At 43.5% G+C, this 127,641-nt stretch overlaps 3 protein-coding genes and 1 non-coding gene across 5 annotated transcripts; 2 read left to right on the top strand and 2 right to left on the bottom strand.

Moving 5' to 3' along the window:
• Positions 1–5,091: 5,091 nt before the first annotated feature.
• Positions 5,092–17,993, top strand: Amdhd1 (amidohydrolase domain containing 1). Its single transcript, XM_027392634.2, has 9 exons — positions 5,092–5,228; positions 6,690–6,796; positions 7,368–7,432; positions 9,077–9,354; positions 11,701–11,926; positions 15,379–15,503; positions 15,830–15,923; positions 16,618–16,778; positions 17,906–17,993. Exons 1-9 carry the CDS (start codon positions 5,092–5,094, stop codon positions 17,991–17,993), a joined length of 1,281 nt encoding a protein of 426 aa, XP_027248435.2.
• Positions 17,994–26,212: 8,219 nt separating this feature from the next.
• Positions 26,213–54,281, bottom strand: Hal (histidine ammonia-lyase). Its single transcript, XM_027392633.2, has 20 exons — positions 53,977–54,281; positions 53,394–53,454; positions 53,264–53,291; positions 52,898–52,972; positions 52,736–52,808; positions 52,562–52,628; positions 51,974–52,011; positions 51,281–51,406; positions 49,079–49,218; positions 46,995–47,042; positions 46,214–46,361; positions 45,013–45,108; positions 44,854–44,912; positions 43,377–43,457; positions 40,741–40,806; positions 40,497–40,662; positions 36,192–36,326; positions 28,186–28,294; positions 28,014–28,083; positions 26,213–26,561 (listed from the first exon to the last, which is right to left on the bottom strand). The coding sequence occupies exons 1-20, from the start codon at positions 54,221–54,223 to the stop codon at positions 26,421–26,423; spliced, it is 1,974 nt and encodes a 657-aa protein (XP_027248434.1). The 5' UTR covers positions 54,224–54,281; the 3' UTR covers positions 26,213–26,420.
• A 4,432-nt stretch (positions 54,282–58,713) lies between these two features.
• Lta4h (leukotriene A4 hydrolase) lies at positions 58,714–91,531 on the bottom strand. Of its 2 annotated transcripts, XM_027392631.2 has the most exons (19): positions 91,266–91,531; positions 85,078–85,208; positions 83,577–83,697; positions 79,800–79,868; positions 78,229–78,333; positions 77,313–77,365; positions 73,875–73,947; positions 73,507–73,647; positions 71,580–71,603; positions 71,102–71,172; positions 70,518–70,629; positions 69,849–69,993; positions 69,010–69,113; positions 68,514–68,584; positions 65,868–65,922; positions 62,194–62,289; positions 60,298–60,380; positions 59,517–59,621; positions 58,714–58,936 (listed from the first exon to the last, which is right to left on the bottom strand). In XM_027392631.2, exons 1-19 carry the CDS (start codon positions 91,422–91,424, stop codon positions 58,819–58,821), a joined length of 1,836 nt encoding a protein of 611 aa, XP_027248432.1. In that variant the 5' UTR covers positions 91,425–91,531; the 3' UTR covers positions 58,714–58,818. The 2 variants fall into 2 exon arrangements, with proteins under 2 accessions (XP_027248432.1, XP_027248433.1); XM_027392632.2 differs by lacking the exon at positions 60,298–60,380 and having other exon boundaries at positions 58,721–58,936.
• Positions 91,532–91,874: 343 nt separating this feature from the next.
• Trnad-guc lies at positions 91,875–91,946 on the top strand. The gene has a single exon. It is a non-coding gene; the product is annotated as a tRNA-Asp (tRNA).
• The last annotated feature ends 35,695 nt before the right edge of the window (positions 91,947–127,641 follow it).

Raw genomic sequence — 127,641 nt, 5'->3', positions numbered from 1 at the left:
GGGAGGAGGGAGACCAACCTCTGGAGACAGGAGCAGCAGGAGAGAGGAAAGAGGAAAGAAGGGGAGAAAGAGAGGAGGGAGGGGGAGAGAGAGAGCAAACACAGAGGGAGAGAAAGATAGAGTAAGATGGGAGGTAGGCAGGGCCCTTTAAAAAGGGAAAGTAGTGAATGTACACAGATGATGCTCTTACTGGCTGCAGCTAGGGGTGTATCCTCTTAGAACCCCAAGGACAGGCCAGTACAGATGCCTGAATACTAACATTGGGAGGTACTTACTTCAGCTGTTAAAGAATTGCCCAACAATAAAATAAATTTTAAAAAGTGAAAACAAAAAATCTTGAGAAAATAACTTAGTTGTGAAGATAAATAACATGTTAATGATTTTTAAAATTCCGCCTGAATACATGAAAATTGGTGACAAATGCTATGGTCTTTGGGAGTCCTCATGTGTCCGTCCTTCCTTTGGATTTATCTCCTGAGTGACTAAGGAGGTCTGAGGAAGAACAAAGGGAGGTAGGAGAGAACCAACTACCTCCAACCAGGAAGAGGCAATGTCCTGTGTAAAAGAAAACACCACAGTGGCTAAACAAAAGTTCTGTGCCAAGAAAACTGACTGCACTGAGAAACAAATACTTGGAAACACTTGTCTTTAGTTCATACCCAACCTTCTTAATCCCTTTCTGGGGGTAGTCAAAGGACCCTTTCACAGGGGTCACCTAAGACCATTGGAAAACATGATTCAGAACAGTAGTAAAATTAGTTATGAAGTGTAGGGAGACACTGTAGCCATGCTTCCTAGGAGCTAGCTACAGGTGTGCTTGACCACATCTGTCAGGGCGTGGTCAGGGGAGGTTCAGGGTGTCGAGTGGAGAGTTCTTAAGGGGGCTGCAGACACGTGGGGACCCCTTCTCTCTGGCTTCCCTAGCTTGCTGCCTCTGGGCATGTTCTGGCTTGTGCTTGGCCAGTATTATTTAAATAAAGATATCATAACCTGTAACTTCTCATTATAATGAAGTAGCAATGAAAACAGTTGTATGGTGGGGGGCCACCACAACACGAGGAAATGTATTAAGGAGTCGATTCATTAGGAAGGTTAAGAACCACTGTTCTAAAGAACCACTGAAAAACACCAAAAGCTCAGAAACACCCGCAGCTTACAACTGTGGAGTGTGTCTAGGAGCCATCGTTTTTCAGAGGTGCAGATTCTCTTCTTTTAGGACTCCGGGGAAGTGAAAGCTAGTTTCATAGGTCTACTCATAGACTGAACTAATTTTAAATACAATTAGCTAGAACACTCATTACCAGATACCCACTGCTGGAAGCAATTTGTATCCAGCTTTCATAACCCTATGCCTATAGCTCAGTGAGAATGAGTTTTCAGATCCCCTTAGTGGGAGACTTTATGTACATATAAGATCATATATAAGCATATATACACATATATGTGTACACACACACACATGCATACATGTACACACACACACACACACACACACACACACACACACACACACACAGTGTCTCCCACATCCATGTAATTCTCCTTGACCGAATGCCTTCCCCTTTTCTCCTCACCTCCTCCCCACCCACCATGGAAAAATACTAGGAGGAAGAGCTATGAGCTGTGGTCTCCAATGGTGTGGATATATCTGAGCCAGCAGTTTGTTGTTTACCTAGAAGCCAGGAACCCCTGGGTCCTTGGCCTACTCTAGGACCTGCCTATTTTAATTAGGTCAGAACCTCAGATGAGGATGAGGAAATGCCTGGCAGCTTGACCTCTTTGCTCTGCTGGACTTTTCTGTTGACGTTTCTGATGGCCCCTTTGGCAAACTGAGAAATATAACTAAAGGGTCAAGGGTCAAGTGGAAGGAAGGCTAGTAGAAGGGAGTCCCCACGTGACACAGCTGATGTGATAGCAGCTTTGTAAAGAGAGTGCAATGGGGCTGCTGGTTAACACTAAGATTTTTGACGCTTTAAAATAGTTTTTTGTTTTTCAGGACAAGGTTTCTCTGTATTGCTTTGGAGCCTGTCCCGGAACTCAGAGATCCACCTGCCTCTGCCTCCAGAGTGCTGGGATTAAAGGCGTGCGGCACCAATGCACTGCTAAAATAGTTTTAAATGGTGTGAGTGTACTTGTGTACATGCGCGCGCGCGTGTGTGTGTGTGTGTGTGTGTGTGTGTGTGTGTGTGTGTGTGTGTGCCCGCGCACACGTGCTCACATGAGTGCGGTGTCTGTAGAGGGTGTGTGATGGCTATTCTTGGATGGAGGGCACATGTATGATGCGGATCTTGAGGCCAGAAGACGTGTCTTTGATCTAGACCTTGGATGAGCTGGAGTTAGAGGCAGTTGTGAGCAGCTGATGTGGGTTCTGGGAACTGAACTTGGCTTCTTTAGAATAGTGAGGGCCTGAACAACTGAGTCTTTCCAATGCTCAGTTTTTTGTTTCTTAAGCTACAAACCCTCTGTTTGCAGATGCCTCTCAAGCAATGCCTGCTTGAATGATTAATCAGCTATGTTCAAGCCACTAACTGATATAAATAAACACCCATGGAAAAGTAATATAATTTCTTTTTATGCTTCCCTGGAATACACAAACCATAGGCATAGTACATGGTTTGGTCTGTGAAGCCAGGGGAGAAACTGTACTATAGCCTAAAGTCTAATTCTTAACTGACAATCAAGGAAAACAGCATTAAAATAAACTAATCACAACTGGAATGGCCACAACTTATTTATACATGAGTGTTGGCCCAAGTAACTTACATATTTTCTGAAGGTCAAAAAAATCCATAAAATATGAACAAGTATGCCTATATATAAGGTAAGAAAACTGTGCCTTGGGGAATTTTAAATAGATTTCCTGTGGTCAGCTCAGATGAGAAATAATAGAAGTAGGAGCAAGGCACACTTGTTGAACCCCAATTTGAACCCTTCCTTTATATCTGAGGCTGCCTAAATCTGCCAATGTGTGTTTGCCTGCCACATGTGTTAGGCTGACGAAAACTTTATAATATGAAAATTCAATAATTCTCTATGCATAAGTAACTTTGATTCTATTCTCCGCTAATTCTACTTTTTCCCTTCTTCCCCCTTTGCTTCATTTTTCTTTTCTTTCTATTTTAGACATTGTCTCACTATGTAGACCAGGCTGGCTTCAAATTCACAGAGTTCTACCTACCTCTGCCTTCTGAATACTGGTGCTAAAGATGTGCACCACCACACCTAACTAGTTTCTCTTTCTTTCTTTCTTTCTTTCTTTCTTTCTTTCTTTCTTTCTTTCTTTCTTTCTTTCTTCCTTCCTTCCTTTCTTTCTCTCTTTCTTTCTTTCTTTCTTTCTTTCTTTCTTTCTTTCTCTCTCTGTCTCCCTCCCTCCCTTCCTTCCTTCCTTCCTTCCTTCCTTCCTTCCTTCCTTCCTTTTTCTTTTCCTTTTCACATCATGGAGGTTTGTGTTTCTACATGGTGAGTAGCCTTTGGGTCTTTCCCTCACATTGTCTATGTATTTTCTAACTTCTTTATTTTTGTTTTTCTACCCCATCTCTCTTTTATTGCAGGTCATGGAGTGGAGCTAAAGGATATTTATTTCTCATCTGTTCATCTAAAGACATTTTGCTGTCTGTTTTATAATGGGTTTAAGGTGACTCAAAATTAACCTTTGTGTTTTGTGTTTTGCAAAATAAGCCTATTTTCATGGTGTATTATTATTTCTGTCAATTTTTTTCTTTCTATTGTAATGTTTGCTGGGCAGGGAAAGTAACATTCCTGTCTTTGTATGAAACGTACCATAGAAACCAAATAAAATAAGGCTGGTGGTATGTGCCTTTAATCCCAGCACTGGTGTGTGTGTGTGTGTGTGTGTGTGTGTGTGTGAGAGAGAGAGAGAGAGAGAGAGAGAGAGAGAGAGAGAGAGAGAGAGGTGATGGTTAAGGCAGTTGGATCTCTGAGCTAAAGGCTAACCTTGTCTATACTGAGAACTCCAGGACAGCCAGGGCTCCATAGTGTGAGACTTCATCTTAAAAAAGAAAAAAGGGCCCATCCCACGTGAAGGGATGCACTCTTGCCCTGGGCACATGGGGAAGGGCCTAGGTCTGGCTCAGGAAGATTTGGTGGACTTTGTAGAGCACCCCGTCGAGGGCCCTACCATGCCTGGGGAGTGGAGGGTGGATGGGGTGGGGGGTAGGTGGGGTGGGGTAGGAGGGGTGAGGGTGAGGGGAGGGAGAGGGAGAAGGGATTGGCATGTGAAACAAGCTTGTTCCTAATTTGAACTAATAAAAAAAGAAGAGAAAAAAATCCCACCCCCCCCAAAAAAAAAACAGAAAAAGGGAAAAGCTCCCAAAATATATACATACATGTAACATTTTACAGATTATTTATGTATTTAGGAATACCAATATGTGACAAGATAAAACAGGTCATAAATTTGAAAGAGAACAAGGGGGTTACATGGAAGGTTTGGAAGGAAGAAAGGGAAGGGGGAAGTTATGGAATTATAATCTCAAAAAATTTAAAAATACTTTAAAAAAAAGAAAACGAATCTGAACAAATCCTGGTGCCTGCCAGCCTTTCTTAAACAAACTGGATGCTGTCAACGACCTTGAATGCAGCTTGTGTAGAGGCTACCAGACTCAAGTGGAGTGGGCATGGCAGATACCCAGATCAAATCTGATTTTACCTCAAGGAGTTTGGATCACAGTTGAGAACTATCCTTCACGAAAGCAGTAGGGACAAAGCAGACAGAGGCGCCAAACAGACACTGTGTCTCAGCTCCATCCTTTTCTGCCCCAGGTCCCCTTCATTTTGGGGACCGCCTGGTAGCAGGAACCGAGTCCCACTGGCCAACCGAACAGTATGTGGCACCCGCAGCCCTGCTTGGAGGCCGCGCGCGGACACAGTCAGCCCTCTGCCCCGTGCCCCTGCCGCCTCTCTAGCACAGCTCTCCTGCACTCATTTGCTCCTGCCGTTCTTGTTGGCACTGCTCCTGTCACTGTCCACCGCTGCCAGCGAGCTCCCGCCCCGCGCTGTCCTGCCTCTCCCGGGAGTCACAGCAGGCAGGGCTCTAGTGTCCTCTGCACCCGGCCAGCTGCTAGGACGACCATGGCGAACGGTCACCGCCTCCTGCTGGAGAACGCGCGGCAAGTGGTGCTGGTGTGTGCTCACGGCGAGCGCTTTCTGGCCGGGCCCGCGCTGCGCAGCCTGGCAGTGCTGGAGGGTGCCAGCTTGGTTGTGGGAACGTGAGTAGCGGGCGGGAGTAGGGGGGGTGCTTGGGGGGGGGTCCCGGAGCTAGAAGCTCTTTCTCCAACAAAACACCTTCATAGCTTCTTTCATCGATGATCATCGATGCCACCATAGCTTCTAAAGTCCTGCGTGGCCGAAGAATCTAGAAAACTTTTTCTCCCTAAAACTCAGGATATTGGCCCAGGTCTGTAATCCCAACACTCAGGATACAAAAGGGGAAGTCAGTAGTTCAAGGCCATTCTTGGCTGCTTGTCGAGTTTTCGAATGAGACCCCTGTCTCCAAAAATAAACAACTAATTTTAAATAACAGTAACATCCCATCTTTCTCCCCACTCTCCCCCCCCCAAACAAAAAGTACCTGTTGTGTGCATTATGTAGTCGGGCATAGTGGCACATGCCTTTAACACCAGTACTCTGGAGACAGAGGCAGATGATTTAAAGTCAGCCTGATTTATAGAATGAGTTCTATGACAGTCAAATGAGACCTTGTATTAACACACACACACAGACACACACACACACAGAGACAGAGACACACAGACACAGACACAGACACAGACACAGACACACACACACACACCAGCTGACCTTCGAAGTCACTCAAACCCTGCATTAGGGAACTAATGCTAACAAGTAGTTTAAACACCTTTTAAACACTTCTGAAGCAAGTAAAATACACAAACACCCATACCTTTTAAAGAGAAGGGATGCATGTACATTATTTTGTAGTTTTTTCCCCCACTTAGCAGTAAATGGTGAAATCTCAAAATTCAGCTAAGAGTGTTTAATGGCTACTAAAGGGACAACAACAACAACAAAACCCTAACACTTTTGGAAGATGATTTCTAGCTTCCTTTAATAACTATGTTGTTGGATGTATGTTCTGTTCAAACACGACACTAGTAACTGCTGCTACATGACAGCCCACGTTCTTAGAAGGTGGAGAGCCATATGGTTAATGTGGTTATGAAGAGAACTCCGTGCTCTCGGCATCCTCCTACATAAGCTGATGTAGACAGGAATCTCCATCTTAGGGCTGAACTCATGAAAACACAGCAACACTCCTGAAGCTGTGTGCTTCAACAGTCCTCTCTCTGCAGAGTCCTTTGTCAAGCTGTTTGCCCTGTGGCTACTGCTTAATTCAGCTTCATGCCAACTGGGCATGCCTTGGGTGGCAGAGGAGTTATGTGTTCAGTGGTCTCATACTGTGGGATGGTGGAACACTGAGCTTAGAGAAGAAACCGCAATCTTTTCTACATGGCTTGACCTTACCTTTGTCTTCACAGCAGCCACCATCTCTTTCCTAAAGACCCAGGTCAAGAGGGAAATACAGTAAACGCTGGCTAACATCAAGGCATCCAAAAGCACATTTAAATCACTGATCAGATTTTTCAAAAAGAATTTCCCCAAACTGAGTAACTATTTCTTGTTTTGTTGTTGTTGTTGTTTTTCTCTAGTGATGGGTTTATAAAAGCTATTGGCCCTGCTGATGTTATCCAAAGACAGTTTTCTGGAGAAACTTTTGAAGAAAGAATTGACTGCTCTGGGAAATGCATCTTACCGGGTACTGACACTCTTCATAAAACTCTGAAAAGGATTTTAACAGTGGCTCTAGGACAGTAAAGAGGAAAAGAGAAAGTCAGTTTTTTTTTTTTTTTTTTTTTCCCTGTCTTAACCACAGCATTCAGAAGTATCCGGGGCTCCAAGTATTGAAGTTCTGCTTTGCTAATGTGATTTCCTGTTGCATCCTTGTAAAGTAATCACAGATTCTCTTTAAGTATTTCTTGAAGCTACTTCCTTATAGTTAGTTCCTTCTCAAAGCAGCATGGTGTGTAGTTTTTAGTCCTTGTTCTCAGTTTTGTTCAATTAATAGTTTTGCCACCCTGGCTTCAAGGTTTGTTTGGGGTGAGAACAGTTACTGAAAGAGCAAGCTGGGTATCTCTGAGGGACATTTGTGTGGTGTTGAGTTACTCTCCTCTATTAGAACTTTCTAGATTGGCCACATAGAGGGAACCTCACAAGTGTTGCACTCTCACCCTCCTCCAATCGGGATGGTCACCACCATGCTCCCCAAGCACTGTGATACAATCAGGTGTACTATCTAACTATCTTCCCTTTCTCAACTTCCTTCGAAGGTTTGGTGGACGCACACACGCATCCTGTGTGGGCTGGTGAAAGAGTCCATGAGTTTGCAATGAAGGTAACTGCAAAAAGAATGACAGTAACTCAATAAAGCACCAACAGGGTGTCCCTTCTAATGACTGAATAAGTGATCAACCTATGCTGTGTTATCTTTTTAATGAATGTTTTTATTTGTCTCAATAAAGAACACAAAGGGCATTAAGTAGATTTAATTGAAACTACCCCAAATCTTTATATGACGTGTAGAGAGCTAGCAACCAGTTTAAGAAAAGGAGTATCTGAAGATTTTCAACTATTGACATTTTTTTAAAGAACATAGCTCAGCAACTTGGTGGCTATCCCCCCCTTATTAAAAAATCATTATTTGTAGTTTGGAACTAGTTTCAAGAAATAGTTTGAAAATCACTGTGGGATTTACTGCAGATGAACTTGAAAAAAATATATTGCTAACCAAAAAAAGTCTTACATTATTTTCTTTTGTTACCCTCAGAATATAAAATATAGTTGTATCAGTTACAGGAGCCATAGCTAGCTCCTAAATGGAACTGTTATCACATTGGTAAAGGGGAAAAAAAAACCCACACAGCTTAGCGGTGACAAATTAGTTTGGAAAACTGGAGAAGAATCCTTTTCTCCGACTATCATGTGCCTTCCTCAACAAATCGGAACTGCTTTTATGGCAATTTTATTATTGCACTGAATTTCAGAGCTAGAAGCCACTTTAGAGATTGTGGCCCAAAAGCTGTTACACTATGATGGAGAAACTGATGTCTGGGAAGGGAGGGTGTAGACTAGCCGGGGATGGTGGGGCCAGAGGAGGGCTTGGTGTGGACCACATTTCCTACTGTCCACTTAAGTAAGTAGTGACTGCTGGGGTTTATTTGCTTGAGCGACAGAAATTAGGCTCCAAACTCTGGTACCCAAATGACATGGAGTCCTCCCTAAGCAGAATAACTCCCTAAGCTTTATTTTCTCAACCATGTTGAAGGCTGTGGAATGAGTTAACACTTGGCTGGTTTTGCACTGGGGCCAACTTCACTGTTAAAACACTGAAAGACTCCTATATCTGAGTGTTAATTAGTTGTTACTGCCTTCTGCTGCCCATTTGTGCACCCACCTCATCGCCCATCTCCACCTCTCAAGTACTCTTTGGGATTCCCTTCTGCACACCTGCGAGGCGGGGGTGGGGGTGGGGGGGTGCTCCTCTTTTTGATCTGGCTGTTAGTGCCTGTGCCCTATTGCTTCTTAAACTAATTGATTGAAATAAGGTCTGATGTAGCCCAGGCTGACCTGTAGCTCCCTATATAGCTGAAATAGGTCCTTAGCTTTTGATCCCCCTGCCTCTACTTCCTGAGGGCTGGTATTAATTAATCCATCATGCCTAGCTGCTTCTTAACCATCTTGTAAAATTGATTTTTATCTTATCTTTATTTTTATTTATTTGTGTGTGTGTGTGTGTGTGTGTGAAAGAGAGAGAGAGAGAGAGAGAGAGAGAGAGAGAGAGAGAGAGAGAGATTCCCCTGGAGCTGGAGTTACAGGTGATTGTGAGCTGCCATGTGGATGCTGGGAATTTAACCCCAATCCTTTGCAACAGCAGCACCTGTTCTTTACTGCCGAACCCCTAAATCATCTTCTAACATCACCCCTGGAGGTAGGATCGGTAGATCTGCTTGTAACCTCTCTGAGTGAGCCATGCGTTCAGTTGGCAGGGGCTACGTACATGGACATTCACCAGGCCGGAGGAGGGATCAACTTCACCGTGGAGCGCACTCGCCAAGCCTCGGAGGAGGAACTGTTCTGCTCCTTCCAGGAGCGGCTGCAGTGCATGATGAGGGCTGGCACCACGCTGGTGGAGTGCAAGAGCGGCTATGGCCTCAACCTGGAGACCGAGCTCAAGATGTTGCGTGTGATCGAGCGCGCCCGGCGGGAGCTGCACCTGGGCCTCTCGGCCACTTACTGCGGGGCTCACTCAGTCCCCAAGTAATCTCAGTGGGCGGGGAAGGGGGAATGGGGGGGGGTGGGGAAATGGGATGGGGGTGGGGCGCGGCTGTCACTCAGGCGTTGGAAACAGTACTCTGAAGGGTGGAGACGCTCTAGCACTTCAGCTCTTGCCAGGAGACCTTCGAGAGAAGTTCTAGAAAGATGTTTTGGTTCTGAAGGCCAAGCTGATGACCAGGTATTTTAAGGATGGGGTTCTAACAGCCTCTTCGGTATCCTAGTCCTTTAAAAGGATGAAAACGGAGGAAATTCTTTAAGCATTCTTTTCATAAAGAATGGCCCCTTGCGAGTCCTTTCAAATCACAGCTACTAATTCCAATAATTTCCCAGGATAATCAATTAGTTTAAATCACTGTAAAAATCACTAGTTATTTCCTCTAGGAGATCAAATTGTGTAGTCTCAGTGTGTGCAGAAGGGTTTTCGTTAATCTAGTTACTCAACAGCAAATACTTTCATTTTGTTAATGTGATTTTTTTTTAAGCCTCTGCCTTTATCTAAAGAATCTCTGCTACTTGGCTTTATGAAGAGAACTCTGTCTCTTATAACTTAGCTGTGCAGTTCCTTTCTGTCCCGGAACTTCTAGACAGAAAGGTACTCGGTCCAGATCTGAAAGGTGGGCAGAGTGGCTGTCTCCAAACTCTTCAGTTTGATGATTGGAGCATACACCTGTCACAGACTTACACTACAAACAATATCTAAATTAAATCGTTTCAATTAATTTTTAACTTTTTGTTACTTTTATGAATTTCAAAACTTATTCTTATATAAAAGATGCTGTTTGGAAATGTGCACGCATTGTGAATCGGCTGAATCACACGCTAATATGAATGACTTGTGGGGAAAAGACTTCAAATCTGTTTTGGAGTTATTTTAAAAAATACAGAATCACCACGTCACTGTGTTATATAGGAACATCATTGTTAATGCTAATATTCACTTCCTATCTTCAATCAGAGGTACCAAAAAATCAACACTGAAGTTTTGTATTAAAAGAACACTCTAGGCATGAAGGTACACGCCTTTAATGCCAGCACTCAGAAGGCAGAAGCTGGCTGATCTCTGTGAGTTTGAAGCTAGCCTGGTCTCACACAGAAAGTTCCAGGCCAACCAGGGCTGTATAGTGAGATCCTGTCTCAAAAAAAAAAATCATATAACTGATTATGCAGAAAAGGACTATAAATATTTAGTAATTTCAGTTATCTTTGTTTCAAGTTTTTAGCATTTATATTTTTTGAAACTCCTAAAGTTTGAACTGAGACGTAAAAGAGTCTGTCTATAGGGAGTTGTAGATGGTTTCAAGTGGAATATAAAGTGTGGGACAGCCTGTTTTTTAATTATTTTTAAATATTGAAACCTTTAAATATTGAAACTGAGCTCAAGTGAAGCTTAACTGGTAACTAAGTGATTTTAAGGGTGTTTCTTAACTGTTCCAAACATGAACAACACACATGTAATAAAGAATTGTATACATCCTGTTCTATGTCAGTGTCCTGAGAAGTAGAAATAACTTATGCACATACCCTGCTTGTTGACCTTTGCTGGTCCACCTACATGTTTTGCTGAGTAAGAGCCACTGTGCCAAACACAGGGCTGGAGTTTTCTAGAAACTGTCTCCAGCTGCCAATGAGCCTCTGAAGCTTGCATCTTGACTCCCACTGATTTACCCCTGATGTGCAGATCATAGCCATATGTCTAAAGTTATGGACAAAGCAAGGGCTGGGGAGCTCTATGTCTGACTTCAACAGCTCTGCCCTTACTAACAACTCCCAAGTTTTACAGAGCGTTTCAAGGTTTTCTTCTCTCTGTTCCACCCCTGTCAGAGAGGCAGGGTGCCTTAGGTAAAGGCTACAAGAGAACTTGTGAATAGAGAAGAAGAAAAAGAAAAAAAGTACAGTAGCTGGAGCTTAGGGTGTTCTCTAAGTGTCCTTGGTAGAGAAATTCAGCTTTGCAGCCAGAGGCCTTGCTGGCATCCCCAAAGGTCACACAGCCCAGGGAGGCTGAGCAGTTTATGTATCTGTGTATAATGTATAACAAGGTCCTTCAAACAGAAGTTTCATCACTACCCCTGCTGCCTGAGCATGGTACAACTGCCAAATGCTCTGGCTTCTTTTCTGGACTTTTTATTATCCTTCCTTTATTAAACTATATATATCCCTTAATGTATTTATGGTATACGTAATAAGTATATTATTAAGCAATATATTACATATCACAAATATTAAAGAATAAGCACACTAAAGAACACACACACACACACACACACACATATATATATATATCACATATATGAAGAATATGCCCATGATTACCTCACTTCCTTCTACTAGAGGAAAAACTGCCATTGAAGCCGCTAATGACATCATCAGTAAGCACCTGCCAAGGCTGAAGGAACTCTGCAAAACTGGGGAACTACATGTTGACAACATAGATGTGTTCTGTGAGAAGGGTGTCTTTGATCTGGATACCACCAGACGGATTCTTGAAGGTGGAAAAAAGATGGGGTTGCAGATCAACTTCCACGGGGATGAACTCCACCCGATGAAGGCTGCCGAGGTATGATGACAGTTGGCTCTTTCCTGCACACAGGCGCTAAAAAAGCAGATCCCGGGGCTCTAGACTGAACATTCAGTGAATTCCAGACCTGCCAAAAAAAAAAAAAGCCAGTGAAAAAGAAAAAAAGAAGGGAAGGAAGGAAGGAAGGAAGGAGGAAGGAGGAAGGAAGGAAGGAAGGAAGGAAGGAAGGAAGGAAGGAAGGAAGGAAGAAGGGAAAGGACAGACAACCAGGTGGTCAGTGCCTGAGAAACAATACTTGAGGTTTGTCTTCTGACCTCCACACATTCACATTCACACACACATTCACATACATACACAGTCATACACACACACACATTCACACACACACATACACATTCACACACACACACATACAGTCACACACACATACACACAGAGCCAAACACACGTGCACATTTATACACATTCACAGCAGATATACACAGAGACACTCACATACATACACGCACACGCAGACATACACACAGATACAAGACACACAGGACACATATAGACACACATCCATCCACATGCACACTTGCACACACAGACACACACACACATGGAAAGATTCACACAGGCACATGCGCATCCAAAGCTGTACACCGGCTTGGACGCATTCATGCATACACACAACTTGTTTCTGCTTGCCGGTGGTTTCCCGTGGTGGCTGCTGCCCTGAGCTGGCTAAGCAGGTGCTTGAGCGCTGTGCTACCCCTAGCTTGATTATTTCTTTTATCATCTCCTGTGAGTTTTATTATAGCCGTAGAGAAGAGAAGCATCCCTGCAATCTTATTTGTGAACTCCATGGCATGTTCCGGTTGGTACATGAATTAGCTGCTTTTCTTTCACTGTGGCAAATGCCTGACTGAAGCAGCTTTAGAAGGGAAGGGCTCATTTTGGCTCCTGGTTTGGAGACACAGTCTGTTATGGTGGGGAAAATATGGCAGCAGGAGCATGAGGCAGTCACAGTCAGGAAACCAGAGGAATTCTGGGAATCCACTTGCTATTTCCTTTTTACTCAGTCTAAGAGCCAATTCTTCTTCTTCTTCTTCTTCTTCTTCTTCTTCTTCTTCTTCTTCTTCTTCTTCTTCTTCTTCTTCTTCTTCTTCTTCTTTTTTTGGTTTTTCGAGACAGGGTTTCTCTGTATAGCTTTGGAGCCTATCCTGGCATTCGCTCTGGAGACCAGGCTGGCCTCAAACTCAGAGATCCGCCTGCCTCTACCTCCCAAGTGCTGGGATTAAAGGCGTGCGCCACCAATGCCCGGCCTAAGAGCCAATTCTATGGGACAGTGTCACCCACATTCAGGGAGACTCTTCACCCCTCCATTGAACCTCGATGCAGTCACAGACAAGTGTAGGTAGTTTCTCCAACATGATTTTAAGTCTGGTCAAGACGATAATTGTGCTGGTTCGTTTTGTTTCATTGTTTTCAATCTGGTACAACCTAGAGTCATCTTGGAGGAACTTCGGTTGAGGAAAGGCCTCCATAAGATTGGCACATGGTGCTGGGCATGTGCCCAGCAAAACAAAACAAAACAAGATTGGCACATGGACAAGTCTGTGGGGGCATTTTCTTGATTACTGATTAATGAGGGAGGATACCTCATTAATCACACTGGGGGCAATAATCACACTGGACTGATGGTCCTGGGTGGTATAAGAAAGCAGACTGAGCAAGCCATGGTGAGCAAGCCAGGAAGCAGCACCCTCCATGGCCTGTGCATCAGCTCCCACCTCCGGGTTCCTGCTCTGTTTGAGTTCCTGCCCTGACTGCCTTTGATGAACAGTGATGTGTAAATGTAAGGCAAATACCCCCCCCCAATTTGCTTTGATCATAGTGTTTCATCACAGCAGTAGTAACCCCAACTAAGACTTAGAATTTTGCTCTTAGTGTGAATTCTTGCCTATGTACATGGGTACCAGGATCTGGATCTTCCTTACCTCTCCCCTTTTCTCTCTTGTATCTCTGTCTTCAACCAAACACAACAGACTACTGTTAACATCCTATACCTTGAATGTGCTGTTTCTCTATATGGGACAATTCATACTCTCACCCATGTTTTACCTTAGCTGTTACTTCTCTGGGACCTCATCCCAAATCTCCTTAATGTTAGATTGTGGCTTCACCCTGTTTTTTTTTTGCCCCCACTGGCTAAACTTGTACCCAATACTTGAAACTCCCTATCCCTGGAGGTCAGTACAGTGCCTAGGGTACTGATAGGGTTTTGCATGTAAATGGTTGCTGACTTTGTTGAATGAATGTGACCTGTGTGGTCAATGAGTTAGTATTGGTCAGAGAAAGCAACTAGTAGGTAAAACTGAGAGAACCCAATATCCATAATAAGCAAATCAGATTCGGAAAGCAAGGGTGATTGCAGAGTCAGAGAGAGACACCCCCTAAGGAGTTTCCACCAGACCTCCCAGATCCTTGGTCCCAGACATCTTCAGACTGGAGCACATTGCTGATACAGAGATCAGCACCTCCCTCTGGTTAGGATATGACAGCCTCCTACGGCCACAGAGTGACAGCAAATGACAGTCTGGATTCTTTCCCTTGGATTGTTGAAGACATGCTAGCCTTCATCTTGGAATTGTGTGTGTCTGTGTGTGAAACTCGTCCACTGGGGAGTAAAGTAAACAGCAGACCAAGCTGAGAAGAGACCCATTGTCAGGTTTCCTCAGTCATTCCTGAGTTGTTTCTGGCTAACAAATCTCAGTGTTTTTTCTGGAGAAAAACCACTTTCAAGTTGATAGCCTCAAATTATTTAAAGTTTTTTTTTATCTTTTCTAACTGAACTTTCTCCCCAGAGTGGATGGCATTCTGAGACAGCCATATTGTTTCTGTGTATACTAGCGTAATTAAATTTTATTACGGAGATTATTCCCTGGTTTTATTCTGATTCCTGAGAGTCATTTTTTAATGTGTTTGCTTTAAAAAAACAAAAACCAAACCAACCAACCAACCAACCAACCAAACAAACAAACAAAAAACAAGGTCTTGACAGGTATTGGTAGCACACGCCTTTAATCCCAGCACTTGGGAGGCAGAAGCAGGCAGATCTCTGTGAGTTCGAGGCCAGCCTGGTCTACAGAGCTAGTGCCAGGCCAGGCTCCAAAGCCTGTCTCGAAACCCTGTCTCAAAGAACCAAAAACCAAATAAAAACAAAACAAGGTCTCTCTATTGTTTTGGCTAGCCTAGAACTCACTATGTACCCAGCCTAGGCTGGCAATTCTCCTTCCAAATGCTTAATCACAGATGTGATCCACCATACCCAGCTTTAAGAATAGTTTTTACCAACAGGTTAATTTTCAATGGCAAACCCTATATCTATTTGGGGGCCTGCGCTCATGGGAAGCAGTTGACAAGAATTCTTCATAGAGCAGGGGAAGCAGTATCAGGTATTAAAATGTTGTGTGGTGAACCTTTTCCTCTCTGCCCATTCTGCTTAGCTCGGGGCTGAACTAGGAGCACAGGCGATCAGTCACCTGGAGGAAGTAAGTGACGAAGGCATCACTGCCATGGCTGCAGCTAGGTGTTCTGCTATCCTTCTGCCCACCACAGCCTACATGCTGAGGTAAGGACCTTTCTCAACCTGACACGTTGCCTTCAACTACAGGTTGTGATAACACAGACTTCAACGGTGCATAGGTATTGTTCCATGCAAACTCTTGAGAATACTGATAAAACTCAGATGCCAAGAGATGTAGCAACAGTGGTATAAAGTTGTCATCCTAAAGGTGCAAACAACAGATAAATACATAAACGTTGGGGGTGCTAATGCTCCCCTCCACTCCACCACTTACCCTGGAACTTTCTTCCCTCTTCTAGAACATGAAATGTTTCCTTTGTTCTTATGGAAGTTCCAGCTGGAGACTGACACCTTTTCCCTCCACCCCTTAGGTTGAAGCAGCCTCGAGCCAGGAAGATGCTAGATGAAGGAGTCATAGTTGCCCTGGGCAGCGATTTCAACCCCAATGCATACTGCTTTTCAATGGTAATTACTTTTCAGATATTTTTCTGAACAGAGTAAACTGTGGAATACATAAATGTTTAAATTTTCTATTAGTTGTGAAAATGTATTTAAGAATCTTCAAGTATTTCCCTGAGAAGAAAGAGGAAAAGGCTATAGTCAGTGGTTTAATTGAAGTTTTCTGCACACACCTCTGCAGCCAGGACTGAAGAGATCAATCTTGATTTGAATTGTCTTCTGATTCAGCTTTGAGACTTAAGTTTTTGTAATAAGCTATTTTCCTTCTCTGGGGTGTGACAGAGACAGTGAGGCTTTCGTTGGTAAGGGTGGAGGAAAACTTCTTACATGGCAAAGGGTCTTGAAAACTGGTAATGCTAACTAAATATACAGTATTATTCAGTAATAAAGTTTAAGAATCTTATGTAAAAATTTTCATTTTCCCATAGCAACTGAACTATGTATACTATATATTATTTACATGTGTAACATATAATATATTATATACTATACATAATATATATTGTACACTATATGTGTGTTTATGGTTTTTTGGGGGGATAGGGAAGTGGAATAAAACCTGGGGCCTTTGCATACTATTTCTGGGCTATTCCTTCCAGACACACATTGAATTGTCTTTACTTGTGCTGTGTGGAGAAGTAGCCTGATAGGCAATCACTGCTCTGTGGTTCTCCTCCAATGCTTTCTCTTTGTGCCTTAGCCGATGGTCATGCACCTGGCCTGTGTGAACATGAGAATGTCCATGCCGGAGGCCTTGGCTGCTGCCACCATCAATGCAGCTTATGCGCTGGGGAAATCTCACACACACGGATCTTTAGAAGTTGGCAAGCAGGGGGATCTTGTCATCATCAATGCATCCAGGTGAGGGGCCTCCCAAGTTAGTAGTAACCATGGTAACCATTAGCTGTCTTATTTGATGCCCATGTACACAAGCTTTAGACCCTTTCCATCTGTTATTAGTATCAGGTAGACTCCAGACGACCCAGACCCTCTGTCTTTACCTCTTTCCAGCCACAAGGTCTCCCTTGAGGTCCTCAACTGCACAGTAAAGCAAGTCTCCAAGTCTTTTCAGGAGCCTGGCATGTTTCTCAGGCCTCCAATTCCTGCTGTTTCCCTGGACTTCGGACTTGCCCCTGGTCTGTGTGCTTAAGTTTGTGCTTGCCTCCTGACCTTTTGCTTGTTCGCAGCCCCATTTGTCACTCTGGCTCTAACTTATTCTTTCTCTGATTCATGGACTCAAACAGCTCGCAACGCCTCCACTTGGCTGTTCTATTCTTGAGTTCTTAGTTTTCACCCGAGGTCTACAACCTGGTCCTCCAATGCTAGTGCCTAAATCTAGATGCTGGCAATGCTATGTTTCTTTGACTCTCATATGTCTGTCACAGCCCTTGGGTCCCATGTTCTACAGTGAAGAGCAGCTCCATAATGTCATTCCTTCTGGAAGAGTCTCCTCCTTCCATCAAAGATAATGTGCACATGCCACTCATGAATCACTTTTTAAAAGTTCAGGGGCTGGAGAACGGCTCAGTTCCTAAAACACTTCCTATATGAATGTGAAGACCTGAAGTTTAGTCCCAGTGCCCATGTCAAAAGGCAGGCTTGGCACCATGGGCCTGTGCAGTCAGCACTGGGGAAACTGAGATTGGGGGATCCCTGGGGTTTGCTAACTACTCAGTCTAGTCAGAGAGACTCCAGGCTCAATGACATGCCTACTTTGAAAAGAAAGGTTGGCAGTGATTCAGGAAGACACTGAATGTGGCCCACTGCCTCCAAATGCACTTACACATGTGGGCAGGCATACTCCTCACACACATACATGAATACACACATACACGCACGCACACACACACACACACACACACACATACACATACGAACACACATGCACACACATACGTGCGTGCAGAATTCACTTTAAATTATCACTTACTAACACAGTGATGCTTTTGATTTATATTCACTGGAGAAAATGTTTGCTTTCTTTCCAGATGGGAACATCTGATTTACCAGTTTGGAGGCCATCATGAATTAATTGATTATGTTATAGCTAAAGGAAAAGTCATCTATAAAAAGTAACAGATCTGGGACAAAGAGATGGCTCAGTGGGCAAAGTATCCTGTCACCAAACTGGAGTTCAATTCATGGGACTCACATGGTGGAAGGAGAACTCCTAAGAGTTACTCTCTGAACTCCACTTACTGGCTGTGGTATGTACCAGATCCCTCCACATACCATCACACAAATAAATGTTAAGATAAAATGTAAGATATATTTTAAAAATGATAGCTCTGAGGGGCTGAAGAGATGGCTCAGCAGTTAAGAGCACTGCCTGCTCTTCCAAAGGTCCCGAGTTCAATTCTCAGTAATCACATGGTGGCTCACAGCCATCTGTAATGAGATCTGGTGCTGAACACTGTACACATAATAAATAAATAAATCTTTAAAAAAATGATAGCTCTGGAAGATGAGAGAAGACATTTTCTCTGTATCAAGTAAGTCCACATAAGCTAAATGACTCCAGTGGCTTGCCAGAACTACACCACTTAAGCCTAATTGTATGCATGCTCTGCTGTTCAGTTGAAAACCCAAGGGACTGACTGACCTGTTTGACTTGAGCATATGTACTTGGAAGTGTAAATGGCAAACCTATTGTGATGAAATGGAGAGTTGTTTTTCCAAGACTGGCTACAGATATTCTGGGAAAAGTATGATGAGATAGCTCAGAAATTCCTCTGTGGGAGAAACAAAAACTCAGCCTGAGAGCTCTGTTTTGTCTTTGTAAGTGATCTGTTCCCATGAGGCCAACAGTACCATTTCCTAAGAAGCAAAGAGAATCTTCTCTCCCCACAGTTTGTCTTTTGAGATGCTTTCTAGTCAGTGAGGGCCTTCTGGGCAGAGGTGGCTTTCCGTTTTTAACATCCTGTCAGTCTTTGAAATGAAACTTCACCACAGAGTGTAAGACTTGGTGTCTTGCACGGACATGGAAACTTGCCTACACGCGCACATTTAAATCAATGCTGATGAGGTAGCTCTAAAAACATCTTTATGTTAATTTTTTTTTCATATCACAAAGCCATGGAAAAGATTTTATTGTTCTCAATAAATACTTGCTGTTATTACCATTGTTGCTTCCTGACAGCCTCAGAAGTAGATCAGCGGTGTTGCCTACAGAGTGTTTTGAAATGTTCAAAGAGCAAATCACAAAATCATTTGCAGAGTGAATGATTACTTGTATAAACTGGTATTTCTAATGCCACACCAGCTTACTCAAAAACCTGTAAAATATCTCCCTGATCTTTGTAATCATAACATTATCAAACACTGTCCTACTTACAAGGTAGTGATTTCACAAATAAATATTAGTTGCCAAACCATTATCAAATTCAGAGCCTGAATTAGTGAGGTGTTGTTACATTCAGTATAAATCAAGGTACCGCACTAATCAAATTTTGCTGTTGTAATAATATACCTAGGGAATGCCACTTGTGGAGTGAAAAGGTTTATTTAGCTCACAGTTGTGTCTGTTTCAAGTCCTGAATCCTGTGACTCAAGGTCTGGAGAGCCCCCCCACCCTCATTGGCGCATTTGCAGTGGAGTGGGTAGTGGTGAGAACACAGAAGCTAGAGAGACTAGGTGGGGTCAATTCCAGGCTTTTATAACAAAAGCCTCTAAGCAACTATCCATAGTCCCAGAAGAAATGCCTTGGTGTCCCGTCCCCCACCTCCCTTTCCTTTTGGTTTTTCAAGACAGGGTTTCTCTGTGTGGCCCTGGCTATCTTAGCACTCTCTCTGTGTAGATCAGGCTGGCTTAGAACTCTATCTATTTGCCTCTGCCTCCCAAATGCTGGGATTAAAGGCATGTACCACCACTGCCCCGTATGGTGCCTTAGTCCCTTTCAAAGACCACATGAGAGCCAGTATGGTAATAGACACCTGAAATTCTAGCACTGGGGAGGTGGAGGAGGAGGATTATGAATTCCAGGCTAGTAGCCTAAGCTACATAGTGAGACCCTGTCTCAAACACAAATAAAACAAAACAAAGCTCAGAAAGGAGAAAGAAAAGGAACTGTAAAGACTTCTGGGTCATCTTAGTTCAATTCAATTTAACTACTAAGAAGTTTTCACCTATGAGAGTCTGTATCGTCCTTCTGAGAAGAGTGTGTGGGCTGGGTGCTGATTAGGACAGGTGAACTAATATATTTGAAAACACACACACACACACACACACACACACACACACACACACACACACACACACACACGAGGCTTTGATCACTGTGAGTCCTTTCATCTGCCTGGAACATTGTTGAGTTTGTTCCCTTTCTGTCAGAAGTTCTAATTCTAAACTGGGCATCGCCTTCAAGTAATTAATGATCCTATTAGGGCTAAGGTGAACATTAGAAAGAAAAGCCAATGCCAGACAGCCTTAAAAGCTTGCTCCCTTAAAAAACATAACCCACAGGCAACCCAGAGGTGGAGTACAAGGCTGCTGCCTTGGTCTACAGAGTGAGTTCCAGAAAGAAAAAAGAAGAAAGGAGGGAAGGGAGGAAGGAGAGGGGGAGGATGGAGAATAACTCATGGGAAAACACACTAATTGCAAATTTAGATTAGTTTTACTGGAAACTGAAATGGCCAAGGGGTGTAAGAATAAGTCATTGAAAGGTAAAGGCCATGTCAGCCACTTAGTAAGAACTCTTTTTTTTTTTTTTTCTTTTGAGGGTAAATTAATCTAAATTTTAGAATTTGAAATATGAAGCCACATGTTTTCTGGCTGGTTCTAAAGAAGCTATTGTGGGCAGGGGTCACCTGGAACTCATGTGGTAGAAACTACCCAGGCTACACTTCGGCATTTTCAGGAGTGGAGACCCCATGCCACCCACTCCGGCTGTGCAGTTAGCATGAGTGATGCTGGCTGTGACCCAGTTTCTGATTTGCTCTTCCCATTACTTCCCCATGGTATTTCTTCACTTTTCCATCATTTGTTTTCTAACCTGGCCCACTTCCCGGGCTATAAGTTGTAAGGGCAAAGACTCAGATCTTAGTTGCCACTTTCTTAGAAATTTATCTGCCAAGTCAGGTGTGATGGCTCATGCCTGTAATCCCAGCACTAAAGAGTTCAAGGCCAGCCTGGGCTACATGAGATCATATCAATTTTTTTAGTATTTATTTTAATGGTATGTGAATGAGTATTTTGCCTGACTGTGCACTGTGCACCATGTGTATGGCTGGTGAATAAGGTGAGAAAAGGGTATTGGATCCTTTGGAAATGGAGTTACAGACAGTTGTGAGCGGCCTTGCGGGTGCTGGGAACTGAACCCAGGTCCTCTGCAAGTACAGCCAGTGCTCTCAACTTCGGAGTCATTACTCCAACCTCATAATAATAAGATAAATAAAACATAATAATTAATACCTTTTATAAAATAGAAATTGACCAACCACAGGAGTGATTTCCTGAAATTGATATCTTCTTGCACTGACATTGCCATGAATGTCTCCTTTTCCTCCCTTCTCTGACTCCCACCAGCAAAGGCCAATCCAGCTACCTCCTCCAGGCCTCCTGACAATCTAGTCCCATTGCAGTTCGTCCTTCAGCCTCTGGGACATAGGTTTGGCCCAGTAGTTATCATAATCTAGTTCTCTGCTTAGGGGGAACGTCCTTGAATAACAGACTGCATTGGCCAGGTAATGCACCACAGCCCAGGCTCAGTCCCGTACACTGTGCTAAGTGGCATAATACTCAATCGACAGGTGTCAAAAACCTGACTGCATGTGGCTTTAAAAGTGTGTGTGGGGGGGGGCAGTCTCAGAGATGGCTCAGTGGTTAAGAGCACTGGGTGTTCTTCCCAATGACACAACTGTCGATAATTGAATACGATGTGCTCTTCTGGCCTCCACAGGCACCAGGCATGGCACATAGTACACAGACATACATGCAGGTGAAACATCTATACACATAAGATAAAAAAATAATATATGTACTTTTTAAAGTAAGGGGAGAGGAAGCCAGGCCTGATGGTACAAGCTTGCATTTCCAGTTACTTGGGAAGCTGAGGCAAGAGGATTTTGAGTTGAAGGCTGCCTTGCCTATGGAGTACGTTCAAGATCAGCATGCGTAATTTAGTAATACCCTGTCATGGTCAGACCAGAGATGCTGTCCATGTAGAGGGGACAGCATCTTTGTATCCTCTCCATTTCCTTGTCTAAGATACTAGACTAGAGAATCTCTCTGCCCAAGTCTATAAAAGTGAAGAATTCCCTTCATTCTGTATGTTTTTTTTAATCTCTCACCATAGCTTCTCCTGTTGTACACGATGCTGTCAAAGGAAGTAATTACCTACCTCTCACACATCTTAGTGCCAGTCTACAACCAAACCAGAGCTCTATCTCATTCCTTCCTTACCAAACAGTCTCAAAAAATAAACAAACAAACAAACAAACAAACAAAAGATAGTTGGGAATATATAGCTCAGTGGTAGAGCACTTCCCTCCTATAGGGCCTTAAATTCAGTATGAAGGGAGGAAGGCAGGGAAAGAGGGAAGTAACGAAATAGAGATGGAGGGAAAAGCAGCTTTTTCAGTTCACCATTGGAAGTTCAGAAGCAGGGTAAGCCCCCTTTGGTATATACAGCAACTCAGCCACCGGATGACACAGATCCCTTCTTGCCTTTGTTCTGCCACCTAGCAATGCCCTGCATCTGGCTGTCAGTCAGCAGGCCAGCTCTGTGTTTCCTCATCCAGGTCAAGCAGGAGAGAAAAATGACTTCCCTGGCTCCAGGGAGAGAAAATGCTTTCTCAGAAGTTGCCAAAAAAGCTCTCCATGTCATTAGCTCAGTTGCAATCTGAGGCCTTTCTTGAGCTAAGCGGTTAGCACGGAGGACCCATTTACACTAAGCAGGTCTATCTGTAAGCCAGGAGTGTGCTCTACTTTGTTTTCAATGTTCACAGCTAATAAATGAGTGCCTTTAACAAAAGTAACCAAAAAAGGGCAAAATGGTTGTTTATCTTTGATTACTTGTTTATGACAGTCATTCTGAACCTTCCTAATATTGCAACCCTTTAATACAGTTCCTCATGTTGTGGTGACCCCCAGCCATAAAATTATTTTCATTGCTACTTCATAACTATAATTTTGCTACTGTTATGAATCACAGTAAATATTTGTGGTTTCTGATGGTCTTAAGCTACCCATGTGAAAGAGTTGTTCAACCCCTGAAGAGGTCCTGATTTACAGGTTTATGATAACATAATGCCTAATAAGAATTACAACCTGGTGGTGGCACACGCCTTTAATCCCAACACTTGGCCAATCTCAGTGAGTTCTGGGCCAGTCTGGTCTATAAGGCGAGTTCCAGAACAGCCAGGACTGTTACAAAGAAAGACACTGTCTCCAAAAACAAACAAATAAAAAGTGTTATAATGGCCAGACCCAAAAATAAAACACAAGTATAACACTATGAAAAGAATCTCTTTTCAAGTATTTATTAGATTTTATAAATTGGGTAGATTGTTTGATAATGGCTACAATTTTACTAAGTCATATGTCCATGCTCTATAGTCTCAGGCTCTGACTTTCCACATGGCTTGTGTTGGCCACAAGGGAATCAGCAAATGTAAGAACACAGTTTTGGCAGACCTCATTCCTGAGGATTTACCTTCTCCTATTGCCCTAACCTGAAGGAAGCCAGGCAAGCACCCTGGAGAAGGGAGCCCTGACATGCTGACTCAATTGCCACCCCTCCACAGGAAGGGTACTGGTTCAGCACACTGTCTCAGATTTTCTGACTGAATCTTTTAGAAACTTAATTAGCTACAATCATTTTTTCTTTTTTCTTTTTTCTTTTTTTGGTTTTTCAAGACTGTGTAGCTTTGGAGCCTATCCTGGCACTGGCTCTGGAGACCAGGCTGGCCTAGAACTCACGGAGATCCGTCTGCCTCTGCCTCCCGAGTGCTGGGATTAAAGGCATGAACCACCAATGCCTGGCTACAATCACTTTTTCTAAAGAGGTAGAGGTGTGTCCTAGTTAGCCTTAGCCATCAATTTGACACAGCATAGAGTCACCTGGGAGTCTCAGCTGTGGAGTGGCCCACATCAGATTGGCCTGTGGCCATGTTTGTGAAGGATTATCTTGATTGATATGATAATTGGTGTGGGAAGACCAAACCCACTTGGGTGACAGAGACCCTAGGCAGGTGGGCCTGGGCTGTATAAGATAATTAGAGAGTGAGCCAATCAACAGCCAGTAAGCAGTGGTTCTCCAAATTGCTGCCCTGACTTCCCGCAGTGGTGGACTGTCCATGGGAGTGTAAGCTGTAAGAAACCCTTCCCTCCACCAAGCAGTTTTTGCTCCCAATGTTTCCTCACAGCAACAGGAAAGCAAATATTAAACTTTGTTCAAAATAAATAAAAGTAGGAGTGCAACTCAGTGCCAGAACATGTGTTTAGCACACACAGAACCCTAGGTTCAATTTCTCCCCAGTCAAAGAACACAATGATAGCAAGCCATTGACACAGTTTGCCCCCTATCTACCACATACTCTTGATGACTGGGGACTGACAGAGCTATATATAAAACCTAGGTGACATCTGTCACAGGAAGACAGAGGTGGGCAGGGAGCCAGCATTTCCAAACCAGGAGTGGCAGCAGCCATTGCCTCAGCTGCAATTTGGGTAGAAAAATAGATGTGCTCTCTCTCTCTCTCTCTCTCTCTCTCTCTCTCTCTCTCTCTCTCTCTCTCTCTCTGTTGACATTCAGCAAAAGCTGACATGAAGAAGGACTTGCAGTTAAGCCTGTTCTTGGGCCCATTTTCACCTCTTGAATTGCTGAAGGCAATGATTGTGATCAAGATAAACTGTTGAGTGACAATATATCTTGGGCCCCTGTAGTCTCTGTCCAGCGAGAGATGCTGGCAAGTGTGTTTGTTAACCAACCACAGTCTCTCTAGCCACACTTTTGGACTCTAGCACACATTTACAGTGATAAGTGCAAAGTCATCGATCTTCACCTTGGGGTGTCAAGAGGTCACATGACTTCTGAACAATTACACAAGGCCTTCCCACAAGATCTACTTGGGGGAGAAACAGATTGAGCAACACATCTGAAGGCCCCATTTGACCTGTGTCAACAAAGCTCATTTTAATGATTACCTATTGCAGGTGGTGGGTTGGCTCTCACCCCTGCCCCCAAATGCCTCATCTGTGTAACAGGAGGCTGTTTACTAAACTTACTACCAACAGGTGAACAGAGTACTAAGTTATGGGAAATGATAGGACTAACTTTGAACTTCAACTTGAGCACATCATCAAGCCTTTAGAAGATACATGTAGTGATTTGAGAAATATGAAAGGCATAGCGAGGCAAAGGCTATCTTTTATATTCATACCCTAACTCCTTTTCATTCTTTGAGGGTTGGTTCAAACACCCCTGTGGGTAACAAAAAAAGGGACTGTTAACTTGTTAACCTCTGTAGTTAATGGCTTCAGACCTGTTCCTCCCTCCCTCCCTCCCCCCCTCTCGTGTGTGTGTGTGTGTGTGTGTGTGTGTGTGTGTGTGTATGTGTATGTGTACAGGTGCAGTTGCTCCTGCAGGCACATGCAGAGCCCAGAGGTAAATGTAAGATCTCTTCTTCTAGCACTCTCCACATCATTGTTTTGAAGCAGGGTCTCTCATTGAACCTGGAATTCACTATTTCTATAGGACTGGCTGAGCAGTGAGCCCCCAGGAGCTGCCTGTCTATGTCCTACAGTGCTGGGGTTCAAGTGCTTGACACTGATGCTTGAGATCGGAACTTAATTTGGATCCTCATTATATACTCAGTTATGAACCCTTGAAGCAGCTCCCCTTGCTCAAGCTTCTTTTCAGTTAGAGAAGGAGGAGAGGCTTAAGAACAAATTCTGACTTGAAGCACACTTGTCAGGTTATAGTATAGTCCAATCAGCCAAAGAAAGTCAACTAGTAGACAGTATCTCAAGACAAGTTTTTTCTTTAAAAAGTTCACAAAAAATCTAATGTTTTAAAGAAGAATTCTCTGAATTGATTTTCCTAATATTAAGAGTAAAAATAGACCTATGGAATTGTGGCCATTCTTAAGAGTAAGTAACTTGGAGGGGCGGTGGTAGCACACACTTTTAATCCCAGCACTTGGGAGGCAGAGGCAGGAGGATCTCTGTGAGTTCGAGGCCAGCCTGGTCTACAAAGTGAGTTCCAGGACAGCCAGGACTGTTACACAGAGAAACCCTGTCTTGAAAAACAATTTTAAAAAAAAGTATTCTGTTTATATTGTCAAGAAAGAAAACTACACAACCCTAAGACAACTAGGACTCCTCAAACCATAGCAACAAGAACAAGGCTCTCAGGTCAGGGTCTGCATTGCTGCCACGGGTCTAACCAGAGCATCTTTGAAAAGAGATGAGTTCTACAGAATATGGGCAGTTCCTGTTCCTTCAGCACAACAATGCTGTGTTGGGCTCAGGCATCTCTGATGTGCCTGACCATGAGGAAGCCCATTAAAGATCGTCAGATTCTGGGATTGTGACTGAATTCTTTCTGAGTGATTCTAATGAAAATGCAGTTGGAGAAAGTGGCCTGGATTCTGGAATGTGTTCCATTCTGTATTTCTCGATGTACGGTGCAGCGACTTCCCAAACCTGAGAGGCAAGGAGGGAACAAGGTCAAAATACGGACAATGTTGTTTCTACATACTGTGATGAAATGTGAACTTTGCCCCCAAATCAAGCACTCCCCCCACCTGGCCAAACAGCTTGCTTGCTTATTTTGAGCCATTTGACACAGAGTCTGTGTCAATTAATTGCTTGATACATTAAAGGATTTTAAAATACAAAATCCAAAACCAAGTTCACGTTGTAAAGGTTTTTTAAGCAGCTTCCTACTCCATAACAAAACAAGCAATCCACAAAACCCAAACAGAACCTTGGCCATAAGCATCACCTGGGACAAGCCAGAGTCACCTGAGAACCATGGGATGGAAGCTGAGTTTGCATAGTATGCTAAGACTGTCAAACACATGGCCAGGTTTTCATCTTCATCTGCCAACCTATTTTCTTAAGTCTCCGTTTTGGTCTATAGTTTCCTTTCTTTCCACTAGTGGCTCCTGACAGCCATGGAGTCTTTCCCATTCTACAAACTCACAAAATATACTCTTATCTAGCATAGTGGCTCCTGCCTGAATCCTAACTCCCTTGATTCTGGAATATACCAAGGGAAGAAGATTGCCATGTGCCTGAGGCCAGCCTGAGCTAGCCTGAGCTACATAGCATACTATCTAAAACAACCCCCCAAAAGAACACGTATATTCTTCACAAGTTAACCCCTCACGGACAACATGTCCCCTCAAAGGATATAGGGTGCACTTCGAGATCAGAGAGCTGAAGTTTAAAGGGCAAGTTTGTTCCCCCAGAACAGAGTCACAGCTTTAAGGGAATCAAATGAGTCCAGGAGACTGGACACTAATGACTCAAAATGTTTAAAGCATTAAAAAAAAAGTGTGAATATCTATCTACATATATGTGACAGATATGTAAGAGGTATATATGTATACATCTTCTATATTAGACACGTATTAATTTGCATAGGATGTATACATTTTTGTATGTATGTATGTATGTATTTTAAGATGTGTCCCAGTCTTTTATGCATCTGTATCAGTCAATTGATACAGTCTATGTATGGCCAATATAACCAAAGGAGATAAGCAGTAAAGAAAACTATCTTGCCAAGCCAGGCAGGGGGAACACTGAGACTTCACAGTGTCTTCTTCACTTGATGGTGGCAGCTGTGCTAGCATCAACACGAGAAAGTATGTTGACATGGCAGATGACATCTTAGAGGAGGTTAATGAGCTACCACCCTCATAGTCTCCTCATGAATACTGTCTCCACACTCCATTTAAAACTAATTTCTGCTTCTAATCCTTCCATTGTCAGTATTTGGGTCCAAGCTGAGCCTTTGGGGAACTACCAAATGGCTTTTAGTCACCTTGAAAACGTGACTAAAACGGTCTCCTAGGAACGGTCAGGAGAGAACGGCTAAGAGAGACTCTCCATACCCACTTCCCCACAGCCAGAAAGAAGTCAGCTTGCCTTTTGCTCCAGGAGTAGCCTGTGGGCTGCTTCGATGTCTGGGGCCATGAAGCGATCTTTTATCCAGGGTCTACAGAGAAAGCAGATCAAGCCATCAGTTGCCAACCTGCTTCTGCAGAGACCCACCGTTCAGAAACGGGGTAAGTTCCCACTTCAGTCCTGTTGATTTTACCTGACTACAGAGCGCACCAGATCATACACCTTCTCCAGAGGAGTGGTCGTTTTCAGGGGGCGTAGAAACTCTATGCCCTGACAGGCAGCAAGAAGCTCAATGGCCAGTACTAAAACAACATGGAAGTAATGGTTGGTTAAAGTCTGGCCTCATCCTTATGGAGCTGAAACCACGTAGAGTAGCAACCGTCAGGAGCCAACTACACAGACAACTGGTTTTCTGTGTCTTGATAAGAATAGCCTTATCACTGTACTTTCGGATTTTTGTTATTGTTTTGTTTTGAGACAGGATCTCAAGTATCCCAGGCTGGCCTTCAACTCATTTTATGGCCAAGGATGACCTTTAATTCCCAATCCTCCTGCCTTCATCTCCTAATGCTGGCATCACAGGTATGCACCTATTACAGCCAGTTTATGTGGCGCTGGCATTGAACCCAGGGCCTGTGCATGCTAAGGAGACAAGTACTATATCAACTGAGCTACATACAGCTCCAGGCCAGAGTTAGTTTTTAATTTAAACCCCTTTTTTTGGGGGGGGGCGGTGTTGAGAGAGTGTTCCACTGTGTAACAGCCTTGGCTGTCCTGGAACTCACTTTGTAAACCAGGCTGGCCTTGAACTCACAGAGATCTGCCTGTCTCTGCCTCCCAAGTGCTGGGATTAAAGGTGTGCACCACCACCGCTCAGCTTAAACCTCCTTTTTCTAACCTCCTGATTGTCTCTTCATGAAAGAGCTAGAGAATTAAAACATTACCAGGATAGATTACCAGTCCTCCTAACCCACCAAGGGGGCTGCCCATCAGGCTTCATTGGCACAATCTGCCAGTTTCCCCTTTCACCAAGGTTTGTCTGCCAGTGGATATGTCATGTGGTTGGGGGAGGGGGTCCACATGAGTACCCCATCCCTGCTTGGAGTTCCAGTTTTACTAACTAATGGTGTGACACTTCTTCTAGGTCCACAATGGATTATTTATTCTTTCTCCTTTGTGGCTTTTCTGTACTCATCTGCATTTGTCATGTGCTTCATAAGCTGAAAGGGCAAGAAGTCAAATATTTTTAATACACCATCTGGGCTAACCATTGTGAACTGAAGTTCTCAGCGGGATGAACGGGGGAAGTCACACCTATGTTAAAGATTCTGAAAACCTAATGGACTGATTAGAACAGTGACTGTTGAGGGTTGGAATTCTGCAGATCTGGTCTGAACCATCTTGAGTCATCATTAGTCCACTTTATAGCCATCCACAGCTTATCTCTGTGTTTGATATGACATCCTTGTGACTACCGTGTGAAACCCTCTGGGATACAGTAACTTAGCATATTAATATCTCCCTCCAACTGCCAAGCTAAGAATGGCACCAAATAGCACCTGAGGCTATGACAGAATTCTCTGCTCTGCTGGAACCCACCTCCCTGATGCTCCTACCAATGTGCCTGGAAAATGCCCGGATTTAGGATGCTCTTTTGTTCTGGAACTATAGAAACTCCACCAATGTTTACCATGCTGGAACATGGAACTTGAGGCAACCTAAATGACCTAAATCTTGTGTTCCTGAACCACAAGCATTCACAGAATAAACCGTCTCTGATGCCCTCTGAGGTGAGAACTGTTTCTTTCGTGGACGGGGAGTAGTGAAGATAGTGGACTTGAACCTGGGTTTAGATCTCATCACTGACATTGAGACTGTACAGTTTTGGGACCATTGACCTCTGCTTTGGTGGCAGATCTGTCAAATGGGACCTCAGTACATGCCTCCCTAGGGAGACAATACTATATTATTATATCACAAATTAAATGCATCACAAGACCAGGTGTATGTGGAGAATGTATGATACATATTAGTAACATGTGCTATTACCTCCAAAGAGCAGTGGCATTGTGACAGGCACAGATGAAGACAGAGAGTGACAGGGGAGCACACATTTGAAAGATAAATGTGAAACTCTTAGAAAAGGCTAAGTTACTACCTGTGACACATTTTGCTCTGTAACCAGCACCCCCTCCCTCCTCCAAGTCCAAACTGTTCAAGGGCTTTGGTGCGTCTTCATCCATCTGAAGTGTGTGTGTGTGTGTGTGTGTGTGTGTGTGTGTGTGTGTGAGAGAGAGAGAGAGAGAGAGAGAGAGAGAGAGAGAGAGAGAGAGAGAGAGAATTACTGTTATTAGGGAGAGGGAAAGACCATCCTAACTGTGCAAACTGTCATCCAAGCACCTTGAAAATATCTGGGGAATCATGGCAATGCCATTTAGTCTTAGGATGAATTTTATCTCAGTGGAATTCACACACATTAAAACTATCCTAAGCATGTAGCTTTTAAGACTTCAATAGACGTGCTACTATCTTTACAATGACAGAGGTTAAATACATACAGAGTAAGGGACAGGTGGTGGGAGAGGGAAGGAAATCCTAAGGTAGGGGAAATAAAATATATCGTTGTGAAGAGAAAGGATGGAGGGACAACAATGGGAGGATTAAACAGAGAAGGAGAAGAGAGGAAATATGGGGAGAGTCAGCAAACACTAAAGGCCATTTGAGGGGTCATATGGAAACCTAGTGCAATAGAAGCTTCTTAAAATATATCATATACATGCATATAACACACACACACACACACACACACACACACACACACACACACACACACATGAAAGAAATCTAAATGAAATCACCAATTAATGGGAGAGATAATGTCCCAACTGGACTTCTCACAAGAGTAAGTAAAACCTTCAGTGCCAGGAATGGGTTACATCTAATGGAGTTGTTGGCCAAAGGAATCCCATAGAACCCCCCCAAACAATTCAGGCTATTTCCAAATCTACTGCTAACTTTCCATAAACTGACAGTAAGGTCCTATTGTGGAAGACAACTCCTACAACTCTCTTTGATATGGAGGAGGTGAGCTGGTGCCTAACCGGAGCCTTTGCCCCTACTGACTAGTAGTCATTGCACTGGAAGGTACTCTGCATGCTACTAGAAGAGAAAGCCAAGCACCAACTCAGCTATAAACCCTTCAATCCACAATAGTGATGTGTCTGCATGATTCGCTGGTGCAACAGTGGTACAAAAGTTGTGGTGGTAACCAATCACTATCTGATTGGATTTAAGGCCTATTCCACGAGATGAAGCCCATGCCTGACACTGCTCAGGTGGCAAAAAAAAAAAACCCTGAGACTAGATAGGCCATGGCCCTAGAGAAAAACCAAATATTATTGCTCTAATAAAGGAACATAATTATAAATTTACTCCTAATGACATTCTGCTATAGCCATAGATTAGTGTCTCACTTAGCTATCATCAGAGAAGACTGACTCCTCCTGGAGTAAATAGGAACTAATGTAGAGACCCGCAGCTGGACAATGTGCAGCGAGTGAGAGACTTTGGAACACTCTGTTCTAAATGGGATGTTTTCATGGAACCTCTCCCCTCACGCCTTAGGGAATTTTACAGAAGAGGAGGCAGAAAGACTGTAAGAGCCAGAGGGGATGGAAGACACCAAGGAAACCATGCCTTCTAGATACAACAGAACTGGCATGAGTATGAACTCACACAGATTGTGGCAGCATGCGTAGGGCCTGCACAGGTTCAAGCCAGATGTGGTGCCAGAACCAAGAGAGAGACACATGCCCCTATCCCTAACCCAGAAGCTATCTCCAATTGACAGCTGCTTGCAAAAGAAAAATTAGTTTTCTTCAAAGGAACATCACTGGGTACAAACCACACTTAAGGAAGGCCCATGGCCAGCACTAGACAGCCAAACATAGATGAACTCAGTGTTATTGTTGGAGCTGGTTTTGTATTTCCATGGGTTTTGTGTATGTGTGTGTGTGTGTATGTTTATCTCTCTGTGTGTATGTGTGTCTCTGCCTTTGTATATGTATCTCTGATTGTGTATGTCTGTATCTGTGTGTGTATGTGTGTCTCTTCGTAAGTATTCATGTGCTTTCCCCTTTTCCTTCTGTCTGTTTGCTTTGTTTTGTTTTACTCTGGTTTGTTATTTGTTTTATTGGCCTTTCTGTTTTCTAGGGGGAGAGAAAGAAGGTGTTTTATTGGTTGGGTGAGGAGGATCTGGGAGGAGATGAGGGAGGGGACTGTGATCAGAATATACTATATGAAAAAAATGAAGTAAAAAGGAATAAAACCATCCTAAGCAAATAAATGACAGCAGTCCTTAGCTATATTGCAAATGTATATGTCCCTTAGATACATTGAAAACACTCTAGTGCTTTTACCAACCACGGGGCTAATTTAAATGCATGCCTTGTCTCTAGAATTGTCTTGACTTTGTACCCCTCCCTTCAGAGCTCTGCTGCCCTGTGTTCTTGAAGGCGTTCCCTTTGACCCAGTTTCCTTTCTTCTTCCAGTTGCCATTATACTTCAAGTCTTTGTCATTCCCCCATGCAATTGCTTCAAGGACAGGCTCCTGCACCTCAGACTCCAGCCACCTCTACACAGAGTACTGACTGTCAATCATCCAGCCATTCTTCCCTGAGCCCTTGGACGTTCTGTGTTATCACTGTAAGCATCCTGAAACAACCTACTTTTTGCATACCCCTTCCCTCTCCCTAATAACAGTAATTCACACACACACACACACACACACACACACACACACACACACACACACACACACACACGGCCATATGCTATTCAGGCCTTAATCATGGGTTCTCCTTTGGAGATGCCATTTCTGGTCCCTTCAGACTTGATCAGATTCTACATTTTCCTCCTGTAACTCTGCCCTTCAGTGTTTTGTTAATTACCACAAAGAGGTCAGGTTGGCCAGTGTTTGCCTCTCTGAACAGACATTGGTTTCTGTAGCAGGAGATGGGTGCATCTCGCCCACTCTGTTACCTACTCTGCTGAAGTGGCAGGTGCCTTTCTACACATCACATACTCGAATGCTAGTTACTGATTCAAAGATAGTGAGTGGGCACGTGATAAGCAGGCTCGAATCTCACACTTACAGCCAGCACTACTGGATTCCAGAATTTGAAGGTATTTGCTGAACGTTTGTAATCAAAACAAACTTAAGTAATGAACCTATTTGTGATACAGCTGATTCTTAGTTACTTGTTGCTGATTTTCCTTCCATGTGATAAACAGAGAGGACAGCACTGATGAACTAGGTAACCATTTACTGCCACACAAACATTTGAGCAATATATCTGAACCAGGTGCTTCTATCAATTTGGCCAAGGCAGAAGAGAGCCTTGCCATTGTGGAAAGACAAACCAGCCTAACTTCACCAGAGGCACTGAGTGCTATCAGAATAAAACAGAACAGAACAAAACAAAATAAAACAAAGGAAGGGAAAATGCCAGCTGCTGTTCTAACTGAAGCCAAGGAAGATGTGTGAGGCATTTGGGCAGCTACATGGGTGGAGCGAGAAGGGACCAGAAGTCCTTGGAATCAGAGCTGCAGGTGATGTGTTCACTGGCACCACAGGACAACATTGTGGTTCTGGGATGGAGAGGGAATGAGAGAAGGTGCATCGAGAGGCAGATGCCAGACTGTGTCCCACTTCTAGGCCTAAGGAAGTGGGCTGGATGTGGTATTGAGAGCTGGCAAGTAACTGGCAAGTTCCCAGCTGGGGCATGGTGTGGGCTAAATTACATTTGCAGATGCTCACCCTGCTCTGTAGTGTGTGGCAACTGCATAAGATAGTAAGCAGAAGGAGGTGATGGGCTTGACCTGCTGTGTCTGCAAGCTGATGTTGATGGGTTAGATAGGAGAGGTGGGGATAGATAAGGGCAACTCTTCAGACGTTTGGCTAGAACTATGCGTCCAGTGGGGAACCATCCGATGTGTGGACATTTAGATAAACACTATGATAGACAGGAAACAAGTGCAGCTGAGGATATGGAGAAACGGGTGTCTTTAAACTCTGTTGGTAGGCACGTAACATTGTGCAACCATTGTGGAAAGTCATCTCCATATAAAGATGGGTGGAGAGTTACTGTAAGGCCCCAACTATTCCAGCCCAAACAAATGAAAACATCTGCCCCCACAAAAACTAATGCCTATCAGCCAAAATGCACAAACAAACTAGTTTTTCCATCATGAGTGCATGAAGGAAGTGTGTTACTCAGGACAATTAAACCAAAACAGAACCAGTGCTAACACATGCTATAACAGAAATGAAACCTGAAAGCAGTGTGCTAGGTAAAAGAAAAAGGAATACACAGTGCATGGCTCCATTTACATTAAATGTCTACAGAAAGCAAATATATAGGGACCTAAAATAGTGTTGCCTAAGGCTAGGGGAAATAGGGAGAATGAGGTGTGATGTACTAAAGACTACAGGGTTTCTTTTGGGGTGAATATGTTCTAAGATTTGCGGTCAATTTAGTGAATCCACTAAAACCATTGATCCATACATTTTAAAGGGGTGAGGTGAATTATAATAGAAAAATAACTCTACAAGAAAACCAACTCACATTATATTATTCTTTCCTCATGTGACAGAGCTCGGGCAATTCTGTGACAGCTCAGGAACTTAAGGAGACTATATTTAATGGAAGGCTATTGCACTCTCAGCAAAGATAAGCCACAATTGGGAAGGCAGAGAGAGGACAGCCTCACACAACTCTCCCAATGATTTATCTCTGACATCTGGATGAATCTAAATCTCACCAAATCTTTCAAATTGATGTCACTACATCAGAAATGCCTATAGAAAAGAAAACATGAAAATGATATATCCCCCAAAAAGCTTCCAGAAAGTCCTGAGCATCCATCCCCCTGGCACCTTACTGAGTCAAAAGCCAGAAGGAAAACAAGGGACAGGGGATGATTCTAGAGTAAAGGAAGCTTAGAATCAGGACTGTGGATTTTAAAACAGGGGCCTGGAATCCCCATCAGAACAAACCCAATGGAAGGGCTGAGGCATTGCAGCTGGGAGAGTTTGAGTTTGTATTTGGCACTGATACCAGGGCTCAGCTGTTTAATTTTGCTGGGCATGGTATGGCACCCTGGATGAGAGGAAAGTTCTGATAACATGAGCTGAATGAGGACGACACCGATAGCCTTGTTAATGTGAATGGGGAAAAGCCTACACAAAGAACTGCAGTCCAACTAAGGAATGCCAAGAACAGGAGAAAGATCTTCCCCATGGAGAAACACACCAACCGGCTGTCCGATACCAAACACCCCTGAAAACACACATAGAAGTAACATTATACAGACCTGACGGGCTACACTTAGGAATATATACGTGTAAACATATATGCACGTAATAACAATGAAAAGAGATGATGAATTTAAAAGAGAGAAACGAGGGATGTATAAGAGGGTTTGAAGGAGGAAAGGGAAGGGAAAGATGCTGTAATTATCTCAAAAAATATTTATTATTATAATTATTATTTATTTTTAAGTGTGTGTGTGTGTGTGTGTGTGTGTGTGTGTGTGTATGTGTGTGTGTAGATGTTGGGACTCATGAAGGCCAGAGATGGCAGATGCCTCTAGAGTTGGAGTTACAGGCAGTTACATGGCATGGATTCTGGTAACCGAACTTAGTTCTCTATAAGAGTATTATATGCTCTTAATCACTGAGCCATCTCTCCAGTCTGGAAGTATTTGTAGTGAAAAGAGAAACTATATATGAACAAACAGAGATTTGCTTGAAAATATTTGGGAAAACAAAAACCAGGAAGCAAATGTTTGGGGTTTTGACTTGGTTGTGGCTTGCTAGGGTTCATGGTTCTCTTCTCTCCATTTCATATATTAAACCAACCAAACAAAAACCCCACCTCATTAAAATGGAGCTCTACAAAGAGCCAGGTTATCTCTGCACAGCTCCTTAGTTCTTAGTCTTCAGTGAGGGACAGAGTCACCTAGAAAGCTCTTTAGTCACATTCCCCTCTTCTCCCTGGTGTTTCTGAGAGTGGCCAGAGGACCTGCATTTCCAATGAGTTTCTGAAGAATACTGCTTTTGTGGGCAGTGATTCCATTCTGAGAATGACCCAGAAAACCGGTTTACCAGTGAGGCCTGCCTCCCAGTGCAGGCTTTACCTTGTTCTACATGCTCGATGACCCTGAGGGCCTTCCTGGCTGCCCATCCTCCCATGGAGACGTGGTCCTCGGTGGCAGCACTGGTGGAGAGTGAGTCCACAGATGAAGGGTGGCACAGAGCTTTGTTCTCAGAAACTGCAAGAGACCAGTGCAAGTGAAGCAACATCCCTAAAAAGAAACACTGCCAAAATATTACACGGCTCCCCCCATAGTTTCCACAGCATGGGAGGACTACTCCAGGGGCTCTTGACCACGACCCAAGCACCAGACAGTGCAGAGCCACAGTGGAAAAACACACAGGTCAACATTCTCCCCCAGTGGGGAGGGTACTAAGATCCTGGTGAGTTCTGAGATAAGATGGCAAAGAGAATGTGAGAATGCTCATACTACAAACCATGCCAAAATTACTAGAAGCATTTGGCATGCCCAGGAGATGGGTGGGGATGGGGTGGGGTGGAAGCTAGCTGGATGAGTCCAGCTACTAAAGAACAATTTGCTTACATTGGGAGAAGAGCCACATTAGCATTTAGGGATGGCATTGAGAACCGATGCTGGGCCTGCAGATCTTGGGCAATACTGAGTAATTGAGATGGTTCCAAGACAATGCAAGTAGGTGTTCTGGGCTTGAAGGAGGTCTTCATGATAAGCAGTGATGTCTAGACAGTGAGGGGCATCTATACTGGGGTCTTTCAAGCCTGAGTTCCCACATTAGTCAATAATCTTGCTACACTGCAGATACTGAGTTTGGGATAGGTTCTGAGTGCCCAGTGCTTTAATAAACTCCCATGTGATGCCATATGGTATCCTTCATATGCCATGCTGAAGACTATAGGAACAAAGATCCAAACGACCAACCAAGTTCCTTGTTCCCAGTTCTAGATATTAGGAAATGCAAAGTCTTTTCTCCTCTTCTATTGACCTAGAAAACAGCTTCTTCTCTTTTCTATGATGTAAGTCATTGGTTCTCAACCTGTGGATCATGACCCCTAAGGATTGAACAATCCTTTCACAGGGGTCAGCTAAGATCATCATAAATCACAGATATTTACCTTATGAGTCATAAAAGTATCAAAATTACAGTTATGAGGCAGCAATGAAAATAATTTTATGGTTGGGGGTCACTACAACTTGAAGAACTGTATTAAAGGGCTGCAGCATTTGGAAGGTTGAGAGCCATTGACATAAAGGATCCTACCCTTCCAGGATCTAGTTTTAAACTAGGGGACCAGCTTTGTCCTGGCTCGTGCAAGATATCTCAGGTTCTGGCACTAAAAATTGTGTCCTGGTACAATAAAATGAGGGTTGTGTTGATACAAACCTTTATAGAAAGTACAAACTTATAAGTAAGTTTACCAAAGGCAAAGGGATGACTGAATAAATAAATAAATGAAGCATTTTCAGGAAGAAAGTCCATCTTCAGTGGCAGCTTACGAGGCCGAACTCATTCAATCCAAGGTCATGATCAGTTACTGTTGCCCCACAACCACCATAAAGTGGGAAGTCTCTGTGTTAGGATGTACTTTGGAAACAATTGGAGTGAAAAAATAGATAATACTGGGCCAGAGAAGAAGATGAACTAGTGGTTCTCCCTTGGTTGTATTGAGTTTTAGAGAGAAGCATGAGCGGAGAAGAGCTTCAGGGTATATTATTGTTGGACATGGTGTCACAAGCCTTTAAGTCCAGCACTGGGAAGTCAGAGGCAGATGAATCTCTACAAGTTCCAGGCCAGCCTGGTCTACCTCTGAGTTCCCTGCTAGCTAGGGCTAGCTAGCTGGATTACCTGTCTCCCTAAAAGGGACTATTATCAAGTGGAAGTTACTATTTAATTATTGCTCATGAGGCCAAGCAGAGATCCAAGACTTTATAAGTATAACTTAACTTATACTTATAAGTATTCTTATAAGTATAATGTAAGTCCATTTAACATCCAAGGCAGCCCAATTTAAGAGACAGTCATCATGTGCTCTATGCAGCAGAGAGCTGGGGAAGTATCCGCAGATGAAGAGGTCTGGCACCACACTGATTATAAATGGCAGATCTGGGGTTTAGATTCCATCTGATGCTTTTAATTAACCATCATGTTATCTAGTCCTTTGAGTCAGGATTGTTAAAGAAAATATAGGATGCTCAGCTAAATTTGAATTTCTGCATGAAAAATAGTTTTGGTCAGTGTTGTTGTTGTTTTGGCTTTGTTTTAGCCCAAGTGGATCCCAGTAATTCAAATAGAGCTGGGCATCCTACATTTTATTTGTCGAATCTGACTACTCTATTTTAAGATTTGTACTGATGAACATAAGATTCTTGGTATCAACCAGCAGCAGGAACAGAGAGTGGACTCCTGAGTATCCTGAGCAACCCCACTGTCCTAGCAGCCTAGTGACCATCACACCCTGCAAGGAGCCATAGCTGCTGCAGTACATCCAAGCCACCATCATGGCAACCAACAACATCTAGGCCAGAACCCCCAAGCAGCCTCATACCCATAGCACCTGACTGGGAAGGAAGGTTTTCAGAACAGTAAAGTAGTTCATTGTAAGAAATGGGTATGGTTTAATTGAGAAGAATGGTACCAAGTGCAGAGGCAGGAAAAATTACAGGCCCTGGTGGAATTCAAGCCCAGGCAGTCACTAGGTAGCCTATTACAACCATTGTAGACCCTCATTATATGGTAGAGGTCCTCCATGCAGTTACCATCAGGATTTTCAGAATAATAAGAGTTAAGGAAAGACCGAGGAACCAGAAGGCCAGTCCCAGCAATGCCCATGCTATTCTAGACAGAGGTCTCCCCTTTCTACATGCTGGAAACACCCTATTCCAACCATGCTATGCAGGAAGACTAGATAGAGGGTGCTGACAGTCATAGAGCAAGACAGCAAGGTAGACCAGTGAGACAGGCTGTGTTTGGGATAGGGCCATGAATCTATGGGGGCCCCTGTCCCGGAAGACAGCCTAGAGAGGACAGCAATGGTGAGGGTAAGGAGAACCAAAGAGATGAGACCCAAGGTCAGTAGCCACCTCCAAGTGTTACAACTTCAATTACAACCCATATACCCAGAGAATCCTAAACCACAAAATGGCAAAGGGATGCAAACAGGCGATCCACCTACGGAGGACTCATCTAGGGCGGGTCTGAATAAACAGCAGCTTATCAGCCAATCCATCAAGCAGTTTAGTCATCCAACAAGGAAAACATGGCATGGCATGGCATTGCAGCAACAGGAAATAAGAAGATGGGAGTTGAAGACCTTAAGGACTTGTTTTTTGTTACTTAGCCAGATAAGAGAACTATCTGCCTTGTCTATGAAGCATGTGGTTAGATAAATACTTTAACCTAAAGAGGTCTCCTTTGGATACTGACAAATATAGGTTCTGTTGCTTAGTTTATTTATTATTTATTTATTAATGTCCGGTTTTTCTCAATATACCATTGAAGATTTTAAGTTGTTTCATAAATGGTTGAGATGTTTTAATTTCATTTTTAATTTTTAACAAGCTTATAACTTGATTTAAGTCAACAAACTAAAAGTACCTGTTACTAAAGTTTGTAAATGATGATGATGGTGGTTGTGGTGATGATAAAAGAGTTCTCAGGAGTGCACAAAGTTGGGTACCAATATGGCTGTATTTGAGTTCTGCTCTATATCCAACTACTGTGCAATATTGGAAAAGCCACTTAGCTTCTGGGGTTTCTGATTATTTACCTGGCCAGTAGAGACAATAATACTGCCTCCTTCCCTCCCTCCTGGTATTGTTGGGATTGAGGGAAAATCAGAAAGGCCAATGACACTAACTTTGTGGCAGGCATTGTTGTGATGCATTAGTTATCTGCTCCTAGCAATCTCAAATCAGAAACTGAAGCTCAGTTTCCAGAAGGCATGTTGCTTCTTAGAAGTATTTTTATGTTTTGAAAGCATTTTAATCTTTTAGTGGATAGTGGCTCTAATAGAAGATCCCCAAAGCTTAAGCATTTGGTTTGGCTCAACTTTTGTCATCAACTATAATCATCTCTGTCTCTAGTCTTTGGGAGAAAAGCTATATAGATGAAGTTCAAATGCAATTGGGGCAATTGTCTATTTATACCTTACGTTGCATTATTATCTTCCAGCATTACACTATTTAGTTTTTATTTTCTTCAAGAAAATGTTAAGATTCAACCTGCTTGCTGTGCTAGGCATGAGAGGTGGGATGCCCATGAAAGTGGAGCAACACCAGACAGAGCTCATTCCAAGGTAAAAGCTGATACTTTCAGGGAAACTGGAAAGGTCCGTGGTGGGCAGGTTTGCATTCTAAGGGTCCTGTCCTTACCCAGGGCTGCTGCGGTGCAATGGGCTATCATGAATCCAGAGTTCAGCCCTCCTTCAGCCACCAGGAAGGCAGGCAGCTCGCTGAGGGAGGGGTTACACAGCCTTTCAATTCTTCTCTCACTAATTGCTGCAAGTTCATGGACACCAATGGCCAGATAGTCCAGGGCCTGAAAGAACAACTCAGTTTAGCTGGCCTGAATTGAAATGTACTTATGGGGTCAGGAGCACACTCAGAGAAAGCTTACTTTGGCTGGATATTCACCATGGAAGTTTCCTCCTGAAATTGTCTCTCCTCGACTGGCAAAGACCATCTTTTAAAACAGGTTAAGGCTTGAACATAACATTGTTGGTTACTTCAAAGGTAACTCCAACCCTCATCTGCTTAGTTTTAGTATTGAAGTGGCAGTCATTGTACAGATATAAGGAAAATGACAAGTTTTCCCATAAGCAGTTGTTGACAGGAACACACACGGACACACACACACACACACACCACACAGACACACACACACACACACACACACCACACACACACATACACAGATACACACCACACACACACACACACCACACAGACATACACACCACACACACACACACACACACACACACACACACACACACACACACACACACCACACACACACACACACACCACACACACACACACACACACACACACACACACACACACACACACACACTCTGAAGGTAAATTGTGTGCAAGTAATTTCTCTTGAGATCAAAGATGTCAACTCCCATCACTTTTCTAATCTGTCAACTTAACATTTATAGTAGAAGCTAAAACTATGAACATGAACCACTGGCTTGAAATCAAATTCTATTTCCTCCATGGAGCTGTGGATCCATGCTCTGTAGAAGAAGCTGCTGAATAGATTTGACTCATAGAACACTCACCAAAACGTCTGGAATAATCAATGCTAGGGCTGTTTTCCCACTCTGTCCTCTGAGATACTACACAAGTGTTCAATAGCCAACATGTCCTACAGACCCACTTCAGCAGGAGGGAACTTTGGAGTGTGATCACCCCCAGAGACAGCTCCAGTCTATTACACACTTTGCTTAAGTCAGGAGGCACAAGGGCAAAGGTAGTAAAAGACCCTCCATCCTGGTTCCACAAGCTTATGTTTTCCCTCCGGGCTTTATAAACAATATAGTTAGCTATTCACTACCAGAGTTGGCATCTGTGGCATGAGCCAACCTCTGACCAACAATATTCAAAAGAAATATTGTGTCTATATTGAGTGTGTGCAGGCTTTTTCTTGTCATCATTCCCTAAATAATACAACAAAACAACTACTTATGTAGTGTTTACATTGTATTAGATGTTATGGGTAATACAGAGAGGACTTAAAAGTATACAGGAAGAAGGCTATTCACAAGTAGATTAGGAACGTGAACAAGCAAAAACTGCAATAGGAAGAGTGTCCTACGGCCAACCTTCGCCCCCCCCCATACAGTCTTCTTTCTGTCTTCTGCGTGCCTGCTCTAATTTAAAAGCTAAGCATGTTGTATTATTTATTCTCTTGCTTCCCAACTTTGTTGGTTATTAGAATTCCTGCAACTCCCAACTTCCTAACACCCAGCATTTTGCACTGAGCGCTTTGCTCCTGCAGTGCAACACTGAGAAACCTTTTCCCTCAGGGAACATCAGTACCACAGCCACTCCCAACCATCCGAAAATTCAGCTACAATCAAGAGTCTATTATTAAGAAAGTAGGGAACTTTGGGCCAAAGTTATCGATGGGGAAAAATTAAATACAAAACTGTCACCATATCCAGTAAATTCATGTTACTCCTTTCCCTTTAAGGCCTGACTTAGCCTTAAAGATCGAACTGTGCCAGTATAGCATTGCCCCTGTAACACTGAAAACAAACTCATGAGTTAGACCACACAGCACTCATGAAAACCACTGTTCCTTCTGGGATGAGTGAGATTCATAATCCCAAGGATTATCGACTGCTGGTTTGAACTCACCATGAAGCGATCTCAGAGAACATAAAACGAAATCCTAAAGTAGACTTACACAAAAAAAGCACACTCAAACCTGGGGTGAGAAGCCTGCCCAGCTGTTGGGTAACCCGACATCTGTTCAACCAGGGCTGTGAGCCACTCTCACAGTTGGTTCCTTAGTAGTTTCTCCCTTATTGAGGATGACATCATCTGTGGAATGGGAAGGTAGTGTTCTTAAGAGGGTGCCTGTTTTCAAAGGCAGCGATGCCTCTGTGAAGACTGTACCCTGACTAAATACCTCAGCTTCAAAGAAAAAAAAAACACACTCTCTAGGGAAAAGTGATCCTGTTAATGGAAGAAAAGCCCCCCCCCCACTCAAAGAATGAAGGCATTCTTACCATGTGTAGAGATACCTACACTGTGGCCTGAGTCAAGCCCATGCCAGAAAGAAACCTGAGGATGCAGAAGCCTTATGTCACTGGAAATATTTTGATGTGTTAGTTTGTCGTTTTCTGCTCAATGCATCCTACATCACTAGAACCCAGGCTGCAGAAGGGAAGGCCAGCCTGGAACCTGCAGAAGGGAAGGCTAGCCTAGGATGCTCTAATCACATCCTCAACAACCTCACTAGTGTGTTTTCAGTCAGTGTCTTGATGAAACATATCCACAAATGCTGCTTTAATCTTTTATGGGCCATTTAAAAAAGTGTAGCATGCTAGACTCAAAACCTAAGAATTAGTTCATGTGTCTACTTCTGCCACTTACTGACTCTGGCCAAGAAGAAGCCACCAAGTGCTCAGCCTCATGGACTTATACTCATCTACCTATGAGATAGAATAATTCAATACAGACCCTAACACGGCCAGCTAGAGAAGACTTCAAATGTGTAGAACATTAAAAAGATACAGGGTTGTCTGTAGCACTATTCAGTTCTGTAGTAATGATGTCCTTCACAAATGCTATGGTATCATTCACCACGCCGTGGACCTAAAGCACAATAAAAGTAAGACATTTGAGTAATATCCAGTAAGAATGACAATATTCTTTTTCAGGCTTTTCTTTGTAACTGTTTTGCAGTTATGATCTTAAAAAGTATAATTGTCTCCTTTAGGAGTTGTCCTTTGAAGACAACTGGTAAGTTTTCAGTAAAGCAAGTTAGAATAAATACATTAAGATAATATATAAAATAAATACAGAAAATACATTAGACTTATATATAAAACATTGTGGTATAGGAAAAAGTGCCAGCCCTAGCCACAAAGAATTGCACTTCCATGCTAGTGGTAGGATGTAGGCAAGTTAGGTTTCTGGTTGAAACAGAGATTTGGAAAGTAGACAATGGATGCTACCTTCTGTTCATAAGAAGTAAATAAGATACTTTAGGAATCTCTTGGTCATGACTCACAGAGATCACCCACATAGTATAGCCATTAAGGGTCTGTTGTCATGAAACATAAAGCTCACACTAAAGCAGCCACCCTGCACTTTGCCCCAGGACAGCCATGGTACACTTCCTGGATTTTCCCAGAAGTCTAGGAGATAAAGAGCTAGTGCTGTGATCTTGCTCAAGGAAGGTACTGAGCCCTGTTCATCAGGTCCTGGATGCAAAATGGAAGAAAGTACCAATTTCACGGTTGGGAAAATCCAGTGAATTAGTATTTGGAAGACACCAATAATGGAGCCCATCATTTGGAGCCAGTCATCACTCTTAGAATAGCAGGGGCTCTTAAATTAGGACTTATTCTTATGGTTCAGATAAATTTGGTAATTCTTTCCCATAGAAGTCTTTGATAAGTTTAATAAGCTAGTCAAATAGGACTAGGGAATTTACTCTAGGGAAAACACACTTTTAGTCTCTTGACTAGAACTTGAGTGACAAATCGTTTCTTAAGATGGTTGTAATTGTTCACCAGTCAGATTATGTAAAAAGGCTGTACCCATTTCTTACTTAAAGTTTGTCAGAGATTCATTTATAGTGCTTTATATTTGATCATAGGATGAAGATAAGGTATGCCCCACGGACATTTGAATTCTGAAAGACAGAATTCAACGTTCACTTCCCTGTGAACATCCCTAACTGACTGATGACTGACTGTAATTTTTCTCTACAGGAAGAGCCAGTGGGACTCTTCAAATGCTACTTAGCCATTGTAGTACATCAACACAGGAGGTCAAGATATGGGAGGTTTCACCAACCCAGTAAGAAGTTGATAACGACAGGAGAAACTGAAATATAAAATACACTATTTTTAACAGTAGGAGCAGAGAGATTTGGATTCCATTTGGCCATAGCATAGTTTTCTAAAACTTTCCCCTTTTTCTATTGTTTTCCTTCTGAATTTGGGGAAAGAGTCTTTGTTGGTCTCCTGGTTCTTGACTTTACCTGTGGACAGCATCGTAAGGTGTATGCATCCTGGACTCGATCACAAAACCTGTGGCTTTCTGTGCAGGGATGGGGGGGGGGAAGAAAACAGGCAACATGTTACTGTTCTCTGCAGGGCACACAGTCCCAGGGAGTCCACTCAAACAAACTTGTTCAGACCTGCGATTTCTGATGGGTGGTGATCTGAGTCCAAGAGTGACCGGAACCGAAAAGCAACTTCAATTTGCCCGCGGTGAGGGCGGACAGCGTGAATGTCTAGAATTGAAGGTGACAAAAAAGTCGGAGCAATTCTGGTATTAGAATGAATCCTGGCACAGAGAATGCAGGACCATCCACGGTGCTGGCAGAACCCTCTAAAGTCCTGGAGGTTCTCGACCATCATGCAGAATTAAATACTTCCACCCAAAGGTTAAATTTTCTTTTATCTACTTGATTCTTGTCTCTATTGCATACGTTGGAGTGCAAACTATTTGCAGAACATACTTAGAAACTTAATTCAAGACCCTGGACCCACCTTAAAGGAACTAGACTGAAGACCACAGAGATCATGCATAGTGGCTTAATTTGACTGAGTCATTTTTGGACATTTTCTGCTCTATTTATTATTAACATGGAGCCTTTGACATTTATTAATTCCTAGATAAGATACAGATACTTATATCATTTTGCCTTCCCAATTTTCTTATCTCTCTCCCTCTCTCTTTCTCTCTGTATGTGTGTGTGTGTGTGTGTGCTTGTGTGCATGAGCAAACGGATGCTGAGTGTATATGAATATATGTGTCAGGGAACAAGTGTGGGTGTCGTACCTTAGGGGCTGCCCACCTTCTCCTTCCCCTTAGTTTTCATTTTGAGACAGAGCTTCTCACTGGCCCAAAACTCATCAAGTAAGCTAGGCTGGCCAGCGAGCCCCAGGGATCTGCTTGTCTTCATCTCCTGAGCTCTGGGATTACAAGCACACACCACCACACCCAATTTTTAAAAAGTCTGTCCTGGGCATTGAATTTAGGTCCTTGTACTTGCAAAACAAGATCTTCACCTACAGAGCTCTCCTCACTCTCCCCTTTTTTTTGAACCAGAGTTTCAAGTCTGATTCCTAAAACAATGCCTAGTTTGGCATGCTTGGATTACTGAGTGACCTGGAGCATGTCGCTTAGCTCTCCAGGTCAGTGTCTGTCTTCTGACAGTAATTGTTATGGGACTGAGTATGACAGAACTCAAGTGAAGCTGTGGCAGTCTTGGGTATACTGGGAGCACCCGGGTCTTCTCACTCTTCCCTGCCACCCACCCCCTCCACCTCTGTGCCTAAAAACCTCAACCAAGTCGCCCTGGTTGAATGAGTAACCAAACAGAACCTGCTGACCAGTATCGAAGGCTTTGGTGGTGCCCTTCAGCACCTCAAGGGTCAAGGCAGCCACAATGTCAGCCTGCCGGGCGATGGCGCTGGCTCGTTCCACAGCTTCACAGCCCAGGGACGTGATCATCTGTGTGCCATTAATGAGTGCCAGGCCCTGTGGGGAAAAGAAGAAAAGTGTCTTACTGTGTTCATTGTAATGAACCCACAGACAAGCCGATCTGATATCTTCTGCTTTTGTAGGAGAGAAATGAGCCACCCAGCTGAGCTGTGGGTCTGTGTGTTTTCACAAGTGTGGGCCAGTCGTGCATATTCATGAGCTTGAGTGGCATCATATCTGGAATCATCAGCACAGATTTGGCCAAAGGGTACCTGACAGCTGTTCCCCTGTCAAGACACCCGAGTGGCCATGCAGTACAGAATTCGTGTAGCATCTTCAGCCCTCTGTGTTGTGTTGTTTACTAACTTCTCACCATCATAGACAAGACATCCTAAAACTTCCCTGGTCCAAAGTTGTGACTGAGAGCATCTTAAGGGGTTGACTGAGCAGATATTATCAAGCTCCTTAGAAAATTGTATTTGAAATTTATGTTCTTAGAGAAACCTCAGGGACTTGTGACATGACTAGTCTTAAACATTCACAGAGGATCCCTTTCTTCAGTGAGCAGCTGTCAATCAACATATAAGCTGTGTTGATTTTAAGGAACCAATGAAACTGTCACATTAAGGATTTAAACAGGGCATATGTGAAGATTTGTTAACACAAACAAGTTTTCCATGACTAACTAACCTCTTTGGGTTTCAGAACAACTGGTTTCAACCCGTGGGCTTCTAGGACCTGTTGAATGATTAAAAGCATGAACATGGTTATTACTTGGAATACCAGCTTATTTTTTATTTTATTTGGAGCCCGGTGAAATACATTCAGTTCCAAAGTTTGTCTTATAAAAGATTTTGCCTACATAAACCGGTTCTGGCCAGGTTCTTGGGGTCAGAGTCTACCACTCTTTTTTTTTTATTATTGTTTTTTGAGACAGGGTTTCTCTGTGTAGCTTTGGAGCCTATCCTGGCACTCGCTCTGGAGACCAGGCTGGCCTTGAACTCACAGAGACACCCACCTGCCTCTGCCTCCCGAGTGCTGGGATTAAAGGCGTGTGCCACCAACGGCCGGCTGAGTCTACCCCTCTTTAGCCGGAAAGTAGGCTTAGTGTTTGGATAACTTGTGGACTTTTGAACCAAGGACTCAGTTGCCTATAGAATGCATTTTGCTTTCAAGTTCCTCTGTGTTGGTCCTCAGACTTTGAGACTCACCCACATATGCCCACTCTGGGTTAAGACTGAGCTCCGGGCTGCCTGTCTTTATGCTTCTGCATCCAAAGCATGATCCTCAAATCACCTCTACCCTTGTTTCTGCACCCTCTGTCACCCACAGACCCTCAGGGTAGGACTTGGGAGCAAATGTGTGCTCACCAAGGAAGAGGAGATTATGGCATCACCTCAACTAGGTGGAGCCAGAATCCCGAGAGGAAGCGGACAGAACATGCTTTCTCTCAAGTAACACAAGGGTGTTGCTACACTGAGGCTCCCTGGAGGGAGAAGGGAAGAGTGAGTTAAAGCAGAAGGACAGAGCAGTGTCACTTGGCCCTGTCCATCTCTCAGGGTCTGAGTACTTCTCGCTGCAGGGTGTTGGGCTGGGCTGGGCTGGGGTACGAGCAGTAGAGGCTGACAAGTTGAGGGAAACCAGGCCACTCAGGCTGAATGCTCGAGGGCATATGGAGGAAACAAATAAAACATACCAACCTCTGTGGGTGACCTGGAAAGGAGCAGAGGAGCAGAGAGAGTAGATTCCTAGAGGACTTTTCAGAAGAAAAAAGTGGGGAAAAAGGTGTTGAGCCATGTGCTAAGCCCAGAGCACATTCCAGCTGCAGTCTAACTCTAGTTTCCAATGTAGAGAGCCTTGGGTAGGGGGCGCTGTAGGAATCACAAGGAAAACAATACTCTTGAGCCACACTATGGCTGAACTTTATCCTAGAGAGGAGGAGCCATAATGCTACAAGTTTAACTAGGATGTGTTTGGATTTGGTTTTGACCAAGGTCGGGCCTGCTGCCGTGTGAATATTGAGGAAACTTTGTCCACAGAGACAGAACCAAGATAGGCTGCACAGGAGAAAGATGACCTGGAACCTAGCTCCCCCGAAGGATAATCTAGTTTCTTCTTCCTCCTTGGTCCTCTGCCTTTTTTTTTTTTTAAAAAAAACTTTTTAAAAATTTTATGTTCATTGGTGTTTTGCCTATCTGTGTGAGGGCGCCAGGTGCCCTGGAAGTGGAGTTACAGACAGTTGTGAGCTGCCTTGTGAACTCAGGTCCTCTGGAAGAGTAGTCAGTGCTCTTAAGCACCGAGCCATCTCTCCAGCCCGTCCTCTGCCTCTTTCACTGACTGTTTGGGTACTTCTCATACCTGCTCATAGAGGACACTTTAAATGACGTGGTAGGCTGCTCAGCTGAGCTTTGCTCATGAAGAAAACATTAAAACTTTGTGTAAAACATGCCTTTCTGATGATGTGCTTTCTAGAGACCACACCTCTGTCTTTCACAAGCCCCACCTGTAAGATAAGCTCCTCAATACAATTGTGACCCCGTGTGACCTCCACAGTGGGCACCAGCAGTTTTCTGAAATTAAAATGAGTGACTGTACATTCTAAAGCCACATATCGTGAATGCTGGCAGGGGAATATGGAAGCCAATATCCTCTCCAAGGATTAAGTTGACTCGTCTGTAACCGGACGGCCATGACGACTAAGTGGTATATCATACACAAGCGTCTCCTGGCTCCGGCTGAGAATACTATGCATGAAGCCATTATGTGAGGCTTACGTATTTAGCATCGGCCCAGCCACTCTTTGGGGACCACATCTTTCCTTCTCCAATGAGTCCCAGGGCAAGATGAGAGAGTGGTGCAAGGTCTCCACTGGCACCAACAGTTCCTTTCTCCGGAACATAGGACAGGCAGGAGGCTGCGAGAGAAGTAGGCATCATTATCCCAAGAGTGCTGAAGCCATTGTCGCTATCTTTGCTTTGCCAGTGAAGACAACCCTCACTGCCGACGGGGTCTAGAGTCATTTTGTAGCCTACATATCCAAGAATGATCATTTCTCAAGCACAACTAATGTTTAAGAGAAGCAGCTGAGCCAGGTGGTGATGGCGCACACCTTTAATCCCAACAGTCAGGAGGCAGAGGCTGGTGGATCTCTGAGTTCGAGGCCAGCCTGGTCTCACAGAGAGTTCCAGAATAGCCAGGGCTACACAGAGAAAGCCTGTCTTGAATAACAGACAGATAGACAGAAAGAGAGAATCAGCTGAGCTGTTATGAAAAGGGGAGTGTGGGGGAAATAAGAAAAGAAGAAAAAGGAAGGGAAGGAGGGAGAGAGACAGGAGGAAGGAAGGAGAGAGAAATGTGTATATGGGAACAGGCATCCGAGGGGAAGGACGTGGTGCTCATGTTGTCATGACCCAACTCCTAGGATTCTCCCAATATCGCAGAAACACAACCATAAATTAGCTGTTGATCATCACACTCTGGTTTATAAGAGCAAAAATTTAGAAATAATCAAAATACAGAATTAAGGGACATTTATGTGATTATATACAGTTATTAAAAGCTGTTAGAGAATGCTTAAAAACTGTGTTTACTTTAAAAGTCATTGATGGTTCTAGAAGGATGTGGCACACTGAAGTACTATTAACAAAGTTCTTTAACAAGAAATTCACAGGCAAAACTCTCTCTTTCTGTGCAGTCAGTTACCACCCCATACACTATGACCACTTATGCATACACATGTGCGATTTTTTAGAATTTTTCCCAAAAGTTACCCCCCAAAAGGAGGCTTCTGTTTCCTAAAATAAAGTCCTGATGGTGATTGTTTCCACAGCTGTTGCTGAATAACATCAGTTAGACACATTAGTGCCAACCTGGGCCAGATTCCAGACTATACCTGACCTGGGCAATTCCCGGAGCAGCAGGGACCCAGAAATGCCTTAAAGGCATCTGTCATGGCACAGGTGTGTTCAAGGTTGGAGTTCTACTGTCTTGGGTTTGAGGCTTGTGGTGGAGCAGAGCTTGTAGGTGGGTACTGTGACCACTATGGATCTGTGCAGACATCCCCTATGGCCTGTAGACTGTGACCTTCACTGAGTCCCCTGTGCCGTCTGCATAGGAACTCAAACATCTGCTCTTCTCTGCATGACATGAGACCTAATTTCTTGTTTGTTTTTGTTTTTTGAGACAGGCTTTCTCTGTAGCCTTGGAGCCCATCCTGGAACTCGCCCTGTAGACCAGGCTGGCCTTGAACTCACAGAGATCCACCTGCTTCTGCCTCCCGAGTGTTGGGATTAAAGACGTGCACCACCAATGCCTGGCTGAGACCTAATTTCTTTTCCCATCCCTTTCCCACAAGGATCCCTTGGATTCCCATTGACCTCATGTTTTATCCTTTGTGGTGTGAAGGGACAGCTTCCTGAGCCTTGCAAATCTGGTCTCCCCTTTTAGGACTGAGTTGGGTTGCATCACATCCTATCCCACAATGGCTTCATGGCTAAATCTATTATTAGCCTCTTCACATTATGGCCTACCTTTTTACAAAGTTAGATTTCCATGTGCAAGTACAACTTGTCCATCATCTGGGGGGAACATTGAGAGTTCAGATGCCCGAGAACCAACTGGAACCACTGTCTTTGGGATGGGCATAATCCAGGAATTATGTTCATGAATGATTTGGTGCAATTTCTCCCATCATATATGGGCACCATTGAGTAGACAGCTCTGTGTAGGCCTGAATGCATTGGCATGCTGGTGGGACTCATGCTTATGTTAAAAGCTACCACAAGATGGGTTGACACTTACGGGAATAACTAGAGCTGCCATTTTTGCTACCTGAAAACTGGTTCTCCTTCTAGCCAAACCCGTTTTACACTCATCTTGATTGTCTCCTTTTTAGTGTTGGCATCTAGTCATCCCAATCTACTTTTGGGGTGTGGCCAACTTCTCTGAAAGGCCAAACTAAGGATTCATTGCCTCACCATTAAATGCTTCAATAACTTGCTTCAGGGTCTCCAAGGAAATCCCACTGTATCCTTTGGCTAAAACGTTGATCCTCAGAGCCAAGAGCATCCGACACCTCTCAGGACTGAGTGGTTTCCCAACACCTACAAAGCAGAATTGTCATTTTCTTCAAGAAAAAAGAAAGCAATAACAAAGCCCTCACCCCCTGCCTGCCCCTACCTCTTGGGGCTTTCCCCACTTTTGCCAGTCTTCTCCTGGCTTTCTGAAGCTGGATGGATGGTGCTCCCTACGTCTGGCTCCTCAAAGCCTTGTCCATACCAAGCTAGAGGCCCAGGTTCTCCTTCTCAATTCCTTCCTTCAGTGAATCTTACCTGCCCAAATGCCTTCAGAATACTGAAGATAGACCTTGGCTCCTCCAGTGTTATGGACCCTGGGCTCATCCTACCTACCTCATGTCCCAAATGCTAGCCTTCGTTCTCTCCCCTAGATACACCACTCTCTTCATAGGACTGGATACATGCTCCTATCTCAAGCCCATCCCTCCACCAGGCCCATTCTGCTTTCTGAGCTGTAGCACGACGTTGGTCTGGGCTGATGCCATCTGCTCACACTCCTGGGTCCCCAGCACCCAGCCCTTGGAGTGCCTTTAGGCTAGTCAACCACGTGATCTGATGTGATTTAGCTGTCACCCAATACCAGAAACAATTTACCTGAAGAATGTGAACGAACTAAGTTGACCTGAAGCTCCCTGGAAGAGAAAGATGACAACCCTCTTAGATACCTTGGGTGAACATGCCCCCTCAGCTGGGAATATAAAGGGAATAATGGTTAAGACTTTAGATGGGCAGCCTCATGCAGTGAAGGAAACAGTAGGTCTGGTTCTGTCAGGATGAGTTGGGTACAAGTCAACTCAAGACTCACTCTGTTCACCAAGATACATGAGGAGCTTGGCTGTCTTCCAGGGTTGAGTGAGAATTTGTTACCCAGTGCTTGGTCTAAAGCAGCGGTTCTCAACATATGGGTTGCGACTTCTTTGGTGGTGGCATATCAACTATCCTGCATATCAGCTGTTTACATTATGATTCACAAGGGTAGCAAAATTACAGCCATGAAGTAGCAACGAAATAATGTTATGGTTGGGGGTCACCACAACATGAAGAACTGTTTTAAAGAGTCGCAGCATTAGGAAGGTTGAGAACATCTGGTCTAAAGCAAGTGTTCAACGAAATGATCTCCGTGGAAGTGAACTCTCTAAGTTGGGGGCAGACGAGTGGTGAATGCATGCACCTGAGACTTACTGTAGCTTATGGACAGGGATTACTGTTCTGGCAAATTTCCCAAAACCTGTGGTGATGCCGTAAACAACTGGAATAAAAAATAAGCAGACACCCTCATGATTAGATTCAACTGAGGTGTTTCATAGTTACATTTGTCCGTAAAAAGAATGTTAGAACATCTCGAGAAAAAGGTACCTGTTTTTTCTTTTATGATGCTGTCGATGACTTCCCTCGACTGTTGCACTTTCTTCTCAGCAGTTGAGGTGAGCTAGGAAAGCATTGGCCAGAGCGAGTATGTGAAGGTCTCCCATGGCCAGTGGAAATAGGAGGGAACTGTCCTTTCCCTTCCCCACATACCTTTATCTTGTAATGTCCCTTTCCCAAGTTGACCAGATCCTCTGTGCTCAGACTGTCCCCATCTAAGGCAATGTACTGCACAAAAGGAGTGAATCACATTGAGTCTGGGGGTGAGGTTGGGGTGGCCCTGGACACAGTCTGACGTTGAAAATATTTTATTATTGCAGTGCTAACTAAGATCATGGCTGGCTTACAGGGAGACTGGGCAAGAAAAGTCAGGAAAGCAAGGCCAGGTTCCCAGTAGTACCACTCTGTCCTTACTTGGGGTATTCACTCAGGTACGCACCCCCTCTTCTTTAAAGGGGAGGGGTATTGTGGCACCAGACTTCATTTTCCGCACAAAAAGAAAAGTAGCTTGCAGCTTACCCTTTCAGGCTCCCGGTATTTGCTGTATCTGAACCCAGGTAAAGGAACACACTGGCCATGTGGAAAAGCTCCGTCCCACCATGGTAGGTCCAGCCCCCAGTGTCCACCAAAGTGGAATCAGAAAGGATACAGGAAAACTCCTTCTGGCTGTGAAGGAATGAAGTCTGGAGACATTATATCGCCTTCGATGACTGAAACAAAAAGGGGAGAGAGGGGCCACATTTGGGCTGCTGCCAGAACCAGGAATGGCCCCTCCATGCTCTGAGCTTGCATTGCATAGCCATGGCTGCTGGCACGTGACTTTCTACATTTCCCCATGGCCTTGGTGTCTTTATACAGGAAAGCAAACAGCAGATAGGCGAGGGACATCGGTGGAAGATCAGTTCTAGCCCGCTTCCACTCTGGCAGCCACTTCTTTTAAATCTGAAATCTCGGGCACAGGTCTGACAAGGCTAACCTGATGGCAGAAGAAATCTGTAATTGCAGGGGGATTCCGGTCTGCAGTCTTAGGTTCAAGTGCAGACTCTTGTCACTTATGACTTGCCTCTCTACACCTATTGCAGGCTGAGGACAAGGTAGATGAGAAGCTTAGCTTGAGGTTTCCCAGGTCAAGTACTCAAGCCTATTTTTTCTCATCATTTTCCCTGACACGAGGGTGACTTCCTCCAGGCCATGCCATGGCAGTTCATCCCTTTCCCCTGCGGGCCACTCACCCACTTCTACGAACTCATTGTCCTCCAAGGCCACCTCCAGCATGTCCTCATTGTCCAACAGGCCCAGACCCTTGCACCGCCGCACGAGGAAGCTCACTTCATCCACGGAGGCGAAGCCACCATTGTCGGGTTTGTTCTTCATGTAGCGCCGCACAGCCTCGCGGCCCAGCCAGCCTACAGTGAGCTTCCCATCCTGGCAGGGCACTGCCAGCCATTCCCCACGCACATGCACCGTGTACCTAGGCATGGCTCGGCTACTCTAACAGCTCCTCTGAGCAACAGGCCCCTGCAAACAAGTGCTGGCTCCTTCCTTACTGTCCCAGACAGGAGAGCCTTTATCCTTTACCCCGGAGGGGAGTGCCTGCTGGGGTGTGGTTGGCAGAGAGACTGAGAATGGATTTTCAAAACACACCCCTTCCCTCGCTTGCTTTTACTCGTTCACACTTTGAACAAATATTTATTGTGGTCTCTGTTGTTCCTTTGGCCTTTTTGGAAGTTGAACTAGGGGCTGGAGAGAGGGATATGGTTAGGCGAGCCCACCTTCAATGCAGCCCTGCAGGCAGAAAGAACAGGATCTCTCACCTCGGAGGCCTGAGCCCTGTGAGTGTCCCTCCTGACTAGGGTCCCCAGTTCTCTCCCCCTTTCTGAGTTCTGCCTTGAGAGCTGCTCATAAACACCATGTTCCCCTCTTCATGGAATTACCCAATTGGTAAAAGGCATCCCCTCCGTCAATTGTGACACCTGGGAGTGTGGCAATCCTCATTCATTTATTTATTCAACTCACAAACGCGTGTTGGGCAATGCCTCCCTGGACACTGATTTGTACTTCTGAGCTGCCACTGCACAAGAGGGCTGAGAAGGCCAGAGACCATTTTCAAAACTACAGGTGTGTCTAGATGCACGCACAGTTTACTGCCCTAGGGTGAGTGAATTATCAGCGTGTTTCCTCATCCAAAGGCACACTGTTGACTGCTGTGCTCCGCAGCATCTATTGGGATAAATCCTGGCTCTGCGGTCTACTTGACTTCTCTGGGCTTCAGCTTCCTTACCTATAAAATGGAGATAATGCTACCTATCCCAATGGGCTGGAGACAAAGTGAACTCGGGTGTCAACCCTAGGATAAGCGCCTGCTGGATGGGGATGCCACAGAAGTGTTTGGGATTACTCTCCAGGGGACTTGGACTGATAACACCCACAAGACCTCAGTTCTTTTGTGAATATTCCTTATCTTGGCACCTGGATATCCCCAATTTAACTAACCTTCTTCACCGCAAATAACTGCCACCCCCTGTCCCTACTTAACCCTTCCCCACCAGTGTTAAGGAAGGAACACGGATGGAGTGAAAAAGGATTCAGATTTGTGTGCACTTTAGTACTATGTCAGTTCAGAGAAATCTGATCATTCCAACAGAAGTCCTGCCCGTTTCTCCTTTACAATGAGATACAGTTGCTTCTGCCAACACCCACATCCGAATCCAGTGTCTCATCATCAGTCTAATCAAAGTGTGCTCATCATATAGCCACACCCCGACTTCGCCCTGCAATTGGCAACTTCATAGTTTTGATAGAGACGTTATCGTTATCTTCAGTTCCAGGATCCCACCTTCAGGACATGGCCTTAACTAATTCATCTCTGCCCATGACCCCAACTTCTGGTTAACCCTTCCTTCTTTTCTTGAATCACACTGTTTACAAAGTTACCCTAGTTGCTCATATGGTCGTGCTTAGCAACTTCAAGGTCCTTGGTAAGCCTGAATCTATGTCTATATTTGGGTTGAAGCCCATGCCCCATGTCATGCTGGATTGTCATCTGCTTACCCCAGCAGACTGTTGCAACAAGTCCTGTGGTCATGTGGACAGTGAATGGCCTCACCCTTTGACTCATGCCTCCTGCAAGGTAACTCCTTTCCCCTCAAACGTGCATCTAATTCCCAGACAGATGTCTCATCTTTTTACATTTCTGGGAAAACTGTGGCCCTTAGAGGTGAACCACCTCCATTCTGCCCTCATTCATTCATTCATTCATTCATTCATTCATTCATTCACCAAGTCCTTTTTGAACACCTGTAAGGTGTCAAGTGCTGTGCCAGGTGCTGCAGACGAAATAAGGTCTGAGGCATGCTCACAGGCTTGGTGTCTGGAGATGAGCAGACTCGTAAAGAGTGAGATGCCAAACCACCCTTCAGGTTGGAAGGTCACCCAAACTACTGGTGACATCCCAGGTAGGCCCAGATTGTGAGTAGTTCCAAGATGATACCAGTTTCTGGCAATTTGTCCCTCTCAGCCATGTGGGGGCTCTCCACACAGGCCCCAGACACCATGTGGCAAATTTGTCGTTCTTTCTCCTCATACTCTACAGTTTACTTTGCTTGGCAGATGACTACTACTCTATTGTTTCTGCTTAGACTTTTCTTTTATATATATATATATATATATATGTATATATATATATATATATATTTGAATTACAAACAAGATTGAATTACATGACGATCCCAGTTCCCTTCTCCCTCCCTTCCTCCCCTACCACCCCCCCAACTAAAACCCTACCTATCACAAATCCTTTCTTCTAATCTGCACCTGACTCAATCTTTCTGCTCCCTCATGACCTCTGCTCTTCCTTCCTCTTCTTCCCTTCTAACTCTCGTAGCTTCCTCCCCCCTCTTCTGGAGCTCTCAATTTGCTCAGGGGATCTTGACCCTTTCCCCTTCTCCAGGGGACAAAGTTTGTCTCTTTTAGGGTCTTCCTAGTTTACTAGTTTCTCTGGCAGTGTGGATTGTAGGCTGGTAATCCCTTACTCTATGTCTAAAATCCACATGAGTGAGTACATATCATGTTTGTCTTTTTGTGATTGGGTTACCTCACTCACAATGGTTTCTTCCAGTTCCATCCATTTTCCTGCAAATTTCAAGATTCCATTGTTTTTTTCTGCTGAGTAGTACTCCATTGTGTAAATGTACCACATTTTCTCTATCCATTCTTCGGTTGAGGGCATCTAGGCTGCTTCCACTTTCTGGCTATTACAAATAGTGCTGCTATGAACATGGTTGAACAGATGTCTTTGTTGTATGAATGTGCTTCTTTTGGGTATATGCCTAGGAGTGGAATTGCTGGATCTTGTGGTAGACTGTTTCCCATTTTCTTGAGGAGTCACCATACTGATTTCCAAAGTGGCTGTACAAGTTGGCACTCCCACCATCTGCTGAGACTTTTCTAAAACCACCTAAGGCTAGGTAGGTGGAATTCTTTTCCAGCCTCTGTTAGCATAACCAGCTGTGTGTGTGTGTGTGTGTGTGTGTGTGTGTGTGTGTGTGTGTGTGTTTGGTTTTTGCATCATTTAGAAACTTCCTATCTTTTACTTCCTCTGGTGATTCTGTGCATTTGATCTGACACAGAGACAACTAGGGACATAACTTATCAACTGAACTTGAGCCAGTGTGAAGACTTCCTCAGTCCTAGGTAAACCTGTAGTGGGAATGTCTTTGGCGCCCTCTGCCGGTTCCAGAGAAGAACTACAAGTAAGAGCCGAGTATGGGCAAACAGGAAGTCCACCAAAGGAACACAACTGTTAGAACAGGAGCAAAGACCTCCCAGGATTCCAGGATTGGGCAGGAACTTCTGATGCACGCCCCATCTTTGGTGTGTTCTTAACCTTCACATTTTGGGGGTATCCAGTAACGATACACGTTCACCCAAGCTTATACTCTAAGACAACACTCCTCCCCTTGGCTACAGTTTATTTGACCAGGATGGGCTCAAGTGGAGAATTTGGAATTGTGGTCTGTTCATGTGTAACATGGGTGAGAGGGGTCCAGTGTGGATAAGGGAGGCACACGAGACAGGAGTGCTGATGGCTCTGCAGTGCTGTCTGGAAGGAACACGAGACCAGCTGGGGCAAGGGTGCTGGACCTGCAGGATGGAACTGAAATTGGGAAGATCAGGCTCCTACTAGGGCTTACACACCTGGAAGGAGAACCTATCCCATCCCAACATGGCTGGTGATAGCAAATCCAAGGGATCATGTTTAAGTTATTAAAAAAGCAGAACTCCAGGCCAGGGAGATAATGCAGCTGACAAAATGCTTGCCTTGCAAAGACTTAAGTTTGACCCCAGGACCCACATTAAATCTCAGGGCTACTGAGGTGAAGGTAGGCTTGTGGGCCAGCTAGCCTAGCTTACTTGTCCAGTTGCCAGGGAGAGAACCTGTCTTAAAAAAAATGTGGACGGTGCCTGAGGAGATGCCCTTTGGCCTTTGTGGTGTGTACATATGTATACCTGCACACAGACACACGCACTCACAAATACACATTTTAAAAGCTAAAATAAAAAGCAAAACACTGGTCGTGCAGAATTTTTGGTCTGTTGGCAAATTCAAATGTAAAAATAATCAGTTTGCCAGGAGAACATTAATACAACATTAGGTAAGTAATGTGTCCAAATATTTTGTAATTACCCTGAGAAGAAAGACAAGCCTAATATAGAAATTTGAAACTTCTATTGGGTGTGGTAGCATACACCTATAATCTTAGCAGGTGGAAAGCTGAGAAGGGGATGCCAACTTCAAAGTCAGCCTGGGCTATGGAGTAAGATCCTGCTCTAAATAAATATTAAAACTTATAAAGTTCACTAAAGTTCAATAAAGTTACAAAGAATATACCACATTATTTTTAAAAGGTAGAGAATTTTAGTGAAATCATGAGAAAATAATAAAAAAAAAACAATGAAGACATTTTAAATTACAACGAGAGCTAAAATTTTGTATTTCTTCACAGGTTCAATTTAAAAAAAAGAAAGAAAAAAAAAAGGAGAAAAATTTCTTAAAATAGGCAACCATCAGGTCCTTAATCCACCTTCAAATCTTTCCCCACCAGCATCGCAGTCACGGGATGCATACTGGCTTTATGCTCTTGGTAGGCGCGGACAGCTTGATCATGAGATTTGTCAAAGGCAGCAAGATCCCTGCAGAGCAAAGAGAAAGGAGAGAGACAAAGGGAAGAGAGGTGGAAAGAGGAAAGAAAAATCATGTCAATACCGACGTTAAATTAAAAGTCACAGCAGAATAACTAAGTATCACCCCAGTATCAAACCACACTTGACTCAAAGAGCCTACTTTATGTGCAAATTTCTCTTTATAGTTAATTTTAGACACTTCCTTGCCCCCCACTCACCAAATTTTCTACTTTCAAAAATCTTCTGTGTATCTAAGACTGTCGAGTTTATTTCCTTTTCATCTTGTCTAGACCTATAGTAGCCAATCACACATCATGCTTCTGAAACAGCTAATAACATTATTTTAAAATTTTAATGGTCACAAGTATCAATTCCTTATTCATGAAAATCAACTTGAAATAATACTTAAAATTACGCTACAGGTGTTATCAGGTAGGACCAGGTGGTGAAACTAGGGCCTCGGGCATGCTAAGGGCTCTACCATGGAGCACAGGTGCAACCCTTTACAAAAGTATTTAACAAGAAATGTCTTCCCAGTCTGCTTCCCATCCCTCGCATAACTATGAGGCACAGTTCAATTTGGCCTTACTTGAATAAAGGTCGTGTAAATTTCATCCTTCCTTGTTCAGTTGCCATTTTTAGAGCCAAAGGAATGGCTTCCTCCCATTTCGATTGAATGCAGAGCCGTAACCATCTGAAAGAAGGGTTTTTGGGGGTGTGGGAGAGAAGATGAGGAGGGAAGGAAATGACTGGTATTCCTAAACATTCATGACGATCATAATCGCATCGCGCACTTTTACACCATCATTCTACACTGCACATCCACAGCTAACAACCGCGTCATAATCACAGCGCGCACTTTCACAACACCATTCCACATGCACACACACAGCTAACAACTGGAGAAGGAAAGGAGGAGGAGCTGGTACTTGGGAAAGATCAAGTGTTAGGCTTGGCCTATAGAAGTGTTTGTGTGGCTTATAAAGTCAGTTTTCTGAAGGAAGTAACTTTGATTAAACCTTACACTACAAATCTGAATTAAGGATGGTTAACATATTACAGAATCAAAGGTTTCTAGCCATGCCCATTCAGTGTTAACCTGTTTACTTGGGAAAGGAAACCTATTTACCACTGAACTCTGCATTCTAATTTTTTAAGCGGAGGGTAGCTTGGAACAAGGTCTAGCAAAAAGATTAATATCATCATGTTATACATCACCACTATCCCTTCAATACACTATGATTATCTATGTAGCTGGATGTGACAAGGGATTTTCAAGAATTAAGGGCTCTCAGGCTCTGCTTTCCCTTTCTCCACGGTTTAAGCTAGCATTCTGCTTTCTTCCACAGAGACAAGTTAAAATGATGTACCTGAATCGTATTTCAGAATTGTTAATGGCATTGAAGTTGTACACCTCTTGCATTCGCTTTATGTGCCCCAATGGGAGAGGTGCCTAAGAGCAAAATGAAGAAATGTGACGGATCATTTCAACAGGATTCCCTGGAAGAAAGGAGCTGGAGAGAAATTCTTAGCCATGTTAAAGTCCTAAATACCTTATAATATAGAAGTATGCTGGACGAGGGTAAAGTAAAACAGATGCCCACTAACATAAATCTCTAGCAACTAATTCCTGAACAGGATGCTCTCCTGGGGACATGGGGACAAGCTACTTTGTGGAGAACTTAAGAGAAACAAAGGCAGGTTATTCTCCTCAGACTTTCTAGATCGTTCCAGAATCCTTTAGGATCTTCCCCCATCCTACATAGCTTAAATTTATCCCACTCTTTAGATAGATCACATGTCCTTACATTTTCGTCGCTGGTTGCCTTTGCTGATGGGCTTTATGTTTGTCTAGTCCTGTAAGATCACTTTTAGATTATCTATCTCCTTTTGAAATGGCTGCCCTTAACTTTTCATATCATTGACCCCTTTGGGATGAGTAATGTGGGATGAGTTGGGGTGGGGTAGGGTGCATTTACCATATAAATGCAAATGCCTAGATACAATTTCAGAGGATACCTGACCCTCCTGCGCTCATGTTAACCCACACTAAAGGGGAAACAAGTTTGGAAAAGGAAAGGAGATGAGTTCAATTTGGACAGACAGAATCGGAGATTCCTACAGAGGACATGCTGAGGTCCCTAGAGAGGGCTGCCCCTCCCCCACTGTAACCTCCTTACCTGACAGGACCGCCTATGCACCAGCCACCTTCATTCTCACTAACGGCTAGGCCTATTCCAAGTTAGTATATTAGCTCCCACATGGACATTTCAATTCCCAATCCACGCTGGTAGGCCAGCCAATGATGGCCACCTCCCAGACATCCCTACTCTCATTTTGCCAAACCCCTTCCCATCAGCCCATCTGGTTTTCCTCTTCTCCATCCTAGGCCACACCTAGAAAGCTATACAACATTACAGAAAGCTATAGAGCTGATGCCCGGTGCACTAAAAACAAACTTTCTCTTACTCTGTGGCCTCAATATCTTCTGCTAGGTTCTGTACCAATACTAGCAATCCCAAAGGAAATGATGGTTCAAACCCCAACCCCTCTCTAGGTCCTTTGATTTCCCTTCACTTTCATGTATTCTTCTGGCTATCTGGATTTGAACTTAAAATCTACTTGGATTCTTTCCTGCCAACCTCCAAATCCAGCGAGCCATAAGACACTGCGTTTCCATGCTGCATGGTCTCTCTCCTCTGCTCTGGTCTCTCCTCCTTCACCACTTGACTCCCTCGTGCCTTCCAACTGACTTTACCCCCTACAGCCTTCACATCTCTTGCTGGCTAGTTTTCATAACCCATAATCTAATCAAAGTGACTCTCATTCTAACCCCTTCTAACTGGCCAGAACAGAATCTAAATTTCTTAGCTTAGGATTTGAGATTAGTCACATATGATGCCTCCCGGCTCTGTGAACTTCCTCACCCAGCCCTACTGTTCATTTAACATGGCTCCATCAGCTGATATTAGCTCAACCCTTCTGCTAACACCAAATCACAACCCTGCTGTTATCATCGTCACAAACCTTCCCCTCCCAGTGATTTTCTAGAACAAGGATTATCCTTTCTTATATATGTTCTGATTTGGCACAGTACTAATCAGAAAATAATCCAACACATACTTTAATTTTTTTTTTTTTAAAGTGGACTACGTAACTTCTTTCCCCATGAGTTTCCTCGTGAGTATTTTATTCTGTGCTGGGGACAGCACCCACACTGAGCCTCTGCATCCACCTTCAGCTCCAGCGTGGGAGCTGGTACTCACTTTCTGAAGCACTTGCGCCAGGAACTCATTCAGCTGATGGGACGAGAGATCCTTCAGGTCCGAGATGCTGAACGAACTTAAGTCCTCCTCTTTGGCCTGAAATAAACATTGCCAGGTTATTCCTGTTCAGGCATAACTTTACGATATTGTTAGTCTGACATAAAAGTGACAGTTAAGAAAATCAAATAAATTTACATCTAAGCTTACGCAATCCGACACTGAATCACTACAACCTAAAAGGCAGACGTTACTCATGAAAAGGCAGACTATTCACAGTAGGAATGCAGGGACTGTCACCGTTTTTTGCTTTTCAGATGTTGTGATTTCCGAAGCAAAGAAACATGACATAAAGCATGCCAACTCACTTATAAGCCAATTGACACAGAGGTGACATTTTATAGGACAAATGAAGAGTAGGGCAGGTGCTCCATAGACTCCAAAATGGCTCTGCCTCTCATATGTGTGTTGGCACACAGCGACAGCTTTATGGCTGGTTAAGACTTATCACTTGTTTTCTACGTATATATTCCTTTTTATTTTTACATGTGTATTGTGTGCATGCAGGTATATGTGTATGTGTGTGTGCATGTGTGTCTGTATATGTATGTGTGGATGTGTGGGTGTGTGTATATGTATGTGTGGGTGTGTGTATGTTTGTGTATATGTGTGTGTGTATGTGGTATATATGTGTGTGTTTGTGTGTGGTGTATATGTGTGTGTATGTGTGTGGTGTGTATGTGTGTGTGTATGTATTTGTGTGTATGTGTATATGTATGTGTGTACATGCGTGTGGAGGCCAGAGGTCGGCTCACTCTCCACTTTTCTGAGGCATGTTCTCTCATTCAGAGTCTAGGTAATGAGCATATCCTTGGGGTGCCCAGCTTATCCTGGGGGTCCCCCTGTCTCTGTCTGCTGAGGACAGAGATTAGAGGAGCAGGCCACCATGCCTGTCTGCCTTTTATGCAGGTGTTGGCCATCCAAATTCCAATTCTCACACTTGATCAGTAATGCTTTAGCCGCTGAGCCACCAGACCCCCGATGTGTATATATGTATACAGTCCTTTAATATTTGGGAAAACCAACCACAAAAGCACTGAGGAGGGCACAGTCATGGTTAATGTCCTCACAGTTACCAACTCTGTCTGTTCCCTGTGATAAATGAAATGTTTATAACTGTCTGCCTCTCACTGCTGGGCCCAAAGCAGTATCAGAGCCGAGGACAGCAGTGAGCGCTTCTCCAGCACCAAGCAAGCAGCATGGATTTTTCAAAAGGTTCCAGGAGACGCATGATAAGGGTCCTGTTTTCCACTCTTCTCACCCTGGCACATGTGTGAGCTAAGACAGGTGGAACTAAAAGAGCAAGGCTCATGTGCCAAAGTGTGCAATCAGGTTTCTCTCCTGGGATGCAAATAATTAAGTACTTTGAAACATTAACGAAAGTCCATTTATTAAACTCCTTCCAGCGAATTCAACACCACTCCAGGTAAAATATTCACCACCAAGGTACATATGTGCACAACCAACCAGTTCTCCAAAAGACAGCTTCTTAGAAGACTTTATTCCCATTTTTTTTTCCTTTTGAGAAGCAGCGGTCAGGGAGACCTGACCAAAACCCAAGACACATGATGTTGGATTGAAACTCAACTCCTTTACCTCTGTTATGACTGGAGTCTCCAAAAAGCTTACAGTTTACAGGGTTTCAAATGAGACCGCCTTCTTTCCCTTCTGTCTTTCCTTCCTTTCTTCCTTTTTTGACAAGTTTCATGATGGATCTGGCCCTGAATTTACAACCCTCCTGCCTGTCTCCTGCATGCAGGGGTCACAGGTGACTCATGAGGCCAGGCTAAGTTAGAGAATCTGTCACTGGTGTCTGGCTTCTTTTCCTGCCTTATCGCTCTTGCTTTGCTTTCTTCTCGTGTCTCTAAGGGTTTTCTCCCAGTACCTGGAATGCTCTACTCCCGTTTCTAATATTCAACATCTAATCTGCTTCTAGTTATTTTGCTGGGGTTGGGGGCACTGAGGTCTGAGCCAAGGGCTTGTGCACACTAAGGAGTGGTCTGCCACTGAACTGCATTTTCAGTCCACTGACTTCTTAGCTAATTTAAAAAAAAAAAAAAAAAAAATCAAACCTCCAACCTCTCTCCAACCTGTGTTTATCTCTGCACTGTTCTAAATGCAGAATCCTTGAATGAACAGGAACAACTTCTGATATCCCCCTGGCTGGCCTTCTTACCCAAGCTGGCTTTTTCATTTTAGCTGATCCTCGCCCACCACACTGACAGATTAATGGTCTCAATCTAAGATCCTGGTCATTTCATTTACAATTCGAAATCTTCAAAGATTCCACTGCTGCCTACAGGTTACATCTTCAACTCCTTGGACTGATAAGCACATTAATCTTCCAATCTTGTTTTCCCTCTATCGGTTCCCGATAAAGGAGGATGGTCCCAGGGACACGGAAAAATAGAGACAATTCCTGCTCTCGAGGAGCCGACAGACTGGTGGAAGGAACAGGCAAATAAATAAACACAGTGTCAAATAATCAGCACCTACCGGTCTCTGTGAAACGAACTGCCCACTGTCTAGGCCATGGGGAACACATACTCACAGTCTGAACCATCCCCACACTGGTCCTCGCTCCTCCCACCCACACATCCTAGACTAAGCCAGCCAGATGTGCTCCTAAGTGGTAAGTCCCCAGCACACAGGGAGAGTAATGAAAGAAGGGCGCCAAAGAGAGGACAGCTCCGTATGGTGCTGCTCTGATGGAGCTTTTTAATAAAACCGGCCGGGTGTTGGTGGCGAACGCCTTTAATCCCAGCACTCGGGAGGCAGAGGCAGGCGAATCTCTGTGAGTTCGAGGCCAGCCTGGTCTCCAGAGTGAGTGCCAGGATAGGCTCCAAAGCTACACAGAGAAACCCTGTCTCGAAAAACAAACAAACAAATAAATAAATAAATAATGGAAAAACCATGCCACCCCTCCGGGACGCCACAATGTGCCCCTCCACTTCTCCTGCCCTCCTTGATGTGGATGGGGCATTTCAGTCCCCCACAGCGTGGGGGGAGCCCTCTGTTGAGTCCATGACTCCATCTGCCTCTTTCACACGCTGCTCATTGCTCAGCATAAAAGTGATTTGTGAAGAAATCTAATTTCTTTCACCAAACTATAGATAACCCTAAGGCAATTAAGTCCATCTCTGTTTCTTTCCTAGTGCAAAGCTCAGAATTCTGTATGTGAAAGATTGCCAAGAAACGCCAGCCAAGCAAACTTGAAAGGGAAATTTCAGAGAGCAACATCAACACTTGTTGCAATCGCCAAGATACTGTAATTGTTAAATTTTCTCTTATTTCCATTCTAGACTTGTCCAGGGCACATGCCCAGTCTAGTCTCCCTAGAATATATATATGGAAACTCCTCTTCAGGAAGTTTCGTAGAAAGGAACAATAGCTAGTAATCAGCAGAACCCCTCACTTCCTCCTCCCATCCCACAGTTAGCTTTAAACCCTCGCCCAAGATCATTTAGATTTACCCATAAGCATGAGTGATGGGGGTGAAGACAGATCAGCCTAGGGAAACAACTTACAACCACAACTACTCACTGTTTAAAGTACCCTCCACAAAGACATCTTTGTACAATTGAGAAAAGAGCTGAAAATCTTGCATCACTACTTACAGTGACCCATCTTTGACTTAAGGCGATGCAAGCATTTGTCAGAGTCATATCATAACTGCAAAAATGAAAAGATATTAAAGATTACATTTTATAAACAAACAAATCCTTTCCCATAAATGCAGTTTATGCTATATGAAATGCTTAAAATTTTAAATTTCTTTAAAGATAAAGGGTCCTAAGTGTTAGAAGCAGGAAGTTTACTTGACTCATCTAAGAATTCCCAAATCCAAATAGGTGTCATTGCTACAGGTAGGTGGGGATTCTCCCTATAGGAGTACATTCACAATTCTTTGTCTTCGGCAGTAAATAATCATTGTAATTTGCTGTCTTTGGAACCTGATAGGAAGTACACCCTGAGTACTTTTATGTCCTCCAAAGCCTTGTGTGCTGAAGGCTTGGTCCTTAGCTGCTGTGCTATTTAGAAGCGACTGGATTATAAGGATACTAACTTCATCCATAAATGAATAGGCTGTTAGGAGGGGAGGCCAAAGTGTGGAAGTGAGTCTCTCTCTGTCCCCCCAACCTCTCTCTCTGCCCCCAGCACCACCTTCTCTTGTGTTCTACTTCATCACAGACAGAAGCACAAGCCCAGACAGAAATATGACCATACTAGGCCTTCTCAAATCATGTCAGGAATTTTGTCCAGCAAAGTAACACTAGAGCCAAGCACTTTATCTTCATATGGCAGTCAGGCTGCGGATGGAGGCAAGTGAGATCACAGGCCCCTCCACTTCTCTCAGGCTGTAAGACACCTTTCTCCTCAGCACTGATTTCTTAAATGCCAAGATGGTAGGAAAGGTTTGGTTGATGTCTTTCTTAGTGTTCCAAAACTTTCTTCTCAGTATGGTTGAATGAGTAAGTTAAGGACTAGCTCAGGGAGAAGAAATAATTCCTCCTCACAAAAAAAATTCCCAGGAAAAGTAATGTGTCAATCAGGTTTGAGCCTTGCTCTCATGGTGTATACAGTGAAGCAAATGGAAAAATGTTCAGACACACACGAAAATGCAAAGCTACAGAACATGGCACCAAGAAACTCAAATGCAAGATCTGATTTGCACAGAAATTAAGAGACACCTCCGTGAGGAAGTGGTTCCTAAGCTGATGTTGGAATTATCCATGTAGAAACAAGTGTGTGTGTCTGGGTACAAAGCTTGAAGGAGTGTGGAGGGTCTGAGAGACCTTAAACAACCAGCCTGACAGAAGCAGAGGGTGTGGAATGCTGGGATCTACATAGTCCCTGTGAAAGAAAGGATTTGGCCTCAGTCCAGGAGCAGAGAAGAAGATGGCTAGCAAGAAGACACAGTTATAGGTTTTCACTGTTGTTTATTATGACAGGGTCTCTCTAGTATGCAGCCCTGGCTGTCCCGGAACCCATCATGTAGACCAAACTGGCCTCTAATTCACAGAGATCCACCTGCCTCTGCTTCCCTAGTCACACTTGTGTTTTTTAAATGTTTACTCCTGCTCTCTGTACACACTGGTACAGACAAGGCCAGAAAACTTCTAGGTGCCCATCTTGGAGGCCACAGCAGTCTTCTAGCAGAGAGAGCTAATATGACACTGAACGTTAGTGGAGGTGTAGGAAATGGAGAGGACCAGATGAGCCTGAGAGACATTTAAACACACACAGATGTTGAGAGCACTGTAAAAATCAGAGGATGCCCGAGTCATCCCATCTCTTCTGACCACACTCCCGGTAGCCACCTTACCACTTTCTTCCCAACCCCAACTCTCAAGAGGCTTCTTCAACACATATGACCATGACATCTTTTTTCTCCCTCAACTTCTAATATTCACCCCCCTACCTCAATTAAACTGGGTTATTTTGTAGAGTAGCTGGTAAGGACTTTCCATGACTCAAAGGAAGAGCAGCCAAAGATAGAACATCCTCACATGACTCCTGAAGTCTAGGATGCAGCTCCCTGACTCCAGGAAGGTGTTTAGTTTAAAAGACAGGGTAGGTAAAGGCTCCAGAGTTTCAATGCTTACTACTTATGAGTTATGTAATTTTGGGCAAAACACTTTGGTCATCACCAACTCTTAAGTTATCACTTCTGGAAATACAGTTAATAACTTACAACAATAAAAGAACTAATATAATACTTGTAAAATGCTATTTTTCTTACTGAAAACGTGTGTGTGCGTGCGCGCGTGCGCACGCACACACACAGGTCTTGCTATACCACCCCAACTGGCCCCAAGCTCATAATACTCCTGAGGCCGGGTCAAAGGCAGACATCACACCTAAACTTCACAAAAGCTTTAGGAAAACAGTTTACTCTTTCCTGAGTCTCTCACCACCCTCATGTGGAAACTCCACACCCATAACATTCCCAATCAATTCAACAGATCTGTTTGTAAACCACAGAAATGGCTTTTGGCTTCAGGGGAAAAGTCCAGAAAACTAAGTCCCCTTGCTCTCTTTGCTGACTGGTAACAGTTCAAGAAAAGCATACGGTCCTTGCAGACACTCTGAAATCACTAGGGTTAGGTGTATCCAACCTGCAGCCTCAGGCCACATGTCCTGAGAAAGCTACACCTACAACCTAACATCTCTGTGGCTGAGTATGCCTCGTGGCAATAACAAAAGGCTGAATAACTAAAGATTAGGAGAATGAAGCGAACATGTTAGCACTGAGCACTTACTTTGGTTTGACTGGAGGCAGGCCAGGAGAATAGAGCCAGGCATTCCAATCAACTTGATTGAGAAGATCCACCTGTAACAGGAAGGACATCCAGTCAGTAATAGGATGACTTTTCCTCAGGTCAAAACAAAGGAACAGATGAGTGACTGAAAACAAACTTGTAAGTGATCAAAGGCACAATTCACTCTACTGTGCCACATCAAGATAACTTCTAAGTCTCAATACTTTTAAAATTAAAATTAAGCAAAAGATCATCATCATGTCTTCTTCTGGAATACAATGTGACATTTTGACATATGTAAATTATGTGGAATAATTAAATCTAGCTAATTAACATATAAATTTAGTCATTACTAGTGTGCTGAAAGGGAAATAAAATAGATAAACAAAATCTTGCAGCAAATTCTGAACCAATACTATGATTAAGTAATTCAAGTAGCCCAGTAAATAGTTTATAAAGATACAGTGGGCATTAAAAATAAGAATTTAAAACCAACCTTATCTTTAAAGTGGGAATACAGGAAACCCTTCCAGTCATCAGTGGTTACACTCTTGTAGGAAAATTCCTCAACATAAGCCTTTAAGAATCCTAGAAACACCTCTAGAAGAAAAAAGAAAGAAAGAAAAAGAAATCACTCTATAGAAAGGCAATTTTTTGCCTTGTTTTTTGTGGCTGACATTGTTTAGTAACCATAGAAGCAAAGAGAACACTCAGGAGGACCATGGAGGGTTTCTGACAGTGAAAGGATGTTCAAGATAGGGTGGTTCTCAACTGGGATAAAGCTCACTGTAGGTAAGAGAACTTCAATGCCTGCCAGTAACTGCAGTGGTGGAAAGTGAACCGACAGGTGAGAAAGAGAGACTACGGGATCCCTTATTTTGTTATTAAAAACTTTTAGATGTGTGTGATTAACCATTTACATCTAGAGTAAGATCTGGAGCCACACACATCAAACTGCTAATGGGGTGACCCTAGGGTTGGGGAGGGGCATGAGATCTCTCATTTATCACTCATAAACTTCAGGTTTATAAGAAGTTTGCCAATGAGTATACGTTATTACCCTAATTCTTAAAGTATAATGGGATTAAAAAAAAAGTCAAGCCACATTATACAGATTCAGGAGTTGTGTAGAGTATTATGGGTATAGGTAACAACAGAAAGCTATACAGATGTCTCCAGCAGAATGAACTGCAAATATGAAACAAAGAGAAACAGTTTAAAATTCATCTCTACTCTTCACCCCACCCTCCAAAAGCAAAAAACAAAACAACAAATAAACAAAACCAAAACTAAAAAAAAAAACAAACCACCCACCAGACAATGCCAGCTACTTACCTGGTCCACCAAGAAGTTGCTCAAGGTAGAAGAGTAGGGCGAAGCCCTTCTCATAGGGAATGGAGGAATAGGCTACATCTGGGTCTACATCCTTCAGATCCACCACCAGCTTGGTAAAGGGATGAGACTCCCCAAAAGTTTTTATCTGCAACCGGATGAATAAAATGAGTGTTCTCATAAAAACAGGGGCATTACTGTGCCAGCAAGCTGGAAACAAAGTATTTCTTCCCTCAGGGCTGTAACAGAATTCTAGAATTTCAGCTTACTGACTAGAAACACAGTGTTGCCATCACTAGTGGAATCTAATTATAAGGAGGGCAAGAAGTGTCTCCGAGAGTTCTTGCTAATAACAGGTTTTTACTTTGATGAAAAAACTAGAAAGATTCAATGCTTGAGCTACAAATTTAGATCTGGGAGAGAACATTTCAAAATTCACAAGTATTCCACATAAAATTCAAGGACATAATCAGCCACGTTAGTTTATGTGTTACTCAGCTGCCAGTTAGGAACAGGTCATGAGCGAGCGGCATGTGTCCACTGACACATATGGTGCCGGCTTCATTTTCCACACCTGTGCTATGGCCTCCTTGTTGCTAAAAAAGACACTTTATAAACCCAGTTTGTAATGACTATTCAACGTTGGGAAATGCTTCTAAGATCCCATCTTACCGTATTCTGTAGCTCTCCCCATCCTCCCAAAGCATGGAAATGTCTGAACTTCTCCCCAAACAATCGTCCACAAATGTGACGCTCTAAATAGACAGTATGTCCTTCATTTAACCTGAAAACGAACAAAAAATGGATACTGTCTCAGTGGAGAGGACACGGACTTTTCATCAAGCAGGTATTTTCTTTTTGGTTTCCTAGGGAGAGATCATGCGGCGTGGCCCACACATCTCAGCCCCTGCTGCTTAGAGGAGCCCTCAAAGTCACCCAAGACAACAGCAAGCCCAGTCCAGCCAGGAGATGGCAGCATAGAAAAGTAAGTGGTAAATTTTGTTTTAAACAAGTTTATGCGTTAAAATGAAGCAATGGCAGAAAGTGAGTACCAAGAATAAACGGCACACCTAGACTGTATCTACCACCGTGACAACAGTTGAAGAATTTTTAAAAGCTCTGTGTATCACAGTGACCGTAAGGAAGAGAAAAAGGATACACACAGGAAACTTTTGGATCGGGGAGGGGGGGTGGCAAGAAAAAAAAAGAACAATAGCTACCAATACAAAAAGAAAAAAAAGGAAAGGAAATCATACCAAAAGTGATCCCAGGTTTTGTTAGTCACTAGGTTTCCTGTCCAGCTATGGGATATTTCATGTGCAATAACCTGAGGGGACAGTGGTAAGTGATTAGTGCTCAGAACAGGGACCTGGTCCTCAAACAAGTCCTTATTTAAATACTTTCAGTGTTTTTAAAGACATAGTCAGGGAATTACTTATTTCAAAGGAAAAATGCAATTTAATCAAAGACCAAAAATTTATAGAAAGAAAACCTAGGAAATATTAAGTTAAATGAACACATAAGTTAATTAAAATATTTCATATGCAGGAAATAGTATTTGTTTTTATAATCACGTATCATTTACATTTGGTTAAACTTTCCTTTAATCTATTAAATCTCATTGCTAAGGAAAAGGACAATGCCAGTTTTACTTTACAATAGAAGCTTCCTAATGATACAGTGGGTAGTTAAAAACCTTGAAGGTTAAGATTGTAACAAGAAATTTTCACTTACATTGGAGAGTGACTTGTCACCTGCCTACAAGAAAGAGAAAAAAAATCTTAGTATTTCCATCATCAGATGATGACCTGCAGCTAAATGACACCAACTTCGACATCTCAGATGCTAGCCTGATGGGCCACTGTTTGGTTACTGTGGTAACAGGTTCAAAGCAGAAGTAGCTGGGCAGTGGTGGTGCACACCTTTAGTCCCAGCACTCGGGAGGCAGAGGAAGGCAGCTATCTGTGAGTTAGAGGCCAGCCTGGTCTACACAGTGAGTTCCAGAACAGCCAGGGCTGTTACACAGAGAAACCCTGTCTCTAAAAACAAACAAACAAACAAACAAACAAAAACCAAGTAGAGAAAGCAAAAGTAGCATTCTTTTTCTTTCCCTAATACCAGTAGAGCTAAAAGGCTCCTCTCTAATTCCAGAGAACACTTCCCCATGTCCATCTTGTATATCTATTACTTTCTATCCCTTACTGTTTTTAGAGTGTGTGTGTGTGTGTGTGTGTGTGTGTGTGTGTGTGTGTGTGTGTGTGTGTGTGTACATGTCTATAGATGCATGTGTATATGCATACATGCGTGCCCATGAGGAAGCCCAAGGCTCTTCTACTTTTTTTTCTTGAGGCAGAGTCTGTCACTCAAACACAGAGTCTTGGTAGGCAGCTTGCTCAGGGGATCTCAACTCTGCCTTCTGAGGCTGGAACTATAGACAAGCACACTGACGTGGGTTTCAGCGAGTCTGATCTTTGGTCCACACAAGGACTTTAAAAACTGACCAGCCAGCTGGGCATTGGTGGCACACGCCTTTAATCCCAGCACTCAGGAGGCAGAGGCAGGAGGATCTCTGTGAGTTCAAGGCCAGCCTGGTCTCCAGAGCGAGTGCTAGGATAGGCTCCAAAGCTACACAGAGACAAAACTGACCAACCAACCCCTCACTCCCTCCTTTGTTATAACTCACAACACAGTAACAAGTTCTATGGTGTATCTACTTACTTAGCTGCTAGTTAAGTCCTTGCTTGATTCTTAGTAGGATTCAAAGTAGCTTACAAGGGCTATAAAACAGTGATATGTGGTAGGCTAATCTCCTAGATGCTGGGCAATGAGTTTTTGTTTGACTAGTACCTGACTACCAAGTATGAATGTGGCTCTTATATCTAGACACATAATTCATCAAAGGACTGCTGTTGCATGGCACCACTACCCTCAATGTTTCAAAATACCTTAAATATAATATCCCCCTTCCCCAACGACCAAGTCATTCTCCTTTGAAAACTGAAAATTTGATAACCACAACCAGTAATAAAATTAAAAGGGGGGGGGGTAGGTGGAGAGATGGCTCAGAGGTTAACAGCACCGGCTGCTCTTCCAGAGGTCCTGAGTTCAATTCCCAGCAACCACATGGTGGCTCACAACCATCTGTAACGAGATCTGGTATCCTCTGTTGATGTGCAGACATACATGAGTGAGGAACATTTTATACATAATAAATAAACTAATCTTTAAAAAAATTAGAAACAGGATTATATAAACAAGAAAAATGTATTAAAAACATTACTAGGAGTCTAAGGTTCTTCCCACCTACCTGTGTGTGTGTGTGTGTGTGTGTGTGTGTGTGTGTGTGTGTGTGTGTACATGTGGAAGCCAGAGGACAACCTTAGCTGCCATTATTCAAGTACTGCCTACCTCATTGGCTCTGGGCTCATCAAGAAAGCTAGGGTCACTGGCCATTGAGCCCCAAGGATCTGCCTGTCTCTACCTCCCTAGCTGAGGATTACAAGAGTGTACAACCATGCCCAGCCTTTTTACACAGCTTCTTTGAGGTCAGACTCAAGTTCTCTAATCACACAGCAGGTACTTTATCCACTGAGCTACTCCCCAGCCTCTCATCTAGATTTGTATTTGAGATCTCCATTTCAAATGAAGAAATATTTCTTACCAGTAGAGTAGGAGTCACAAATGTAAGACAAGGGTTCTCCATTCCGCCGTAAGGGAAGGATGGGGGCAGAACCAATAGATCGTACTGCCCCCACACATAGGGCCCTCCCAGATCTTCTGCAATTTTAAGCATAGATTCAGTCTGAAAAATGAATGTATACGTATCTCCTCTTAATGGTCACAATGGTAATCTCTTAAAAGTACAAATAGCTTTCTGTGAGGTTTGCAAGTTAAGAATGTTTACTGAAATGGTAAACAGAAAGGGCCAACTGCAAATATGCTTGCACTATTCCTCAAAGCGATTGCAGTACTCTCAAACTTTCCACCTCCCGTCTATTATAATTATTAGGAAAGCTATGTATAACCAACCTCAGAAAATTCAAATGCAGATTTTTCCACCTGCTCCTTCTCAGACCACACCAGAGTTCTTGGACCAATTTGCCTGCAAAATGGAAAAGCATCATCAAACAAACAAACAAACAAACAAACAAAAAAAACAAGTCAAATATTCACGTAGTTCTAAGAAGGACCTAGACAAACCCTTGCAAAGTAAGACTGACCATATGCTCCCCGGGAGGGGTAAGATCAAAGAGCTTGAGATAACAAATCCGCTGTTAAACACACAGCAAAAGCTTTATCTGTAACTCTCCATGAGACACAGTTCAGGTTAAAGAAAAACAATGGCATGACATGCCTCTGGGGATTAGCTTTCTGGATGCAAGCTAAGAAAGATCTCTGGGCCAGGATGATGTGGTAGACTTTGGGGAGCCCCTTTTGAGAGCCTTACCCTGCCTGGGGACTGGAGGGGGGATGGCTAGGGGCAGGTGGGATGTTGGGAGGGAGGGATTAGAGGGAGAGGGAGAAGGAATTGACATGTGAAGCAAGCTTGTTCCTAATTTGAACTAATAAAAAAAAAGACCTCTGGGAATATGGGTTACTCTCTCAATCTCACGATGCAGGAAACCCAGTCAGAGATTGAATAACAATAGCAATAATAATAAAAATAATAATAATCCTAAAATAGGGATAGATTACACACTTAATTATGCTGGACACCATGTTAAGAAATCAGTAGGAAAAGCAAGAAGTAACATAGGTGACCATCATGACATCATGTTCAATGAAATAAACTGGTCAGCAAAACACTCCTGCCGCATGACTCCATTAATATAAAGTAAGTAACACAGTCACATCGCAGGCATGGAAACAAGACAGTGGTTTCCAAGGCCTAGGGTGGGGTGGAGATGCTTAAGGGGGACAGGGCTTCAGTTTTGCAAGATTAAGTTCAGCAGATCTGTTTCACAACGAGGTAGTTATATTTCACACCACTGAGCCCCACTTAAAAATATCCAAGACTGCAACAACTGTGTGATTTTTACCTTGATTATAGAAACAAGAAATCATAAATTACAACTATACATCATCACTTCAGCTTAAAATTTTGTGACACCAAAGAATGTTTTACCATGGTATTCTGCCACAGAGACAACAGTCTCTAGAACATTATTCTAAATTTACTCTCCAGACATTTATTGGGCAGACTGAGTATCTGAAGAATTCATTAAATACAAATTTTTGTTTAAAAGGCTTTCGAGAAGACCCAATCATCTGCATTTTTTACTTTTAGAATTATACTATTGTGTGCTCATGTGTGTGCACATATGTCAGGATGCACACAAGGAGGTCAGAGGGCAACTTTGTAGAGTTGGATTTCTCTGTCCACCCTTACTCCAGGACGGAACAAGACTGCAATGCCTACAAGAGCCTTTACCCAGATGTGCATTTCTGTGAACTACCAGGCTATGGTCTGTAGAGTGAGCTGTGAGTGCTACCCAACAAAAATTTAGGAAAGGTTCAAACACACACATACATTATGATGAAGGTTGGAATTTTCTGATAGCCATTTTTTTAAAAAAAAAAAAAAAGCAAAAGAAACTAAATGAAATTAATTTCAAAAATATTTATTTGACCTAGTAGATCTAAATTATTAAACACATAGCCAGCATAAAAATTATTAATGAAACATTTTCATACAGTCTTCTGAAATACAGCCTGTATTTTTACTTATAGAGCATTGCAGTTTGGATGAGTTGTGTTTCAAATGCTCAATAGCTTCATGCAAACCAGTTACAGACAACACAGGCTATTCTACATGGGCTTAAAAGGAACAAGGCATAGGTCCTGGCTTAGACAGGTCTAACTATATGATGGAGCAAGTTCCTAAAAACTGAGTGTCATTTTCTTCTTGGTAAAATAAGGACAAATATTCATAGATACCCCAGCTGAAGAGTCCATGAGATTAAATGCACCTACTAACTGCTTTCAACAGTTGCTGTAACAATCACATTATCACTTACTGATAATATTATCACTTCCTACAGGCCTGAAGCTTTACATCCTTTGAGTGTATTCCCTTCTTTTTCCAGAAGAAGGAAATGAAATTCAGAGGCAGTGAGGTACCCAAAGATGGAGCTAGTAACTACCAGAGCTGAAGCCTGGCTCCGGGTTGCCTGACTTCTCTATTGTATCTACATTTTTTGCAGTTAAAAGACCATGATTATTATAAACATTCTAATTTTCAGTAGTCTAGAAATAAGAGCAGAGTTGGGAGGAGGGCTCAGTCAGTAAAGTGTTTGCCTAGCAAGTACAAGGACCTGAATCCAAATCCTAGAACCCGTGTAAAAACGCCGAATATGTTATTGTGCGCTTGTAACCCCGCTACTGGAGAGGTAAAGGCAGAGGATCACGTGACGCTTGCCAGCCAGCTACTTCAGCCTAACTGCAGAGAGCCAGTAAGTAGTTGCTGTCTCAAAGGAGATGGATGGTGTCTGAGTATGACACTTGAAGTCATCCACTGATCTCCAAACATGCCCAAGTGCACATGCACTAACACACACACACACACACACACACACACACACACACACACACACACACATACACACACATATATACACACACACACACACACACACACACACACACACACACACACGTACGTTCGTACACCTGCCACATACACGCATGAATAAGAATCTGAAATAAGAAACTCAGTGTGTTAGCTGGGCGTTGGTGGCGCACACCTTTAATCCCAGCACTCGGGAGGCAGAGGCAGATGGATCTCTGTGAGTTCGAGACCAGCCTGGTCTACAAGAACTAGTTCCAAGAAAGCCTACAAAGCCACAGAGAAACCCTGTCTCGGAAAACCAAAAAAAAAAAACCCCCAAAAAACAAAAAACAAAACAAAACAAAACAAAAAAACCCCAGTGTGGTCACACATGCCTTTAATAGTATCGAATGTAGAGGCAGGTAGATCTCTGAGTTCAAAGTTGGCCTGGCATACATAGTGGGTTCCAGGCCAGCCAGGGCTACATATTGAGACTATCTACAAAACAAGCAACCAAAAAAAAGAGAGCGCTTTACTATTGGTAAACCTTTAATCAAAATATCATCTCTGTACAACTTCTAGGATCCCAAGGGCTTTAGGAGGCTGGAGAGGCAGATTATAATTTCAAGGAGAAGGAGACTAAGACCATGTGACATGACTTGTTCAAGTTCACATCTGATTCCTGCTCTCAGCCTACAGAGTGTGCTCATTTTACATCTGGAGAATTTACCATGCAATGGTAAAAACTTCATAATCAAAATTAACTTGTCTACAATTTATAATTCTATTCGAATTTCTCTAAAGCTGTCAGCCCGGCATCTTGGGCAGTACACAATATTCTACCCATCAATCCTGCCAGGAGTTCAACGTATCTATGGTTTGATCCTTTCACAAACCTCAAAGTTTGTGTACAAGCTCACCTGCTTTCCAAAGCTCCAACAACTAATGCGATCAGGTAGCATGGTATGGGAACCTAAAGGAGACAAACACACATGCACATGCTGTGTCAGTTCGTAGAAATGGTGTAGGCCAGACAATTCACATTTAAAATCGTGCAATTCTCCTTTAAATCTCCAAGTGTTACTATGAACCAACTTGCCTTTGGCCCTTCTCAAATAGTTCTACTTTTAAGAGGCAAATAGTTCAAATGTATGATACAAAAACACTTCAAAACACCCATTTCCCTTTTATTCTACAAAAGAGATGGCTACTGACATGCAAAAACCAGGGCTGCGCAAATTTACACGGAACATTAAGCATTTCTCAAAACGTAACTACCAAGTACCAGATACTTTTCCCTTATATGTTTGGATTTTTTTTTCTTCCAACTTTTAAAACATTTCCCCCCACCCCCAATTCCTTTATGTTTTAAACCAGCAATAAGGAGACACCAACGCTGTAACAGAGGTCCCAAAAGGAAGCAACACTGTCCACTGTGAAGCCAAATTAAGAAAACACATCTCACAAGATACAGATAGGTCCATTCTGTCCGCTCAAGGTCAGGCTGTGTCAGAATTTTAACTTACAGGGCAATAACACTGTTCTATTCTGCTAACTCCCCCATTTACAGATACTCTAGCCAGTCACAGCAAAACACTAGGGTGAGGAGGCAGTGAAAAGATAAGGATTTAAAAGAATAGCAAATCTCCTAGGACTCCGGAAGAGCAGTCAGGCACTCCCAGCCATGCCCACCAAGCAGCCTTTTGGGATGTGCAACCAAAGGGAGGAGGGGGTGCTGTTTAAAGTCTACAGGGTTTCCAGACTCCCAGGACAGGTACTGGTTCTTTGAAGTTCACTACCAACTGAGGCAAAACGTAGACACTGGTCTGATCTTACCCTCTGGTTGAATCTGTAGATCTTCCTGTTGGGGTCTTCTGGGTCAGGACCTTCTCCATCTCGGATTGCACTCATGAGAGCTACCAGTTCTTTTGGGACAGACACCTAGTCCAAAGGAAAATAAGTCACTTCTAATTATAAAGTTGGGGGTCTATGCATCCCAATCTAAAAATGTAAAATCATTTTTCCCCCCACTTCTTGACTATCTCCACAATATATATAGGCTCTGAACTTTAAAAGCACACATATGAGTTTTGTAAATAGGATCAGCAACATGTAAAACCATCTTAACAATGAAATGTGATGAATCTTTCCACTGACCAGGAATACTAACAGCAGGGCTTGGGGAGAAACTACATTAGAACATCAGTCCTGTCAGCTACTAACTGTAGGGATTTGGGTGGGTAACCTCCCTAAGCCTCAGTTTCCCCACCAATCATGGGCAAAATGTCATAGGTTTACTGCAAGAAATCAATAATAAAAATGAAGAGACCAGCAGCACCATGAGTGAAAATGGCAGCCAACAACTGTTCCCTCCCATGCCCCCAAAACAAACTCAAAAGACGATACACTGTGGCAGGGTAGAAGATACAGCTTTGGCCATCTTACTCTTAGAACTTGGGGACACAAACAGTATTTTCTGAAGGGGAGTAACTATAACTTTGACTGAAAACCAGGAAATGATTTCCTCTGGAAACCACAAAACAGAGGGTCACTGGTGTGTGTGTCCCTTAGTCCCGGAATCCTGAAAACCCCTAGTGTAAGTGATCCAGCAAGCACACATCCTAGCACAAGTTTGACAGGCCTGTTCTTGCATGGATTAGGCCTCTCAAATACAACAGAGACAGACACAGAACAGAGTTTTTGAGCCAGAATCAATCAGCAGAGGTTGGTTTCGGCTGCCCTTATCAATTTAGGTAACAACACATTCATGGGACAACAGTAGCACTCAGACAGTGACAGGAAGTACATGACCACCATTCGGACTTGGTCAAGGTCACACAATTCAGTGGTAGAGAAGAGTCCAGAACTTGGAGGTCCCGTGCCTCCAAGTATAATAATCTATAGCACTGAAGAAGTATGTTTGGTTCACAGAGAGACTGGGGAATGGAGCAGCACCCATGAGTAAACATTGGCCTTTGTTTTATTTGCTTGGTCTAAGGAGACCCAGTCTCTGGGATGGTGTTCACTAAATATAATCCATCTCCCACCAAAAGAAGCAGTACCAGTGGCAGAGGAGAACTGCATACACACAGACAAGCTGATAGATGCTGCCAGGGGCATTTACACAAGGGTGCCGTGCTGCAGAATGCATTTTTAGGAAAAATGTCTCAAATTCTTATCTTTAGATCTAGAATTTTAATTTTTAAATGAGAATAGTATGATTTCCCTTTTTCATACTTAATAAAATGTTTAAAACTTACCTTTTTATTAGCGAGTCAAATTGAGGTCCACAGACTTGGTGGGCGCCTACTAAGTACAATGTTTCTATCTCTGAAACTTGAATCTGCTTCACTCATCTTTATACCACATTTACTTATTTAATTTGGTTATCAGTTTGTTCCACTTACCTCTGCGGTGTAGGTTAGTTTCACAGAAGGAGTGTCTTGGCATGGGAGGACTGCTCTGCAGTGGATGGCCTGGAGGGGAGAAAGAGAAAGAAACAGCTACTCCCTTCTCTCACAAATCTATTTATACTGAAATAATTAAAGTCACAACATTGATTTTTGCATATCTTCTTTTTAAAGATTAATATAGCATTTGTATCTCATGGGATCTTTTAGAGTAGCAAGAAGCAAAAAAAAAAAAAAAAGAAAAAAAAAGATCTGTGGATTTAAAAGATCTGGGAAGCTGGCTCAGTGAGTAAAACGCTTGTTAGGCAAGCCTAAGAACCTGAATTTAGATCCCCAATACCCATTTTTTTTTCTTTCTTTCTTTCATCCCTTCTTTCCACCCTTCCTTCTTCCTGTCTTTTGGTTATTGTTGTTTTGTTTGTTTTTGTAAACTGGGTCCGGTTGCACACTCCTATAATCCTGGTGCTGGGGAGATGGAGGCAGGAGGATTACTGGACAACCTCTGGCTTCCATACACTTGTAAACAACACCTTCATGTACACAAGTGTACACACACACACACACACACACACACACACACACACACACACACACATACACATGTAAACAATATCCCCCACAAGTACACACATACACCATATACAAGTATGCAACACCCCACCACCACACACACACTTTACTGCTGGTGAACCTTCACAATTCTGTTGAAACAAGACATAAATTGTCCAGTACTGTATGCAGTCACATAGACAGACTCTTAGGAGCCCTGAGGGAAAAGGGATCTATTGTGAAACAAATTTGTAAACTTACCACACCGTCTAGGTGTGTCACGAGGAACAACATCACCCTCCCCAAGGCTCTAAAAGACCTACAATAAGCTATGGATTCCTCACACTCATTTCATCAAGAAGCCCATTTTCTCTAGTTAAAATATATTAGGATGCCAGAGTCTTCCAGAAAACAACTCTAAAAAGTTATTGTCTTGACATTTCTATCTGCAACAGACTTGGAAAGTAAAAACAAGGAAAAGTCAGGAGAAAGCATCGCTCAGGGCCGTCCGTACATTCTTACATGCTCTGGAATGTCCCTCTGTGCCCACATCAGTCAGTCAGAAACGTGATCCCAACCAAGAATGACCACAGAGTCTGCAGTTCTATAAGCTGCCTGTGTCTGCCCAATTACTAAACAAAGAAGCCAGGTATTGTTAGGATACTGTGCTGTGCTTAAGGGGGTATTCATATAAACAGCACTCTCTGAAGTGCTTAAAATCCTGGTCTTCCTTAAAATCCCCAGATACTACTAAATATATTTTCTTTAAAAAATGCCATCATGATATCTAACATACTTTATGTGCTGATTTGAACAATAATATAAAAATTTGAAAAACTCGGGGCTGGAGAGATGGCTCAGAGGTTAAGAGCACCGACTACTCTTCCAGAGGTCCTAAGTTCAATTCCCAGCAACCACATGGTGGCTCACAACCATCCGTTATGAGATCTGGTGCCCTCTTCTGGTGTTCAGATATACATGGAAGCAGAATGTTGTATACATAATAAATAAATAAATAAATAAATAAATAAATAAATAAATAAAATCTTAAAAAAAAAAAATTGAAAAACTCCCCAGACTCTACTAAAACACAGTTTGAAAATGCCATAGCTAGCCAGACATGGTGGCACATGACTTTTTCCAGCACTCAGGAGGCAGAGACAGGTATTTAGATCCCCAATACCCATGTTTTTTTTTTTTTCTTTGAAAAAGAAAAGAAAGAAAAGAAAAAAAAACATGGGTATTGGGGATCTAAATTCCAGCACTCAGGAGGCAGAGACAGGAAGGAGGGTCTCTGAGTTTGAGGCCAGCCTGGTCTATAGAACGAGTTCCAAGATAGCCAGTCACAGAGAAACCCTGTCTTAAAAAAAAAAAAAAAAAAAAAAAAAAACAGAAAAGAAAAAAGAAAAAAATAGGAAAGAAAATGCCATAGCTAATACTTGGCACATTGATTTTGAAAATCAAAGTAAACTATACACACACACACACACACACACACACACACACACACACACACACACACACACACACGAGCACATAACATTAACAACAAACTTCAAGTCTTTCTAAAGGATTCCTTAAAAACACAATCTTGAGGGACTGAGAGATACATTAAAAAGCACTTGTCACTCTTGCAGAGGACACAGGTTCAGTTGTCAGCACCTACATGTAAACCAACAACTGTCTATACTATAGTTCCAGAAGATCAAACACTCTCTTCTGGCCTCCACGGGCACTGCACACATGTGGTACACAGGCATACATGCACACAAAATACCCATCCACATAAAATAAAAATAAATCTTTAAAAATATGATATTGGGATAAAGCGCAGCCAGATGAATTAACTGGTTCTGTCTCTTGAAGTAGTTTCCCAGAACACACTGCTTGAGCGTCTCATCAGGCTGTGGACAGGTGGCTTGGCAATGTGGCAGCATTTTTATACGCTTTTCACTGGGTAAATCAAACTTGGGTAAAGAAATAGCTATAGACAACAGCTGGAAGCATCAATCACACCACATCTGCACACTGCCAGTCAACCGCAACAAATTCTTAATCTACCAAGAATCTGTTTCCTGTCCTTTAAACACTGCCAGTAAAAGCCTGAAACAAAATACTTAAAATTTACATTCTTGGGATTTACACGCACCACATTTCTTGTTAACTTTACCTCATGGACATTTTATGAGAAATACTGACTGAAAATCAGCTATTAGGAAGTGATACAAAGTATACGATTTGTATATCCTTGCCTAATACTTTTTATCTTTTTTCAAGTCATTTTCTGTGTTTTGGGTGGGTGGGTGGTGGTGGGTGTGTGTGTTGTGTGTGTGTGTGTGTGTGTGTGTGTGTGTGTGTGTGTGTGTATCTGTTTTTTGAGACAGAGTCTCATGTGGCCCACACTGGCCTCTGATTAGCTATGTAGTCAAGGATAACCTTGTACTTCCCATCCTCCTGCCTCTACACACTTAGCAAAGCTGGGGATGCTGGGGACTTCCCAAGGCTTCATGTAAGCTACAGCCCCAGCCCTCTTACAGATAATTTTCTTAAAAAGATATTTCATGTCATACAAAGTAAACATGCTTAAATCATGCTTTGTTATCTCCTATATTTTAAATTGAATCTGAGCTCAACATGATAGCTACCACACTAAACATGCAAAGTATCTGACATGATGCCTTGAAATATAGTAAATGTTTAATGAGGAGCTTTCTTTAATCATAAATGATTTGATTATTTATAGAATTAGGACTTTTTCTTCAGAAAAGTTTTCTATTTATCCTTGTAATACAGTATCTCTAATTGCACAGGATTTGAACTCTAATTTTAAAATGGAAAATAGAAGTATTTGAAGTCATGTCATTAAAAGTATACGTAATATATTTTATAATTAGGAATTCAATCTTTCAGGGTCCTCTTTTTCTCTAGTAGCGCTTCTGCAACACACAACTTTGGTTTATTAAATTTTCCTTGCATTTTAGGGTCACTCATTATGTACCTATTCAAGGGCAGGGTGTATTCTAGGTGCTTGGGGAGTATAAATAAACCTTAAATACTTCCAAATCAAAGTTATTTCCAAATCAAAGAAATCTGACCTTAAAAAAACTGTATTAATAACAAGATGTAAGTGATACATTGCCTTATATACTATGAAACAAAACAGTGTGTTGTATGAGGCCTGCATGTGCGGGGAACCTTCTGTCAGTCTCTTGGCATCCCTTTTACCTGGCACTGACTGAAGAGGTATGGATGCTGCTTCCCAGAAGTCTGTTCGGGAGTGAGCCACTGAAGAGCAGAGGATTTGGGAGAGGTCTCATAGGAAATTTCTATAACAACCTCTTGATTTCTGCATGAAACAAATACAGATATTAATAGAGTATAGTTTACACCTCACAGACTTTGAATTCAGAATACACATAGGAAATAGCATAAGCAATTATCCTGAGGTCTCACTGACTTAGAGTGAATTCCAGAGACACAGAAGCTTAAGTAAATCTGACTCTTACTTTGCTATCTGAATGTCAGCCTGGAGTTTCTTTTCAACTCTATCATACTGATGAACACCCAATGGGAACTAATATTAGCCAAGTGGCCCACAGTGAGTCACGTACTTTGCATCTGAGACATTGTTTTGTCTTCTATGACAATGGAGATGTGGAAGAACCAATTTTATCACTATGACTACCCCATAATATGACTAGGGCTGCTCTATGACGTGGTTAGTCACATCGAGCTGCAGCTGTAGAATCTAATAATTTAAAAAATCTCTTTCTCATAGAAATTTGTACTTAATGATTTTTGCTCTATGATAGACTAGAGGAAACAAAAACTGGTTCTTCACCCCACAGAGTCTTAGAAACATTGATATGAGGGAAGAGCAAGAGCTCTGGAGATAATAGCCCAACCCAGACTGAAATCCTGACTCCATCACTGACAGAAGCTGTACACTGGGGCAATGACTCGACCTCAACATACCATAGTCTCTCCACCTGTACAGGGGTTAATGATGCTGACTCCCAAGCTACACTTGTGTCTTCCTTCTCTTTCTTAAAGGGGAGGAGAAGGCATAGAGATACTGGAAGGTGGGAGTAAAGTATCCTTGCTTCAGGCTAATAGTTTCTCCCTCCCCCAAGTACCAAGGGGTGGGGTATAAGCCCTGCCTGATGATTCTGGCTACTATTTTCTTAAATGAGTAACTTTACTTCTCTTCCAGTCCCCTTCCTCATCGTAAGTGCAGGTCCTAGGCAGAGGGCAGCTTAAAGAATTAGAGACAGTGTATAAGCACTGACACTTAGAGTGGTCCAAAGTCAGCCTTCCTACATTTGGCATTATGATTATCACTCCATCAGTACCAGCAGCTGCCCTCTGGGATAGAGGCAAAGAGTGCGTGGTTGCGCATACTCCCCAAGCCATCCTGAAACGGCATGTCCCCCACCCCCCGACTCCAAACACCGGTGAAATGGTGGCAGCTACAGAAGTGGTTACCCAGCATCCTAGTCACCAGCATCTCATGCATCTTCTTTCTTCAGTGTTTTAAGAACATATCTTTTTTTTTTTTTTTTTTTTTTTTTTTTTTACCGTCAACACCAATGTGAACAGATTACAGAAGTGACTGCCAATCACTACATATAAGCAAATATTAGGAACACAGGAAAGATGTCTACATTATTTTAAAATCTATTTTGCCACTATTCAGCCATAAAAAATGGAAAGCAGTCAGTCATACTTGCTCAGAGCGATGGGAAGGGAGATTTCCATCGGTGACCCTTTGTAACCTTGTCTTTCTCCAAGAGTATATTTGACTTCTTGTCCATTGATCACCACTTTCTCTATTGTAAGGTCTTTTGTATCCAAAGTCTAAAATCAAGTCAAACGAGAAGAAAGCAGTTTTATGCATCAGAAGAAACAAATACTAGATATAAGTTTACTACAGCAAACATAAAACTAGCTACTCACAGAGAGTAAAATGCAGAGCTAAACTAAGAATTAAAGGCATATGATAGGTTTTGGGTTTTGTTTTTTTTTTTTTTTTTTTCTTTTTTGGTTTTTCAAGACAGGGTTTCCCTGTATTGCTTTGGAGGCTGTCCTGGCACTCACTCTGTGGACCAGGCTGGCCTCAAACTCACAGAGATCCACCTGCCTCTGCCTCCCGAGTGCTGGAATTAAAGGCATGTACCACCAACAACCAGCCTAAAACTCTTCACTTTTGATTTAAATTTCTTTCACTCTGATTCAATTTAACATATTAATATTTCACTACATAGTTTCTCCTAGAAGACATACAGTACAACTCCTACAATATACATTTGTAAAACCCCCAATTAAAGCAAACATTAGCTGTTGTTAGGTAGACCATGTACAACTATTGTTGAAGAGCTAAAGAAAGGTCAACCTTGGAAGGCAACACTGCCCAGTTGAGCCTGCAGATGGTTGAGCCACCACAGTAAGTTACTGGCCACAGTAAGTTCAGGGCAGCTGCCTTGGGTACAAGCAGTTGCAGCAAGTCTGAGAGTTTCTGCGCCATAATCTCCCTAGAAACCAGATGCTTTCACCATCTCTCAACCAAGCTCTTGTGCCAGAGTCTACAACCTTCCAGTGCCACCACACTGTTTCCCAACACCGTTAACAAGCATCTCACTCTGTCCTTCCAGTTACTAACTGCTCTACCTTCCTTCCTTCCTATTTTAAAATCGAGGACAATCTAAGATGGCTGCTCCCACTGTCCCATCAGTGATCTTTCTCCTCCTCTTCACTGGTTTTTAGCACCTTGGCTACTGGAAGGGAATTCTCTTTGGTCTACAAGATCTTTTCTGGTAACTTGACCTCTGTTCACTCTAGCTCTTCTGGACTTTGCCACTTGGCAGAAACCCCACCTGGATTCTGACTTTCCATGGAACTGGTTCTCTGACTCTTCTCTTTCATTCCTGAACCCAGACATACCCCAGTGAGCTTTGGCTCTTTTCTTGCAATACTCTTTTATCCTCTTGCTCTTGCGCATGCCCACATAGTCAGCCAGACTGTGCCAGACTCTTACGTTTTGTTTGCTTCTTGAGATAGGGTCTCATCTTGACTAGCCTTGAACTCTCAATCTTCCCATCTCCACACTCCTACAGTGTGCACTGAGATTACAGGATACAGCACCCTGTCTACTCCTTTGGCAGCGGTATCCTTTCCCCTGATGTTAACTGGGACATCTGAACCTGCCTGATTAACACAGCCCCAGGCAGTACCATCTCACACTCTGTAGGCTTCTGGAACTGCCACCACCACTGTACCCCCTCAGGCAGCCCCTTCCTCCGACATCTAGATTCTCTTACTAGAACTCCTCAAGGAACCAAATGCTTGACACAACCCACAAACTGGTCTTACTTCCCAATCCCAAAATGCTTCCTTCTTTAAACTGTTTTTACACTTTCTTTTCTTTCTGTCCGCCACCACCACTGGTCCTAACTCAGCACTTCCAAAGCTTTCTTCCTGTCCTTTATAAGCCTGGAAGTTAGAACGTCCAGGAACTGCCACTCCCCATTTACCTCCTGTAGCTAACCAATGGCAAGCTCAGAAAATCACAGCAAGCTTGTGATGTAGTTTAGTTGCTACAGTGCTTTCCTACCATGCTATAAAGTCCTGGGTTCAATCCCTGGCACCATATATAAATCAGGTGTGGTGGTACACACCTGTAATCCCGGCACTTAGGAAGCAGAGGCAGGAGGATCAGAAGCACAAGGTCAACCTTGGCTACATAATGAAGGAGGCCAATGGGACACAGAAAGAAATGTCACAAGGGTAATCTCTAGATCTGACCCCCATTTCTCTGGCACCAGCAATTCTTATTTGGAAAGGATTTCCATCCAAGTTTAATTTTCTTTCTCTCTAGTTAGTGTCAAACGTGCTCTGAGCATCATCTGCTTCCCTCCAAGGATGGTTATTTCTTTCCAATTACTTCTTGTGGTACCCTGACTATTACTTTAACTAGAACTGGCTCATCTTCTCCCACACTTGCATATTCAGAATACATGATTTCTATCTTCACTGATATTTCATTGTTAGTCATTCCCTTTGTCTCTTTGTGACCTAAAGCTTCTTTCTGAACATCAAATTGGTCTGAAGTTTATCATTTGAATATCTATGTTTATTACAGACATTTTTAATTGGGTCATTTCCCAATGGAACACATTCTATTTTCTGTATTGCTAAACTTTTCCAATCTGCTCAGAATCAGAGGAGTTATTTACTTATTTTTATTATGTATACAGTATTGTCTGCATGTATCCCTGCTGGCCAGAAGAGGGAATCAGATCTCATTACAGATGGTTGTGAGCCACTATGTGGTTGCTGGGAATTGAACTTGGGACCTCTGGAAGACCAGCCAGTGTTCTTAACCACTGAGCATCTCTCCAGTTCCTCGAGTTAGTTATTGTAATGTCTCCTTTTTGTGAAGCCACTTTCAGATCTCCTGACTATTCTAATAGTTGGCCCCGCCCACTCAAATGACGCCTACTGCTCTATTACATTATGCCCGAGGATATTTAAAGAGACTGTTATCCGGGTTCCCATCCCCATGGTTTAGCTCTGTACCTGAAAAAAACATCAGGTGGCAATTTACCCACAAAGCAAGTTCTAGACCAAAACAAGACAGAAAATGCAATTTTAAGCTATAGAGCCCATCCCAAACCTCAACCTTTATTTCCAAATATTATAAGAAATTCTTTCAAATTTCAGTCATGTTATTGGCCATCACTGTCATTTAAAACCGTAGTAAGAAAAAAAAAAAGGAAACTGAATAACTGAAATTAGAATTGACCTTCCAGCCACCATTTATTGAGCACCAACTAGTCACGAAGCCAAGCTACCTACATTGTCATAAGTCCCTGCCTTGCACACAATAGGAAGTTTCTAAGAAAATGATTTAGTATATGTCACAATGCCCCTCTTTACACAACACACAAAAAACCTCTGTATTCCAAAACAGGCGACATACAACATACAGAAGTCATTTTGCCTTTTGCACAGGCTGATGGGAAGTTCCATGCCAACTTTACAGTACACTTCTTTTGTGTATTCCCCTAGACTCCTCTTTTAAATGTTATTATATTGTATTTGTTATTTTAATTTTATTTTTCATGGTCCTAAAGATGAAGCCCAAGGTGTCACACACGCTAGGGAAACTCTTTAATACAAAGCTACATGGCCATTCTTTGCATATTTAATCATTTTCAAGTTCTTTCTAAATAATAACAGGTTTGAGGCTAGGCATGGTGGTACAAGCCTTTAACCCCACCACTCAGGAGGCAGAGGGAGGTGAGTTTGAGGCCAGACTGGTCTACAAAGTGAGTTCTAAGATAGCGAGGGCTACACAGAGAAACCCTGTCTTGAAAAACAACAATAAAATAAAACAACAACAAAAAGCAGGTTCGAACAGGGAAAGGCGTAAGCCTCTGTACTATGTTCTATTTTCTAAAAACTTATCTACAGACTGCTTTGAGAAAAACAAAACAAAACAAAACAAAAACAAAGCAAGGGTATACGGAATGAAACCAAAATCAAAACCCAAACCAGCTCAATATGATTTTCAGCTTAGCCATGGCATTCAGTGGAGCCCAGATGCTGAGCAACAGACTCAATGCCTGGCACTCTCCATTCCCTAGTGGCTGACCTTGCCCATAACACAAAATCCTCAAGGCCACTAACTGAAGAACACCTAAACAAAATGGAAAATTTTAAGATAAGAAACAAATGCTTGGAAGTTACAAATTCTGAATAGCAAGGTTCAAGTGTAACTAACCTAAAACTGGAAAAGGATTTTAGAAAGATGGGAATTAGTCCTCTTAGAGGGACCATTAGATTCCCCACTGTCACAGGGCCAGCAGTGGAAGGGCATAATGCCATGACACCTTTGGGATACAGATGGCACTGTTAGCCATGTAGCCCATAGGCACTGCTTTCTAATTGAATTTGTTCCATTAGTCAAGACTCTTCAGTGTCCACTACATGCCAAGTGCCAAACCAGGAATCTGAGATGCAGATAGGAAAGACAGTTTCTTCCTACCTCAAATCTAAACCAGGAGTTATGGCTCATGCCTGTAATCCCAGCACTCAGAAGCCTGAGATAGGAGGATCAAAAATTTGAGGCTAGCCTGGGCTGCATATTGGGTTCAAAGCCAATCTGAGCTATAGAGAAGCCCAGTCTCAAGAAAGGAATCCCCAACCTACTGACAGAAAGAAACAAGTTAACTTTAAATAAATATAAATAGTGCCAAGCATTTGGTCTCAGGCTGTTGTCATAAACAAGCAAAACAATTATAAACAGATGTTACTTTCTACTATCATAATCTCTTTTGCAGAAACCGAACATTAAAATTCCAGCTGCTTTGCTAAACAGATATGCCAACTAGAAATCAAAATTTGAAAGTCTTACTTTTCTGAAGAGCAGGGAAATGAAAAGAACAGATACATTTTAAGCTTAGGACATTCTGTTAAATACTTGAAGCCTTCTGACTCTGGCTTTCTTTTCTGAGCAGAGGTGGAACTTTCTATCTCTACACAATAAAGGGTGGTGTAAAGTCGTATGAAACAGTGATAAGCCAATAAAATTGGTTTTCTTTTAATAAAAGGAAACTGAATCTAAAGATTAAACTTCTGTCCTGCCAAGGCAAAGCTGCCTCTGCAAAAGGAGGAAGCAAGTAGGTACTTCAAGACCAAAGTGCAGTCTGTAAGGAAATAGCTGCCTTCTTCTAATGCAAGGCTGTATTTTTTCTTACAGTACTGTCAGTAATTATATGTCAATATGAGTTAAGTGCTTTATTAAACAAACAAAAAACAAACAAAAAGATTTTCAGAGGCAAAATCACTAGTCCTTATCTGCACTTCTAATTCTCGAAAATTTTGACCACATTAATTTCACTCCTAAATTCCAGCCCGGGTTGCTTACTGTTGTGTGTCGGTAAAGATAACCACACAACACTGCTAAATACATTATCTAGTTAGAGGGCTGAGCATAGCTGGTCCTTCCACATTCCTCTTATTTCTAAAATGCTCTTCTATGACTCCCCCCACCAGGGTAAAAGTTCGATCCTAATTCCATAAGATAATATAAGAACACTGACTATAGATGATATGGAACAGATCAAACCATTGAATATTCCATGATTCTAAACAAATCTTTATTCAAATGGTTAGAGAGTTTATAGAAGTACATATTTTATAAAATGTGCAATAATGACTTGCTCCTTGGAACCACTTATAAAAAATTGTATTGAGTCATCCTTAGAAGGCTGGACGGTCCCACAGGTTCTTAAACTATTAGAAGATAGAAGCAAAAGCAGGCAAGGGCCCTGAAGAGCAAGGGGTTGCTTACAGAACACAGACTGGAAGCTTCGAACAGGGTGGAAACGGCAGGGAACTCTAAGGGGCGGCCAGGGAACCCCCAGGGGACGGGTAGAAAATCCCAAGGGGCTTGAACCACAGAATATGGAGTCGGGTGAAACTGTGGAGTAAGGATCTTATCCTAGGGGCTGGAAAAGTCTGGACCTGGGGCGGGGTTCTGAATCGTGAGTCAAGGAAAAGGGGGGCCACAGGGTGTGGGGGTAGTAAGTGCTGGGCACTGGGATGATGGAGGGGAGGACGGAGTATCTCAGGGGTGGGTGAGGGGCAAAATGTGGAGGGAGCGCTAGGATGTGTCCAGGAAAAAGGGAGAGAGCGGGAGGAGGAGACCACCCTACGTGGAGGGTGAAGGACAGAGTGCAGATGCAAAAGTGGGACTGAGGAAGGGGTGAGTGGGACCTGACAAAGAGGGGCAGCAGCCCGAAGAGGGGCCAGGCGGGAAGAGCCAGCGACCTCGGGGCTCGCGGGGTGCAGGGGCGAGGAGAGGGAGGAGAGCGACCCCGGAGAAGCGGAGCTGCACAGGCGCTCCCGTACCAGGCTGCGCAGATTATCCTCCTGAGACTGGACGGTGAGCGCGGCGGTCCCGGTCAGCACCCGGCGAGCGAAGTCCACGCTGCAGCGCAGATGGAGGTGCTGGGTTCGGCAGACCGAGGCTGGAGAGGCCAAGGAGCAAGTGTCGGCGACCTCGGGCATGGTTCTGGGAGATCCGTCGTACGTCAGCCAGCACCCAGACACTCCACGGCCAGACTTCCACCGCGAGCCTGAGAACGGAGGGAAGCACGGAGGGCAGGCGGCGCGGTGCACGCCGGGAAAGGAAGGCTCCGAGCCTCCGAGGAGCTGGGTGGAGTTCAGGACGGAACTACCAATCCCATAGTGCAGCGCGAGCAGGCTAACGCTAGACAGCCTGGGATTGGGGGGCGGTGCGAGGGGAACCGAGGGGCGTCTGCGGCCCGGGAAGGGTGGGTTAAGGGAAACGACGAACGGAGAGGAGACAGCGAATGGAACGCTTCCATTTTAGTGCTGTTCAATTGCAGTAAAAGCCACGATGGCACCACGAAATGCGAGGACTGTTGGCATACACTTGAGGGCGGGGCTATCTAGAATAGATGAAAGGCCTATCAGAAAAGCCCAGCCTGTGTAAATTCCTCGTTAGTATAGTGGTGAGTATCCCCGCCTGTCACGCGGGAGACCGGGGTTCGATTCCCCGACGGGGAGATGCAGATGTTTTTTGTTTCCTTTTTGCGAGTTCTGTTGCTAATCTAACATTAGTTACTTCATTATTGTTGATTTTCCTGGTTCACTCGGTTATTTCCAAGTCCTAAGAGCCTAAACCGGAATAAGACAACATTACCACCCAAGAAACGAATTGCGTTATGTGCGCTGGCCACAGCGGCCCATCAATCTCAGATCCGCCTTCTGTAAAAGGCGAAGGAGGGTTGAAAGATGCCTGGCATTTTAAATTTTAAATAACTTCTAAGAAGACTCGAGAAATGAGAAACAACCTGTGTTATTCAGCAAAGCAGGTCCACCAGATTAAGGCTCTGAAAAGAGATTGCACCACTGCAAATATTGTGTATTTTGAAAGACAAGAAAATTCACCTACCACTTCCCTAGAAGATTACAAAGACTTTTTTAAAAAATCATATTCCCCTCTTGCTTCACATAAACTATCTGCAAATGCTTAATGTAATTTGTAGATATTAAGTGCATTCTGCCACACAGGGCTGCCTAGAAAAGAGCTGGGGGAGGGGGCCGTCTATCCCAACCAGGCTCTACTCCCAGATGCTCCAATGACCTAGTCCAGCATGGTGCTTGGCTTCAAGGCAGGGCCCAGGGATCACAATACATTCAGTTCTGGAGGGACAAGTATTACCTCTTTGGTTGGGGAGGATCAGAAGTACAGTAATATAGGGTAGGGCATCTTAGATGCGGCTTAAAAGAGCACCAGCTTGGCATTTAGGCCATGCAATTAAGTTCTGACCAACAGAATGTAAGCAGATTGTCAAGTATGCCAAAACCGCTATTCTGTTCTCCAGCACATAAGACTTAAGGGCTACAGAGCTAACTGCACATTATACCATGAACTCGGAACGGTGTGCTGAGCAAGACAGAGAAGCACAATAGGAGAAGCCACTAGCTGGAAATGGCCCAATGGAACCCTCTGTTCGTTAGATAGAAATGGCCCACATCACTGGGACCACGGAACCCTCTGTATACTGCTTCGCATGTCTTTTGGAGAGAAATAAATGGATTTGTTTAATTCAGTGTTATTTTTTTAATTTTTTCTGTCCTTCAGTCTTTGCTAAAAGCTGGTCCTAGTTCTAATGCATCAGTTTCACCCCAGCACTTGCCCGTGTCTGTCAGTTTGCCATTGTTTGGGGGTGGGACATACTGATTTTCTTTTTAATTGAAAAAAAATTTCATACAATATATTTTGATCATGCTTTCCTCTCCCCCAGTTCCTCCCAGGTCCTCCCTACCTCCTTAGGCACACAACTTCATGTCCCTTTTCTTTCTCTCTTTAAAACAACAAAGAAACAAAAATCAACACAAGAAACCCCACCAAAACAAAAATCAAAACAAATAAACAAAAGACCAATAAGACAAAAAAAAGTCAAAATGAAGCAAAATGAAACAAAAATACTATTGAGTTTGTATTGATCAACTTTTCCTGGGGATAGGGCCTGTCCCAAAGTGTGGTTGATATACCTAGGGAGACTATTGCAGAAAATTGATTTTCCACTTGGCAATTGGTATCAGCTAGTTTGCTATTATTTTATAATGGGCTAGTGGGTAAGTCTGAAAACTTGTTTATCACACTAGTCTTTCTTCTTTGATGTGTTGTCTGACTGTGCATTCTTTGAGATTTAATGACCTCACTTTCTTGCTTAAATCTTTCAAGATCTCAAAGACAGAAAGACAGAAAGACAGACAGTCTTCTTCAGGGGTGCCCAGAGGCAGCATTAGTTGGACTCCGTGGGTTTTATGTGAAGATTATGAAGTTGGGAGAGGGTAGGAGGAACAAAAGACTTGTGAGGAGTTGGAAGTGGACTGAGGGATAGATTTGATCACAATAAAATGCATTCATATTGGAAGAAAAAACTAATAGCAATGATAATAATAAACTTCCCAAGATCTCACTGATGTCAACATGCTGTAACGTTTTACCATGCAATTTATATTAGTTTCTCTTTGTCACTGTGACTGTAAAACCTGAGAACAACTTAAAGAAGGAGGGACTTATTTTGTCTCATGGTTTCAGAGGGTTCAGTCCCGGGGTGCTTGACTCTGGAACCTTACACAGAACATGGAGGCAGCAAATACATGTGGAGAAGGCTGTTTATCTCATGGCCAGAGGAAACAGAAAGACAAAAAGGACAAGATACCACATGTAACCACCGCTAGTGACCTAATTCCTCCCTATGTCCCACCTTCTAAAGTTTCCAGAGCTCCCCCAAATAGTTTCACCAGCTGGAGAACAAGCTTCTAACACAGGAGCCTTTTGGAGAGACACTTCCTATCATAACACAATCCAAGAGATTTAGCAGATGAAAGTAATATTTTATTTTAATTTTATTTATTTTTTAATGTGAATTGGTGTTTTGCCTGCATGCTTATCTGTGTGAGGGCATTGGGTCCCCTAGAATTGGAGGTACAGACAGTTGTGAACCACCATATGGGTGCTGGGAATTGAACCCTGGTTCTCTGGAAGAGCAGTTAGTGCTCTTAACTGCTGAGCCATTTCTCCAGCCTACAGTAATATTTGCTTTTAAAGAAAGCTTTGGTGGTTAAAAAAAAAAAAAAAGACTTACCACTCACATTCCACAGTAATATACTATGTGTTTTTCATGATTTTTAATTTTTAAAAAATTTTTTAAATTTAACTTTATTTTATGTGCATTGGTATGAAGGTGTTAGATCCCCTGGAACTGGAGTTACGAACAATTGTGAGCTGCCATGTGGGTGCTGGGAATTGAGCCCAGGTCCTCTGGGAGAGCAGTTGGTACTCTTAATCGCTGAGCCATCTCTCCAGCCCCAATTTTTAATTTTTTTATCAATTTATTTTTTACATTCCAATCCCAGTTCCCCCCTCCTCCTGTCCTCTCACTCCCCACCTCACCTCTCATCTGGTTTTCCTGATTTTTTTTAAGTGAAATGTTTAAATTCACTGTTCTGTAGTTGCTATTTTTGCATTTTATTTTTTTTCCAGAGTTGAGAATACTGGTTTTCTTAGATTTGACTTGGAAAAAATGTGTCAGTACATCTGGATTTCTTAGTTGGACATTCTTCAAGATTGGGTCAGCATTTGAACACAGTGGCTTTCTGCCTTATATAGTCTGGCTGTCCTCTGATGAAATCTTGAGATGCTTCTTGCCTCTTTTTTACAGAAATACATCCCCTGCTTTACACCATACTATTAAGTAACTCGGCTTCCTACATGTCATATGGATATGACAGAGATTGAGCAAGCAATAGAAACCTGCAGGTTGAGACACAGCCTAATTCTCCTGTACCAGGCTTTTTATTTTGGGCCACCAACCAGTTCCCAAATCATGACAGGGAGACTTATTATTTATGAATACTTGGCCCTATCTTAACTCTTGTTTTAATTTGTTTCTCTTTATCTACATTTTGCCTCAGGGCTTTTTATCTTTCTTCTGTATGATCTACTCTGTGTCTGTTGGCCCCAGCATGTCCCTTTCTCCCTCTTTCTCTTTGTTCTTTTGAGCCTAGATTTCTCCTCCTACTTACTCTCTCTGTCCACCAGCCCCGCCTTCTCTGCCTGGCTCTTAGCTCTTGAGTTTTTTTAAAACCAGACAGGTCCCCTAGACAGGCAAGATGAAACAGCAACACATCTTTTAATAATTAAACAAATGCAATAAAAACAAATGTAACACATCTTTACATTGTTAACAAAGGCAGCAGAAACAAATGTAACACATCTTTACACCGTTAAAGTAATATTTGCAGCATAAACAAATGAAACACATATTTGCCTAGTTAAAGTAATAGTCCACAACATTCTGCTGCTTGTTCAATAAAAGTGTTTCTGATTGCTGGATGACAGAAACACTGGCTGGAGGACTTTGGATCCAATTCCTGCTTGCCTTCCCAGTTTCAGTCTTCTCCCTTACCTCCAAAGCTCTCTGTCCTCTGACTATAGCTACTTGCTCCTTTTTTTCATGCCAGCCTGTAATACAAATGTATTTCTCCTCATGCTTTATCTTTCCAAGAACATCTCTGCCTCTTTCCTGTCTCCAAATCCTTCTTGGAAATCCCCTGGCTAGCAACTCTGGGTAGCTAGGACATGAGACTTTGGAAGGCAGACCTGCCTGGGAGGTGATGCCAAGGGATTCATCTAATTCGAATAGCTAGGAGCTCCCGTTCTTAAATCCAAACTCACCGAGGTATCTCTGGAATAAAAGGCATTAATTGTCAATAGCTGCTAGCAAGAAATTGGCCAGATCCTGAGACAATGTCACAGCTTCTAGGAGCAAAGGTGGAGAGCTGTTTATTGGAAATGCATTCAAACAGATCCAAGAGATGAGAGCATTTTAATAAGGAAAGCATAAATTCACACTCAGCTAATATCAGCTGTAGACAATAGGCGTGGGACAGCATATTACGAGAATGCTTGGGGTAAGACCTAGGGGATATTCACAGTTAAGTGCTTTGTCTTCTAGATTGGCTCAGCTAATTTTCTGACAAGTTTTCCTGGAGACAAGAGGCAGATATTTAAGGACATCTCAGAATTGTTCTATCATGTTTTACAAAATACTTTTCTCTGGCAGCATAGAAGACAGATCGAAGGGGTGTTCATTGAAAGGTATAGGCAAGGAAAAGAACATATTTTAAGTCTACCTTCCCTATTGCTCCCCCCTTTTTAGACAAACTTGTCTCCTATTTCGATTTTGTAGCATTTTATTGATAATTAGAGTACAGTTCTGATGAGAAACCATGGTAGCTGGGACTACAGTTATGAGTAGCACCGAGAAAGTGCAATCAAATCCAGTATGAGTTTTGAAAGTAGATCCCATAAGATTTCTGGTCAGATAAGAGATGGTATATAAGACAAAGGGAGGAGTCAAGGGTTATGTCAAGACATTGGCCTAAGAAACCAGGAGACTGTAATTTGATAAACCATGATGGGAGTGGGGAGCCAGGTGGTGGCACACACCTTTAATCACAGAGCTCAGCAGGCAGACGCCAAGGCAGGTGGATCTCTGAGTTCTAGGACAGCAAGAGCACATAGAGAGAAACCCATTTGGGGGTGGGGCTATGGGAGAAGTGGGTGGGGTCCATATTTTACATGGTAAGTTTGAGGTGTCAATTTGTCATCTGAGTGGAGATGTTGAGTAAGTTGGACAGGTGGGAACTAAAGTTCTCTGAAGAAGCTATGAGACTGCAGTTGACTCTCCACTGATTGGAACGTGGTGACTTCGGTGAGATGGAATGTTGCTGATCAAATTATCAGTTATCTTGGAGAGTTATTCTTTAGCCCATTTCAAGGACTACTTACTGTCCAGTATTTGATGGCATTTTTGCAACCCACTAGATAAAATTCTTGCAACATATACAGAGATTGCTAGGCCTCTGGCTTGGATAACGTTGGAGTCCTATAGAGGTTTTTGTGTTTGCTAAGCTTGGTGACACGTGACTTTCAGCAGCACTTTCAGGAAGCTGAGACAGGAGGGTTACAAGTAGAAGACACAGTGATAAAATGTCTCAAAACAAACAAACAAACAGACAGACAGATAAATATAAATGAATGGGGCTGGAAAGATGGCTCAGCAGTTAAGAGCACTGGCTGCTCTTCCAAAGGACCCAGGTTTCATTCCCAGTGCCTACATGGTAGCTCACAACCATCTGTAACATCAGTTCCAGGGAATCCTACATCCTCTTCTGGCCTCTGAGGGCACCTGGCTTGCAAGTGGTGCACAGACATCAGTGCACCCAGACACATAAAAATAATAAACAAATGCAAAAGGGAACAAACAAGCAAAAGACCCCCTAGACTTTGTTAAAGACATCTGAATCCTATTGAAGAGAGCTTCCTGCCTCAGTGTCACCCTATGTAGTGATTTCACCTACTTTCTCTTGTGACTGTACAGTTTACATAACTTCTTTCACAGAAGAAACACATCACGTGTAACCTCAGTTTGTATTCTAGAGAATGGCCATTCATATTAGCTGGGAATAAACCACTTTCTTATTTCAGTGTAGTTATTTATTCATTTATTTTGGATTCTTTCGAGACAGGGTTTGTCTGTGTAGCTCTGGCTGTCCTGGAACTCAGTTTGTAAACCAGGCTGGCCTTGAACTCACAGAGATCTGCTTGCCTCTGATAAGATTAAAGGTGTACACCACCACTGCCAGGCACAGACTGTGTGGATTCCCGAGAGAAAGCTGGGCTGAGTATAGATGGGAATTGAAGAGCTCAGCTTGGAGATGGCACAAGAGGAAAAATCTAGCCATGGAGATGTGGGGACAATAGCCCTTCATATAGGAAGTAGGCAATGGCGTGTCTCAGGAGAAATATTGAGAGGGGATTTCAAGAAATGAGTTATTAGCTGTGTCAAATGCTGCTGCTCGTTAAGTAAAGGCTAAGCCTCAGCTGTTTGTTTTAGCCATGTGAAAATCATTGAAGATGCCCAACAAGGGTAGTCCGATGCATGGTCAGAGGTGCTGGACCCTGAAAACCTACCTGAAGAAAGTTCAGGAAGACTGGGAGGCAACAGGAGACAGATCTGTTTGTGTTGAAGAATTTTGTTGTGAAGGGGATCAGGAAAAAATAAATAAATAAATAAAAGGGATCACGGTGAAGAGAAGTGTGAGGTCAAGAGAAAGGTTTCTGAGATGAAAGAAATAAAAACATATTTGTTGGCTGTTGGGAATATTCAGTAGAGATGGGGTTGCTGGAGATATGGGTAAGAAGGAGGGTGGCTGTGGTAACATCTCCCTGGGTGCCAGAGGTTTGGATCCAGGCTACGAGCTGGCTTTAGCCGGAAGACCCGTAGTGATTTACCCATAACCACAGGAGGAGAGGCAGGACAGATGTAGGTGTAGGCCTGGAAAGGAGGAAATGAACTGAAGAGGATTTGGGGACCTTCTTGTCTGAAGTAGGAAGCAACGTCATTGGTCAAGAATGAGGTGAGAGAAAATGAGGCTGAGGAGGTACAGGAAAAAGAGATGGTAAGAAGTCTGTGTCAAAGAGGGAAGAGAGACTGAGCAGACAATTCCCAGTAAGGGCAGCCCTAGGGATCCCCCCTCCCCCAGTACTTAGCCAGACCCCCTGAGGACTTAGAGGTTTCAAGCCACTCAGGCCAATGTAGGATGAATGTTCTGAGTTTGCTACAGTTGCCTGGGAGCGATTTGGTAAGGGAGTGTGCAAGCCGGGGGAGGGAGGGACAATGGGAGCAGCAAAGATAGTGAAGAGGCTGAGTCCACTAATGGGGACAAACGATAGGGTCAGAGTTAGTAACCTTGAAAGATAGGAGAACAGTGTGAACAGACGGAGGCAAAACCATTGTGGATTGTTTTTTGTTCTCTGTGCAAGGCAAGAAGAAAAGACATTTGACATGTGCCCATACCTACAGAAAATATCTCTGGAAAGAAACTAGCAGTGAGTGGCGTTTGCCTGTGAGAAACAAAAGTCTTTCTCTGGCTAAAAGAACAGAGTCAAGGGGTAGCTACTCCTGCAGAAGAACCTCCGAAGCCTTTCAAATTCTCATGTGAATTAATATAATTACTGGTTTAGTCCCCCCACCCCCCAAAAAATGTATTGGTGTGGAGAAAAAAAAAATAAGGTCACTAGACTGAAAACCAAAAGGGGAAACAAAAACAGCCTTCTGTGGCTTCCTGTTTACCCACATACCTCTGCGGCCACCCGTTCCCACAGCTGACCTGGCTGAACTGAAGCTGCCTGAGGCACCTACCTGCTTGTTCTTCCCTAAACCTACATGTCTCTGTGTCCATGACCTGACAACCCTTCCTCCTCCCTCTCCAGGTCTCCAGTCCCTCCAATCTGGGCTAGAGCAGTGGTCCCCAACCTGTCGGTGGTGATCCCTTTGAGGGTCAAAGGACCCTTTCAAGGTGGTCACCTATGACCGTTGGAAAACACAGATATTTACATTACAATTCATAAAGTAGCAAAATCACAGTTGTAAAGTAGCAATGAACACAATTTGATGGTTGGGGCCACCAAAACATGAGGAATTGTATTAAAGGGTCACAGCATTAGGAAGGCTGAGAACCACTGTGCTAGAGTGTGAACTTTGCTTCCTCCCTGGGGTGTGTGAGAAAGGAGAAGAAACTATTCCAACTACCAGTTTTGTGTTAAGTTAAAGTAATCCTGACCCATTCCCTCCATTTTGTGGCCTTATGCAGGGATTCCACACTTATACGAAAGTCTCTGGTCTCTTCATGTGAAGAGAAGGCTCAGGAAATTGGGGAAGCCAGCAAAGAAATGAACAGCAGATGACATTCTGCCAACTTTGTCAAACAGTCTAAATGTTGTCCTCCCAGCTCCCATCTGCTCCCCACACCTTGGCTCCAGGCAGGCAGAGTCTGCAGAGTGTCTTCCACATGGTTTACCTCTTGTTCTCTGCCTGTGTGCTCCTGAGGAAATGACCTGAACAAAACAGGCTGTCAAGCAGTCCTTGCTGGAGCCAGAGAACTTCCGCTGATCATGTGACTTTCTTTCCCCACATGAAGTGTGTTGTGTGAGAGAGAGAGAACCAATAGCATCACCTTCAAAAAGCCTTATTAGAAATGTAGATCTCTGGCTGAAAAAATGGCTCAGTGCTTAAGAGCACTATCTGTTCTTCAGGAGAACCTGAGTTCAAATTCCCAGCAACCACTTGGTGGCTCTCAACCACCTGTAATGAGATCTGGTGCCCTCTTCTGGCCTGCAGTGACATATGCAGGCAGAACACTGTATACATAATAAATAGATAAATAATAAATCACCAGACCCCCAGGGAGACATGTCCTCAGGAAGTTAGAGGCCCAAAGGTTACTTCTGGAATCCGGGGAAATTGAGTTGGAGAGTTCATCAGCTAGGTCAGGACCCACTCTTTGGAGGCCCACAACACTGGACAACTCTGTCAGTATTCCCTTGTTACACTAATGTGCACTCCACAACCAAATACTGAAGCATTTTCCCCTTCTAGAGATTTCCAAACCACATCTTTGCCCTCTCTGAGCATGGCTGTTCGATGAATGAACAAACTGGTAAATGGACGGATGAATGAGATTTCATATGAGGATCTAATTATTCTTGCTTGCTTAGGGCTGCCCCCTGAACTTGAAGTTAGTCATAACGGAGCAATTAGCACTCAGTAGGAAAAAAAAAAAAGTCCCTACTACCTACTAGACCCTTCCCTGAAGTTCCTTTCTGGTCTCCTTAAATCTCACTCCCTGAGGCTAACTACTGGCCCTGATTTGCATATCACTTTGACCTAGTTTGCTGTTGGTATTTCTTACATGTAAGTGGGAGTTCACAGTCTATACTTCTTCACTTAGCTTCTTTGGCTGAACGTTGTCTGTGGGATTCTTCCCTATTGCTGTGTAGCTCTAGACTGTGTGTTCTCACTGTTGTGTAGTGTTCCCTGGGTGGACATACCACAGTTTATCTATCCATTCCACAGCGGATGGTCTTTGAGAGTTTCAGTCTCGGTTATTATGACTAGTGTTTCTGTGGGCATTCTACTGTATGTCTGTTGGTAAACAGACCGTAGCCAGATTTTGCTGCAGTGTTTTGGAGAATGGGCAACTGAACCTGTGTCTGGAAATTTCCCTGTGGGCCTACTTTACCACACAAGAACACTTGTTGCAGCAAGGATACTTGAGTTTGGGTAGTTTTTCTGCAAATGCAGCAGCTGCCTGGCTTGGGTAGAAGCGACAGTAAGGGAAGCAGCTACTGTCAAGTCATAGGGAAGAGGTCTTTGCAGCTTAGGTCTACACACTTCTCTGTTGCTTCCATTTCTTACATGTAGGTGTGCCCGACTGCAAGTTCAGCCATACTGGTATTGGCCTGACTCATAGATTTCCCCTCTCATTATGTTTTTCTCTGTAACTATCCAGGGCTATTTCATCACAGCAGGAACTTATACCTTTGTCCTAAGCACCTGAAACTGAGGAGGGGATGACAAGCAACTGTGGGATATTTGTTAGCTGGCTTTGAGCTCAGCTTCTCTTGACCACAGGGTAGTTTCTTCCTACTTGCTCATGACATGCTTGTACTGGCGAGGACCTGCCATGAGAGCTTTTCTCCTACATGTTCTCATCTGCAAGTCCACATTGGAGGAAGTACCATTTTGTCACTTCTCACCAGGGGCCTGTCTTACTTGATTCAGAGTTGAACAAACCCATACAAGGAACCCGTGAGGGCTAGGCTACAGCTCAGTGGCAGAGAACTTGCCTACCAATTGTGAGGGCCTGGGTTCAATTAAAACAAACAAACAAACAAAAAATCTAATCCAGTTGGCTGTGTGTGTGTGTGTGTGTGTGTGTGTGTGTGTGTGTGTGTGTGTGTGTAGAAGAGTGCACATGCTGCATGTGTACATGCAATGTCAAGGTCAGAGGTCAACCGGTGGTCTCCTTCCTCCAATGCCATTTATCTTGATCATTAGCCTGGAGCTTGCCAAATAGGCAAGGCCTGCTGGCCAATGAATCCCAGGGATCTGCTTACCTGTGAGTTGCTTACCCCAGTGTTGGAGTGACAAGTATGTGTCACAGGTTCTAGCCTTTTGGTGGAAGTTCTAGGACTGAGCTCAGGTCCTCATGCACCGCAAGTGCATACCTGACTGAATACTACCTCCCCAGCCGTCATTGCCTGACCTTTCTCTTTCTCACACATATGTGTGTCTGTCTCTCTTTTACATATTGACAAACTATAGCTGCACACAATTATGGGGTGCAAATGGAAGCTATACCTTTTTAATATAGCCTAGAATGACCAAACAGAGAGAACCAACCCCATCCATCACTTTATCTCTTTTACATCTGGCGTCCTCTGGAGTGAGAACACTCTAGGCCCACCCTTCCAGGGACATTCCAGTTCACAGCATTCAGCTCTGAGCTCTGCTCACAAGAGGAAGAGAAAACTTACTCCTCCAGTCTGGGGCTTTCCACCCTGTAAATAGAACCACAAACTTCCATGGCTCCTCAAACCAGTCTCCCCTGTCCTCCAAGCTGTTTTCTCCTGCCTCCCAGAGAAGCTCTTCCTGCTGCTAAACTCTACTTCCTTTGTCACAGACACCAAACCTCTCTCTGCTGCCTCTGGGAAGGTCTCCAGCAGCCTGTTGTCTCACCTCTGTCCCTGATCTCTTCCCATAAGCATCTTCCCAGACTTGTTCCTTCATATCCAGGTTGTGACTTCTATAGACAACTCTGTGTGCAAATACTTAGTCTCTGCCATTCACCAACCTTTGCTGATCCATCCACTCATTAGAACTTACTCCCCTACGTCAACACTCACAGAGCTTTCACAGTCAGGGTTACGGTCAAGAAATGGAGCCATCAGAGGTGGAGTTTCAATCTTGGTCACACAGGTACACTTGGCCTTTTTATTTCTGCTCTCTTGCTGTGAGCAAGTTCAGTATTATGTTCCCCCCTCCATTTTATGTCACCCCCAATTTTATGCCATCCCCCCAATTTTGTGGTTTTAGCTGTTTAAAAATATCCCGCAATAGCTTGGCATGGTGGCACAAGTCTTCAGTCCCAGCACTGGGAGGCTGATTTATTTATTTATTTATTTATTTTTGGTTTTTCGAGACAGGGTTTCTCTGTATTGCTTTGGAGGTTGTTCTGGAACTCACTCTGTAGACCAGGCTGGCCTTGAACTCACAGAGATCCTCCTGCTTCTGCCTCGAGAGTGTTGGGATTAAAGGCGTGCGCCACCAACGACCGGCTGAGGCTGATAGATTTAATCTCAGTACTTGGAGGTGGATTTCTGTGAGCTCAAGGCCAGTCTATTCTACACAGGAAGTTCTAGGCCAGCCAGAGCTACATGGTGTGTTCATCTTACATGTGGGTGCTAATCTGCTCTCTGGTGCTCATCTGTGCAAGCCTGGGAAGTGCTTCAGAGAGGACACACATGTGATAGTAAGCTGGGGTCAGGCACAACTTAGTCTGTTGGTTGAGAGTCCAATGTTAACGAGCTGGCTTCTCTATTGCAGAATGCATCTTTATGCAGAAACACACATAAAATGAGGGTATGTGTTGATCAGCTGGTGAAAACATTGTGACATATTGAGCCTGCAGGACTCTCGAGAACAATGGCTTACTGTCCACTAATTTAGCATCTGCTGCAGCTCTACAAACCGCAGCTCCTGTGTGTAGTGAGAGCGAATAGACCCAGCTAGAGGACCCATAATTCTCTCACAGCATTCAGCTTGGTACAAACAGCACAATAGGCCCTCAATAGAAGTAGAATAGAAGAAAGTAGGGATGGGAGGGGGGAGCAAAGGAAGGATGGATGGCAGGAAGATAAAAACACCCTGAAAACAGAGGTGGTGGTTCTGTGGAAGAGGACTCAGCTAACTGAAAACATCCATGTTTTACAGGACCCACTTTGGTTTTTTTTAGAGATTTATTTTTATTATTTTTAATTGTGGGTGTGTGTGCACACGAGTGCCAGTATCCATGGAGGTCAGAAAAGGCCTCTTGGAATTGGAGTTACAGTTGGTTGTGGGCCACTCTTGTGAGTGCTGGGAACCAAACTCAGGCTGTGTGAGCAAATAGTATATGTTCTTCACCGTTGCTATATCTCTCCAGCCCACTCTCTTCTTTGTTTCTTTTTTCTTTACTATGTGTTTATTTTATATTTGTATGAGTCATAATTTTAACTTCTTGAAATTCATTTTTAACTGCATTCACGCTAACTTCCCTTTTTCCCCATAATTTTTTTATTCTTTGTGAATTTCACATCACACACCTCAATCTCATCTCCTTGCTTTTCCATATATTCCCTTCAACCATATAACTTCCCCCCCAAGAGAAAATAGAAAATAAAAATTAAAAAAAGTCTAATCATGGGAGCTGTCATATGTCACGGCATGCCCAAACAGCTTTATTGGCAAATATTCATTGCAATGAGCCATTGGTCTGGTTCGAGACCTCTGGCTTCTGCTGTTCCATCAATATTGGACCCTCACTGAGGCTTCTCCCAGATACCTTGCTGTTGCAGAGTTGTGGAGAACCTGCAGCTTTGGTTCTGCAGGACTGGCGCCTTCACGTGCTCCAGGGTTCCTGGATGGGATAGATGCTGAGGTAGGCTAACTCTCAAAGCCCTGGATCTGGGCATGGATGGTAGCTCAGTTGGTCGGCCTGCCAGCTCTCCCAAGTACCACATCCAGTGAGGGGCAGGACCAGCTCTCTATCTCTTCTTTATTTCTAAGGAAAATCACTGAATTAGGAAAAAAATATGAAATCAGAAATTAAGTGATAGGTCATGATTCGGTTTGTCTGTTCTTTAATGAATCCAACACAACAACCTTCCATATTCTTTTGAGGTTTCAACTTTTCCCTCTTCCCTCCACCCCTTTGTTTTCTTTGGAGAGGGCTAACTCTATGACCTCCAAACTCTAGGACAAAAAGTTGGGCATGCATGACAGGTGTAAGCTAACCTCGCTGGTATTATCAGACATCCTTAGTGGTTATTAAGCAGTTGATACCCACTTGTTCTTAGAGAATTCATACGCTTACTGGGAAATGAGTACCATAATGTGAAACCGGTAATGACTAGTATTAGAGACTGGGTTACTTATCTAGAGAGATAACCCTATCACAAACTAAAACTCATATAAAGGGGGAAAAAAGCACATCAATACATATAATCGGACAAACACCCAGCCTTACAACATAGTATGCTCTAGGCTATCAGCTATTTAACCTGGTGTTTGCATGGCTGGGAGCTTAAAAATAGTTATTTTAAAGAGCCAGACTGGCCTCAAACTCACAACTCTTTAGTCAGATGAGCTAGCTGGTTTGTCAACATTGCTTTGTTAATTTGCCAACCTTGCCTTGAAGCAGAATTATGGGTCCTAGCATTTGCTTGTTGCTCCCGTCACTTGTTACAGAAGCCTATGTTGACTGAGACAGAAACGGATACCATGAGTAGGGCCACTCTAACAAAGGCATAAATATGTGGATCCAGGTTTGGTGGTGGAGTTTTGAGGCAGAGGTGAGCAACAGCAAAGATTGCTGTGAGTGGATTTGGGAGACGGTGATGGGATGGAAAGAAGAGGGGAAGCCGAAGAGAGAGCCTCCCCCACTTCATTAGAACACAAACATTTATGAGCAGAGTGCCAGGGAAGTAAGGACATCAAAAGCCATCCTGATGAGGCTTTGGGTGGGAACAAGGGACATATCATTGGGGGGATGGATAAAAATTGTATTGTAAGTGAGAAAGAGCTCCCTGCTTACTGAGTTGTGTCTAGACTTTACTGTTTTGTAGAAGATAAGACTTCTCAGCTGTGAAATCCTGTGGTGAACTGAAGCAATTTCTAAAAGTGTTGAAAAAACAGTTCCTCCTGACTGCTGACAATAAATCAGAAAAATAAAAAGTGAGTTAAAGAAGAATTTAGTAAGCAAAAAGGAACCAGAACTTACAGGTGAAACAAAAATTCTCAACTTCATATAATACAAATGAAGAGTTTTGAAGAAACGGCTGTGGGTGTGGCTTGATAAGGATGCCACTGTGAAAGTAAAGCATTGTCTCACTCAGGCACCACCACAGAAGCCAGGAAAGACAATGGGACAATACTAGCAAAACCAGTGCTGGCTGGGACTAAAGGGAACAGAGAAACCCAAACAGGATGAGGTCAGTTTGTGAAGGGCCCAAAAGCACCTGTAACATCGCCAGGCTGCCACGCCCACAGCAGATCCAGAATTCGTGCATTCCTGGGAACAAGGTTGTCACTCCAGCTTCAGAAGACCCCTGGGAACAAGTCTACCACCTCAGAGGACTCTGCCACATAGCAGAGTCTTGTGGGAGGAGCCCTCACTGAGAGCAGTGTGGATGGTGCTTCCCAAAGCTGAAGGGACAGGGCCACCCCAAGGACTGCTGTAGTGCCAGTGCCTCTGGAAGGTGGGACCAATGCCTTAGAGCATCTATGAAGTCAGAAAAAGTTATTCTGAGTTTTATAGTCTACTGGACTTATCACCCCCCACCCCTTCTTTTCTGTTTCTTCCCTTTTCTTCCCCTCCCCTTCTCATTTCTCATACTTAGACTGGAGGAAAGGCCTGGGCCTTCTCTACCATTTGATTTAAGGTGAACAGAACTCGTCTGGGCGCACAGCTGGAAGACAGAATGCAGAAGACTTTTGAGCAGTTGGAAAGGATTTTGTTTCTAGACACGTCCCAAGTCTCATGCATGCTTGATTTGCATCACATTTTGATGAGACCTGAGAGCTACATTTTGAGCCTGTTGGAGTAGAAAAAAATGTTTTTGCATACAAGAAAATAATGAATCTGAGGGTCCCGTGTACTGAATGAGCTCCACATCCCAATTTTGTATGTGGGAGCTCTAAGATGATGGTTTAAGGATGTGAGATTCTAATCATGTTTGAAAGGTTCAGGCACTATGCTGGCCTGCCCCTGTTACCTGGCAGAATGCACTCAGGCAGTATTTTGGTCAGCCCAGAGTTCCACGAGTACTAGTCTGCATGCAGGTATAAAGGACCCCTTTAAAAGACAGATTCCCCCCACACACTTACGCTCTCTTACTGTCTCGATGTCTTAGGTTCTTCGTCTTCTCTCTCATTGTTCTTACCCTTTTCGTCTCTTCTCGTCTCTCTCTCTTGCTCTCCCCCATTAATAAACTGGTTAATATATCTCTCATGTCTGGTCCCATCTATCATGTCCTTTATCTTAAACAAAAGAACAGCAATGTTTCTATGAGGTCAGAAAGGTGGTACCCTGCATCAATTCCCTTGTGAATAAAGGAAGAGAGAACCAAGCTTCCTCTCTGCCTAATGAAAATATAACAAGAAGATGATAGACAGGAAGGGGCCCCTCTGTAGATACCACATCTGCCCTCCCAGTCTCCAGAACACTGCGAATAAATGTTTGTTGTTCTATCATGGCAGCCTGTATGGACTAAGATACTCAGTTCTGACTAAGATTTTCACTTATGCTTGTGTTCTGAATGCAAAACTGGGGCTTCAGTTTGTGAAATGTGATCATAGAACTTTGTGTTTCCCAAGCATCCATAGATGGTTAAGAGCCTATACACTGTTTTATTCCGGGCCCCAGGATAAACTGGCCCTTTGGGGAAAGGCAAAGGAGATGGTGAACAAACTACACTTGTACGGACATCTCATAAACCATACCTGTGCAACAGGCCAGGTACACAGATAAAACTACAGATTTTGTATCTTAAGCCATCACTCAAGTGCTTGCTGCATACATGTGTCCTTCTCACAGTGGAACCCCCCTCCTGAAACAATGTGTAAAGTCTGGGTAAGTGATTGACAGGGAGAATATTTCTGATGTAGTTGATGACAGACAGCAAACTTAGGAACAAAAGGCAAATTCAGAAAAAAAAAAAAACCCTCACAGTTTGTTCTGGTCTGAGTGTTTTTTTGTCCTTCCCAAATTTACCCACTGAGCTAACCCTAGTGTTAAGTATTGAGAGGTGGTACCTTTGGGAAATCATTAGGTCAGCAGGGTGGGGCTCTCATCATTGAAGTTAGAATCCTTATGAAGAAGCCCTACCCTTCCATCATCTGAGGATGCAGTGAGACGGTACCAGCTAAGAGTATAGAAATGGACTCAGGACTAATTCTGCTGGCAGCTTGTGCCTGGATTTCTCCAGCCTCCAGGATGATAGGAAATACATTTGTGTTGTTCACACGTATCATATGCCATTTGTTTTTGGAGGCCTAGATGGGTGATCGAACACTCTAACCTCCCAGGCATATTTCCAAAGGAGAATGGATCCATCGACATTACACAACATGCCTGTCCTCACGGAGGCTCTTGCATCTACTGTGACTGGTGACCGGTACAAGGAGTCATTGGGATTTCCTGACTCCAGAAGTGGAGGGAATGGAAGTAACCTTTCTAGTCTTTGGCTGACATTATTTACCTTGAAAAGTGACATACCACTTCCATCATATCTTTAGTTACACAGACCAATCCTGATTTGGTAGGTGGGAACTGCACAATGATGCAAAAGGATTGAGACAGTCATTGGAAGCCATTTGGAAGCCTGTACCATGAAGTATTATTATCAACCTTATTTTATCGAGGAAGAAACTGAAGCATCAAATAAATGAAAATTTATCTCAGATCACTCAACTTGAACAAGCAGAACTAGGTAGGGCAAAGGGACAAAGGGACCCCAGGCCACATCCTTTTATTGCATAGCCCTGTAACCTGGCCTCAACACAGGCTTTTGTTTTCCCCCCAATTTCCTTTCCTCCCTACCGCATGGAAAATTGCAAATGAGATGTATTTCCTTTCACTTAGACCGTTTCAAAAGCCATTGTTATTTAAGGGAGGATGTTGGAGGGGTTCCAAAGATTGGACTATACAGAGAACATCTGGCCATAGTCTCTCACACATACACACGTAGGAACACACCATAGCCAGGTCAGGAAGAGCAAGACCAGAGACCCCCACCTCAGAGCTTAGCATTCATAACATGAATACAAAGGCCCAAGAGTTCGTGAGCATAGTCTCTCAAACTCTGTGTAGGGTTGTTTGGGTTGTGTTATCACATGAAAACCAGTGGGACAAATTGAGCAACATCTTGCTCAACTATGTCTGTAAGAATAGACCTTAGGAAACAGGACCAGAAAGAGAAATAATATTTTCATAAGATGTGTTACTATGAAATAATAGCATGGCTGTACACACACACACACACACACACACACACACACACACTCGTGCACGCACGTGTGTGCACATATGCACACACACAGTGCAATGAAGGAACTGGAGTATAAACTACGTATGATGTTACCTGTGTTACAATAATCATTAGAAAGCAAGACTATGCTATTTGTTTGTTTTGATCCCTCTTGCCAAATTTGTTGTATATTGCACCAAATTATTGTAGGCCATTATTTTAGACTAGGTCATAGCCGTGCATTAATTAACAAGCATACTTATTTTGCTTTATTATACACAGCTATCATTTTTAGCATTTTCTATGTTCTAAGTGCTATGTTCTAAGTGCCAGGCCTGTTCTAAGTGCTCTGGACACATCAACATGTTTCAGTTAAGCTGGACAAGTAACATAGGAATAGGCACACTCCTGTAAATGCAACACTGAGGCGGAGGCAGGAGAATTCACTTTCACACCCATGCTAGCCAGGAAGGAACTCTGCATGCAGCCCAAGTTGGTTTAGAACTTGTAGCAATCCTCCTGCTTCCGTGTCCAAGTGCTAAGACTACCAGGGAGGAATCCAGCTTTGTGTGAGGAGGGATAAGTGGAGGGGTGTGTATGAATGTGTAGGTGCTTGCACGTGCATGTAGAAGCCAGATGTTGATGTCTGATGTCTTCCTCAATTGCTCTCCACCTTATTTTCTTGAGACAGGGTCTCTCACTGAACCAGGATCTTACCTTTTGGCTAAACTGTCTGGCCAGCAGGCCTCAGGAAACCCTTATGTCTTGTCTCCACTTCCCCAGTGCTGGGCTAAGCTTTTTACATGGGTTCTGGGTCCCAAACTCAGGTCCTGAACTAGGGTCCTCATGCTGAAGCATTTTACTGAATGAGCCGCTTCCCCAGCCTGACTCAGAGCCCTGCTTTAAATCAGGCCTTGCCAGGCACAAGAAGGCAGAGGTCTCTCTTTTTTTGTGAGTCTGTCCTGGCCGTTTTCACTGTGAGACCCCCTCCTTCCTGTCTTCACCCTGAACTCTCACTACCCGGCAAAGTTCTGCTTCTTTTTAAACAGTCAACTTAGATTTCCCTGCTATGACCTGGGTATAGCCCTGGGTGTTGTATTGCTCACTATAGAGATATTTACTCTTTTTTTTCTTCTTCTTCTGAGTATTAAATAAAACTATCAAGATGTCGTTGGCCCTAGGCTGTCTCTGTACTCTACAACCTAAGGTATGTAAATAAACTGGAACCTAATTTAGGAATGTATTTTTGTAACAAACAGCGTGGGGCCAGGCTCTCTGAACCTCTTAACTTTCACTACCGCCTGCTTCATGGATCATTCTTAGCTCAAATAAACAACATTAAATTGAATTTGCCTAAAGTTATCAACAGTAGCTCCCAATCTGGTTCCAGTCTCCCTTCGCTGGTAACGGTACCGTGAACCACACTCCCTACTTGGGAAGCAGTTCAAGTGGTTCAAGTCGAGCCCAGAAGAACAAACAGCCAAGGTTCAGAAGCGACCATGTGACCCCCGGCTGTCTAACCGTGGTGACTCCTGCCTGAGTGGCAGACTGAACAGAAGAGAGCCGGAAGCTGTCAGCAGACCTGTCTTCATGGACTGCTGAAAGAAGCCAAATGCAGAGTCCTAAAGGAAGAGAGTGAGGTAGTGGATCCTCTCAATAGGGTGCTACGTACATCTAAGGTATAGCCTGGTATTTTATTCACTAACAAAAACAGTTTGGGCTGGGGAGATGGCTTATCAGGGAAGAGCTTAGCTGCACTGCGCATGTGTGAGGATCCATATGACTTCCATCGGTCATATAAAAAACTGCGATGCAGTGGGGCATGCTCGGAATCCCAGAGCTGGAGAGGCATGGACAGAAGGATCGCCCAACAGCCAACATAGTCAAATTGGTGAGCTTGGGATTCCAGTGAGAATACCAGAGAAACTGCTTAAGGAGGAGTGATACCTACAATCATCCTCTGACCTTCACATGCAATGTACACACACACACACACACACACCCACACACACACTTTGCAACCAAAGGCATATCAAGTATTAGTAGATTTTATTATCTATCTACCTACCATCTATCTCATATTACCAATGTGTCTCCCTCATAGACTACAATTCTTTATGGGCAGCGGATGGCCAGTACATTTTTTTTTTTTTTAAACTGAGGGTGGGAGGCATTGAACTGATGGCAGACATCCTTAAGGATTCTCATAAACTTAATTCAAAACATGATCAAAGGACCTAGTCAGGTTGAAGGATGTGGGATTGAAGGGAAGTGACAGGTGCTGCTAACAGCCGATTTAACATGGCAGTGATACAGACAGGTGGGGCAGCAGTTAGATTAAAGTGAGGCACCACCCTGTTTTGAGTCTGTGTGTGTGTGTGTGTGTGTGTGTGTGTGTGTGTGTGTGTGTGTGTACTTTTGGTTTCTTTCTCTTTGGCAGACAGCATAAATCAAAATTTCATTTGACCGGCTGATTGTGACCTGTCTAAATCACCTAGTTTTGCTACTTTATTACAAAGGCAAAAATTAATGTTAGTGAAATAGGGGCTCATGCATGGGCCAGTAAGAGAGATAATGTAAAAGGCTTTTTTTTTAAAAAAATCACATTATAAGTTCAGGTCTTCATCCCAGGGACAGGACTCTGGGGCTTGAGCCAGCTCACAGTGAATACTGGGCTGCAGTGGGAGAGAGAGTGTAATGGAACACAAGCCATAGCAAAGACTCCAGGCTTTGGGAAACAAACTTCTCATTGCCTACTCTAAGCACCAGCCAACAGGGCACCCCTGAGGAGACCCATGAGCTCAGCACCCGCTCACCAGGTGCTCCAGGACTTGGTGACAGGGAGAAGCAAGGACCCTCTTAGTCTCCTGCACATTCCACAAAAGGCAGCCAAACCCTATTTAAGCTCTAGGCAGCTGCTCTGAGCCTGTCTCCGAAGCAGAAAGGGGGCACCAGATGCTCTGCTCTGAGATTCCTGCGCTTTGGCTCCCGGGCCTCATCACTGGTCTTCAAGCTCCACGGGTATACAGTGTCAGCCAAATGTGGTCTCTGTTAGCTCTCAATGGTGAATCAAACCAGGATCTAAAAGGAGTAAACACCACTCTGCCATTTTCCATCACAGGTTTTGTACATGATTCCTTTCAAGCAGTTACTTTGTAATAAAAAGAAACTCTAAGAGCCTTGGTGGCAAAGAACATGATTGTGACAAGTCCTGGAGCCAGACTCCCTGGTGAAGGCTGGGTCTCCTGCCGACTGGCTGCTTGTCAGTTGGCTTATCATCTGGTTGGCTTGTTAATCTCTCAGGATCTTGGTTTTCTCCTCTGTGAGGCAGAAGTAATCGTGCTTATGCCAGAGTCTTGTACTAGAGTTTAAATAATTTCTCTGTGCAAAGCCTGGAGGAGCCCATGCCTGTAATCTCATGCCTGTAATCCCAGCACTGAGACGGGATTGCAAATTCCAGTCCATGCTGGATTGCATAGTGAAATCCTATCAGAAAGAAAAAGACAAGGGAATGGGGGTGGGAGGAGAGAAAGGAAAAGTAGCAATGCTTAACAGTGAAGTCAATGGACATTAATCTGTGTTCACCAATATTACTTAACAACGGAGTGCCTTGCCCATCCAGAACTGTCAGTGAGTGAATGGATGAACAGACAAACGAATGAATAAGTATGTGGCCAATAGATGGCAGTAGAGCCTCACTTGTTAGGACTGAGCTAAAACAGAACCAGTGATTGCCCCTGAAGCCCAGATGCAGTGTGAAGGGAGCTAACCCTCTTCAGGCTACTCCCTACTCACTCCTGTTGCTCTGTCCTCTCTTTCCTGTCATGGACATTTCTGCTTTTCTCCACTTAATACATATTTCTTCATGCGGGCTGCCATGACAAAACACCAGGCTAAGTGGCTTAAACACACTCATTTTCTCTCAGTGCTAGAGGCTGGAAGTCCATTGTTCTAGTTTGTCTTCTGTTGCTGTAATGAAGGCTGCAGCTTGCAGAGGAAACTGTTTATTTCTGCTCACAGTTTAAGGTCCACCATGAAGGGAAGTCAAGGCCAGAACCCGAGGAAGGAAGCTGAAGGCAGAATCTCAAGCTGAGGCCACCTTACCCAGAGGTAGCACTGCCCACAGTACTAGGTCCTTCCTAGGTCATTAATCAAGAATATGCCCCACAGACAAGCCCATGGGTCAGTCTGATGGAGGCTTTTTTGGTTTTTCAAGACAGGGTTTCTCTGTGTATCTTTGGAGCCTATCCTGGCTCTCTGGAGACCAGGCTGGCCTCGAACTCACAGAGATCCTCCTGCCTCTGCCTCCCGAGTGCTGGGACTAAAGGCGTGCGCCACCAACACCCGGCTCTGGAGGCATTATCTTAATAGAGATTTTTCCAGATGATTCCAGTTTGTGTCAAGCCACAACAACAACAACAACAAATCCATGTTCAAGGGGCTGGACAGTATGTGGCAAGGCCTCCCCCTTGCTTCAGAAGCCACTTGTGCCATGCATCCTCACAGGCCTTCTTAGCTACACAGGGAAAGAGATTGTTTCCAGTTTTTTTTGCTCTTCTGGGAGAACACCATCTCATAGGCCATGCCCTATGACCTCAGTTAATCCTCACAGCTTCCCATAAGGCCCTATTAGACTGAGTGTTAAGACATCCATATATGAACCCTCAGAGTCAGTCCTAGTGCCCACCTGTAAACCTAGTCAGGAGGTTTCTCACCCCTCCTGATAACATATTTTCTTTGAGTTATTCCCTGTGAGTGCCTTCCTGCTAGTCTTTGTATGGCTTTCCCAATTAGCTGTATTGGTCATCCACAGAGAAACTCCAAGAAAACTGTCACGGAACAGTGGCGTAGATTCCTGTGTTCTGATAATGCCAAGGCAAATGACAGTGCCCTGTCACAAGGAGGGGAGATAGCTAACTTACACAGTGGTATTGGTCTCTTCATTTTCTGACTCTTCTCTTCCCTGTCAATCTTTCTTCAGTTTCTCTCCTTCCCGTGCCCCCTCTCAAGCTAAACCTCTTGATACTGCTAAAGATGCTATTGAGTTCTCCAGTTCCTTTGGAGGGTCTGAACTTCTCTGGGTAACCGTTAGCTCACTCTATTTTTGCATCTTTAAAACAGCCAAACTGAGATAGTCAACATGCAACAGAACAGAGGTTCCTTCTTTTCTTTTCTTCCCCTCCCCCCACCCAGAACAGTAGTTCTTAACCTGTGATTCGTGACCCCTTTGGGGGTTGAATGTCACTTTCACAGGAGTCACCTAAGACCATTGGAAACATTAGATATTTACATTATGACTCATAACAGTAGCAAAATTGCAGTTATGAAGTAGCAATGAAAATTATGTTATGGTCAGGGGTCACCACAACAGGAGGAACTGTGTTAAAGGCTCACAACATTAGGAAGGCTGAGAACCACCGAAATAGGAGGACCCTTCACCATGCTTGGATTATTCAAGCTCTATCTTAATCTAAGGGCAGAGGAGAGGCAATCCCATAGGTAGCAGCATAGACTACTTTCTCACTACTACTTTGAACACAGGTGCAGTACATGGTTCTGTCCTTGGCTGTGTGTTACATTCAATTGTCAAAACAGCCTTCTCATCTTCTAGATGAGAAAACTAAGCTGCAAAGGATGTGGCAGAGATTCCCAGTTGTCCCCTCGTTTCCATTTTCTCTTCTTCCCTTTAATTAGTGCAAGTCCCTTATTATCTGCCATGTCTTTCCATTTCCTACTCTCCCTCCCAGTTACACGTGGCCATGTGGCTTGATTCTGTCTAGTTGGAGAAGAGTGGAAATGGCACCTACAATTTAGGGCCATGTCCTTATCAAGAGGCTGATGCTCCTTGTGTCCTTTGCTTTCTCCAGTCTGGAGTGCCGATATTGCAGCAGCAGGCCAACTTTGGCCATGAGCCGCATGCAAGTCAGGGAGCTACAGAGAAACAACACAGAGGGTACCAGGTCTCTGAACGGACTTAAGGGAAAAGCTGTGTGCCTGCCCTAAATCTACCCTAAATCGAGTACATGGATGCTCTTCTATTTTCACCAAACCACCCTGACTAACCAAGTCACAACCATTTTGTAGTTGCAATCCCCAGAACCCTAAGATAATCAGCTTATGACTTTTTGAAGCCCACGTCTGTGGTTATTTGTTGGAGAAGCAAGAAAAAATAGTATAGGTCATGTGACAGCCAGGGTTCCTGCAGGAAATGAGTGGCACATGGGTCTCAACTGATAAAAGCGTAATAAGTCTTTCACAGGCCTGTGGGGAGAGTCTGGGTCACAAAACTCAGTTAAGAAATCACTAAGGAAATCACAACAGGAAGCCAGCACCAAATGGGGGACAAAGAGAAAGAGGTGGGATTCTGGGGAACCCATGGGAACTGGGGTACAGAGGGCACCTGGAAGAGACATGAAAGGTGCTCTCTCTTTTTTTTTTCCTCTGTGAAAAGTTGGACTCTGCATTGAAGAAATCCCTCAAGGGGTCTGTTATGTACACAGAGCATTAGTGGGGACTAATTCTTTATTTCTGCTCACAGTTTAAGGTCCACCATGAAAGGGAGTCAAGGCCGGAATCCAAGGAAGGAAACTGAAGGCAGAATCTCAAGTTGAGGCCACCTTTTCCGGAGGTAGCACTGCCCACAGTGTACTAGGTCCTTCTTAGGTCATTAATCAAGAGAATGTCCCACAGACATGCCCATGGGTCAGTCTGATGGAGACATTATCTTAATTGAGCTTTTTCCAGATGACTCCAGTTTGTGTCAAACAACGACAACAAATTTGTGTTCAAAGGTGGCACACTCCTTTAATCCCAGCACTTTGGAGGCAGAGTCAGGTGGATCTCTGAGTCTGAGGCCAGCCTGGTCCACAGAGAGAGTTCCAGGACAGCCAGTGCTGTTACATAGAGAAACCCTGCCTTGGAAAACAAAACAAGTCTGTCCCGAAGTTCCTTACTCACAGTTGCCCCTTGGTGTGAGATGGACAGAGGAATCTTCAGATGGCCTCAGTGTATGTATCACCCCCAGTGTCTGAGAGGCTGAGGCAGGAGGATGTTGAGTACAAGAGCAGCCTGTCAAAACAGAATCCAGAGATGACCCAGCCCCTAAGATACAGGGGTAGAGTATTTCCATGCCATCTGAACACATCCTTGAGTATATGTCAGTCATTTCTAGATGTCCTATCACACCACCATAGTTAAACATGAAAATACTGTTTATGGAGTGAAAGAAAAGAGTGTCTCTGTGTGTAGTTCATGTAACTTTTTTCTTGAATATTTTCAAACTTTGTTGGTTAAAAACTCATGTGACAGACTGTGTTAACACTTGACTTAGAGAGGAACTTACAAGTGTCTGCTTGTCTGTATGCCCAGATATAGGTGGCAATCCCCAGCCTCTCTTGATGTAGGGTATGGCTAGGTGAATATAGGTTTTGGCTGGTGGGAAATGGGTTAAAATACCGAGTCTCATGTCCAGACCCTGATTTAATAGATAAACCACTTATTCTTTACTTTCCCTCACGCTCCACTTTTTAGGGACTGGGAGGTGTCATTATTGGTAATCCAACTCTAAACAAGTCCATGGTTCCTGGAAAAAATAGCAGAATAACACAATGGAAGCCTTCCATACATTGAGTGGTTCACATGAAGAAAATAAATGCCTTATTTTTTGAATCACTGATTTTTAGTCTTTTTAAAAGTAGTTTTAAGTTGTGTTCTTTATGGAGTACTTTTCTGGGGGAGCATTTTTTTTGTCTGTGCTAATGCACACTCACATGCTAGTGCATTCACACACACATACACATGTACTCATACACACATATGCCTCAACACAGACATACACACTCACTTTGCATGTGCACATGTGTGCACACGTGTGCACACACACACAAACACAAGGAAGGAGGGAGAGATTGTTCATTCAAAGGTTTCTGTGTTTATCTGGAACAACGACTAACATCTTGTGCCCAAGTGGGACTTGACCCGTTGAATGAGACCATCATGGGAGTTTGTAAAGAACTCAAACCATTGGCTTTTTTGAGGTATTACATTGACTAATTTGATATTTACCTTATCCAGAGACTTCTTATTAAGCAAACAGCAAAATTTCATAGCATTTAAGGCAGTTTCTCTCAACTTGTGGGTTGAACATCCCTTTCACAGGGATTCCATATCAGGTATCTTGTATATCAGATAGTTACATTACAATTCATAATGGTAGAAAAGTTGCAGTTATGAAGGAGCAATGCAAACAATTTTAAGGTTGGGGGTCACCACAACATGAGGAACTGTATTAAAGGGTTGCAGCATTAGGAAGGTTGAGAACCACTTATTCCAACAAGCTGCTTCTTTCTGTATAGTAGAGTACAGAGAAGATGCACACCTCTGCAAAGTGTTCAGATTCTTACTAACTCATGTAGCTTTCCCGCCCGCTTCTTAACATTCCCACCAAGCTAACCTGAATCTGTCTCTCTGCTTCCACTGATACTGAGGAACTCCTAGAAGGTGAGGTCTGTTGGGAAAACTGAAGCTGCTGACCCCTGTCGCTCTTCCTGTTTCAAGACTAGAAAGATCACACTGAGCTAGTGTGACATTTAATAGAAGGCACAACAGTCAAGAAGTCAGAGGGTAGAAAGTTGTGTGGGGTGTGATGGGCAGAGGCCATGTGGGCCCAGAAAACCATTTGTGTGCCAATGGCGTCCTCTAGTGTCCTGAAGCTTCATCTGCATGGCTATCTGAGGTCATTCCAGATATAAGCAAGCCTGTGTCCAGTCCTTAGAACAATGTCTTCTCTATTGCTTCCACTAAAGCCTCACCCTAGCCCTACCCAGGTATGTTGCATGGGCACTCCCCAAAACCACGATGCTCATGCTAACCAGTTTGTGAAGCTAAAAGTTTCTTTAGATGATCTGGAAATGAAAGCAAGGCTACTCCAGGAGGCAAGAGCAAGTCCCGCCCCCTCCCCCTCTTCCTTCTCCCCTTGCTCTCTTCTCCTTTTCTGCCCATCCACTATGGAAGGGCCAGGCAAAGGTGAGTCTCCACTTACTTCCTGGGACCCTCTTTTGGACTCATCGCAGATCATTCACTATAACAGCTAATCTCCTCATCTTTCCGGAAGCATTTCAGGGAAGCAATGAGACAACCAGCTGCCCCTCATTATCCCTCTTCTAAACCCTGTGACTCTCAATGCCCCCTTGAGACAGTGACTCATTTGCACACGGCTATTTAACCCTTCCTCAAAGGACACATGCACACACGCACAGGGTCGCATGCATTGACATGCAGGCTCACATGCATACATACACACACACCTTCTATAACCTTATTTGAAACAGGAGACAAGGAGAGTCATGGCATCCGCCATTTTGCTTAAGAAGAGCCTTATTAATCCAGGAATAGTGGACCATGCCTGGAATCCCAGCACTTTGGGGGCTCAGTCAGGAGGATTACCACACATTTGAGGCCATCCCAGGATACAGAGTGAGTCTGAGGTCAGACTGGACTTATGTGTGAAAGGTTGCTTCAAAATCAAAATAAAACTTTAGAATTTACAAACCGAAAGGTGGTAACATTACCCTGGCAGGTTCCTTATCTTCCCAGGGCATGCTCAACCTGCAGCCTGTGAATTACATGATACCAAGGATGACTAGCAACATGATCCAACAAAAATATGCTTAAGACATTACAAGACACAGGCCCTACTTTTAAAACCTTGGTTATGTGTTTATTGAACATGAACTTTATTTTTTAAAGATTTATTTATTTATTTAGTATACAGTGTTCTGCCTGCATGTATGCCTGCAGGCCAGAAGAGGGCACCAGATCTCTTTACAGATGGTTGTGAACCACCATGTGGTTGCTGGGAATTGAACTCAGGACCTCTGGAAGAGCAGCCAGTGCTCTTAACCTCTGAGTCATCTCTCCAGCCCAAACACGAGCTTTTTAAAACCTCAATTATGTGTTTACTCAGTGTGAACTTGAGTAACATCTTCATGATACAGTGTCAAAAGGTTGGAAGCATGCTCACTTTCCAGACCCCCCCAACCCAGAGATTCTCCATCAGGGCACCCTGATTATGTCTTTGTACAGTTGTGTTAAGGTTTGCTCCTGCCCAGTGAAGATATGTTGTGGAATATAATTAAAGACGTGTTACATTCTTTCATGCTGTAGAATATTTGTTAATGATACAAAGGTGGGTTGCATTCTTTTATGTTGCATTTGTTCAACTCTGTGAAGTCGTGTTTCTGTGCCTGTCTAAAACACCTGATTGGTCTAATAAAGAGCTGAATGGCCAATAACTTTGGAGGAGAGAGAGAAAGGTGGGGCTTGCAGGTGGAGAGAATAGAGAAGAAGAAGAGCTAGGAGTGAGAGGAGGAGAAGGAGAGGAAGAGGAGAGGAGGACACCAGTGGCCAGCCACCCAGCAACACAGCCAGCCACAGAATAAGAAGGAAAGAAAGACATGTAGAATAGAGAAAGAGAAAAGTCCAGAGACAAAACATAGGTAAAGAGAAATGGGATAATTTAAGTTAGAAAAGCTGTTAGAAACAAGCCAAGCTAAGGCTGGGTATGCATAAGTAATAATAAATCTCTATGTATTTGTTTGGGAGCTGGTGGCAATCTCCCAAAGAGCAAGGAGTAAAAAAACAAAACAAAACAAAAAAAGCAAAAACAAAACCAACAACAGAGGTTTGCTTATTCAGAGCCCTCATATGAATGCAGTATCTTCAATGATACCCAGGCAAAATGTCTGCAGGCCTCAGCACAGTGGACAGCAACTTTCACCTCATGAAGCATGGCGGTGCTAACAGAGGTTTAAGATAATTGTGGGCACAGTGTGCTCAGGGGTCAGATGTGTTTCTCCATTCTCTGTTCCTTGCAGAGCTGCTTTGTGTCCCATGGTGACTGTACCTGGGGGGAAACTAGAAGAGGATGCTCCATTTTCTTCTTATTGGAGTCTGGTGGATGTAGGTCAAAATCCATTGTGGACAACCCCCACCCTGGGCAGAAAGCCCCATAAATCATAGGCTATCAGGGCTGTTGTACTTGGATGACTTTTTAAAAATTTATTTATATATTTTGTAGACAGTGTTCTGTCTTCATATTTGCACACCAGAAGAGGGCACCAGATCCCATTATAGATAGGTGTGAGCCACCAGGTGGTTGCTGGGAATTGAACACAGGGCTTCTGGATGAGCAACCAATGCTCTTAACCTCAGAACCATCTCTCCAGCCTACACTTGGAAGATTTAATATGGGTGAAGCACAGAGAATAGAATCTGACATCTCCTAGGTGACACCTACAGACTCTTATGTCTCTCACCATAGGGCCTGTACCTTTATCAGAGGTCTCTCAATGAAGGACAGTTCAACTCTGAGCAACCCTGGCAGCTCCAGCTGTCCTCAGAGGGCTGCCCTCTTGGTTTGTTCTTTTTCATACATCCCTTTTGGGGTAGCGCCACACTGACTTCCAAGTCTTCTTTAACAAAGTGGGGTTACCCTTGCAGGCTTGTTTCTTTCCCAGAAGCTGCTGGCTTTGGATGACCCATGTTGGCAGGAAAAGAATACAGGAAGCTGAAACCAAATGGGATAATAGGGAAATGGCTTTAAGCAGGGCATTGGAGGAAGTGACAGTGGTCTCCAAAAATGTGGTTGCACCAGATTTTATACACAATAACAAAGGCTGGCTCCTGCTGTTAGAAGAAAGTCAAGGGTTGCTTTGAGAAGAAATTGACTCCCTCACTGGACAGGGAGAGAGATGGGCACCTCCCTCCCCAAAGTGACTCATTTGCTTCCTCTGAACCCAGAAACTCAAGACCAGTTAAGAGTGTTTTTTGTTTGTTTGTTTTGTTTTGTTTTAACCTCATTTCTTATTATATTCCCCAAGAATGTGCTCTGTGACTAAGCTCACACCCTACTCTCATGCTTGCCATTGTAGTCACAGCCCAGTGGCTTCTGCGCTGTGCCTGGCAAACTTTGCCACACAGTGTGCCCTCCTCTGTGGAGCAGGGACAACTGTTACCCTGTAACTGTTTTTGTAGAGCTCTTGGGTTGGACAGTTTTCAGTGTTATGAACCAACAAAAGACAGGCATTGATTTAAGACAAGAGTTCAAAGTTCTCTCCCCTTCACTGCTCCTTCTGACCCACAGGGCCCACGCTCATCATTTTTGAAGACACCAGGCATATATCGTTGGGGCCTGACTGCTTAATGGCTGAGGTGTTTTCTTTGGAGGCGATAGAACAAAAGAAAGGTGCAGTGCAAGAAGTTATGATGGACTAACTTCTTCCACTAAGACATGATTAATTGTAGTGTGGGCTTCATCTCAGTGAAAGAAAATGAAATTACTTTCCCCACCAAATACTGGCCCAGATGGCAGGCAAACAGGTTCAGGGAAATACTCTGAGTGGGGGAATGAGGAAGTGACAGGAGATATTTGCTGCTCGGGTTTTTCCTCTCTTCATAGGCCCGGTGCAGAGACCAAGCGGGCAGAAGGGCAGAAGGGCACACAAGCTGAGCCGTTCACTGGGTGAAGTATTCTGCACTTGTGGGCTATGTGGACTACGGCCATGCTTCGTCAGTGAGCCACTGGGTTGCCTCTGGACAAAGGAGACTTGAAGGCTTACTTATTCTAGTACAACATGACTTCTTTTTGAGGGTTTCCTTTGCTGGCTTGGTAACTGTTAGCCACCAGGGCTGTCTGCAGAAAGTGTGTTTGGGGAGGTGGCCATCTCGGTCCTTGTCCAGTAAGTGCCTTGAGGTTTCCCATCTTGCAGCTGGAGCAAACACCTCAAGGCTAGGATGTAGTTTAGTGGCAGAGCACACTGCAAACAAGAAAGAAAGTGAAATAAATAGCAAGTTAGAAAGCATAAATAAATAGCAGTTTCAACAGTAAGACCTCTAGAGCTAATTATATATTTTAAAGGACAGGGCATTAGCTTGGGCTTCCTCTCACTTCCACCCTCTGTAGAAGTTTTTCGGAAGCATCTGTACTTGTTAGGATTGTCAAAGAAAATATAATATGTAATGTTAAATTTGAATTTCAGATAAAGAATGAATACTTCAAAACTAGTTTGTCTTAATTAACTTTTTATATCCTCCTGGAACCTCATGGCAACTTTGTCTTCCCATGATTCCCAGAATTCTCCTCATCTCCTAGTCTCACCCATTTTCCTGCTTTATTGGCCAACAGTGTTTCATTCATCAGACAATAAGAGAAACATATATACAGAAGGAAATTCCCCATCAATGTATGTTCTTGAACCATGTACGTCTGTGCACCATGTGCATGCCTGGTGCTGGAGGAGGCCAGAAGAAAGTGTCCGATCCCTGGGACTGGAGTTACAGATGGTTACAATCAGCTATAAGGGTGCCCAGGTCCTTTGGAAGGGCAGCCCATGCTCTTAACCACACAGTCATCTTTCCAGTCTTATGGTTTGTCTTTTAAATTGAAAAAAGTGACTTATGTTTGTGGTATTTGACTAGATGTTTTGAAGTAAGTATGCACAGTGAATGACCAAATCCAGCTAACTAACAGGTGACTCAGTCCACATCACTGTCTCCGTCTGTGGTGAGAACACTCACAATCTACTCAGTGCTTTTAAGCACACAGCACACTGTTGATCCCTGTGGTTAGTCACCATATTGCGTAAAAGTTCTTTTTACCATACTGCTCACGTCCAACTGAAATGTGTGTGTTGCCCTACACCATCTCGGATCTAGCCCCTGATGGCAACACTCTACTCTGCTTTAATGAGTTTAACTTTTCCCTTTTTTAAGTTTAAATTCAAATTTTTAAAAATCCATGGGTGCTTTGCCTTTGTGTCTGTCTATTGAACCAACCGTGTGCATACCTTGTGCCTGAGAAGGCCAGAATTGGATATCAGCTCCTTTGGAGTTGGAGTTACAGACTCAAAGTTGTGGGCTATCGTGTGGGTGCTGAGAATCGAACCCAAGTCCTCTGGAAGAGGGGCTAGTGCTCTTAAGCACAGGGCCATATCTCCAATCCTGGATCTACCCCTCAGGCCGTGTGTGTGTGTGTGTGTGTGTGTGTGTGTGTGTGTGTGTGTGTGTTTGTGTGTATGTTAGTATGGACTGTGCAGGTCAGAGTTCAAGTATAGAGGCCAGAGGATAACTTTCCAGGGATGGGTTCTCTCTTTCCACTTTGTTTTAGAAACAAGGTGTCTTGTTTTTACCACTGCCCACGAGAAACTTCTAGCAGGTTCTCCTGTCTCCACCTCCCATCTCTCTGTGGAAGTGCTGGGATGACAGGTGTGCACCACTGCATCCGGCATTCCAGATGGGTTCCAGAAATTGGACTCAGTTATCAGAATCGCACTGCAAGCATTTCAACAGGAACTTTGAAGTAGACACATTAAATCCACAGTAATACGATAGTGATGGTTTAATGTTTTAAGTAAACTTCTATACTGTTTACCTTAATGGCTGTACAATTTACATTCTCGTCAACAGTGTGCAGGGAAGAACTAGTATTTTAAAGTACAGTTGTTTTCCACCTACCATGCAGAATGTTAAACTGACATTTATTTAGAATTCCAGCTTCATGGAGTATTATGAGTTTTGATTTGTCAAGTCTGTCATCCCCACAAGGGATTCTTTGCAATTCTGGCTGATGGGCTTCCAGGTTTTGCCAAAGTTGTGAATTAGGGGACTTGTCTGTCTTGGTGCTGCTCCATCAGCCACATGTAGAATACTCAGGTCTCCCAAATACCGCACACCTCAAATGTGTCACGGTGGCCAAGAGCCTAGTTTTGTTTGTTGATGTCCTGCTGGTGGCAGCAGTAACTTCTGCAGTGGACACACACAGTGGCAGTCTGCCTCATAGAATCTTCCAGATGGAAACAAGCGGCAATCTGCTGTGGTATGAGGGGTGCTAAGCTCAAATCAGTTCTGGGAACCCAACTCCTAAGAAGACTTGGGTCTTGAGGGACTGGACTGTGTTAGCAAACTTCTCAGGCAGCCTGACCATTCTGATTTTGCCATTTCCTCCATCTTTTGTTCTGAGTTTTCTCGACAAAGGCAAGCTCTGAGATAAAGAGGAGGTTTTGTTAATAGCTAGAAACTCTACACAACTGGGTTATAGTCCCTGGACTTAAGCTAGACAACCATGACCTCAGTGAAGACCTAAACTCAAGTCCTGCTCCAAGAATGGAAGGAACTATCTGCTGGCACTTAGCCCCTGGATAAAGCAGTTGAGGAGGGGGCTCAGTGGCCAAAGTTCTTGCAGCATAAGCCTGAGGATCTGAGTTACATCCCTAGAATAAGCATAAAAACCCAGGCAAACTGGTGCACACCTGTAATCCCAGCGCCGAGGAGACAGAAGCAAGAGGACCCCTGGGGCTTGCTGGCCAGATCTGCTGTCTGAATCAAGGTCCAGATGAGAGTCTGTGTATCAAAGAAAAGGGCAGGGGGTAGAGAGTGAATGAGAAGGCGCCTGATGTTCTTCTCCTCACACCTGGACGCTAAGTGCGCATGTGCACACAGAGAGACACGTACAGAAAGAAAGAGCACCCTTCTATCTCATTAAGCCCACATTCAGTCCTGTGTCACTTGCTTAACGATGCGAAAAGACCGAAAGACTTGAATTTGTGTTTGATAACTACACTGTGCCCATCTCCCCTGAAAAACGCAAAAACATCCACCAGAGGCTGCCGTGGCGGTCTTGTGCACGTCTCCCTCTGTGCCAGAACCCCTGACACACACAATACATTGGCATCTGCTCAAGAAAACCCAACATTCATTGCCAACAACGTCCCCACCTACCACCATGACTGGCCACCCCTTCCTGGAAAATGTGATGGAGAGAGGGTAAGTCAGCCAACCTCAACACCACCTGGTCGTGAAGTGGACCTGGATGCTGGTCCGGAAGTAGCTCTGGCCCAGTCCACAGACAGCGCCTTAGGGATGTGCCCTGGGCGGCATATCCTTCTCACAGTGTTAGCTTCCTGAGGGGCAGTGGAGTCACCTTTGTTGGCTTGGGTCTCTCTGACCTCAGATGACAAGGGAAATGGAGGCCAATGGGTGACACTGGGAGGCTGAGCTATGAAATGCCACCATCCGGCATAGGGTGGGACACATTGTTCCTGAAAAGGGAGGGCCACTTCCCACCACACCTAGCCACTGCAAAACCTGCCCAAGGGTCTTAAGTCATTTTAAAATAGTTCAGAGACTTAAAAAAAATTTTTTAACGTATGTAGGTATTTTTCTGCATGTATGTCTGTATGTTACTTGTGAGCCTGGTGCCCCCAGAGGCCAGAAGAGAGAGTCGAATAGCCTGGAACTGGAATTATAGACAGTTGTTAGAAATTATGTGTGTGCTGGGAATAGAACCTGGGTCATCTGGGTCTTAACAGCTGAGACATCTCTTGAGCCTCTAGGAAACTTTTTCTTTTTCTTTCCTTTCCTTTTCTTTTCGTTTCTTTTTCTTTTTTTTCTTTTTAATAAGGGGATAGGCGGATGCAAAAGCATACTCAGAGATTTGCTTGTTAAAATGTGTCATTCTGTAAGTTCCCAGGGACCCCAGCAGCCACCGACTGAGAGCTGGGTCCTGATGGAGGTTCACTGATCAGAGGCATGTTACACAAGTTCTCAAACATCCTAAGTTGTATTTGCCTCTTCAGAGGCTACCAAATCCCACAGGAAGAGGAACACAGATGAGATCTGGCTTCCCTCAACATGGTCTGACAAGGACTAAACACCCCCTCCCCGCACATAAAAGGCTAAACAAAACAACAACTACTTGAATAACAGAACTATGGAGCAATCCACAGCTGTCCTTCCTTCACACACACACTGTTTGGGGGACATTTGAATTGATGTGATATGATATCAATAGATCCCATTTCTTCTCTCATTTCTTCCATTTCTCTTGTGGTGAGTCCTCTGTGTGTCACTGCCAAATTTCTCAGCCCCTCTGTGCTAGTCCCCTGTCTTGTTTCAGCACCATCATCAGAGAGACACCAGGTATCTTTGGGCACCTCCAACTTTAGCTAAGCTTTTGTTTACATTTCTTGTGGCTTTGTTCTCATTTGAATGTTTTCTTACAAACAGCATTCACATCTGTAGTTATGAGACAATGCATTTAACACATGACTGCTTCCAGGCAATCTATCCCATGTGAGTTAAACTATGACCCCTTCCCTTCAAAGAAAGAGAGAGAGAGATGGAGGGGGAGAGAGAGAGAGAGAGAGAGAGAGAGAGAGAGAGAGAGAGAGAGAGAGAGAGTAAAGTATTGATTGGTAGTACTTCTGAGTATGATCTTATTTGGAAATTGGGTTGTTGTAGATGTAATTAGTTAAGATGAGATCACTTTGGACAAGAATAGGCCCTTAATCCAGTATTACTGATAGCTTTATAAGAAGACAGCTGGGGGGGGGGATCAAACATTGACACACTGGGAGAATGCCACATAGTGACAAAGATTAGAGGGATATAGCTTCAGATCAAGGACTGCCACCAGACTCTAGCAAAAAGCAAGGAGGGGATTCCCTTTGGTGTTCTTAGGAAGCATGGTGCTGACAACACCTTGATCTGGGCTGTTCAAGCCTTGAGAAACAGCACATCTCTACTGTCTCTGATAGGGTCATGTGTCTCATAATGACGATAACACATTCTGAGCAAAGGGCATGTTGGTTAGTTCTATGCAACTTGACACACACAGCAAAGAGGAAACTTCAACGGAGAAAACACCTCCATCTGATTGGCTTGTAGATAAGTCTGTAGGGTATTTTCTTGATTGATGATGGGTGTGGGATGGGCCAGCCCACTGACAATTGTGCCTCCTCTAGGCTGGTGGCTCTTGGGTGGCATAAGAAAGCAAGCTGAGCAAACCAGGTGAGTAAGCCCGTAAGCAGTGTTTATCCTTTGCTAGTGCTTAAGTTCCTGCCTCCAAATCCCTCTTTGAGTTTCTGCCTTGGTTTCCTCCATACTGGACTGAAACTTGTAAGCCAAATAAACTCTTTCCTCCCCCAAGTCATCATGGTGTTTTATCATAGTCATAGAAGCCTAACTATGGCACACAGCTGTTTTCATTGTGTA

This window comes from Cricetulus griseus, assembly GCF_003668045.3.
Source record: "Cricetulus griseus strain 17A/GY chromosome 1 unlocalized genomic scaffold, alternate assembly CriGri-PICRH-1.0 chr1_0, whole genome shotgun sequence".
Taxonomy (NCBI): domain Eukaryota; kingdom Metazoa; phylum Chordata; class Mammalia; order Rodentia; family Cricetidae; genus Cricetulus; species Cricetulus griseus.
This window is presented reverse-complemented; position numbering and strand designations above follow the sequence as displayed.

Coding starts and splice junctions, on each gene's coding strand:
- Amdhd1 (XM_027392634.2), top strand. CDS start 5,092: ATGGCGAACGGTCACCGCCTCCTGCTGGAGAACGCGCGGCAAGTGGTG. Junction 5,229..6,689: donor GCCAGCTTGGTTGTGGGAAC/GTGAGTAGCGGG, acceptor GTTTTTCTCTAG/TGATGGGTTTATAAAAGCTA. Junction 16,779..17,905: donor GTCATCATCAATGCATCCAG/GTGAGGGGCCTC, acceptor CTTTCTTTCCAG/ATGGGAACATCTGATTTACC.
- Hal (XM_027392633.2), bottom strand. CDS start 54,223: ATGCCTAGGTACACGGTGCATGTGCGTGGGGAATGGCTGGCAGTGCCC. Junction 46,362..46,994: donor TTGTTCTGAAACCCAAAGAG/GTTAGTTAGTCA, acceptor TTTTCCCCACAG/GGCCTGGCACTCATTAATGG. Junction 28,084..28,185: donor CTGGTGCGCTCTGTAGTCAG/GTAAAATCAACA, acceptor CTTTCTCTGTAG/ACCCTGGATAAAAGATCGCT.
- Lta4h (XM_027392631.2), bottom strand. CDS start 91,424: ATGCCCGAGGTCGCCGACACTTGCTCCTTGGCCTCTCCAGCCTCGGTC. Junction 83,698..85,077: donor CTTCCCATCGCTCTGAGCAA/GTATGACTGACT, acceptor TGTTTCATGCAG/AAATCAAGAGGTTGTTATAG. Junction 69,994..70,517: donor GGGGAGAGCTACAGAATACG/GTAAGATGGGAT, acceptor ATCCGGTTGCAG/ATAAAAACTTTTGGGGAGTC.